A 121,896-nucleotide genomic window follows, 5' to 3' on the forward strand; every position below is an offset into this window, starting at 1 on the left:
GAATGCTAGTGACATTTGTAATAACATGAGTTAAGTGCATCCAGTGTAAGCTAAAGTATCTAAAATTTTAGTGGCAAAGGGATATTTTAATAGTATCACACATTAAAATTTAAATAAAAATTTCACCGGTTTCACGAAAGCTTAAATATGTAAACTCCATTTTCTCAAAAATAACAAGTGCACTTACACCCCTTTACTTATGAGCCCCTCAATTTAAATGCACTCTCTATATTGTATGTTAACATCAATAATTAATATGCTAAATAAAGTAGACATTACATAACGAACATAGCCGCCTAAAAAGTTGAGTTTTTTTTTAATGTTACTACTCTACTGTATTTTGATAAATTCCGTAAAAGTGATGATCAAACTGAAAATCGTAATATCGTATTTCCCTACAACATAAATGGATACACTACTTTTCTCTCCTCCTATAGCTAGTGAAATGATTTGTTTACATATTGCACTAGTAACATCAAACTCCTGTAATGGAAGGGGGCAACAGTGTTTCCGAGTATAGCCAGGTTAATGTTAAAAATTTTGGTAAAAATAAAGTGATGTCCCTCTACATGATACAATTGAAACATAAAACAAACTTCTGGAGGAAAAACTGTCTAAATGTATCTACATACAGGGCTTTCATTTCAAAACATCCCACTCTAAGTAACTAGTTATTTAAATTGAATTCAATTTAAACAAAAAAAAGAAACACGTAAATTTAGATATTGAAGGGGAAGTCTTAAACCAGGCTTAATTGCATATTTTTAGATTTCACCTCCCACCCCAGCCACTCTCACTTTGAAATTTCAAACGGCACCCCTATATTTTTATACTTAAATACGAAAGAGCATTCAATTGTTTATACACCTCATTCTTTTGTTTTCGCACCTTTTCTATCGTCGCCTGGCAACCTGGATTATTGTTATTGTTGGTTAGACCTGAAGAGAATAAAGCTACAAGAACTTATTGGGCATTTCATGTGATAGTTGTGTTTGTGTATTAAATTATTTTAAATGGTTTATACCCTTCAAGAGAGAACATAAATCATCCCTATTGATTAAATTGAGGAAATTACACAAAATAAGCTGTGTTTTCATCCCACAATTAACTGATAATAACAAAAGCTTCTTGTAATCACTACAGAATGCCTCGTATTTAGGTGAATAATGTTGTTTTTGCCATCCACTGTTCTCTGATTCATTCACTTTTTTTAAATCGTTCCAATATTTGTAACTTCTGCTTCAACGTAAGTACACATTTTTTGTTCTCTGCCATGCTACCAACGTGTACAAGTATCTGCACACTACTGCACTGGTTCAACTGGTTAGCCCTGTGGAGCACGGGACAGGATGCGTTGACTTACCTTGTATCGTGAAGTACACGAGAGTGAGCGTCTATTTGTCGAGTGTCTATTTGTGGAGCTGTACTGTACTATACAAACTGCACAAAATGACTCTCATAGGTAAAAATCTCAACAGAGACCAATTTCTACACTACAGATCTACTGAAATAATTTCGTAACATTAAGTTTACTGGTATAAAAATAATACCCCTCCATTCCATACTCAAATTCAGCCACAGTATAGTTACAAAAAAGACAAAGTGGATAATTCCAGGAACGTAGAAAGAGTTCACAAAATATACATAGGTTACATCGCAAAACTTCCAACTCGTTAATACACCATTTCAATTGAAAATATGAGCACTTAGGCCTAAATACGAAGGTGGATTAAAAAATAAAATAGATATTGACTTCTTAAAACTATAAACATTCCTGCTAATATAATATCTGATGGGATAGAGTAAATTTCCTTTCATATCGTCGGTTTACAAACAAAACACATTAACGTAAAGATTAATTATTTTTGGTCCTACAGAATTAACTGTTATGGTTACCATCGGTTATTAATGAAGACAAATTTCTCCGGCACCGAGGATCGAACTCGGGACCCCCAGTCCTACGTACTGGGCACTCTAACCACTGAGCTCGCCGAGATTCAATCCACAGCACTCTAAGGCCACTAAGGAAAATATCAAAGGAGAAAGATTGGATCAGGTGTTGTGCATTGAGCCTCGGCTTAGCTCAGAATCTAGCAAAATTGTAACAAAATTAAAAGTTTAGGCCCTGCATAATTAGTTCAAATACATAAAATCAGTTGTATTGCAAATTAAATTAATTCAAATGTTTTGTCATATTTAGGTACGCAACATTATCACCTGTTCTGGATTTCTGATGAGAGAATCTGGAAACCATGGTGTAGTCTAATTACAAACACACATTTCATGCCTCAATACGTAGATATAAAGTTAAAGTGCTTTATTTCATTAACGATAATCCTTACCAACTTTAAAAAGCAGAGAAACAATATCTCTCTTAAAAACCTTTTGTCTACATGCATTTTTATTAACCATAATGAGTATAAAAATTCAGGCCTGAAACAGAGTAATACAAACTTAATAAATGGAAGATAATACATTAAACTGTCAACTTATTAAAAACATTAATTCAGTTTCCGCTGTTGAATGAGGTGGAAAGCATTTAACCGATACTTTGTTTTGAGCGTTTACGTGTAAATCAAATGATACCAATTTTATGATATCTAACCCGTGCGGGGAATTTCGGTGAAGTCAAATCCACCCTCCTCACCTCCTCGCTGGGGCTCCCTGAAATCTTTTAAGATGCGAAAGAGAGTGGTGTGCGGAAAGTAAGGGAAAGCTACCGTATATATCCTTCCCAAGAAAAACTGCAAACATGACTGAACACATGGAAGAAATATGTAGAAGAGTTATATCAAAGTCTACTATATACAGTCACGAAGCTTGGGGTGATTTTTTGCATTTCTCACGATAGTTGCTAGCCGCTTGGAGCGCTGTGAGTACTAGGAACAATAAACTGTTTCACTGCCATCGTGATCTAATACAGGCCGTAAGGCAGACCATGTGACTCGCTTAACCCGATCACGAAGGGCGGCGTTTCAACCATATAAATTAATTGGAGTGCATAAAGAGTAACATATATTTCCCTAAAATGTAGTGTAATTGCATTAATAAAATTTAAAACAATGATTAGGAGACACTTCAGACATAATTCCTTGCGAGTTAAGGTGTAATATTATTTTTGGTGTGAAAATTATGTTGTTCGTATGTGTAATACATGCCTTTATTTCGATTAAATATTGCGAAATTCTTGTACATTCATTTGTACATTCATTTATGCACGATTCAATAATTTTCAGTTTCACCGCACGAATATTTAGATATGTTGAAATTATAGGTTATGTTTACTGTACCAGTTGCCCATTTCTGTCTAATTTTAGTGGTCTCCAATGCCCTGCCACTACATATGTAGCCTATGTTATGTCATATGGAAAGTATAGGTTATGTGTACTATATTTAACTTATGTTCCTTTATTCGGAATTATTCATTATAATTAAACATAATGTCATGTATGACACCCGTCACATTCTATTTGTCTGTATTTTAATACTACAATTGAGTACTGAATTATTGTATTTATCTACTACCTATGAGACGAAGTAATACAATCGTACGTACACTAATTTCATAGGAGTGGTATGATAAATTTTCTGTCTACAATTAAGGAAGGTAGATGTGCTAAATTAAAATCACAATATAAATTCGTTTTTATTGAACCTCAAAATAGCTTCCATTCTATACTTAAAATGTTGATGCAAACAGGTTGAGCTAACGCGTAAAATTCTCTTCACATTAAAATAATACAGTTTTGTAATTATTTCTGCAACATATTATGCAAAAAGAAGTAAACGGAACTTATGGACACATTACACTAAATAAAACTTAGCAATGATACGCAATAAAGTTATAATATAATATTTCAATGAGCTACATACACTGAAATAGAAAACCCGAACATACATTACGGCCTGGTCTAGATCGAAAAGGCATTGACTGTGCCGTATTTCGCTTGTTGTGAAAAGTTGTGTAAACTGTGAAATGTTCGTTATCGGTTGTAATAACTGTAAATGGCTAAAATACAATAATTTGAATAATAATATGGGACAAGGAGACGTTTGTGGTACTATAAATATTGTAAGAAGAAGAGGTCAGATTTATCCTTCTTCCGAAAAATCCAGGAAGGTGAGTTTATAAAATATATATATAAACCTTGTGTATTTCGCATTTCAATAGTGGAAGGAAGGTGTTAATTTTTTCAAAAGAATACGATATCGAAAGTACAATACATTTTATTGTCTGCTGGGGAAAGGATCTGTGATGAGGCGATAGTAGCGATCCTTGTGGTTAGCAACTATCTATGGATACATATTTCAACTGTCTATGTTTGCATATTTAGCAAGTATTGATCTTCGTGACTGTATATACTAGACTGTGGTTATATGAAACAGAGAATCGTCCAAATAAGTTAGCCATAGAAGACGAAGCAACCGTATTAGAAGACGAAAAAGGATTTTCTATTTTAAGAGAATAAGTTGAACTAGCCCGTAGGGAAAGGAAGAACAGGAAAGCAACTGGAGTTGATGGAATCCCCATAGAGTTAGTGAAATGCTTCGGTGAAGACAAGAAGGAAATTCTATTATTATGCAACGAAATATATGAGAAAGGCGAATGACATGAAGATTTTACAGAGACGGTGATGCTCCCAATACCGAAGAAAAATAATACCAAGAAATGTAACGAGTTCAGGATATCACACTCGGCGAAGATTCTCCTGCGAATACTGAATCGATGTTTATATTCTAAGATGGAAGAACAGTTGGAAGAACAGTTTAGCTTCACAAAAGAAAAAGGTACAAGGGATGCAATTGGACTATTACCAGGGGCGGCTTTCGAAGGGGGGCTGCGGAGCTGCAGTACCCCCCGACATTTGTTGTGAAATACATTTATTATACAGTCTGTATTCAGTGGCTCGAAAATTCCCCCCCCCCCCGCTCTCATTGACATGCACGCAATCGTTAGTGAAGTCACTTCCTCCCCTGGTGCTGCCTGAGCGAAACCAGAGACAAGGTCTATAGGGTGAAGCCACTTTCTCCCCTGGAGATGCCAGTTTCGTCTAGGAAGCTTTGCACGTTAGTTTTACCTCTTCCCCTGCTAGCCCCTTGCCGTGAATCCAGAGTTTCCAGGCGCTGCAAAATTTGCAGCAGTTTGTCAGTAGCGCGCTATTTTAAATACATTTTCTTTAACGTTGCGAGCATAACAAGTGCGACAATGTTTAATTCAGTACAATATTTGCAGTCTATTCAGTTCAGTACCTTAACAATTCAGGGGAAATGTGAAATTAAGTGCCCATCAGTTGAATCTCATAATGGAAAGAGCCGCTAAACAAAATAGCCTACAAAGCTCGCATATTTTTTGCTAATTTATCCAGTATCCCTGCTTTCTTCTCTCGATCTCCACACAGTCCATATTAAATTAATGTGTTCGAAAGATAATTCCATCAGCTGGGGCAACAAGATGGATTTAAAATAAGAACAGTAAATGTTGTTCATGAGAAGAAGGAGCCACTGCTAGAATGTTTTCAAACCATAATGGAATCTGAAACATCTAACATCACAATAAATGAGGCAAGAGCCCTGGTGCGTGCTCTTGAAGATCCTGAATTCAATTTCTGGCTCAGTTTTTTTTTTTTTTTTCATTTATTGATGTATCATGTAGATATATTATACAACCAACTACAACATCCCCAGTTAGATATTTCTAAGGTTCAAATCTGCATATAAAAATTTAAATTATGGTTTATTTAAAGACACTCGCAACTGCAGAGGTTATATCAGCGTCGCCGGTGTGGCGGAATTTTGTCCCGCAGGATTCTTTTAAATGCCAGTAAGTCTACTGACATGAGCCTGTCTCATTTAAACACACTTAAATGCCATCGACTTGGGCCGGGATCGAACCCGCAACCGACTATGCTACCGAGGCCGACTCTGCATATCAAGTTTTGTTAATGCCATACAGGCAATACGGAACAGTGCACAGTTGAGCAGCGAGATCTGTGAAAATGAAAACCCTAACAAGCGTCGTAAGTTCGAAGGAATTCAGACAATGGTTGCGGCAGCCAAGGAAGTGTGTGACCTCATTATCACACAAGCTAACACCCGATTCCAGTTCATAGATCATCTGATATTTTCTTCTCTTCTGTGTCAAAAAAAAAAATTGAAAGCTACAAAAGCTCATTTCCTGAAAAGGACCTAAATGTATGTGTGAAGCTTTTCCCAGTGCTCGATAAAGACAAACCAAAAACGGAAGTCACTGTGTTGTATCAGAAACAAGAATTCAGAAATATCAGTGACGCAGTCAAGCTCTTGCAGTTTCTTCTATCTGAGAACTTGCAGGCCTCATTCTCAGAAGTTGTGAAACTACTACGCATAGCTATCACCATACCAATGACAACTTCCCAACCAGAACGTTGCTTTTCGTGTTTGAAGAGAGTAAAATCCTATCTTACAAATACGATGAGAGAAGAGAGACTGACCGCATTAGCTATGTTTTCCATTGTAAAGATTATGTTAAACGACATATCGGATTTTAATAAGATGATTCAAAAGTTTGCAACCTACAAGACAAGGCGCATGGAACCAATCTTTAAATAAAGTAAGTTGATTGGTTTATTTTTGTATGCAGCTCCCCTTAATTCAATACCCACGAGCCGCCACTGACTATTACGAACAATCGGTGTAATATACCTAGAGAAGAATAAAGAAGTAAGTTATATATAGTATTTGTGGACATAGAAAAGGCGTTTGACAGAATGGATTGGAACAAACTGATGGACATCCTGAAGAGAATAAGTGCAGATTGAAAAGGCAGGAGACTGTTCAGTAACCTACATACGAAACGAGTGAAAGTCAGGATAGGAGAAGAAATGTCAGAAGGAAGTGAAATAGGGAGAGGAGTATCATCTATCCTGTTCATCATCTACTTGGAGGATTTGGTGAAGAACTGTTTTCATAACATGGGAATGGTAAAAGTAGGAGGAAGAAGAATAAAGTGCATAAAAATTTGCTGATGATATGGTGTTTCTAGCAGAAGAGGAGACGAAAGTAAGGGATATGCTACTGGAGCTAATTGACAGCTGTGAGCACTATGGGATGAAAATAAATGCAAACAAGACAAAAATCATGGTTGTCGCAAGATAAATAAAGAAGGTAAACTTGCGACCTCTAAACAAAGAAGTAGAGAAAGTGGAAGCTTCAAATACTTCGGGTATACTATCAGCAGTAACAGGAGCTGCTGTCAGGAAGTCAAAAGGAGGATATCAATGGCAATGGCAAGCACCTTCTGCGGATCTCTGAAATAGAAACTGAGGAAGAGACTAGTGAAGTGCTTTGTATGGAGTGTGGCGGAAACATGGACATTAGAACAAATTAAAGAGGAACGACAACAAAAATCATTTGAAATGTGGATATGGAGAAGAATGGAGCGTGTTAAGTGCACAGACAGAATAAGAAATGAAGTTGTGTTGGAAAGAATGGGTGAAGCAAGAATGATGATGAAACTGACCGAAAAGAGAAAAAGGAATTGGTAAGGTCACTGGCTGAGAAGAAACTGCCTACTGAAGGATGCACTGGAAGGAATGGTGAACGGGAGAAGAGTTCGGGGCAGAAGAATATATCAGATGATAGACGACATTAAGATGTGGATCATATGCGGAGATTAAGAGGAAGGCAGAAAATAGGAAAGACTGGAGAATGCTGGATTTGCAGTGAAAGACCTGCCCATGGGCAGAACACTTATGTATGTGTGTATGTATGTATGTATGTATGTATGTATGTATGTATGTATGTATGTATGTATGTATGTACGTGTTTATGTAAGCTTAGGTATGTGTGTATGTATATTATATACGCCTCCTCGAAATTTAAGGCTGCTTCTTGAAAAAGCTTAACAGTCAATTTTATTTACAAAATTATTAACAAATGAAATTATACAGAGTGAAAAAAAAAAGTTGGGATATTGCTAATAACTTCTTAAATTTTAATTTTATAAAAAATGTTCTATACAAAAGCTCGTTATATGTATCTTACCTTTTATCAAAGCAAATGTTGAAATGATGACGTGAATATGTTAGGAGAAATATGTGAATATGTTAGTGAAAATACGGGAATTTTACTTGAAGCAAGTAAAGAGATCGGTTTGGAAGTAAATCCCTAAAAGACGAAGTATATGATTATGTCTCGTGACGAGAATATTGTAAGAAATGAAAATATAAAAATTGTAAATTTATCCTTTGAAGAGGTGGAAAAATTCAAATACCCGGGAGCAACAGTAACAAATATAAATGATACTTGGGAGGAAATTAAACACAGAATAAATATGGTAAATGCCTGTAATTATTCGGTTGAGAAGTTTTTATCATCCAGTCTGCTGTCAAAAAGTCTGAAAGTTAGAATTTATAAAACAGTTCTATTACCGGTTGTTCTTTATGGTTGTGAAACTTGGACTCTCATTTTGAGAAAGGAACATAGGTTAATGGTGTTTGAGAATAAGGTGCTTAGAAAAATATTTGGGGCTAAGAGGGATGAAGTTACAGGAGAATGGAGAAAGTTACACAACACAGAATTGCACGCATTGTATTCTTCACCTGACATAATTAGGAACATTAAATCCAGACGTTTGAGATGGGCGAATCCAGAAATGCATATAGTGTTAGTTGGGAGGCCCGAGGGAAAAAGACCTTTGGGGAGGCCGAGACGTAGATGGGAAGATAATATTAAAATGGATTTGAGGGAGGTGGGATATGATGATATAGACTGGATTAATTTTGCTCAGGATAGGGACCAATGGCGGGCTTATGTGAGGGTGGCAATGAACCTCCGGGTTTCTTAAAAGCGAGTAAGTAAGTACATGTTGAAATGTTTGTGACTTTCAGATCGCAAAGATCCTGGAACGAAGTAATATAGGCTAGCATTCTACTGAGGATTAAATCTTTGGAAGATGCCTAATTGTCTATCGAACAAGAACTACACTTACCTAGTAAGATGGCTCAATTACAACGCGCATTCGGGAGGTCCGGGATTCAATTCGCAGTGCCATTAATCTGATCGAGGTGGTTTACATCTACTAAATGTAACAAAATTTGAGTAAAATAAAGGCGATTGGACCCCAATTAGCACAAAATAATAGACAGTTGAAAAGCAGCAGTAAAACTACAAACAGTCTCGATATGGCCTAGGAGTTAAACTGACTATAAGTAAAATATAAAGCTAAAGAAATATAAAGTAGGTAGACTACTACACTTATTTCCTGTTAGCACTATATTATCAGCAATTCTTATAGTTATCCAAAGATAATGTCATAATCTGTGTTCTCGCAGATGAAATTGCAGCTCGTGTCGTCAGAGGCATAAGTGCAAGCATTGGGACAGTTTCTCTTGAAGTGTTCGGTAGTATCACTAGATTGACATTTTTCCACAGGGCTGAGATCTCCCTGGCAACAATCTGTATCAGTATTCAAAGCGTAGCATGCGTTATCGCAAGCCACTATTTCATTGCCTTTACGGACCTGCAAGTTGTTAGGACATGAAGGATTCAAGTTGTTTACACAACCGGCTGTGCCACATCTGTGCTGGTATCCACGTCCATTGCTTGGCTTAATCTGAAAACAGGAGGAAGTTCAGTTTTCTAAACAAGTATAGGAAATCGGTGTCATTTAAATAACCTAAGCTTATACTTCTTCATTAGGCGTGTTACACTCCAGTTTTACATAATATTTTCCCCAAATAATTATGCGAAATTACTGTCAAAAATCCATCAGAATGCCGTCATATTACAGTTATTCTAGGCAAACTGGGAATTCCAATAAAAAAGTATTTTTCAGAATTATGTCTTTATTATTAGTGTGCGACATAGATAAGGCACTAAATTTAAATATTCTAATGTTTTTCTCTTCAAAAGGAAAATTTTACAACTTGGAAAGCATGTTGTAAATATTCAGAACAAAATAAGAACAAAAGAAAAAAAGAATTAAGCAATAAATCTACTTTAACAAAACAAAATAACATTAGCAAAAAATATTTCGGTTTATCATATAATAAATATATATCAAATAAATTGGCTAACTTTTTTAAAAAGGAAAATATTCACATATGACATAAACCAAATAATAAACTTAATAACAACTTAAACAATAGACTTCATGAAGTTAATAAGCTTCATAATAATGGTATTTACAGACTGGAATGTTTTACATGTAAGAAAAAATATATAGGACAAACTAAAAGAAACTTTAAAATTAGATACAATGAGCATATTTCGGATTTCAAACATAACCGTAAAAAATCCACATACGCCTCCCATCAATAGATACGGGACATGAATTAGGCCCGATACACAAAACCTTAAAAATACTAAAATCTGGAATAGATACAAAATTGATAAATTCTGCAGAGGAATATTATATTGCAAAACAGATTCAAATGGATAACAACATCCTCAACGAAAATTTGACTCAAATCCGGAATCCCCTATACAACTTTTAACCCCATCACAACGTAATATCCTTCCTCGTCAGCTGTCTACACGAGCACATACATCGCTCGCGTCATATTAGCCATAGTATCTAAAGCAGCAAGGTCGCCTCGTGTCTTCGTAAGTATGTTCACATAATTAGTATATTTCAATACTTTAAAAAATTTTCAAAATGTTTGACATTAAAGTTTTCATTACAGATAAACACTACTTCAGATCACGACAGCCTGTGCAGTTGCTACGTTTTAATAACGTGAGTACATTTGATAATTCAATCCAATCACACTCTTAAGTTTGAAGGTTTGCTCTTTTCTATTTCATAATTATATATTTCAGATACAATTCATCATTTTAATGGAATCTACAAAACAAGAGCTACACTGAGTATTATGGAGCTTAAAATGTAAAACACTACGTATTCTCTATTTTCACAATTTTATGACCTTGTAACATGATTACATTTTAATTATGCATATGTTTGCACATTTTATATATATCATGATCAATTTTAAACAGTTCATCTCATCGACTACCATTGCAATCATCATACAGTTTTAATAATGAGATATTGTACACTGAACCTGAAGATGCCTGAATGGGCGAAAACGTTCGTAACTTAATTTGTATAAAACTCAATGACTACATGTTATGATATATATGTCATTGTTTTAGTAATTGATTTGTCATAAGACTGAATAAATCAAATATTATATTGTATTATCTGTAAAATTTTACAAGTTTTATGGGCATTGAATCTAAATGGTCTTGGCTAGGTAATGGATAATTTTTGTTGCCCAATAGTTTGTAACACTTACTCATAGAGAGATCAGCTGTTAAAATATGTTTTTCAAGTAAGAAGAAATATTTTGAGAGCCTGCAGTGTTAATTTCATAGCTCCGAGATCTAGGAACGTTTTACTCTGTAGCCTACTATATTTTTCTGCCACTTATTTTCAGTAGTTTGTGTTAATAACAATTAATCTTACAGTTCAAATGAATATTTTGACTTAGAAATATTACAGTTATTTTGAAGCTGGAAAAATGAAGAGCATTAACTCATCTGTAACATCATCATAACTCAAAAAGTATCCAACATTCTGTGATGAAATTTTGTGTGTTTATTTATGCATGTCATATCTACAATATGATGCAAAATCACTTCTCTACCTTAGATAGATTGTCTGATAAAAAAATAAATTCATTTTAAAAAATGGTCAAATATCGAAAGCAAAATAAAAATATTTATATATATATTATTTATTAAGGAATGTAGTTGAAAGAGCATGATTTTGTAAACATGAGTTTCAGTAATAAAATAAAAGAGAGAGAACGTGAAAGAGTTAACAAGCTTATGAGTTATGAGGGAAACGCTTCATCACTGCACAGTGAACTTTGGCTTTTGAAAAAAATATATATATAAATATTTTTTTAAATCGTAAAAATATTTTTTTCATATAGCAGAAGGACAATGTTTTACACGTACTAATTTTCATTATTGTATAGGATACAGTAATGGAGGAAAAAAAAATGTTAAATTTTTCCAAAAATTTTACTGCTGTAAGCTGTACCTAACCCCTTAAAACCACACCCTCGTACAGCATTAATTAAAAAGAAAACTAAATATATTTGTATTCAGAATTGAACTAAATCGATTTGGGTTATGAAAATAATGAAAATATACAGTTTACAAAAGTGAATTATTCAATACAATTTTTTGGAAAATGGTCATGATTTTCAGTGCAGTCTTCCCTTACCTATAGAAGACCTAACCCTTGTTGAGAATTTCAGGAAAAAACATAAATTATTATTAAATTCACCGTCGAAACAGTTTAACACAATCACATTAGTGCTCGTACTCTAGAACACTGGTTTCACTTGATTTATCATTTGGTCTTAAACAAAACAATTCCATAACCTTGACAAAGTGCATCCCTTCAAATCCATTTTTATATTATACAGAGTGATTCCCGAGGATTTACTGTCCCTTACGGAGCTTATTTCCGAAGATATTCTAAGCAAAAAAGTCATATAAATATTTTTCCTAATCTCAATATTTTCAGAGTTACACTAATTTGAAATTATTTATAAAATATCATTATTCTTGAGTTTTAAGGGTTATAGTAACAAACTTTAGTGATGCCCCACTTCGATTATTGCGATTCTTTATTCACGAATCTAAATACTGATCTTGCCCATAGACTACAGCGTGTTCACAATATCTGCGTTCGTTTCGTTTGTAACATTAGAAAATTCGATCGTGTAACACCGTCACTAGAATTGTTGTCTTGGAGTCCACTTAAAGAAAGAAGATTCTTCAACTCTCTCTTATTACTATTTAAAATCATCCACACCTCCACACCCTCTTACCTAGCATCTCGTTTTGTTTACCTTTCACTACCTCGAACCCGGAACATGTGCCTTCTCTCTATTCCTCTGCACAGAACATCCTTCTACTCATCATCTTTCAGCATATCTATTCCACGCCTCTGGAATTCTCTCCCTGACCACGTCAGAGACTGTCGGACAATATCAAAATTCAAATTTAAATTAAAAAATCACATTCTAGTTCGTGGAATTGTTTGTTGAACACATGTCAGGTTGCGCAACTTCACCTTAACCCATGACAAATAGTAAATATTGTAACTATGCTGTTGTAAAATTGAAAATTAATATGTAATGTATTTATTATTATTATTATTATTATTATTATTATTATTATTATTATTATTACTACTACTACTACTATTATTATTATTATTATTATTATTGTTGTCAGTTATCAATAACATCATTGCTATCTCTGTTTTCTTTCTTTTCGTTGTATTAGCTCGATGAGAGCACTATAATGTACTTTTGACTCTGTTGACCCTCTATAGGGCTTTAACTTAAGTTGTATCATTTTCATCAGTGTTTGTATTTCTTTTTTGTATTTATATGTGCTATCTGGTAGGATGGAAGAGAAGGCCTTATGGCCTTAATCCTGTCAGATTAAATAAATTATTATTATTATTATTATTATTATTATTATTATTATTATTATTTACGTTACAAGAGCGGTATGTTGACGTTTTCATGGTCGAGGAAAAGATTGAAAAAGCGAAACGTACTTGAGCTTTTTTAATTTCCGAGAACATGAAAACAAACATACCGCTCGTGTATCGTATATTATTTTGTGCGAAGATCGTTTATTACATACCTGAAAGACGAATTTCTAATTAGTTGCAATGAAATATCCACGTTGGTTTCTGTTTAATGACGGCAACTTCGGAAAACCAAAATATCTTTCTTCAACATTGTTGCTATAAAATGTTTTCTGTGTTTACTATACTCAAGCAGGCCGTGATATACGTCTGTCTTCCCCCCCCCCCTGTCTATAAATGCGAACTTAAAACAAACGGTAAGGTTATGTAATGATTTATTTTTCATTTTAATATTTTAACAATGTTATTTATATAACATATTGCAGTAATAACATCCGCATCTGGAATCTTGTTGATTTTTTCACGGCTTCCTTAATGTTACTTGTATCAGGAATGAAATAAGTTTCGTGGAGTAGTAGACTTTACTTAATTTTTGCAAATATTTAAAAACAATAATTAACATTGCAATTTAGGTGAAATTGCAGTGGTAAGTTTCCAATTTATAATTATTACTATGTTATACGTCTCTAAAAATAATATGTTAAAAGCCTAAAGCAGTAAAATGAATGTGGCGCTTAAGCGGTAAGAAGAGGGAAATTGTTATATGTGTTACGTTGGGAATACTGAATATGGTATTTCACACTTACCGCGTATTGGTTCTGTGCGGAAAACAAGCAAATACGCACGATCTCGCACAAAATAATATTACAGAGATAGAATGAACTATTCAGGAGTATCATTTCTTTAATTACCTAATATTCTGAAGCCAAAAATTTGTTGAGGTGAGGTGAGTTTGGTATACCTGTGCATTAGTGTACAATCCGGTTCGTGATCACAGGTACAGTATCCTTCCGTCTCTCCCTACGATACCAACTGAGACCATCACAGTGAATTTTCAATTCAGTTTTTTCGAACTGCTGCAAGTATGTACATGGTTGTTCATTGTAACGCTAACGCCTTCAACGTCGCCGAGGGACACGAAAACTTGAGGTATTTATCCTATTTCATTTTCCACCATCACTTGATTGTACTATTAACAGTAGACTATAACCCTAGATCATATATACCCAGATTGCTCTGCGTTATAGGTTTTGACGGTAACAAATTTTTGTCAGGTTTACTATGCTGCCATCTAGTTGTTACATAAGGAGTCACGTCATAACTGCATTAGCGACTGTACTGCCATCTCGTGTTCATTTACGGCGGACGGGTGGCGATCTTGGCGGTTGTTCTCTTCAAAGTACACTCTTAGACAAAAAAAAAAATGACCGGGCTCCAGATTCTATGTCCGATTCGGAAGACTTCGGGTGCATTCGTCAGAGCATGATACACACGCAAACGAATATCTTCTGTCGTAAATGTTTCCAACACTCCACTGCTACCACTACATGATATAACATGCTTTTTAAATAGAAGATTTATCGTTTCTCTCGCATAGCGTAGTTGGTAGCATTGTGGTCTTGTATTCGAAAGGTTTCGAGCTCGAATCTCAGTCTAAACTTTGTTTTTTTCATTCTTATTTTTTACTTCTTGTATATTGATAATAACCAGTATTGTGAAATATTTAACGGAAAGTGGAATATTTACAAAGGGCACGTTAGATACATAATAGCAATCCTTTTCCTTCTATCGTGTATTTAAAGAGACTAAACGAAATCTTCTCGGATAGAAATAAAGAAAAATAAACTTTACGTAAAGGAAATCCTTCTCGGATAGGAACGAACAAACATAATTCTTTTCTTTGTTTTAAACAAAATAAAGAAATACATCTCGGAGACCAATAAACAAAAATCAAAATAGACAAAAAATTCAATACCGGGTATGTAATCCCTCCACATCTATAACCGCCTGCATCCTACGAGGTATGGACCCGATCAGGCATCTCAGGTATTGTCGACGTGAAGATACACGATCCAAGTTTCCTCGATAATGTTGCAGAGTGCATCTTTTGTGGTCAGCCGACGTGGCATTGTATTTATCATCGCGTTCACAGTTTTCTTCACCTCCGACCACACATTTTCTAGGACATTCAGATCTGGTGAACAGGGAGGCCATTCTATCAGTCTAATATATGGCCTCTCTGAAAACTATCTCACGACCTCGACACATGTGTGAACATGATTATCCTGTTGAAATATGATCTCATTATCAGGATATGTCAACCGTACAGAGGGAAGGATAACATTTTCCAATAAGACCTCGTATTGTTGGGCATTAAGATTTCCGTCGAGCCGCCAAGAACACCTAGACCGTCACTGGACATCCAGCCCCAACATGGAACAGATACACGGCCACTGCGAAAGCGAGTTGCCATATGCGTAGGATCGTATCGGGATCCCCGTGAACGGTAGACTATTTGCCGTCCGTAATTTTCAGAGGAAAAAGTAACTTCGTCTGAAATATTACCTTATTCCAAACTAAATTAACATTTTTTCTCTGCAAATGCAAGGCGGAATAATCTGTGGTCATCTGTGATGCACCCTTTCGTTGCTGCCGCTCTTGGATAACGTCCTACGTCCCGCAGACTCCTTATGACAGTGCGAGAAGATCCAGGGAAACGGGCATTTACTTCAATTGAAGAAATGGGTTCGCTTCTACTTCTGCAACTAAAACAGCGTCCTGTGCACGAGTTGGATGACGATGTTCAATTCCTTCTCTGGATAATCTCACCCATCTTCTAGCTGTGGAATCGTGCACTCCTAGTCGCCTACCTCCCTCAGTAGCGGAAAATCCCGCATCTCTCACAAGAGAGAGTAGAGCTTGTCTACACATATCTGGCCTATGTCTTTTGTCAGCCATGTTACTCCTGATAATGACAAGAGAGAATAGTTATTTCACGTTTAATATGCGCAGTTACACGTGCGCAGAACTATGTTTGTTTTCAGAAGTTCCAGATGTCTCTAAATAAATTACACATCAATATAATCTTGCTCAGGATATGGCGGGCTTTTGTGAGGGCGGCAATGAACCTCCGGGTTCCTTAAAAGCCAGTAAGTAAGTAGTATAGAAATAAACATCTGACGTCCTTGCGGGGTACACGACCTTGAATCGCCTACACAAGAAGCAAGGCTGTTACCAAGGAGCTATTACAAAGCAGATATGTAACGGCACTATTTACGAGTGTAGCTTATATCTGGAACGCATTGGTTTTGTCTTTAACATTATTCATCTCGTTTTTGCAATACTATTAACTTTATGATGATAATGATGATGATTATTATTATTATTATTATTATTATTATTATTATTATTATTATTATTATTATTATTATTATTCTCGGGTTTGTAATACTATGAATATTATTATTGTTATTATTCTCGTTGTTGCAATATTATTATTATTATTATTATTATTATTATTATTATTATTATTATTATTATACTCTTATTATTATTATTATTATTATTATTATTATATTACTACTACTACTAATACTAATTTTAGTAACTGAGCAATACTCCTTATGGAAAGGGAGAAAATCCAAGAATTTAGCATCTGTTTTAATTCAAGGGTAATTAGAACGAAGTCTCCGATATTACTGAACGTTTCTGTTTAATTTCCAAACTCCAGTGCACGTTAATAAATGTATCATTCATCTTCAGCTAGAGAAAAAATAAAACGAAATAAATATACATACTTACCCGAAGGCGGATACGAACCCGGGTTTTCTGCGTATGAAGTCAGAGTTTTACCACGGAGCTATGACACATACACAGTCCAAACCGTTGTTTGCCGGTATAAGAGTATGTTCTTGGCTCTCGCTGGTTTCGTCCTTGCTACTCTGATTTTAGTCTTGTGTATCAAGCGCACAGCCGAACGGAACTTGGACAAATTTACGCTTCAAGAGTCCGGTCATTTTTTTTTTGTCTAAGAATGTACAATCGAGTAATATAGGCATGAGCAATCTATATGTGATCTGGGCTACAACCAAGCACATTGACGTCGTTGTTTACATTCACAGTATATCTGTCTACTATGTTCAAGGAACTCTATAGTCAAGTTGTGCGCACATTGGTTGCTAAAGTGTCCCGGATCCTAAGCCTGGTCATTAGTTTAAGATCAAAGGAAAGTCACATTCTATTCCATCAGTCCAGTTTACTTAATAGATATTCCTTAACCTTAGTTTGTATCTTATGACAACTTTACCTGGATGGCAACGTTGAAACCATTTATTAAACTGACGCAATAGATATCGAGCCCTTTAATAAGCTCAAAATTGAATTCCGCCAGGGAGGCTGGGGGCATGTGTCCTGCAGTGCAGTGCAGTTTGCCACCACAGTCTCCAGTGGCACAACGCCCATGTCCAGAGTCATCGAAATTGCAGCCAGTTCGAGCCCAGAAGTATCCACCCCAGTTATCTGGCATATTTACATTTCTCTAAAAAAAATAAATACGGAACACGTACGTAAGCATCGTTTATTGAGTATTGTCCTTCTTTCTACATAGTGATAAACGAATAAGAAAAATATACACTGCTCCGCCGATTTAGTAAAATGCGTTTAATCTAAAGAAAGCATCAAAACAGTACAATGTGGTCTGTTGTTGTGACGAAAATCCAAACCCCCGCATACCGGTAAGGTATGTCAGAAAACGTTTATTTTTGACAACGTAGAAAACGACGCAAATTTGAAGGATATTGCTGAAGAGTTTAAGGTAATGTTGATTTATTTATTTATTTATTTATTTATTTATTTATTTATTTATTTATTTATTTATTTATTTATTTATTTATTTATTTATTTATTTATTTATTTACTTATTTCTTTATTTATTATGTATTTATTTATATACTTATTTCTTTATTTGTTCATTTATTTATTTATTTATCTATTTATTCATTTATTTATATATTTATCTATTCATATATTTATTTATTTACTTATTTATCTATTTTTTTATCTATTCATTTACTTATTTATTTATTTATTTATTTATCTATTCATCTACTTATTTACTTATTTATCTATCTATTTATTTATTTATTTATTTATTTATTTATCTATTTATTTACTTATTTATTTATTCATTCATTCAATAATTTATTTATTTATTCATCAATTTATTTACTTATTTGTCTATTTATTTATTTATCTATTTAATTATTTATTTATTTATTCATTTATCTATCTATCTGTCTGTCTGTCTGTCTGTCTGTCTGTCTATCTATTTATTTATACGTACACATATATATTCTGGGATATAAAATTAACGTTGTTACAGATTCATTTTTATAATAAATTAGCAACTCTTAAATACCCATTCCTGTATGATCCATATTTTCCTGTCCATAATATTCCTCGAATTTCAAGCTCTACTCTACTGCTTGCCGATTGCAGGGGACTTTCTCCGCGTGTTATATGAAGGCAGACAAGCAGGCAGGCAGGCAGACAGATAGATAGAACCTGTTTCGAAATAATGACCATTGAAATAAATCTGTTTCTTTTTAAAACATTTTAAGCAAGAAGTATTATAACATTCATACTACTACAAAAAAATAGCACAAATAATACCAATAAACTCTAACCGATTTTTAATAAGAGACGAGCAGTTGAATTAATATTTCAAAGCAAAATAAATAAATGAATTTTATGCAATAAACGAATGTTTGCTTATAAATAGCAGCAAAATTCAGATATCGCATTCTTAATTTTTTTTCCGAGTTAAGTTAGCCTGCCATCAACAGATTTGTACAAATATCTCCCTCTCTTTTTTTTCTTTCAAATTGTCGGTTGGTCTATTATGGCGTAACTCCGTCCAATTGAGGCTTTGAGCTTTGCCTTTATTCATAACTAGCTGGAAACACCCGGCATTACCCGGGTTTTCATTTCTGCTTCTATCTTTAATTAAACTGGTTGTTAGACTTCTCGAAAATCTCGGAAACTCAACTATAGACAACCTCGTTCATAAAAATGAATCTTTACATACAGTCACTTAATTAATGCCTACCAGGATTAACTGAATTTAAAACAGCTGTAGGTCAGGCACCGAGAAGAAAACGTTGCATCATGAGCCTTGCTTTTAACAGTTTTTTATTTTATTATTATTTTTTGTTTATTTATATAATTTGATGTATTTAAGACCACTAGACTATCCCTTCTACATCATCAGAAATAAAATAAAATAATAGAGAAAATCAAACTATAAACAATGTAAAACCAACAAAATATACGAGTATACAGGCTACAGTCACATGAACTTTACTTGAGTTAGCATTGTTTTAAAGTTCATCAAAACAAAAACACACCCCTTGGTCCCTATACACCCACTTAGCGTTGACTCAATGCTCTACAGAAATTACATTTCATCTCTGGTGGTCAATGACTGTAAAATTTCAAGTAGTTTAACTTATTCGTGGGCGTTAGAGTATTAAAAAGCATTACAACCTTTCTGCCCTCTCTTTTCTTCCCCACCGAAAATGTGACGTTACACAGAGGCAGAGATAAAATGATGTAAGATCTGTACATTGAAGTGATGCTGTCCTGACACACATTTTACGTAATTTCATGACTATGTGTGCTTTCATTTGAACTTCAGAGAGAGCTGACGATAAATAGGGAATTCCCTCGTTAACAGTCTTAACCCGTTGGGTGTCATCGTCAGCAAACATTTATATCTATCGGTCAGACCAAAGAATCAATATAGGCTATACGTCATGCAATTTAATTTATATTCGAGGATTTTTACCCCTTGACCATTGTACTCCAATTTATATCATATCCATTTTTTTCAAAACATTTCTATTTGTATTTTAGTAGGTTATTTTACGACGCTTAATCAACATCTTAGGTTAAAAAGATGGTGAGATTGCCGGTGAGATGAGTCCGGGATTCAGCACCGAAAGTTACCCAGCATTTGATCATATTGGGTTGAGGAAAAACCCCGGAAAAACCACAATCAGATAACTTGTCCCGACAGGGAATCGAACCCGGGCCACCTGGGTTCGCAGCCAGGCACGCTAACCGTTACTCCACATGTGTGTACTTTAGTCTATTCAAATACTAGTAGGACATATAATTTTATACGAAATTTAAAACTTATTTTTGTTCCATACAGTTTATAAAGCCGCTACAGTTTTGTAGATTAGTTCATTCGTTTACAGTAGGCCTATACTTATCCTGTGCAATTTTCTCAGAGCCTTTCGATCTCACGTCGTATAAGATTCCCTTGCTAAAGTAATATTGGGAGCAAGCAGAGCAGTCAGATTAGGGAATGAATATATAAGCAAAAGTTTACGAAGTTCAATATAAAGAGTGTAAACGATATAAACTGCCACAAAGAAATATACTAGTGGTAGAGTACAAATAACTGAGGAAAAAAGTATAATTATAATGTTTTTGTGTAACAATCAAGATTTTTCCCAGAAAGAAAGTGATTTGTCAGTCTAATGTTTTTGAAACCGACAATAGACAGTAATCAATTACTTTACCCGAGACGTATGCTGAGGGAGTCCTTTGTTACTCTCTTGTGTATGAGTATGTGTTGGGCACAAAGTCATTGGCAGTGGTAGTCACGTTTAGTGGAAATGTAAACAAAAAATTAACTACTATCAATCTTAAAAACATAGTATTTTACAAATTAAAATTAAAATATAAGAAATAATTAAATTTCATTATGCTTTCTGTTCTGTAGACTGATATGTAGTCTACTGTCTATATATTTTTGGCATTTTATATTGTTTGCACTCTATATACCAAATGCATAAACGTTTGTCAGAAGGAGTGATATAACCACAGTACGAGCAGATGTAATCAAGAGATCGAGAACAGAATTATAGGAAGACTCGCAAAAAGATGAAAGAGCGGGCCTTGCGGCTGAAGAAAAGCAAGCACTGAGTCTAGATTCCAGATTCTACTCTCGATCTCTAGATTAGGAGAAGAGGATTATATCGTTGAATTCTTTGACTCTGAGGTCACTTTACTAGGATACCGGTATACATATTTCAACTCACTCTTCCTCCAGCGTACAGGGTAAATCCACCATTGTCAAGAGTCTGTTTCCCTTGATGTGCAAGAATACCGATCCACACGGTGTAGCCGAGGTTGTTCTGAAGATGTATCTGACGAGCGTTCACCAGCTCTGTTGAAGATAGAGATAGCACCAGAAGCACGACAGCCATGTGGAAAGAGTTCATGCGCTACTGCAAAACTTGTACTCTTCCTACATCATCTCTTTCCTGTTAGCATACGTCACCTACAATATGCATAAGCCACGCAATAGGCACCTGATGGGATAGGGAAATCCTGTAGCTGTTGCATCGGATGGCACAAAACTCCAGCACTATAACAGTAATTGTGAACTATTTGCGATTTCTTTTTGCGGAATTTTTGTGCAAGATTATGTTCTCCGATGAAGCTAATTTTTATGTGAACGGTTGGGTAAAGCCTTGATTTTTCTGAACCGTCGCATGCGTCGGTTGAGAAAAACTAAGGTTTAAACCGGAAGAATTTGCGCTACTGGACCGACCAAAATCCGCATTGGTTCATTGACAACAAGGAATAAGAAGCCGACCACATCATGGTTTAGTATGATCTGTAGAAAGACCGTGTCGTGAGTCATGAGTCAACAGTGAAGTATACTTGGCTATGTTGGGAAATTCATTAATTCCAAACTTGAACATAATTAGTTCAGGTCGGCAATGTTTCATGCAAGACTGGACACCCTCCCTCATTAAACCGTTGGTGTAAACTTGACCACAAAAAAGAAAGATTTAAATCATAACAGCCCTAATTGTTACTTACAATTGTAAACAATAATTATGAAAGGGAGAAAAAATAGTGAACTTTAAAAATATATTCTGCGCATGTGATATCATTTAATTCTCTCTTTTCCTGTTTTTTGATCAAGTTTACTCCAGCGCAGCGTTCAAGATTTCTCCAGTTTACGGTACTTGTTTATATCTAGATATTTATAATAAAAGCACTAACGGAATTCTCAATTTCTAATAAAAAAATATTTATTCTCATCAATTATTTTAAATCAATCACTTTCAAAGTAAATAAGAAAATCTATTTGACATTTATTTGGTTGATTTATGAGATTTTTGGAGTCTCTTTGTCTCAACAAGTTTTACTCCCCCCCCCCCCAATATTTGAAACAATGCATATCGTCGTGTTCATTCTCAATGCTATCGTACTGCAGTGAAACATATGAATCCACCTCCGACCACGTGACAGCATGACGATCTCAGCTGCCGCTCACTACAGTCTACAACGCTCAATGCTCTCATTTGCTCCGGTTGCCCGACCCAGAACTAGCATGACCAGCAGCATGTCAAGCACTACAAATGGTTTTTGAGTCATTTCAGTTATTTTAATTCCAGGTTTTACAGCTCACCCCCAAATATATTTCAGTTTATGAATGTGTTAATGAAATTCCACATTGACAGAAACACAAAAGCCAACTTGGATAATAAACATTAAAAATATTGGACATTGCATAAAAAAGAGTGAACGGATGAAGAGTTACATTACATTGTTCAATAGAAATGAACTTACCATAAATAATTTTGTGAGATTGTCAAAAATAAACTATCCAGAAATATTGTAATTGTGGCGTTCCATAATAGAAGGGCGAGCCTGCCAAGGGTCGAATTTTGAGTTTTTTTACTCCTCCGAATATTTAAGACACATGTGTGCAACATATTCCTGGCTGACGATGGCAGACTCGCCCTTACTACATCGAAATTATCATTGTTTGTAACGTTGGAGAAACTGTTTAGTCTGTTACAGGGTCATAATGTTAATATTACTCCGTACAAGAAGGGCGAATACGCCACTCTGCCTGAAGGCGCGCGCCATTCATTGTCTCAATGTTATTGTAACCACACAGACGAGTACAACCGTACTACGTGTATTTATGGACATTGTAATAGCTTATTATGAGTAATAGTGACAGTGATAATCAACCAGGTATATCTGATTATTCTAGGAAACATCAGAAGCATGTCGAAAAATGGAAAAACGTACAAGTTAAGATTAAAAGGAGTAAAGGTGAATCGTACATTAGTACGAAAACTAGCAGTGACCGACTCAGAGGAACATCTTCATGAAGATGATGTAATGGATTATTAGCGCCTCTGTTCCCAGAACAAGTGAGACCACTTTTGATAGCAAGGGTAATAACATGACAGGCATCTACCTATTTTTTGATTTTTAATAATTTCAGACACTTTGTGAATGTCACATCACAGTGCGATTAAGTCTTTTTATTATTATTATTATTATTATTATTATTATTATTATTAATATTATTATTACTGTTATATTGTTATTAATGTCTGCCACTATTGAGTACGTTCTACGCCTTTTGCTTTTTCTAATATAGTGTTTTCAAATTATTCTCATAATATTGATGAATTCATGATGTCATCTATCATCACTATTAAGTTGGAATAATAAATTGGACATTTGATTGCAATTTTCAATAAAGTAATTCCTTTTTCAGTGTACAAAATAATTATCATCATCTACAGACATATCCTTGGCGGATTCGCCCTTATCTCGTTTACAGGTAAAATACTTTGAGCATCGATTATCTCTACAGGTACATTTGGCGGGTTCGCCCTTCTCTTACGAAACACCTCAATTATACAAGAACAGTGATCCCATTGTCTTCAGGAAAAAGAAATTTGTTTTTAACCACAAGTTAAAGTTACATTTCCGCAGCTCCGGAACTGCGTGAAGGTTCCATCCTCATTGCAGTTCTATTTGAGGGTTCTAGAAACAGAACGTACCATGTACAAAATCGTGTTTTTCGGTAAAATGTAAAAACATTCTACGACTTTGTTTTTAAAATATTTCAATTCGCTTTTTTATGACAATAGATTTCAATAATACAGAGTTGGGTAGATAAAACAGGCCCGTCTCATCTCATTTGATTTGAAACAAACTTTTTTCAAAGAAATGGAATAAAATGTTTCCTTCATAATACATGTTGAAAATACCCTCCACCAACATCTAGACACGTTCATATAGACACGCGCCAATTCCTCACAGGTGATGGTGCAGATGCTATTCCTGATGTTATTCTTCAGTTCATCAATAGTATGGGGATTCTGCTCGTACACTTTCCCATTCAAGTATCCCATAAATAAAAGTCAGATTTCGACAAATCTGGTGACCGCGGTGGCCACAAGGTTTTGTTCACAGTCTGCTCTTCAGTGAACATCTGATGAATACGCGTAAATGAATTATCAAACATATGAGATGTTGCGTCATCTTGTTGAAAGAAGCAGTAATTATGCTCTTCTTCTGTTAGATAGAGATAAAATTCATCCAAGAAGGCTTTTTTTATTTTGTAGGTAATTTAACGACGTTTTATCAACATCTTAGGTTATTTAGCGTCTGAATGAGATGAAGGTGATAATGCCGGTGAAATGAATCCGGGGTCCAGCACCGATAGTTACCCAGCATTTGCTCATATTGGGTTGAGGGAAAACCCCGAAAAATAACCTCAACCAGGTAACTTACCCCAACCGGAAATCGAACCCGGGTTACCTGGTTTCGCCGCCAGACGCATTAACCGTTATTCCACGGGTGTGGACTCCAAGAAGGTCAAGTATACATCCATGCTGACTGTGGTGTCGAAGAATATTGGACCGATAATGCGTTTTTCAGTCATAGCGCACCATACACCGATCTAGTTTGCATAATATATACGTTACTGTAGGTACGTTAAAAGAAAACCACAATTCCAAATAACACAGAGCTTGTGTGCACTGCTATAAGGTTCAGTTAAAACACTATGAAAAATTTATCTGTGTACAGTAGTGGCAAAAAAAAAGCGGACCGACGGAATAATCAAAGTCCTCGAAATGGGCCACTGCGCATGCCACACCCGCATTCACAAGATAGCCAGTAATCTATTGAAATTATTGTAGTTTCGACTGCTGACGTAGCCCATTTCGAAAGCCATTAAAAAAAATCCGGTAAAATTCATGTTCTGGGAACAATAAGTTAATTAAGTAGTAAAATATCGCTGGAATCGAAAAGTATTGGGAATAAATTTGAATAAGGAACAAAAAAAGTTTCCTTACCAGGCAGGATTCGAACCACAAAAGTCTTAGTTACCAGTCTATCGTGCTCTGGAGTGAAGAAGGCTCTAAAATCAGCTACAAGGGTCGGTCCGGTTTTTTTTTTGGCACTACTGTACATTCAACAGTTCGTGAGAAAATGAGTTACTGGTATCAATTATATGTTTTTACATTAGTGGGATACGGCTTACCATCTCACCTTAAGTAATGAAAATGAAAATGAAGATCAAGATAATGAAGATGACACTCCTGAACCGTTTTGAAGTACATTAGTAATTAACACCGACAAGATAACATATTCATTTTTGAGTAATTTTGAGCGTTTCTCTACACGCCTACTAGGTTTGGCAACATCATTCCGCACAGGCACTGATTGTCCTCCTTGTAAAATTACATATTGCACTCTGTGTAGCAAATAGGAAGAAGGTGTTTTATTTCCAACCCACACTGCTTATCACACGTGTTATTATTATCCGAAGACAATATCATAATCCGTGCCCTCGCACCTGAAAAAGATCATTTTGTCGTCGAACGTATGGCTGTAAGCATTTGGACAGTTGCTCTTGAAGTATTGGGCAGACTCACTGCTTTGGCACTCTTCCTCATTGCTGAACCTTCCACGGCAACAATCTTTGTCCTCTTTCGAAACGGAGCATGCGTCTCTGCAAGCCACTATTTCATTGCCTTTACGGACTTGCAAGTTCTTAGGACATGCAGGATTCAAGTTCTTCTTACAACCAGCTGTACCACATCTAAATAATTGGTGTTCACGTCCACTGCTTGGCTTCATCTGAAAACAAGAGTAGGTTCATTTCTCTAAAGACATTGAGCGTATTCCGAATCTCAGCGCTGAGGAATCTGATGGCATCACTGTGTTACGATTTCACCGATGGATTCACTGATGCTCCACCGGTGTTGCACCGGTGCCATCAGCTTGCAGAGGTGGTGGTAGTCTCCATCAGCCGCCATCAGTGAATCTGATTGGCTCTTGTATAGGGCGGGAATTAGCACACGAATCACATCGTGCACTGTTGTGTCATGGCGGTGTGTTCTGCTTTGGTTCTGCTGTAGTGTTTGTAATGAGCACAACGTAAAAACAATATGTTAATGGCTTATGAGCGAACATGTCAACGGACCAGTTATTACTACCGGTTCAAGAAATAAATTGTTTGTGCTCTCTTTTCTTTGAACGAGATGGCAGTACGGAAATTTCGCAAAATTTTGCTAGCGTAGAACAGGCAACCACTTATACAGTCGCCATGACAGTCATCGATCCTTCCAACAGTTTTGTTCCTATTTCGCTGCAGCGTGACTTTATTGTTATCCACCGGTCCGGTGAGATTCCCGGAATACGCTGATACTGAAAATCCGTGTCATGTATGTGGCAAGTACTTTCTTATTACTAAAGCCTGGAAGTAATGGCATTTATTTTGGCTAAAATAGGTAGGTGAATAGGAACATTGTCAGGAAATAGGCATTAAACTAATAAAAATAGGCATTTAACAATTACGAAAATACAGAGTAATATCATAAAAATAGTAATTGGTTATAGATTATTTAATAACCTTTATACTACCATTTCAGTGGGTCTACATACTCTTACTTTTCTTAGTTACACGCCACAACAACATTTTTTTTTTTGTAGTTCTCAACTGTCATACCCTACAGCAGCAGTGACCAAAGCGGGTATCGTGATTACATCGTGTAATCACAGACATTCAAACGGATACGAGGAGTTTCCTGTACATTGCTGTGTGTTTCATTCATGTTTCACTGAAGGCAAGCAGTGGCGGTATCACGTCGCTCTACAAATTCTGTCTCTACAAGTAGTAAGAGGTGGTTTCGTAAAGAATGAGGAGAACTTTTGTGGTGTTCTGTCGGACAAAATTTACTATGATTGCTTTGCTCAACGGTTCAGTTAGGAGTATATAGAAACATTAATCGTCACGCTAAATAATGTATTATTATTATTATTATTATTATTATTATTATTATTATTAATGGCCACTAAGTATGTGTTTCTATAATTCTTCTGTACTCGCATGAATATTGATAATTTTAGATCTTCTCCCTAGAAGGATAAAATTATTAGGTTTTATCTCAGTTTTAATCTTCTTAATCTTTAGATGAGGGTAACTATTTATTAGTTATTCATTTAATAATAATATTGTAGAAAAACTGATTAAATATTATGTGCCAACGATCTGTTAAACGCCACGAAATTGACATGTCTTAAATCATAACCAGGAAGAAAAAGACGAGATAAATAGCAAGGAAGTCAGCTACTTAATGGGGTTTGAAATATCTCGTGCTCTAAAGCCTTTTAATAAAACAGAATTTCTCAAAAGAGTAATGATTAAAATAGCTTAAATAACTTGTCCATAAGACGTTATTAATTGTGAAAAACTACGAATTTCTCGACCAAGTATCGAGAGAAGAATTTAGAAAATTCCTGATTATATTCAAGAGGAAGTTAAGAAAGGAAGCAAGAAAAATCGCATATTATTCACTGGCTCTTGATGACAGCAGTGACATTAATGGTACAGAAAATCTTGAGATTTTTATCCGCGGAATTGATCAAGATGTTAGTACAGGAACCACCACTGGTTGTAGTTTTTATGCCAACTACCTTTCCTCCGTCTGCTTACTTCATAGGCTCTCTGTCGCATGTAATCATTGCAGCTCGAGTTTTGGTCACCGCTGCCCTACAGTCAGAGAGATTGTTTTGCATCATGGAAAAAGATCGTTCTACTTCCACCGAAGTGATTGAAGCATACTTAAAACATGCTATTGTGGATAGACTCATATAGTGGTAACGATAGCGCAGACTAAAGTACCAATCCTAATCGCTTTCAATATGATTCGACCTCTTTTTCCGTCTCTGCTTTATTTTCTTGCAATCTGCAGAAACTGGACCTCTCAGACGAGACAAACCATCTGCCTCGGGTGTGAGATGCAAAAGCAGTAACTGGTGCCACCAATTCTCTCGGCCGACTGATCAGCCTAGGAATGGTTTGTAGTTATGCAGCCACAAATAATTCAGTTTTATTTATGTGAAGTGAGATTCTCAATAGAGATTCCCATTATGTACAAATATCGTTTAATTTCTGTAACAGGTGCTTCATTTATAAAATAAAAAATAATTTCCATTTATATTCTAATATAGTCGGAAATCGTACAATTGTTTTCCTTGTACTGATTAATTAACATAGTTTAGTTTAGTTTATTTATAAGCCATTAAATTATATAAAATTACAATAGGCTTCATCAAACCTATATATATTTACATAAATTTAGTTAAAATTGCATTCAATATATTCCTGTACTGTGTAAAAGATATATTTTAATTTGTTTTTTAAAAACTCTACTATTATCAATATTTATAATATGAAGTGGAAGTTTATTTAAAAGTTTCACACCCACAACAAAATGACTATTACAAATCTTGGCTAATCCATATGTAGGAACAGTTATGTTATCATTATTTCTAGTCTCACGAGAATGTACCGTATTACAGAAACATAATCATGTAAATGTTCATAAATGAACATAATATTAGCAAAAACATTCGATGAAAAGAGAGTCAGAATTCCAAATTCATTAAATATGGGCTTATGATGTTCTCTTGCGCCACAACCCTTAAGAATACGTACAGCTTTTATTGAAGAAGAAGTAGAAGAAGAAGAAAAACCATTTTCTGCAATAGAACTATTCCCACACAATAAAACTCTACAATTCAAATGAGACTGAAAAGAAAACATAATAGACATTTGATAAGATACTGGCAGAAACCAATTGTTTTTATCTTTTTAATAAGTAAAACATCTTTGACAATTTCACGCACTACGCTCGAGTATGTTCCTTCCGGTTAACTTTGCTATCTATATCAGGCCTGCAGAACTAGTAAGTAGGGTAAATATGACGTCAGCCTCACTCCACTTCTATTAGGGATGATCGACTTCCGCGTAGAGTTATTTACCTTCTCTGGACGTCAAAGGGCCATCAGTGGCGGCATGTAATTTCCAAAAAGGATTTTAATAAATTTATTGTATTTATAATGCGTTATCTCGTTTCAAGGTTTACAATTATGCTACATTTCCTGTCGGTAGTTTCTTTGAGATTTCTTTGCACCTAACCTGTTTTAGATTTTCGAAAACTTTTCTCCTATCATCACCTACGGAAACATAAATTTATGGCATTTAAGTACTGAACATTGAAAGTCACTTTTAATTTAAATTCAAAGTGAACACAACGAGTGCCGTCCTTAATTTTACAGTATATAAATAAATAATCAATATACAGTTCGTAATAATGAACTTACCCGAAAGTTTGTACATTCCATAATTCTTAAAATGGACTTCGTTGAAATGTGGTTTAATATTGAAATGACGAGTATAAAAAATTGGATGGGACACAGTAAACAAGCAATTCTTTCGTCTTCAACAACAAAATAATCATATTCCCATTTCCTTTGGAAGTAATATTCCTTCACGGGTTTAGATTTTGCAATGTTCCAGTTCTCTTTAAACTGCAGTACGCGTATTATTGGTTTGTTTGTGTGCTTACTTATTTACTTACTTACTTCCTTATTTACTTCTTTACTTATTTACTTACTTATTTATTCATCCATCCATCCATCCATCCATCCATCCATCCATCCATCCATCCATCCATCCATCCATCCATCCATCCATCCATCTATCTATCTATCTATCTATCTATCTATCTATCTATCTATCTATCTATCTATCTATCTATTTGGCTGGAGTACGTTACAATGTTGAATGACAGCATTGACATCTGGTCATATAGCTATCACTCACTTATCAACGTACAGTCTGCATGCAACAATTCGGACTTATTTCATTTTAGTAGAATACAGAGCACGGAAAGACAAGTAGGGGACTGTACTTAACTTATTTTACACAAAAAGTGGATTTAATCGGCTTTACTAGTAATAGGACGATATATACATATACCTTCTTACATTATATGCACACACACATTTTAAAATTTATTTTACATGTATTTTAATTTATTTATTTCCCTCATTCATTTCTGTTACTTTCTAAAGGCAGGTTCCTAAGGATTTTATTATCTGTTCATTTGTAATTCTTGATAGCGTATTGTATACCTGCCGCCGCGAGAATGAATGTTGATGCAGCCGAGCGTAACTAGAACGTCATGACCGCACTGGTAGAAAAGGTGGGTGGGGTATGAAAGGGAAGTAAAGCAGTCGCTCTCAGGAGCTACAGTTCTGTAGGTCTGATCTAGATAAAAAGCTAAAATTTAGCATATTTATCACTGTCAACATTATTATAAATGCTAAATACTGAGGTTTGAGTTTTATTTAGTTTAACACTTAGACCATCAGTATTAAACCATTCAACGAATTGCGTAGTGTGTTTGCCTTGTGTATATATATATATATATATATATATATATATATATATATATATATATATATATATATATAGAAAATGTTTCCTTAGTTTATACTTATACCTTGTGCCAACTTTACCTGGACTGGAACGTTGAAGCCACTTAGGAAACTGACGTCATAGTAGTCTTTTCCCCCAAAACCTGCGAGAGTAATTTCGGCGACGGTGGCCAAGCTCATGACTTCAGTTTCGTTACAGTGCAATTTGTTACCACAATCTCCAGTGACACAACGCCCATATCCAGAGCCACCGAAATTACATCCAGTTCGAGCCCAGAAGCGTCCAGCCCAGCTGTCTTCTACATTCACACTTCTCTAAAAAAAAAATGCAAAAAAGTAGGTAACATTATTTTATTTCCTGTACTTTTTCCAATATACAGCATATTCCGAATCTCACCGGACCGGTGGACATCAATGACGCCACGCTGCAGCGAAATAGGAACAAAACTGCTGGAAGTTTCATTGGCTTACCTGGCGGCTATGCAAGTTGTCTGTGCTACGCTAGCAATATTTTGAGAAATTTCAGTACTGCCATCTCGTTCAAAGAAAAGAGAGCATAAAAAACTTATTTCTTGAACCGGTAGTAATAACTGATCCGTTGACATTCGCTCAGAAGCCATTAACATATTATTTTTACGTTGTGATCATTAGAAACAATACAGCAGAACACACCGCCATGACACAACAGTGCACGATGTCATTCGTATGCTAATTCCCGCCTATACCAGAACCAATCAGATTCACTGTTGGCGGTTGATGGATACAGTCACCACCTCTGCAAGCTGATGGAACCGTGGGACACCGGTGGAGCATCAGTGACGTCATCATTGAATTTCGGAATACTGCGATGCCATCAGATTGCTCAGCGCTGAGATTCGGAATACGCTCACAGTGACATAGAACAAGAATAAGGGATTAGGTAAAGCTGCAATGCACATCGACCACTCGAGTTACCTGTCCGGTAACTCAGTGCCAGGTAGAGGGCAGGGTTCGATTCCCGAAGATGGCTGCAGTAGACTAAAACTCGTGGTGAACTTCAGTATTACGTATTTCGTTACATCATCATCTCCTTCTTACCATACCCTTTTATTAATCTCATCTCATAAACGTATTGTTTCAGAATAAAGTGTACGAGCTTCGGATAATCTAAATGGAGACCAAAGACGTTTTATAGTTTATAGATGGAGACGACTGACCAGAATCCTGCTTCCATGTAAAATTCTTAAATCATGCACCGGTTTCCAATGAGCGATACACTCTGGTAGACCTGTATGAAGTCCTTGTCAAGTGTATTCCCAATGATAGACGAAGGGCGCTTTGCAGAGAGAGACTCTTTCGTATAAAGAGAGCTGTTATCCTAATCAAAGTTTGTCTAAAAGGCGGTCAGGTAGGTGATGAGGGGATGTGATATCTGATGACCATTGCAAACCTGCACTTCCGCAGTATATCTAGTGCTGAGAAGATACCTGTAGCGTTTCTCCTTCATTCCATCCCTGGTGTCAGTAGGTATGCGTAAAGAATCAACCATAAAAGTTCTATACAGCAGTAAGGACTTTCATCTCCAAACAATAATACCCACATTAGTTCCAGGGCCTGATTTAAGAAGGAGTCTACGTTGCCTCTGCTTAGAGCCTCATGATTCTGGAGGCCGCAAAATCCAGGAACAATATTTTTTAAAATTAATTACGCAAATCAAATAGATAACAACTCTGTCAACTGAAAATCAGAATTGAGGAAATAAATAATAAATTACTATGTTAAACAAATGCATCAAAAATCACTTCAGCTACTGTTATACGTCTTTAGAGTAATACACTGATTGCAGAATTTAATGTGTTCAACTTTTAAAGGTTGGCTATCATGTACAATTCTACAGTTTATGCATTTAATTGTAACAGTAGGTCTATTTCAATAATTAATCATGAATTCAATAAGCCAAACTCAACAACATTGTTAATTCTCATTGTATTGAGTGTTAAATCAAGTGCCTAGTGCTGGTGTTGCTTAGAGTTTATCTAATTTCTCTTAGTATATGACCATTATCGATGTGTAGTGGCAGTGTTAAAGTATTTTTTTTTAGAAATGTCCATAATTAAAATTGGAATTCCCAAGTAAATTTGAGTTATCAGCCAATAAAAAACGGAACGCTATTGAGACTCGACAACAGGTGGTAAATGAACCGTTCAGAGCAGAAGTGGTGTAGGTCGAAATTTGGTGATGAGGTTTAAAGTAAAAATTATGTAATATATAGCTCAAAGTAGCAATTAATATATCCTTCGTGCTATCCACTGACTACTAATAGTTTAAATAAATTGAATATTAATTGCTACTTTGCGCTGTATTTTACAGAATGTTTACTTTAACCACAGTCTACTATATACAGTCACGAAGCTTGAGTTTTGAGGGTGCTAGAAACAATAGACTGTGACGGTTCTATTTTGCATTGCCTGTAATGAGGCGATATTAGCGATCATAGTGGTGAGAAACTATCTAATGTTTGCATATTTACTACGTATTGAGCTTCGCGACTGTATATACTAGACTGTGCTTTAACCCCCATTACTAGGCTCTGTATTCCAGCTACCTATCAACTGGAATGAAGTTGCCTCATTCGAAATATATGTGACGTCACAGCTCAGGTACAAGTACGTTCGTATACAAAATAGTTACACATCCTCTGCCCTCTTTCTCTAGAAAGTAAAAACCGGGAGCAGTCATAGTGAGTAGTCTTTTCGATCACTGCTCTTACTAGTCGTGTTATTTAAATAACTACATCTTTGTGGCTGATTGCAGGTTCATTCCAGATGGAAAATGCCTTAGGTAAGACGCTCAATCGTGTAATATTGCAGGGCATAGTTGAGGATATTTCAACTAATATTTTCACTATCAATATAGACAACATTACATATAAATTGTGTAAAATAAACGTAAAAGTGACAAAAACAGTGCACTGCAATTTTATCAGAAGGCACGAAAGTGTGTTGAACATATCCAAAAGAACCAGTAAGTACCATGAAATTTGAAAATTATGAAGATAGTAACTCGACGTTTAGCATGGAGTTGTGTAGCTACCATGATGTTCATGTCAACATTCCAATTAATAAATTAAATAGTCTACATTTTAGGTAATTTCTAGAAAATTACATATAAAATTAGTGGGTTTTCAGTGATGTTAAATGTTATGTTTTATTTAACGACGCTCGCAACTGCAGAGGTTATATTAGCGTCGCCGGATGTGCCGGAATTTTGTCCCGCAGGAGTTCTTTTACATGCCAGTAAATCTACTGACATGAGCCTGTCGGATTTAAGCATACTTAAATGCCATCGACCTAGCCCGGAATCGAACTCGCAACCTTGGGCATAGAAGGCCAGCGCTATACCAACTCGCCAACTAGGTCGACGGGTTTTCAGTGATGAACGACATACAATATCCTAATGAAGCACGAAAAAATATCAGACAATAGCAATATTTTGTACTACACCATGCACCAATAACGTCATATGATATGATATGATATGATATGATATGATATGATATGATATGATATGATATGATATGATATGATATGATATGAGATGATATATGATATGATGTGATATGATATGATATGATATGATATGATATATGATAAGATATGATATGATATATGACATGACATGATATGACATGACATGACATGACATGACACGACACGACACGACACGACACGACACGACACGACACGATAGGATACGATACGATACGATATATGATATGACATGACATGACATGACATGACATGACATGACATGACATGACATGACATGACATGACATGATATGATATGATATGATATGATATATGATATATATTTGTCGTTAAGCACTTACTTTCGGTGAGATGGCTCTTCACATATTTTGTGTACAGTGCCATACCACCTTATTACATAGCAAATTTATGCAAATCATAACTTAATTCCTTCTCTCTTTCACTTACGTTCTCTTTAAATGTATCTTGTCACCTCTCGTTCACCAACCTACCTACCTATATTTCCCCACTTCTCCACTACTGACCCCACACTTATATCCTGCCTTCACTTCACTTCCTATTTATATCTTGCTCCCCGCTGCTATTTTCTTGCAATAACGTCATATGCTATTGAAAGAATTTCTTGCAGCATAAAATAATTTCAAGTGACATCCGCATAATATGTTCAAGTTCCGTAACTTACGAATGCACGTTATTTATTCACTGCAAAGATCACGATGAAAATGAACATCACGGCTCAAGCATGTGTTTACTAGTATAGCTTCAGAATGTCGGGAGTTGACTGTACTCCACGAACACGCAGCGTCAACGTGTGTGTTTATATCCTAATCCGTTACATTACCTGTGTTCGGCGTACTATATACCCAATGTGTCCTTAACTTCAGTCTTTAGGTAGCTGGAATACGAAGCCTACTCATTACTCATTTTTGACTTGCACCACTTCTGTTCTCAACGGCTGAAATATTGCTTTATCCTGTGGTATAAACTGCAGTTTTCATACTATCCAGATCTGTACAGTTATTTCTAATTACCTTCTGGTAGTGTGAGGTCAATTTTGCTATGGTGGTGGCTTTTCAAGTACCTACCATGGCCTCGACTAACCAAAGTCATACCTTTCGTTCTCAATTCACTTACTGCATTCCTAAGAGCAGGTACCACCCTCTTCCCAACATGATATCCACCGCACATATATGTTTAGATTCTTAGCAAAAATGTCAATTAAAATACTCAAAACACAACAACTTATAAAGGAAACAGAATATACACCCATGTCACGCCCACCAAGAAAGGGCAAGCATTTAAATATGGCTACAATTAAAGTACTTCCAAGCGCCGTGAAGTTTAAAATTTTGGAGACACATAAAGGCACAATTTTATGCAGAATTCCGAAAAAGTGATTTTTCCACCAAAAATGATACATTTTCATTACAGTCCTCCCTCAATATCAGTAAGAAATCAAAATAGAGTAAACTAAGAATCAAATGAATTACAATGAAGTATCACTAAATCATAAGACATCTATTTAAAATATAGGCCTATCAGTTAATAATTATACTGATCCTAATTTTATTTCAATTACGTATTCTAAATATATCTTGTATTTTTAATTTGAATTGATTTCTTAATAATTTATGTATATTTAAAATCATCTTATAAAGTTTTAGTTCATAATTAAGGCAGTATTCCTTTTTGCGAGCAGTTGTGATGCACTCTGCCTCTTCCTGTAAGATTTTATTTTATTTTATTTTATTTTATTTTATTTTATTTTATTTTATTTTATTTTATATTTTATTTTATTTTATTTTATTTTATTTTATTTTCATTTCATTGTATTGTATTGTATTTTATTTTATTTCAATTCATTTTATTTTATTTTATTGTGGACGAAAGTTAATAAAGTATATTAAAAAATAAACTGTTACAATTGCATTTTGTTGTCGACATCACAATGATTTCATGTTGCTCCAAATGTTCCAACTTCAATGCTAGTACGTACGAAAACTTCAACATCATATCTAGACAGACAGCGCAGAGGACAGAAGATGGGAAAAGTAAACAAGGCCTAGCCTCTTACCCCGCCTCCACCAAATACTCCGTTTTCAGTTTACCTGTATCACCCAGAATGGTACCTCAATTTCGAAGTCTATTCATACGTTGACATCGAAGGTGAGGCACATTTACTCTGAAGTTAAGTACTACACAGAATAATACAGTGTTTACAAAGCAGCTGGCAAGGTAGTCCCCTCTTGTCACACACATCATAGTCTACTGGTCGCATGGAGCAATACAGACCGAGCACGGAAAAAGTTAAATGTTCGCCTGAAGGACAAACGTAAATACTACGTTGGTTAGAATACATCGCAATTATGGTCTCTAGGATATAGAAACGTAATAATATTATTGTTACCTCTATAAAATGTTATACAGGACAATATTATTTACAAAGATATTTTTAACAATTTTAATAATAATAATAATAATAATAATAATAATAATAATAATAATAATAATAATAATGATACTTTATTATTAGAATATCAGAACACATACGATTTGCAACTGTAATCTATATAAATTACAAAATAAAGAAAAGCAGCGACATAAACACAGTAATTATAAAACATAGGTCACAGAAAAAGACTTGTCCGAAACGAATTAGATTACTATAAAAGAAACAATATTTAGATAAAACATTTAGAAAATAATATGTTCTATTTAATATAAACCTAACAACCGTATGAGTAAAACTTGTTATCAAGAAACGAAGATAATATTACAGTAGAACCCCGAGTATCCATCACCCTATTAACCGATTGCTGGATTAACCGTCTGTCTTTCTCTAGCTTTTTTTGCTGCAGAAGTATATGAAGTATTACACGTTGTATTAGCACGTTATTTTTTTCTAGAGAGAATTATTACAAGCATTTTCCCTTACACAGTATGGTGTATTGTTCGAATTGTCGTACAGTATAACTTCTATATGAAATATTTTCTACGGGTATTACACGAACACTAATTGTGCTAAGAATCGAAAAAAAAAGTGTAAATAATTGAGTGGTTTGGAGAAAGATAAACCATGGCTCATCATCTCGCATCAGAAAACGAGATTGGAGTGTAGAAAGTACGTAAATATACAACACGAGACCTACAATAGTAGGGGAGACTGTTGTACCTTTAGCATAGTGTACCTTTGAACATTTTTTGTTTTTTAATTTTTGCTGCTACCTAAAGGACTCAAAATGAAGTAGATTGTAGAGAAAGCCGGTAAGTAGCTCTGGTCATAGTTTTGGTTTGATTTATTGCAAAGTGTAAGTTCCGTAGACAAAAGAAGTTTTTTAGTACCAAAAGTAAACATTTCGTTCATTGATATATGTTTTCTAACACAAAACCAGATTGTATTTGTTAATATCTTTCAAGTACGGTGTGTTCCCTATCATCTGGTGAGTAATAACATATTTTAATTTCCATGATTTATTTGACTCTCTAGTTTTCGGAGTCATATCCGTTAAACGTGCACCCTCTTGTACTTTTGAACACAAAACATCTTGTACCATGGAACATGTTCCAAATTACACGATACTATCGGTTTTTGTTTTTCTTTTATTTTAAGGTCATGTCACGAAGTAAGTCTGGAATTAAAGAGGTCCCCAATTGATTCGGATGTCTTGAAGAAAACTGTTGAAGCAGTTATTGCTTCTCCAGAAAATAAAATCTAAATCAGAGAAGCCTGCTCTGATTTATGATTGCAAGTACATTTTAAATATGATTGTCAGTTCTTACAGCTATATTCCCTCCTATATTCCATGTGTTCCAACTTACAAGAGTGTATGTTCCAAGGTACATGAACCTGTTGTACCTTTGAACACATTACATATCCCTTCATTTTATTTTTTCCATCCTTAATAGATCTGTAAAACAGGAAAATACATACAGGAAATTGTAAAGGAACCTTAAATAATTATTTCAAGCATTTTTTCATTTAACAAATTTCATTTCCCAAAATTAAAAAAAAAATAAAATGTGAAAAGTGTTTAAAGGTACAACAGTCTCCCCTAATATCTTTCCACAGACAGCTATTACAAGAAATTTCCTTGCCCCTTAAAAAACCATCCTTGATAACCAGACATAAATTAGTGAACTTCTGATCCTCTATCTAGCATATTAAACGCAATAGCGGCAAAACTACGAAGCCAATTACGAAAGTGTAAATATTATTCACTAAATTTACGAAAATCTTTTATCGTACGGATTATCCGATTTTTTCGATTAACCGTTCAGCTCACCTCCTTCATTACCACGGATAATAGAGGTTCTACTGTACACTTAAATTGAAAATAACTGCAGTATTCTATTTAGTAAGAATTTAATATTAGTAACAAGTAAAAATAAAAATTTTGTAGGTTAACTTGATAACAAAATAGAGTAAACTAAGAATAAAATGAATTAAAATTAATTACCGGTATCACAAATTAATAATATAACTCATTTAATATATTGTATACAGTATGTTAAATATAATAATGTATTAATACCATATTTAAATTACTTCTTCTACACTTCTCCAATTCCTAATTTGGATTTATACAGTACAATTTTAAATATAGTTACCAGTACTTAAAAGTTATGTCATTATAAATTTTAGTCCATAATTAAGGCTGTATTTTTTTTTCCACCAATAATGTGACGCATTTTGCCATTTGAAAATATTTCTACTACAAGATTTTTTTGAAGCAGGAATTTATTAATGTATAGTTAAAAATTTGTTCACATTGAATTTCGTCTCCGACATCGCAATAACTTTTCGTAGTACCAAATGCCATTGCCTCAGCTCTAGTAAGTATGAAATCTTCAAGTAGACCGGATAAATTAAACAAGCCCTAGTCTGTTACTCCAAATCCGTTCAGCACTCCGCTGTCAGTTAACCTGTATTTCTCCCGTCGGGATCTGAAATTCGAAGTCTATTCGTAAGTATTGTCAAGTAAGCTATAGTCTACTAGAGTAAAAATTTTACCAAGGTAGTACAAATTTTATAAAGTATGAAAATGAACTAAGGTAGAAAAAACTCCAGCAGGTTAGTACACTCTACTCTACTCTTCATCTTTTACCGTCTCTGCAGCTCATCTCTGGAACTCTCTACCACAACATGTCAGAGACTGTTGGACATTGTCTAGTTTCAAAAATAAAATAAAATTGCACTTTTTCAATTCTGATTCCTTTCAGTTATAAGCCCTTTTCTCTGCGATAGTTTTGTAAAAATATATAAATATTTTTTTTCTTCCTTTCCCCTTTTTGTTCTCTTGATCAACAGATGAATTTATTATCATACCCTTTATATTGTGAATTTTATTTAATTTTAGTATTTCTTTTATTTTTTTTATTTTATTACATTCCATTTTCTTATATTCTTCCTTACGTTTTTCATATTAACTACTGTATTTGTATCAAATGAGTTGCTTTTACTATATTCCAATGTATTTTACTTTCTTTTTTTTCTATTATGGTATTATTTTCATGTTGTTTTGTGTCGATTTATTATGCTATTATCATTATTTTTTTGTAATATGTTAGTATTCTGTTCTTTAACTTTTTATTAAATTTTTCATTGATTGTATATTTTGTGACCTGGTAGAGTGTAAGAGAAGGCTCTATGGTCTTAACTCTGCCAGTATAAATAAAGAATTATTATTATTATTATTATGATTATTATTATTATTATCATTATTATTATTATTATTATTATTATTATTATTATTATTACACTTTTATGAAACAGGCCCAGGCATTTTTCGTAGAGAAAAACAGGCTATTAGTCTAGAGTAGGACGTTGACTTCTCAGATTCTAAGGCCACTTAAACTAGAAAATGTTTGAACTCACTCTTCCCCCAGCGTACAGGACAAATCCACCATTATCAGGCGCTACTCTCCCAGAATCTCCTTTGATTGCGACCCACACTGTGTAGCCGAGGTTGTTCTGAAGATGGAACTGGCGAGTATTTACCAGTCCGATTGCAGTGAGACAAAGCACCAGAAGCACGACTGCCATGTAGAAAGAGTTCATCCGCTCTTCCAAGCTTTGTGTCCTTCCTACAAAACAGTGCCTTTCCTGTCAAATTGCGTCATCCACCGTACATCCGGAATCTAGTGGGCTAGAAAAATCCTGTAACTGTTGCGGACTCCCGATAACTAGCGCAGCGATTCGAAAACTCACGTAATCTCTTTCCTCTTCTGAAGACGTCATCGGTCAGTGCATTAGGCACATAGCTTGAGTTATTATTCAGTTTAGTAAACGCCGGAAATGAAAATTGAAAAAGTATGCTATATTTTCAAGGGCACACGGAAGTGAAATATGAAAATATTAAAACATTGGACCTACAGTTTTCATTTTTACACACATTATTTGGAATATGTATGATAAGACTTTCTTGTGTTAAATTTTAACGTACCTTTTTTACATGTTTCGACCTATTTATGGGTCATCTTCAGAACTGGTCGTTGTTGGTCTTGGCGCCTCTTGTTGTTTCCTGTGGGGGTGCGTTCGTAGTGTAGAGTCAAAGAGTGTATGTGTTTTGAAATTGAGTTGTGTGTTGAGAATATCGTTGGGGTGTGTTTTCGTGTGTCTGTATATTTCATATTGTTCTAGTATATTGAGTTTCTGGCTTTTTGGTTGGATGTGCAGTATTTCCATATCTGTCTTGATGTCTCTGTAGGTGTGGTTGGCATTTGTGATGTGTTCTGCATATGTGGAGGTGTTTTGTAGTTTTGTCATGGCTATGATGTGTTCTTTGTAACATAATTTGGTATGTAAATAGTATACATACTAATTTTCAGCTCAATTGGTAAATATTTTGTACATTTTAAACTTGCTTCACAAGATACGTAATTTCTTTCATCTCATATGAATTTTATAAACTAAAATTTTGAATTATAGTCAACATACTGTCATTAATAAAAAAATAGCACGGAAATATTTAAGTGAGCTCATTAGTATTATCTTAAAAATTGTTTATAATACTGTAGCTCAAATGCGAAAAAAATCCAAGGCTGCACAATTTATTTTAAAAAATTCTTTGAAAATCGATTCTGCCCTCCCAAGCCAAAAGGGCGTATCTCAAGGTTTTTCTGAAAATCAGTTTTTGAAATAATTTGATAGTTCCGATGCTAATATATGTAATTCCTAAAGGAAATGGCCGTTTCTCAATAAATTGTGCCCTTAAAATGTGATTTAATGAAAGCCGTATCTCAAAATTAATATGAATTCCTAAGCGAATTTGGCGGAAGTTCATTTTTCTAAGCAAAAAGGCCGCTTCTCAGACATACGTTCTATTCGCTTAGTATTTCCTATTTGTCATTCTAGTCAAATTAGACGTAACTTCATTAGTAACAAATCCTTCGTGTTTTAATCTGTTCTCAGCAATGTAATCGCCACTACCCGAATGCTCATTTCCCATAGTTTAAACATAGTTCTTGTAATTAATTCATTATTGATCATGAAAATTAATATACAAGGCGTGTTCCGATTAATTTTTCTAGCTTAAGGGGACACTCAACTTAAAAATTGCAGAAAAAGTGTCATAGAAATGAAAAATTAAATTTCTACACTAATTTACGTGACAGAACTAAATGAATATGCAGAATTCTTCCCCTATTCATTGAGAAGTCACAGTCAAATGCACAAAGCCAAAAAATAAAAAATGATAATTAAAAGTGATATTTCAATCAATCATTAATTGAAGTATCACTTTTAATTATCATTTTTTATTTTTTGGCTTTGTGCATTTGACTGTGACTTCTCAATGAATAGGGTAAGAATCCTGCATATTAATTTAGTTCTGTCACGTAAATTAGTGTAAAAATTTAATTTTTCATTTCTATGAACTTTTTCTCCAATTTTTAAGTTGAGTGTCCCCTTAATATTGAAAACATGTCACAATTTTCATTTGCTTGTTAGTTGTTATGTAGTCAAGACGCAGAATATTGATTCTACTCAACCTTATTTTAGAAACGCCATTATAATTACCACGTAAGTAAAATAATATATATTTTTATCACTATTGGACTGATAGTTCATATGCACAAATATTTTAGAGACAACGAAATGGACAATGAAATTATTCCTAGACACATAGATTCATTTAATCCTACCATATCACATTAGTACATTACCGGAGGGAACATGCACCTAATCGTCTTTATTTACCAAGTGATATAACTCTGACTGCCATGCACCATGATTTTATTACTCAGAATGTTAATTACAAATGTTCATATGAAAAGTACAGAATGGTAGCCAGTGAAATGGACATATCTTTTGCTAAACTGTGAAATCTTCAATGTGCATAATAATAGCCACACAAAGGAAAATTTGGACACTAATTTTTAAACTTGTAAAATGTGGAAAACGTATTGAGAGGGCATCAAAAACTCGGGCCAAATACAGAGAAGATGCTGAAAAAATTGAAGAGGTTAACAAAATAATTTATTATGCAGATCTTCAAAAAGTTATCTTGTTGCCAAGACGGGACACATTTAAGGTAGCTATATTCACAAGTGTTTGACTGTCTACATGAGAGCTTCGTTCCTGTTGGAAAAAAAAAAATGTGCAAGTCGTTTGCAGCTGTCCGGCACGAGGCTCTCTTTAAAAGGAGCAAAGAAGAAATAGTAAGCACTTTCTACAATTTTTTCAAGTACAAGAGAGATTGTTCAAAATTACTCTATGGTTGGACAACTGCACGGTCCAGAACAAAAATTGGACATTCATTTCATTTTTTATTTATATTGTTAATTCAAATGAAGTAAGTGCTAATGAAATTTTGATAAGATATTTTGAACCAGGCCATTCGTTTATGCCTTCTGATCCTTTCATCACAAAGTAGAACTGCCAGTGAAAAGACGTGGATATAAAGTATATGATTTTGCAGACTTTGTAGATGCAGTAAAATCAGCATCTTACCAGACTGAGGTACTGCCAGTGGAGCTTCAGTATTTTTTTCATTTGGTCTGATTACTCATCACAATATAAATTGAACCTGATCCATTCAAGAACCTGTCTGCATGATATGGTTGAAATAACGGTTTCCAGAGGATCATACAGTATGCAGTACAAAAATGACTTTGATGGTACATCATTCGACATAAATTTCCTGACTGGAAAAATAAACTGAAGGAAGGAACAGTTACCACGTCCTGAGCAGCAACGAAAACCTCTTGGATTCCCTGCTTAAAAAAAAGTGCCATAATCGTAATTTGAGTGGAATAATGAAAAACAGACTGACATTTTGGGAAAATCTTCCAGTAAATGATGATTAAAATTGAATTATGTTCAAGTATCAATTATTTGGTATTAACTAACTTTTCAGTGTTTTGTTATTTTTTTAGTTAATTTATTTACCTCAGTCATTTTCGTAGAAGTGTTTTGTGAACTGTGTACCTTAGTAAATATAACCAAACATTTATTTTCAACTTCAATGTTGTACCTTTGTATTATTAATATAGACTATTAACAGAATGATTGGTAAATAAATTGCTGTCTCTTCACTAATTTTCTAGATAATATTTGTCTTAGATTGCAGTATTTTTTACAATACTGCTATGCAGTATGTGTTGTAATTTATTAAAATAATAAAAATAATTAATAAAATAAAACAGAATTAATTTCATTTATTGGTTCTTTATGTACAATATGAGATACGCCTAATTTGCTGAGCATATCAGTATCTTCAACAATTAATATTGCTTGACAGCTGTCAGCCCACTTTGAGATCTGTGGATATAGAGGGAGAAAAATTGGATCGGTGTCTGGTAGAGTTCCCGGGTAGCTCAGTTAGTAGAGCGTTGGTACGTTAAACCAAAGGTCCCGGGTTCGATACCCGGCCCCGGTACAATTTTTCCCTCAAAATTATTCAAATCAACTTTACAGGGAGTTATACCTGAAGCTTGATTTGCATTAATATTAATACTTAGCAAATTAGGCGTATCTAAAATTGTCCACAAAAATGTACGCTAATTAGCCTAAAAGTTGTATTCTATATATTTTGAATATATTTCAATAATGAATACGCTGAAAATTCCAATAAATTAACTTTAAAACTAGGCGCGCTTTGATCATTCACTAAATCCTCAATACTGAAAAATATTAAAGTTTTGAGATACTGCCTTTTGGCTTGGGAGGACAGTATTATATATATATATATATATATATATATATATATATATATATATATTAATTTCTCCTACAGAATGTATCTGTAATATTGACACTCAATATTTTAGGAGAAGAATTCGCTCCGGCGGCGGGGATCGAACCCGGATCCTTGGTTCTACGTACCAAGCGCTCTCACCACTGAGCTACGCCGAATTCAATCCACAGCACCGGATCGCAGAACCAAGGACCCGGGTTCGATCCCCGGCGCCGGAGAGAATTTTTCTCCTAAAATATTAAGTGTCAATATTACAGATAAATTCTGTAGGACAAATTAATATATCTATAATATTCTCTCAGGTAGCAGTGCATAATAACTGCAGATACCCGGCCAACAAGTCACTCAGCTGAGTGCGCTCCTAGTATAAAGGCGTTATAAAAAAAACGTTATGTTTCATTTAACGACGCTCGCAACTGCAGAGGTTATATCAGCGTCGCCGGATGTGCCGGAATTTTGTCCCGCAGAAGTTCTTTTACATGCCAGTAAATCTAATGACATGAGCCTGTCGCATTTAAGCACACTTAAATGCCATCTACCTGGCCTGGGATCGAACCTGCAACCTTGGGCATAGAAAGCCAGCGCTATACCAACTCGCCAACCAGGCCGATCAGTATAATGGCAGTTGACATTGGATACACATCAATATATATATATATATATATATATATATATATATATATATATATATAATTTGAACTGGTAATGGAAATTACGGGAAAACGGCTGAACGGATTTTAATAAATGGCCCCTCATTTTGAAGCTTGGAACCCAAAGTTTTTCGGAAAAATAGTAGTTTTCAGTGAAATGTCAATTTTCCTACATAATTTCCCTATTTTCCAAAATCCATCTGTCGTCAGTTTTGAGAACTAGCTAATTGCATTCAGGAGAAGCGAAGGCATGGGTCCATTTTGCGACCTGGTACTTAAATAAATATACATTTCTAAAAGAAAAAAAAAAAGAGAAGCGAAGCGAGCATCAAGTCGGCCGTGTTGCATTTCAGAATAAAACAAAATACACACTACAGTAAACAATATTACACGAAGGCCATGATCTGCAAGAATGCTGACATATTGGTGTGTAATTTTCTGGGTACAGCTGTGTATTGGATATTAAAAACTACAAAACTTGAGGTGGTTTGATGACATTATTACTATTAGAAATGAAATATTATTGTAGTTAATGCCGTGATGTGACTATTTTTCATTAATTATACATAGTAATGCTATATTGATGGTATGAAAGGGAAACGTTTTGGGGTTTATAAGTAGATGTAGAGAATAACTTAAATTAGATTTTGATTTCTATATTTTACTGAGTGACGGCTATATAGTATATGTTACTGAAAGTTATAAAACTTACGTAAGATAATAATATTATTAAAAATCAAATATTTTTATAATTATTATTCAAGTGGGGTTGGGTCTTTTTCATATATTTAATGGCGGTGTGGTGTAGATATTTATATGCGTGGTTCTCTTCATTATTGGCTCGGGAGCGAGAGTATCTTTCATTATTATGGAAGCAAATAACTTTCAGAATGTCTGGTATTCTTCATTGAAAATAAATCTGAAAAATGTTTGTTTGAACGTCTAATGAACTTAGTTTGCAGCATTTGCTGCACAAGCCACTAGTATATATATATATATATATATATATATATATATATATATATATATATATATATATACCTAGCTTGGAGTCAGGCCACAAAGGGGAACATCGAAGGAGGAAATTTAAAGTGTAGTGTGAATGAAAACAGACGTTTAAAATGTAAAATGTACAAATATTTGAAGATAATATAATAAGTGAACACAAGTGTATACCTTATTTTATTTCAAGGAGTGCAGTTCGGTGTTCAAAGGAGCCACCGAACTGCACTCCTTGAAATAATATAAGGTATAACTTAGCAGTGTTTCCTCGAGTGACTTGATCCGTACTGGTTGTAATGTTGCGTTTCACTGGATCATCCAGTGCCGATAAATCTCCCAGCCCGCGGTCAACGCTTCCCGTCCACCGCTGCTGCACCGGTCTATTACACATTGCTTTGTAAATAATTAAATTTCAATTAAACTACTAGAGATCCCATTGTGAGTTTTTCTAGAATTATTAGGAATACTTCAGTGCACTTAGTTGGCTTTTTTTTTAGATTTTTAATACGGCTATGTCACATTGATATCTAACTTTTAAAAATTGAATCATAAAAAATATATGTAATAATTATTATAAAATCAGTTAGTAAATATTTAATAAAAGACAGTATTTCAAGCTGTTAAATTTATTTTTCAAAAAATGTTTAACATCAATATCCTCAGAAATATGACGCTTGAAATGTTGCATTATGCGATATTTTAACGCATTTTAACATGCAATATTTTAAAAACATGTGGACTTAGATGGAAATAAAAATACATCTGTTAGTTTATTAGACCCATAAAGTTGGTAAAAAAATATAAACGCAATTAGAAATATGAAGGTCAAAATTTGTACAGTTTTGTGCGATTTGACGTGGAATGACTCCAAGGCATCACTCATGAGGCAACTAGGCCAGGAGATAATGGGGTAGGGTTGCCAATTCCTTTCCCCCTCCATTGCATACATCGCTAATATTACACTAATCAGACTTGATATGCAAACAAACAATTGTTCTTCCTCTGACATATATCATCAAGTGAAACGTACTGCCTGATAATAGATGTACCTCAATCAGAGGTGTTGTTATGTTTATCCGAAGACAATGTCATAATTCGTGTCCTTGCATGTGAAAGTGCTCGTCTTGTCGTCGAGCGAATGGCTGTAAGCATTGGGACAGTTGCTCTTGAAATACTGGGCAGACTCACTGCTTTGACAATCTTCCACAGTGTAGAACTTTCCACGGCAGCAATCTTTGTCTTCTTTCGAAACGGAGCATGAGTCTCTGCAAGCCACTATTTCATTGCCTTTACGGACTTGCAAGTTCTTAGGACATGAAGGATTCAAGTTCTTCTTACAACCGGCTGTGCCACATCTGTACTGGTATCCACGTCCATTGCTTGGCTTCATCTGAAAACAAGAGTAGGTTCATTTTTCTAAAGACGCATTGAAAATCCGTGTCATGTAAGTGGTTATAGTTTCTTATTACAAGATCCGGAAGTTCAGACATTTAGCCTATTTTGGCTAAAATATGCAGTTTCAAAGGCATGTTGGGTCCGATAAGTATAATTAATAAAGTTTTAAATATGTATGAATTTGAATAATTTCACGGTAAGAATTGTTCCGGGGCCGTGTATCGAACCCGGGACCTCTGGTTGAACGTACCAGCGCTCTACCAACTGAGCTACCCGGGAACTCCACCCGACACCGTCTCAATCCTTCCCTTTATATCCACACAACTCGCGTGGGCTGACGAAAAGCCAGAGACCGACATCGAGTGCACACAATCTCTGTGTGACTTGGAATTGTAGTTTTCTGTTAACGTACACAGTGACGTATATATTATGCAAATCTAGTCTTTCAGGTAGTCTTTACAGGGAGCTTTACCTGAAAGACTAGATTTGCATAATATGTAGGTATGAATTTATTACAGTCAGAATTACTTATAAAATAATCAACCATTTAAACCATTAGATTATGACATAAAATGGTACATAATGACCGACGAACGTTTTCGCTATGAATATGGCATCCTCAGGTCTCATAAAAGCAAAGACACTTAATGAACACTTATTCATTCATTCATTTATTATATTCCATAGATCTTACATGAGCAATGAGCTTTAAGATGTGGAACAAGCCAAAATTTTACAATATTACAATTACAATTTTTACAAATTTTTACAATATTTTACAATTTTTACAGTTTTACAATTTAGTAATTTTCTACAATGATGACGTGAGGTCCGAGAATTCGCCAAACGATTACCCGGCATTTGCCTTTTGGTTGGGGAAAACCTCGGAAAAACCCAACCAGGTAATCAAATCAAAGAGGTGAAATGAAGTGATGCCGAGGACTCGTCATAGTCCATCCGGCTTCAGTCCCACGGCTGGGGATTGTATTTAAACCAGAAATCATAAGTGTTCATTATGTATCTTTGCTTCTATGAGACCTGAGGATGCCATGTTCATGGCGAAAATGTTGTCGGCCATTATGTACCATTTTATGTCATAATCTAATGGTTAAAATGGTTCATTATTTGATAAGTAATTCTGACTGTAATAAATCTATACATATTTGAAATTACGTATATTAAAATAGGTAGGCAAGTAGAAACTTAATATTATAAAATAGGCAGTAAACTATTAAAAATAGGAATTTAAAAATTACGAAAATACACAGTAAAATAATCCTTTAAGTTACACGACACAAAAAATGTTTTTTTTCAAGTTCTCAACTGTCATAGCCTCCTGTCAGAGAGAATGTTTTTCATCATGGAAAAAGATCGTTCTACCACAGTCTACTATATACAGTCGCGAAGCTTGAGTTGTTTTTTTGCAAATCTCGTGATAAAGCGCTCCAAGCGGTTAGCAACTAGAAACAATAGACTGTCCATGGTCGACTTTGGACTGTGTCGTATTTCTGTCGAGTGCAAGCTCGTTGCGTATTTCACATTGATGCTTGTCAAATGTTCGTTATTGGTTGTAATGAAAATGTTAATGGCTAAAATATAATAATTGGAATAATAATATGGGACAAGGAGGAGACGTTTGTAGTGCTATAAATAGTAGCAACAGTAAGAGAAAGAGGCCAGAGTTATCCTTTTCCGATTTCCGAAAGATTCAGATAGGTTCCTGGGTTTCCACAAGAATTCCGTGCAGAAACAAAACTCTTAATTTTGAAGTTCTTTGTGACTGTCAGAATACATTATATCCTTAAATTTCACAATGAAATGTTTCAGTCTAACCGAAAGGACATTAGATACCGGTTAAAGTTCTGCTAAATTTCCAGAGAAATAAAGGTTAGGTCTACTTTTTTTTTTCCAGAGGATGTATTTTTAATTGTAGCTAGTAATTTTGTTATTATTTTTATGTTATTTTACTAAAGACGTAGAAAAATTAAGTTTGTTTTAATGAACTTTATTGATCACGTTTTATTTTCAATTCTGGTGGGATTATTATTGCTTAGGCCTACTTTTTTTTCAAAGGATATGTTTTTAATTATAGCTGTTAATTTTGTTGTTATTTTTATTTGTTGCTTTACTAGAGACGTAGAAAAAGTCTGTTACAATAAAATTTATTGATCACGTTTTATTTCCAATTCTGGTGTGATTATTATTGCTTAACCTCATCCCACTTTGTTAACTACGTAAGCCTACACTACAAGTACCGGTACACGTAAGTTACTCCATTAATTCATATTTCCATTATTATTGTTGTAAAGGAAATTGCAAATTAATATTTATTGGTTTCATAGTTAATTATCGCTATAATCTTGAATGAGTGAAGCTATTACAGTAAATTTCAGTTCGTTTTGCACAAACAAAAATTATATTAACTTATTTCTTGCAGGTATCTTCGAGTTTATGGTGGAATTTAATATACTTCATTAAAATAATAAATTAACTTTATGCATTTAATATTTCAATAATGGAAGGAAGGTGTTAATTTTTCCAAAAGAACACGACAACGAAAGTGTAACATACTTTGCCGTCTGCTAGGAGAGAGATCTGCGATGATGAGACGATAGTAGCGATCCTAGTGGTGGGCAACTACCCCTGGTTTGCATTTTTACTACATATTGACCTTCGCGACTGTATATAGTAGACTGTGGTTCTACTTCCACCGAAGTGACTGCAGTATACTTAAAATATGTTGTTGTGGATGGAATCACATATATCTGTAACAATAGCGCAGACTAATGTGCCAATCCTGCTAATCGCTTTCAATACGATTCGACCTGCCATAGAATTTATTTTTCCCTTTCTGCATCGTTTTCTTGGAATTTGTAGAAACTGAACCTCTCAGACGAGGCAAACTAACTGCCTCGGGTTGTGAGATACAATAGCAGTAGCTGGACCCACCAAGCCTCTCGGCCTAGGACTGGATTGTAGGCACGCAGCCGCAAATAATTCAATTTTATTTATGTGGAGTGAGATTCTCAATAGAGATTCCCATTATGCAAACATATCGTTTAATTTTTGTAATATGTACTTCATTAAATAATATAAAAAAGTTTTCATTTAAATTTTCAATATATTCGGAATTCGTACAATTATTTATTTGTTCTGATTGCACAGTGATAAATATGCCACATTTTTAGATTTTTATCTAGATAGTGAACTTACAGTAACTGGAAAGAACATATTCGAGCGTAATGTGTCAAATTGTCAAAGATTATTTACTTATTATAAAGATAAAAACAATTGGTTCCTACTAGTGCCGTGTTGAATGCCTATCATAGTTTTTTCACTTGAATTACAAAGTTTTATTGTGTGGAAATAGTGTTATTGGAAAAGATGTTTTTTCTTCAGTAAAAGCTGTGCATATTCTTATGAGTTGTGGTGTAAGAGAACATTGTAAGTCCATATTTAATGAATTTGAAATTCTGACTCCCTCCTCATTGTATGTTTTCGCTAATATTGTGTTCATATATGAACATTTACATGGTTATGTTTCTGATAATACGGTACATTCTCGTGAAACTAGAAATAACCATAATATACCTCCAAATCTAGTCTTTCAGGTAAAGCTTCCTGGTACGTTCAACCAGAGGTCCCGGGTTCTATACCCGGCCCCGGAACAATTTTTCCCTTGAAATTATTCAAGTCTGCTTCATCGGAAGCTTTACCTGAAATACTAGATTTGGATAATATATACGTCACTGTGTACGTTAACAGAAAACCACAATTCCAAGTCACACAGAGTTTGTGTGCACTCGATGTGGGTCTCTGGCGTTTCGTCAGCCCACGCGAGTTGTGTGGATATAAAGGGAAAAGTTGAGACGGTGTCGGGTGGAGTTCCCGGGTTGCTCAGTTGGCAGAGCGCTGGTACGTTCAACCAGAAGTCCCGGGTTCGATACCCGGCCCCGGAACAATTTTTCCCTTGAAATTATTCATAATATAAGTGTTCCTAAATGCAGATTAACCAAGGTGGCAGTTTATTAATAGAAGGGGTGGGGTAAAGTACATTAAAAAATTCAGGTACAATAAAAATGTAAGTAAAAATAAAATGATGTCCCTGTATATCTACTTAATTAAAACAGGCATTTTGCCTAACATCCGGGCTCAACTTATTACGCATTTTACTCAGTACCTAATGTTACTGTCACTGTTGATAGTGATTCGTTCATCGAATGGGGACGTCAAGACTGGCAGCCCCCTTGGTGCTACGTTGGCCACTAGTCACCGGGCCGTACCGAGCCTTGTGAAACAAAAGACAATGGAAATGGGGGTAGTAAAATTCGCGACTATATTCCTAAATAATTCACTCCACTAGTCTAGTCCAAGATTTACGGAGTATAACTTCGGTGTTTTGAATGCAATAAAAAAAATGTAAATGTAGTAATATCTTATAGTAGGTCATCACAACGAAATAAAGGAAAAAAAAAAAAGATTTGGTGCAGGGAATATCATTGAAATAAACGAAAGTAAATTTGCGGTTAATATTTGCCAAAGCGTTAACTATGTAATTACGACTGCGTTGCCATTTTATTTTTGATCTAGAGAAAATACTTCGTCATATAACATTTTTGTATTACATCCGAGTAACATGTAAATGAAACAGTTTATGTCTAAACTTGCAAATTATTAATTACAACATGATATAATTAAAATTAGTACATGGAGAATGAAATGAAATATTATGTTTAAATTAATAAGTTTTGTCACGTGCGGCTCGTGACAGGAATAGTTTGGCTGTAAGATGATAACTGCGCATTCTCGGACTTGGTTAATTATAAACCTAAACTAACCAAACCTAACCTTCGTAAATGCAAGATTTGTAACAGGAGAAAGAAGAAGAAAATAAGAAAAATAACATTATCTAATGCTAACATCAATATATATTTGAAAATATTGATAAGAAACAACATAATTCTAATGGGAATATATTTCGAGATACTTTTAAAGAACAACATAATCATAACGAGAGTATATTTGAAAATATTAATCAGCCTTATCACTGTCCGTGTGACTACTGTAGACTACTACATGTATCTGCTCATCAAACCCTATGTAATCTTGTCGCTAACAGTGGTGCTATCTGTCAGTAATGTTCAGAACGAAGGAGGTAGAGAGAAACAGAAAAAAGTAATTTCTCCTCCTGTCGACGCCAGACCAACGTCATGCCTTTATGTTTTAGACCAGAGGTCTCCAAAAAGCGTATCGTCATCCGTGCTCTCGATGCTGCCCGCCGAACACAGTGTACTGTAAGGCTAGAGAAGGGGAAGAGACTCGTACCTCATCAGATGGGAGCGTCAGTGGGGGATCTGCTTATGTTTACAAATAACAACATCAAAAGAATAAGAAATATCATACGTTTGTATATTATTTTGACATACTATGAAGCTGGAGCCCCTTCTGTTAATATTGACACAAGTCATTGCAAATTCAACCTCTTCTGTTCTATGTTGCTTTTAGTGCCTGGAAAAGATCTTCTCCAGTTATATTTTGTAATTACATCTAGAAGACATTCAGACACAGTAAAATGTTCATTAACTCCTCGGATGAAAATGGCTAGGTGAGCTTTGTCATTGCTTTCGTCCAATGCAAGTGAGTAAGCTACAAACTGGCTAATTGTGGTTTCGACTTCAGATTCAATCACATTTACAATCTTGAAATTCCTTCTCTGAACTGTAATTGGAAACAATTTAATTTTCTTAAACTTTGACTTTGTTCTGGACATAGTATTTTAGTAACGTCCTGTATGCACGATTTTACAAATGATGCTTCTGTAAAGGGCTTCATTGATTTTCCAATATTCCAAGCTAGAACATAGCTAGCAAGAAACGTTTTTTGTTTAAGACTGAGAATACGTGTATGATTTGTGTTTATATTTTCTTGTTTTATATTTATCAAAATATTTGTAGGGCTAAGCATTTCATCTAAAATTAAACAAAAAAATTTATGTTTGTCATGCGGAACTGAGTGCAAACGTAGTGTAATATACTGATTATTATGTATAACCAACAGTTATACAGATAGCCTCAAAATAAATTATTTTCACATGTCCAGCATACCTGTACTTGTATGATATTCTTTGTGAAGAGTCGAGTATTATCGTCGCATGTTGAATTTTAACACGCTTATGAATTTTCGAACAAATTAAGCATTTCACATTCTCCCAACAAACACGAAACATTTCCTATTCATCCTTGAATGTACAACGTCCATGATTAGAAGACATTGATACAGTGATAATGGCAGTCCGCCACTGCTCTTCGTTTGCGCATAAACATTGAGTACAGTACAGGTGGGATGGGTGAGGCGGAACGCGCTCATTACCTACTGGCTTCGGTTCCGTTCAGGGGCTTACTCGCGAGTACGGTTTTGGAGACGTCTGTTTTAGACATTGTGTATTTAGTTCTATTTGGTCGTAACAGTAACGGTACGGTTGAAAGCTATCGTAGTTGATTCTCCAGTTTAGCAGCCAAAGAACAAGGTTGTAACCCTCATTTCTCATAAGTAGACATTTTCGTGAATAATGGTTATTAATGATGCACTATGTGTAATACTTGAACTCGTATTAAAGTCAGCACACATATCTGTTAGTCAACCTTGCTCTAAAAATTTGAAGTATTGACAGTACAATGTGTTTTTCAGCATTTTTGCAGAATTTCATATTTGCTGGTTATTACCTGGTTCTGCGCGGCTATTCAATTGTGTTCAAGGATTATTCGATAAATTTCTTCAGTAAAATAGCAACAAATATAGAGAATTGTCATTGTTTATCCCTCTTTAAAGTACAGGGTATTTCAAAAGTCAGTTCAAACATTAAACCGCTATAAATATTATAATATTTGAGATAGGGAAAAAACAAAAACATCACAATGTTGGGCAAACAACGGGATTTTACAAAACATTGGGAAGATCTCCACCGTTCTCTTGTTCAACGTCTGCGACATCATGCACAGCATTTTGCAGATAATGTCTAGGAATATTGGAAATTTCTTGCGAATTGGCATCTTTCAGTTGCATTAGGGTTGTTGGATGTATCAAGAAAATTCATTCTTTAAGGTAACCCCACAACCAAAAGTCGGTCGGATTGAAATCTGGAGATTGCGGAGGCCACACTGTTGGAAAGTGTCTACTGATGACACGATCGCCAAACATCTGCGTAATTAATTGTTTAGCAGGGATAAAGATGTGGGGTGGAGATGAAGATTATGTTTTCCATATCGTGATTCCTCAGTCTAGGGATGACGAAGTTTTGTAACATGCTGTAGTAGCGCTCCCCATTTACTGTAACAGTGTGTCTTATTCCATACCTGTGGACGGTTAGCGCGACTGGCCGGGAAACCAGGTGGCCCGGGTTCGATTCCCGGTCGGGGCAAGTTACCTGGTTGAAGTTTTTCCGAGGTTTTCCCTCAACCCAATATGAGCAAATGCTGGGTAACTTTCGGTGCTGGACCCCGGACTCATTTCACCTGCATTATCACCTTCATCTCATTCAGACGCAACATAATCTAAGATGTTGATACAGCGTCGTAAAATAACCTACTAAAAATTAATGATGGAGTTAACACGCGTAATTGAGGTTCGTTTTCCGACCAAAGACATCAGTAGATACTTTCCAACAATGTGGCCTCCGCGATCTCCAGATTTAAATCCGGCCGACTTTTGCTTTTGGGGTTACCTTAAAGAACGAGTTTTCTTGATACATCCAATAATCTTACTGCAACTGAAAGATGTCATCTCGCAAGAAATTTTCAATATTCCAAGACATCTGCAAAATGGTGTGCATGGTGTCGCAGCCAGAATGCTGTACATTGAACAAGAGAACGGCGGACATCTTCCGAATGTTTTGTAAACTCCGTTGTTTGCCCAACACTGTTATGTTTTTGTTTTTTTCCTATCTCAAATATTATAATATTTATAGCGGTTAAATTTTTTAACTGACTTTTTAAATACCCTACACATTAATTCAGAATGCGGTGTCGAAGTTCTTAGTCTTAAATGGAAAGTTACTTTATCTCCAAAGAAATACTTAGGCCTATTCATTCAAAAAAAATCGCTTTTTAACTCTATACGCTTAGCACAGCGGTTACAAAGCAGTTCTGAGACAGAAAAAAATATTTTCTCACATTATACTTACACCTCCTGCCAAATTTACCTGGATTGGAACGTTGAAGCCGTCTGTGAAACTGACGTCATAGTAGTCTTCTCCGTTATGACCTGCGAGAAGAATTTCGACGACGGAGGTTGAGATCTTTCTTTTAGTTTCGTTACAGTGCAATTTGTTATCACAATCTCCAGTGACACAACGCCCATGTCCAGAGCCACCGAAACTACAGCCAGTTCGAGCCCAGAAGCGTCCACCCCAGTTGTCTGCTACGTTGACACTTCTCTAAAAAGTCCAAAATATGTAGATAAAAATGTTATTTGCGGTACATTTTCCTCTTCGGTAACTGAGTGCCAGAACGAGGGCTCATCGTTCTGAGAACGCAGGTTCGATCCCCGAAGATGACTGCAGTGGGCTAATCCTCGTGGTGAATATCAGTATTACTAATTTTATTAAATCATCATCTCCATTTTACCATACCCTTTTATTACTCTAGTCTCATAAACGTATTGTTTCATAATAAACCGTAGGAGCTTCGGAGAATCTAAATGGAGACGACTGACCAGGTTATTGCTTCTCTCTAAAATTCTTAAACCGTGCAAGGATTTTCAATGAGCCATACACTCTGGTAGGCCTATATGAGGTACGTGACGAGTATATTTCCAATATAAACCAAGAGCGCCTTACAGAGAGACTCTCTAGCATAAGGAGAGCTGTTATCCTCATCAGAATTTGTCTAAACGTCCGTCAGGTAAGTATATTATGATGAGGTGATGTCTGATGTCTTATGATCGTTGTAAACCTGCACCTCCGCAGTATATCTAGGGCTGAAAAGATACCTCTAGCGTTTCTCGTTCATGCCGTCCCTGATGTTAGAATGTATGCGCAAAGAATCAATCATAAAAGCTCTATACAGCCGTAAGAACCTTTATGTCCGAACAATAATACTCAAAATAATCTTTCAATTTTTCAATCATATTTATTTTATTTTATTTTATTTATTTATTTAATAATAACATATACATAAAAACGTTACATTAAAATACCCCGAAAGAGCAAAGCTCGTGTTCGGGGACAGTTCCGTTACATAGATACACATACTTTGTAGACAAAATACTTAAGAAAAAAGCTCACATAAAGATTGTAATAAAATTAGTAAATAATAATACTAATAATAACTGAGTGAAAAAAGAGACGATGTTTAGATTGGTGGATTAATATTAAATTATTATTAGTAGTATAATTAGTGCAGGTCATGTTGACATAGTAACCAAGATAAAATAGAAAAATACACTTAGGATAGAAATAAACTTGTTTTACAATACATGGTACATAATATATATACAGGGAAGTCTGTCATATAAATTTTTTAATTCTGGATCTGAAAATTTCATTGCTTAAAGTAGTCAATTCTGGATGAAATTTTATTATCGAATTATATAGCCGTGGACCATAATTTGTACTGTGTAGTAAAGCAGCAGATGTGAAATATTTAGGTTCAACTAATTTAAGAATTTCATTTCGTCTCGTATTATGAGCATGTGGCTGAGCTACAAATTTCTTTCTATTTTTATGATAGAATTTCATTAAAGAGTATTCATAAATTTGGTCAATTCTAAAAACATTCAATTCAGAATGGATCAAATTTGTTGGATAATCCAGTCGCCTTTTCAAACAAATTTTGATTATACGTTTTTGCAACATAATTAGAGGAAAAAGAGCAGTTTTTGTAATGCCTCCCCATCCAATTATACCATATTGGATAACAGATTCAACTAGAGCCAAATAAACCAAACGTAATACGTGAGTAGGCAAGTAATGGCGAAGGTTTACAAATTTGTAAATTGTTTTACGTATTCTGTTACATAAAAAGGTGATTTGTCTATCCCATTTCAAGTGCTGATCAACAATAATTCCCAGGTATTTCACATCTACAGATTCTTTCAGGCAAGGGCATTTACAGGTTGTAGAGAGTTTACAAAATGAGTTGTGGATTATTAATTTTAAATGAGAAAGTGATTTCAATTTGTTCAATCCAGAGACTGTTAAAGAAAATGGCACCAAAGTAGTTTTAGTTATATTTAGAGATAGCAAATTTGCATCAAGCCAGTTTTTGATAAAATTTATACCTACATTGGCATGTTTATAAGTGTCCTCCCAAGTTAAACCACTGAAAATCACCACCGTATCATCAGCGTAAGAATAACAGGAGCCATTATGTACTTTCAAATCAATGTTTAATAAATCATTAATATATATTAAAAATAGAATAGGACCTAAAATTGTTCCCTGAGGGACACCTATATCAATATTTACATTTTCACTGATATTATCATCAATTTTGGTTACCTGAGTTCTTTTGTTTAAGTATGATTGAAATAACTTATGCGCAATACCCCTGACTCCTATATCAAATAATTTGTCCAGAAGTAAACGATGGTTCACCGTGTCAAAAGCTTTCCTTAAATCTAAGAAAATCCCTAAACATTTAGAACCGTTATCCAACTCCTGCATAATTTTACCAGTGACTTCAATAATTGCGTCATCCGTAGATAATTTATTTCTGAAGCCATACTGATGTTTGGAGAGAATTTCATTTTTCTCTAAGTAATTTACTAATCTGTTTTTTAAACATTTTTCTAATATCTTTGAGAAGCTAGAGAGCAAGGATATAGGTCTATAGTTATTCAGACTTTTTCTTTCCCCTGACTTATGGACCGGTACAACTACAGCATTTTTCAGAGATTCTGGGAAAACTCCTTGGGTGAGACATAGATTGAATACATAAACAAGCGGTTTTAATATATGTTTAATGATAGTCTTTAATGTGTTATTTGTAATTTTGTCGATTCCCGGTGAGACATTATTTTTTAAGGATTTAACAATATTATAAATTTCTTCTTCGGTTACTGGTGATAAAAACATGGAGGAAGATGCGTGCTTATTATGGCCACTGCAATAATTTTTCGTGTTAAATGCCGATTTGTTGATGTTCGATGCAATGCTATGTCCTACTTTTGAGAAATATTTATTAAATTCATTAGCTATGTCTTTTTTGTTTTTAAATATTTCTCCCTCTTCATTTAAAATTTCTGATATGATACTATTTTGGTTCACATTTACGTCTGTGGCTTCATTAATAGTTTGCCAAAATTTCCTAGGATTATTTCGATACTTCTGAAATTGAGATTGATAATACTGAGTTTTCATGTTTCTTATAATAAGAGTTAAAGTATTTCTGTATTTTTTGTAATAATTTATTAGATTTATATTATCAGGTTCTTTTCTAATATTTCTGGCTAATTTGTCTCTTATACGGATTGACTTAATGATACCTGTGGTGATCCAGGGTTTTATTTTTCTTAATTTAGAAGATACTTTAAAGTAAGATACATCTGTGCTTATGTCTATATAATTAGATATTAAATTTTGGAATACTTGAAAGCACAATTCAGCATTTTCACAGTTAAGCACGGAATCCCAATTTTCTTTTTCTATAAGCGAAATTAGCTTATTGTAATTTATGTTTCTTTTTATATGGAGAGGATACTGAGATGTATTAGAGTTTTTAATTCCAATTTCGAATAATGCAATAACTGCATAGTGGTCGGTAATAGCACTACACAAAACAGCAGGTACAAATTTCCAGTTACTCTTTGTTTTAAAAAATATGTGATCAAGGCAAGACTTAGAATCAGGCCGAGTGATAGAGTGTAAAAATTTGACAAAACCATATTCGTGTAAGATATTCATGTACCTATTGCCAGTACTGTCTAATTTGTCTTCTAGAATTTGTATGTTAATGTCTCCAACAATGATTTGATTGCTTGTGTCTTTAGAATTAAACAAAAATAGTTCAAAATTGTCTAAAAATTCATTTATACAATTGTTTGGGGATCTATATATCGCCACAATGGAGAATGGAGTATTATTACATATAAAATTAAGATGAATAGAATTACATTGTGGGATATCTACATGTACTATTGTGACATCAATATTATTTTTGCAGTAGACAACTAAACTATCGCATTTATTATATTTATTCGTTTTGACAAACTTTTTATAACCTGGTAAATCATAGCCAGAGTCATGATTTAACCAAGCCTCCGTCAATACAATGAAGTCGAAAGGATTATTAAAATTTTGCATAGTGGCACAGAATTCCAGGAAATGTTTATTTAAGCTGCGTATATTTAAGTGAAATAATTTAAAATCGTGTAAATTGTTACCAATGTAACTGTTGCAAGAGTTAAAGTCTTCCAAAACTGCTGTGCGAGTGTTATTATTAGCGGAATAATAATTTAGCTCATTTATTAGACAATCCATTGTTTAGAAATATTAACATTAAAAAGGATAACAAAAATCAGACAGTAAGACAATTACAATGTAATTAAGTCTTGGAAAGAATTTATCTTATAAGCAGGGCTCGTTTCATCCTTACGAATAAATACCTTGCAATCTCTCGTCCATACAAAACGGTACCCTTTCTGATTAGCTGCCTCTCTTGTTTTGTTTAGTAGGTCACGGGTGGCAATTGTCAAATATTCACCAGCAGTCAGCCTCCCATCAGGTAGCAAAGGGTTGATCCTTTGTAGCGGAATTCCTGGGCCTTCTGGGTGTTTCCTCGCTTCTAACTTGAATTTCTGGAGCCATGTGTCTCGACTAATTCTTTTGTTGAATCTGACGACAATAGGCTTCGTCTTGCCGGGTTTTGCAGGTAGCCTATGTACAACACTTAAGTCAGCGACAAGCTCCGGTCCTCCGATGACTTCCGAAATATTTTGGACAATCATAGGAACGGATTCTTCCGGAGTTTCCGGAATCCCAAACACCAGTAGATTGTCTCTACGCGTGTACTGCTGGAGTTCATTTATTTGTTTCCACAAGAGTTCATTTTCCTTTTTTAGATCATGCACTTGCCCCTGTGTTGTTTTCAGATCTTCTTTCGTCTTACACAGCTCTTCGCTAAATGCATCAAACTTGTTTGACATGAACTGAACTGATTGCTGTAATGCACTTATCTCCAATTGTATACTTGATTTAAACTCATCAAACATTTGTTTTAGAGTAGATATTACTTTGCTGTCTCCACTCACTTCATTTCCGCTTTCACTTTCCACTTTACGGTTATTTTTTGGTCCCCCCATTGTAAAAGATTTCGCTGGAATACTGGGAGCAGCACAAGAAAACACGTCCACTCTCAACTACGGTCTGACCGGATGACTTATCATTTATTACAAGTGTTAATAACTTGCTAATACATGTTATTTTGTGAAAATATTATGAACGTTTTCGCCTACATGGCATCATCAAGTACATGGTTTACAACATCTAATATAATATATTCACTCTTATAATAGATCATTAATTTAGGTGTAAAACTGTTAAAAAGAAAAGTGGCCGCACTCGTGAACGGCGAATATTTTCTAAGTCCACTTCTGATAACGGTGATGTTACATGTTGCATCCGCTTATAGAAGCAGTTTCGGAACTAAGATATTTAAGAGGAGTTATTCATATCTGGATCTCGTATAGCAGCAGTAGTGTGTTCGCTTAATGATTCGAATGTTGTGAGTTTGAGCCTTGTTCAAGTTATCATTTTATTTTGTTATCGCTCTTTAGCAATATAAATATTCATATTCATATTATTTATTTGCCTGAAGGTGCAATAGTACAAGAGGCCTCGTCAGTGTAATAGTATAAATACAATGTATCAGTATTATAAAGATTAAAAACTAAAAAATGACAAAATTCAACTAAAATACTACATCATCTTCAAAAAATTAATTCATATTGTAAAAAGGATTATTTTGTAGCCATCTTCTAGTCTGAAGTTTGAATTGTCTTTCATTTTGTGCCTTTATATTTGTAGGTATCTTATTATATAAGCTACTTTTATTCCAATAATTACATAAATAGATTGTGTTTTTTGCAACCTTATAAATGGTACGTTTAGTTCATCAGTATTTCTAATTTCATGATCAGTATTTCTAGTTTCATGATCAGTATTTCTAGTTTCATTCATCAGTATTTTAGTTTCATTAATTAGTATTTCTAGCTTCATGATCAGTATTCCTAGTTTCATAATATTCAAGTTATCATTCATATTCTGTTATCGTTCTTTAGTGATATAAATAATATTCAAGTTATACTCTGTTGTCGTTCTTTAGCGTTATAAATAATATTCAAGTTATCATTAATATTCTGTTATCGTTCTTTAGCGATACAAGTAATACAAATTTAATCCTAGACTTGAAACAATATAGTTTAATAATACTAGTGTTAGTTTTTTCTTTTTATATTATTATATTATACTGTACTATCCTGTAACATAATAAAATGAAGAGGAATGACGAGAATTTGAACTTGAGACGTTGACATCTAAATTCCACATTCTTCCGACTGAGCTACGGGGACACAAGTAAAGAAGCACAACTTATGCGGAAAAATTGGCCCAATCCTCCTCCAGGACGTCCTGATGATTTGTGGAAGCTCGTCCAGGATGCTGGGGATGATATGGCTGAGAATTGAAAAGACTAGTCGATTCCATGCTCACTCGACTGCAAGACATGATCGAGATAGGAGGAAGATGGACTAAATATTGAATCGTGGTTTTTTGTTTTGTTTTTTTAACTTTCTTTTGTTTCTATTTTCTAAGGCAGACGCCAGTAAGTTTGTTTTGTTTATGCCATGAAAGGTATATTTGTTGAGAATAAAATCTTTCTTTCTTTCCATTTGCAGCCATAATGTCATAATAAACAATGCATTCGTGAGTCTGATATTAATTACTAAAACAGCCATAAAAGAGACAGGAGCAATTACATTTTCTGTCTTTTTTAAATATAAAAAACACGACCTCACGAATACCAGTCCGAAACTCTACAATTACGCTACAACAGTAACACATAGAAGACTTTAATTATAACTGTAGGTATCAGGCCACGTGGTCCAACAACATGTAACATCGCCCGTCTTCGAATTGTAGCGGAGATAGCCGAAGGGAACTTAGTTTCTAGAGAGCGGCCACTTTTTCTTTTGACAGCTGTACAATGTTGATTGTTGATTCATGAGCTTTATGTAATGAGTGCTTTGTACTATGAAAAGATATCAATTTTGATTTCATAATTTGTGTTTAAACTACTAATTTATCATATTCTGTCATATGGTTTTATTTGTGCATAAAACTCGTGTTACATGTTGTGCTACATGTGTTTATCCATTACAGTTAACATTGATGGAAAGCATCATTATGATTATGTATGAATTTAAAATTCTGTACTTTGGTCGAATATTACAATTAAAATTAATAAAATAATGTATGACGTCTTGGTGTGTGTATACAAAATACAATTATTATAGAATATAGGTTAAAACTTCTTCTATGTGTTTTTTCCTATCTATTGTGGATACGTTAATCTGGTTGCTCTGCGATATGTTGCGATGTTTGTGCTTGAGAGACGAAATTTTATTTACTGTGATCTCATTTATTTGGAAAAGAGGAAATTTAAAGGTGTATGAATTGCGTTTTAAATTTATGTAATATTGTGTTGAAGTGAAGTTAAATGGGAACTTACGTGTGTTGGATGGATAAGTATACTAGGCGTCTGTTCTTTACATTAATACGTTGTGTTGCACTGTCACTGAGGAGATTCTAATGTTGGTTGTTTTGTTCTGTAATCATTGAGATATGTATATCTTAAATGGGTGTAATTGAAGGGAATGTATTTCAAGGTTTGATGAAGAACACTAAAGGCCCGCTCCCAATTAGCGGAATCGAACCGAATTGAATCGAAACGAAAAGTTTGCTGCCACTCACATCTAGTGGAATCGAAACGAACACTACTTTTGTGTTTTATGTTTTGTCATACAAAAGAGAATTTCTACACAAGATTTATTAATTTTTCTTTGTTCATATTAAATTGTGATTTTTGTATATGAGCTATTCCATCTCAAATCGACCGAAATATAGAGAAAATTGATCTTACAATTTCTAAATACAATGAAACTTTTTTGTACGTAGAGAATTGTGATACAATGCTTTGTGCAAAGTTTGAGGCATCAGAACTTCATAGTGTTTAAATTAAAAATATTTAAATTTATCGTATTTTCATAAAATTAGCAACTTTAAACTGTTGTAGCTCCGAAACCCTTTCACTCAATGTTCAAAATCATGGTTTATTTTGATGCTGAGAAATTAAAGTTTATATTCACCGATTTTCTTATTTTTATGGAAATGGAGAAATTTAGAGTTTTCCTCATTAAGACGCCTTTGCCAAGGAAAAAATATTTTAAAAATATATAGTTAGATTCCGCATTCAAAGTACAAATAAACACATATTTTTACTGATGGTATGTTGATAAGAAAGTATTGAAAATATCAAATAAATAAAATAAATAGTACGCGCGTGAACTAACCAGCTGACTGAGACGGGAGCTAGCCGAGACAAGCAAGGCCAGGAGACAAACTTGTGATGTTTCGTCTAGTAGCGCATAGCTGGGCTAGCTTTATCACAAGTTTTCATAAACACAGGAGTAAAATGACGCCCAACGCTCGCTTATCTTCAGCTCTCGGCCAGTGCGTGCAGTACTGCGCCGTTCAAGTCTAGGCGTGTAAAAATAATCTATTTAATACCCTCGAAACTTATTGCCTTACCTCTAAGTAAACAATGCCGAATTCCTCTTAATAATGCAAGGTTTTTTCTCAATATTTTTTTACATTTTTACAAATTGGCAAAAAGCCTAAAAGTAAGTAAAATCAGATTATCTGTCTCTCTGTGTACAATAAAAATAAGGATTATTTCTTAACATAACCTACCAAATGTCAGCTTCAAAATGAGCTCCCGTTCAATGTTCTGCAGTAAATGGTTCCAGAGTTCTGAGCGCTGAAAGAGGCTTGTTTTCATAAAATACGCTAAATTTGTCGCTCAATAATACGAAAACCGTTTGACTTTCGGTAGTATTTTTTTGAAAATGCACTGTCCTAAGCACCTTGTAAAAATAGGGAAAAAATTAGAGTATAAAAAAATGCGAGTTTTTTTACTGATCGATTTCATATGGAATAGCCCATATGTAGACTACTATTTCAGCAATAACTTTCAATACTAAACAAATTAAGCCGCCAAGAAAGGATATGGTTCATTTGTTTTTTCATGAAGGCTTCACGAGAACTTACGATCATACCCGAAACAAGAAATTCTATTCCGACAGTGGAATAAATATTCTAGCTCATGAATTCTGTTCTGTTCGATTCGCTTCGATTCGATGCTATCTTCCATTAAATACATTGTGAAGAGAAATTCTGTTCGATTCCGCTAAGTGAGAGCGGGCCTTAATAGTTATCGTCGGTAATTATTGATTTATGATTTTGGAAATGGAATTGTTATCGTAATCTCTTACAAGTTATTCAATATTGATATGTATATTTTCTATTGATATATAGATTCAATTCAGGCTATGTTATATTCGAAAATTGTTAAGTTTAAGAGAGGAGAACTTACGTATATGTATGTATATGTGTAGTGTTTCAGTTGTGTTTAAAAGTACTATTACGTTGGTTATTTAAATGGCGTAGTGCGGAACTACTTTAAATTGCGTAAAGAGAGTTACGGTAATTTAATAAATTCTCATTAATTAAAGCTTTCTCTTTATTCTGATATTTTGATGTCAAATAATCTTCTGTGACGTTCATGAATTTATTGTCATTGTAAGTTTTTAGAATATTTAACGTACCCTGACACTGACCTAGTTCGTGTCCTTTATTGATTAGGTGTGCGGCATATTTGGATTTATCTTTGTTATGTTTGAAGTCGTAAAGGTGTTCTTTGTATCTTGTTTTATATTAAGTTTCGTCTGACCAATATACAAGGTGCGTCAGAAAGAACGGATGGATTTCAAACTATCGATACGCAGCAAGGGGAGGGATAAAGTGAGGGGGACCACGACTGTTGGGTCAGCGAGAGAATGCAGTTTCAGTTGAAAACATGGTGTTGGTCTGGTGTACAACGTGCTTTCATAACAGAGACATTTTTGAAAAATGAAGAGTCTGTGATCGCCTCTCAGGACTCATTTCGACATCGGACGTCACGCTAGGATTTCAACTCGGAATACAATTTTGCGGTGGGTGGCTTCATTTCATACCACAGGTTCAACATTAAAGAAGAAATCACCTGGACGAACACGGAGCGCGTGTACACCTGCAAATGTGGAGACAGACAGTAGGTTGTCCGGCCACCTCAACGATCAGCCCGCAAACATGCTATTGCACTGAGATTGTCCGAGGTTACGGTAAGATCTCGACGAACTGAAGACGGCGATTCGTGAAGAAATCGCGGCAATCCCACCAGCTATGACTGTGAAAGTGACGGCGAACTTCAGAAAACGCCTCGATGCCTGTATCGAAAGCCAAGGACATCATATGGATGATGTTGTATACCATAAATAAACTGCATGTATTGGTAAATCTGTTGATAACAACAAATTTTTGATTTGATGAATCCTTACAATTTTCTTGCCCTGTGAAATCCATCCGTTCTTTCTGACGCACCCTATATTTCTTTTCACAAGTGTATATGTGTGTATGTATTAAGGCTCGGTCAAACAGAACGCGGACTTGGCGGACCGTCCGCCGCGAACTCTGTATTGCATTAGAATGCATCATCCTAGATATAGTCATACAGCGCGCGGCCCAACGCCGCGGTCTAGTCTGGTTCGCGGCGGCCTGATAGGCAGTTGTGTTTCTCCACAGAGTTCGCGGCGGACATCTCGTAGAAAATGACCGATGAAACGGAAAAATTAATTGAAGTTGTGCGGGAATATGCTCATTTATATGATACGCGGTATCCAGACTCCACCTCCGTCGTCTCCTTTTTTTTTTCAACCAACTCATCGTGGTCAGATAATCCTAATTACATACATAATCCTTCCAATGAAATTAATTAGACTGACTTGGAGGTAGCTACCGCACCTCCGACGTCATTAGGTTTTTTGCCACTATTGTTTCTTCTGCAAAAGATTTGTACGAAAACGTACTGCAGCTCGTAAATAAACCGCAAGAGGGAAATAACAGTACTTCTCAATAGTAATTTTGTCTACTAAATAATACTGTTTTCTGAGTCGTGTTTTCTTTTCTATATTCATACTTATTTTTCAGTTGATTAGTAAGAAATACAGTTTAAAACACAAACGAAAATCTTTTATTTACCTCAAGCACATCGCATATCTTTCCTTCGTTCCAATCGGTCTCCTCCAGTTTGTTATCACTTTCAATATTTTTGGTTCTACAGGGACATCATTTTATTTTTACTAACATTTTTAATATTAACCTGTCTATACCTTTAGAGAACCGGAAACACCGCTTGCTCCCCCCTCCAAGACTGGAGTTCGATGATACTGGCGTAAAACACAAATCACTCTACTAGGTATAGGAAGGAAGAAAAGTAGTTCATCCATTTACGTAAACTAGGAAATATCGCGATTCTGAGTTTGATAATTTTCATTAGGTTTTTCTTTAATCAAAGTACAGTACTGTATTAAGAATAAGTGTTTTTACTCACGAAGTGAGTTATCCATGCGAACGTATTCATTATGCAGTGTATATTATACTGTCTACAGCACATTAGCGTACAATATAGAGAAAGAAGTTAAATTGAAAAATAATCATAATATGGATATTTAAACACAATTTTGAAAATGGTGGCCGTTCATTTCGATACAGGCTTCAGTTCTTTTGTGCATATTATCGCACTATAGACTATTGCATTTAATTCCAATTACCAGTTTCGTCCTTCGTACTAGTAACTCATGTTGAAATAATTCTGTACCTACTCTACGTACTGTAAATTCAATCTTCACTTCTGCCCGACCCGAAAATATAAAATTACTCAGACATGCTATCTACTGTCCGTCCAAGTGGTTATGCCGCAGGATTGTAGAAAGAGAGGAAATCACGTGACAGTTAATTACTTAACGAAGCCCTTTTATTTAAGTTAAATTAAACAGCTGTATAATATTACGTAAACATCCAATTCTTAAGAGAAATTAATGTTTTCAGAAAAGAGCTAAGACAGCCCAGCTATTACAGAGATGCGAGCAGAAGCAGGTGGGGGAAATCGGGATGCGACGTAGGCACACGGACAGTATCTGTGCGAAAATATGATTCAATATTGAAAGCTCTTTCGTCACTGGAAAACGCGAACATATTTCTGGAACGTACTATATTCAGTAACTCAGTACTGCTTACTATCTGCGGTCTTGGTTCTGTGTGGAGTTGGAACTTCCTTAGTAGAAGGGGTGGGAGTGAAGTACATTCAAAAACTCAGGTACAATAAAAATTGAAGTAAAAATAAAATGATGTCCCTGTATAAGGCTATGTAATTCCTCAAACTGTTGTTTAGACATTCGAAAATAATCGTAAAAACGGTCTTCAAACGAATTCAAATCATTACACAGTCTGTGAAATTCGCCTAGTTCCTCTCTTTATCATTTATTTCATGCACCCACTTCCGTTTCCTTTTCCGCTTTGATGAACGGCTCAAAGCGAACAAAAGAAGCAATTCTTCTTATATCTGAGGAGCTGCTGGACATGTTAATTAATCCATTAGGAAAAACGAAAGTAAAAGTACAATTTGAAACAAATTTAGAAACAAATCTAGAAAATACGATGAGTAGTGCACTTGGCAGCAATTGTTTCCACACTGGTTCGTCCTGCACTGTCCGCGTTCTGTTTGAATTCCTCAGTCCGTGGCGGACTGCGATCCTCCCGTCCGCGCGGTCAGTCCGAGTTCTATTTGACAGGGCCTTTAGCATTGCAATTGGGTATACTCCCCGGTGGCAATAATACAGTATATACTACGCGACCAAGGCGGGAGCCGTTTTGTTTGGTGGCGCTGCGATTCGCTTCGCAACACAGGCCGTGTTGTAAAGTCCGCATCAGATGCAAAATGAAGCATATGCTGAACTGCGCTCTTGTTTCATTATTATTATTAACATGCTTTATATGTTATATGTTCTTATATATAGTTAACTTTATTGTTTAATTTTATTTTATCATAAGCTTACACACATAGGAATCTACTCAGAAAACACACCACAAAATCGGTGTTCGTAAAGGAGGGAACGTGAATCGAAAGTAACGTAAACTAAAGTAGGTACCGTATTTTATACAGGGACACCATTTTACATCAATTTTTATTGTACCTGAGTTTTTGAATGTACTTCACTCCCACCCCTTCTCTAATGAAGTTCCAACTGTCTTCCACACAGAATCAAGACCGCATATAGTAAACAGCACTGAGTTAGTGAGTATAGTACGTTCCAGAAGTATGTTCACGTTTCCCAGTGACGAAAGAGCTTTCAATATTGAATCATATTTTCGCACAGGTACTGTCCGTTTGCCTACGTCGCATCCCGATCTCCCCCACCTGCTTCTGTTCGCCTCTCTGTAAAAGCTGGGCTGTCTTAGCTCTTTTCTGAAAACATTAATTTCTGTTAGGAATTGGCCGTTCACGTAATATTATACAACTGTTTAAAATAACTTAAATAAAAGGGCCTCGTTAAGTAATTAACTGTCACGTGACTTCCCCCCTTTCTACGATCCTACGCCATAACCACTTGGACGGACAGTAGATAGCATGTCTGAGTAATTTTATCTGTGCGGGTCGGGCAGAAGTGAAGATTTAATTTACAGTACGTAAAGTACTCTTTTATAGAGTAGGTACAGAATTATTTCAACATGAGTTACTAGTACGAAGGACGAAACTGGCAATTGGAGTTAGATGCAATAGTCTATAGTGCGATAATATACACAAAAGAACTGAAGCCTGTATTAAAATGAACGGCCACCATTTTCAAAAATGTGTATAAATATCTATGTATTTTATGATTATTTTTCAAGCCAACTTCATTCTCTATATTGTACGCTAATGTGCTGTAGACAGTATAATATACACTGCATAATGAATACGTTCGCATGGATAACTCAGTTCGTGAGTAAAAACTCTTATTCTTAATATAGTACTGCATTTTGATTAAACAAAAACCTAATGAAAATTATCGAACTCAAAATTGCGATGTTTTCTAGTCTACATAAATGGATGAACTACTTTTCTTTCCTCCTGTACCTAGTACAGTTATTTGTTTGTACTTTACGCCGGTATCATCGAACTCCAGTCGTGGAAGGGGTAGCAAAAGGGTGTTTCCGGTTCTCTAAAGGTATAGCCAGGTTAATATTAAAAATGTTAGTAAAAATGAAATGATGTCCCTATACAATATTTCATTTGATATACATTTCTTACCTCAACATTTTAAAGTGGCTGAACTCCGGACATCATATATGAGGAAAGCACCCGATATAAAACCATCACTACCACCAGCATGGGCTACTATAAGTCGTTGACCTGCACTGCTATTTGTATAAACTCCTGACACGTTTACGTCTTGCCAACATTTGTGGACAGTACATTGAGTATGGAATCATATTTCGTTCAGGTAAATAACGGGCTACTATATCAGAGCCTATTTCCTTTAATCTTTACATTTTTTTTAATGCAAACCCCATGGATAGAATGAATTTTCGTAAAGTTTCCTTGCACCCTTTAAAACCTATCTCTCTCTCTCTCTTACAAAATTTATGCAACTTTCCTAATGTTGGAAGCTCTTTGTAGAGACTATAATATTAAATGAACTTCTCTTCTTATGATACATTTGTCCATGTCGTCTAATGCAACCTTATTTGCAGGATGTCGTCTAACTTAGTTTGATGTCAATATTTCTACACCCTTGTCCTCACACTCTTTACTTTCCTTTCTAATTCTACTAATTGTTTCCTTGTTTAACTTTACAATAGCTTCAGCACGCTCTGTTGCCTTCGATAGAGGTAGGAATAAACCAGTTGTCTTTTCTTCATCACAAAACTTTATGGCATTATAAATAACTATATTCACTTTATTATAAATAACGCTCCGCGCTTGGCTACGAAACACACGTCTTCCTACACGCGGCATTGCGATCAGATCGAAACGCTAGGCATTGGATGTGACGACACTCCAGCAGTAAACATACGCAGCGAGCACGGAGTTCCTCATTCTGCCACGACGGGTCCCGCCTTGGTCGCGTAGTACAATAACATTACAGTAATTTCAACATTACTTTAATTACAGCAATAAAATAAAAAAATTAAGTCCAACTATAAATAAGTAACGACTATAAACGTAGGTCTTGTTAGTAAAGACTAAACTATAAAGCATACATAGTATAAAACATTCATCTTAGTTACAAGTAAACGGTGTCACATTTCTTGTGAAAGTGCAGAAAAATTATGAAGAAATTGTCATGGAGCAATAGGTTTAAAAGAAAGACTAAATGTATTTCTTGGACAGAAGGTCTATGTTTTTTTAGTGGTTATTTGACGACTTTGTATCAATTACTAGGTTATTTGATATCGAAGGGATTAGTCATAGCGAGATGGTATTTTGCGAGATGAGGCCGATGATTCGCCATAGATTACCTGACATTCGCCTTACTGTTGGGGAATATCTCGGAAAATACCCAACCAGATAATCAGCCCAATCTACCCTGCGCTCGAGCGCAACTCCGGACCGACAGATAATCCCATTAACCGACTGAGCTACGCCGGTGGTCCTCCAGTGTGTTAAACTGTTCGTCAGTGATATTAACTTTGCTTTTGTAATTTAATTAGGCCTATTTTTCAAAGTTATGTTTTACGAGTGTCTGTTAATATAATTATTTGAATAAGCAATCATACTATTTCATTTGAATGTGAACGAATGAATGAATGAATGAATGAATGAATGAATGAATGAATGAATGAATGAATGAATGAATGAATGAATGTTAGCCATGATGTCCCTTGTTGGGCACAGGCCTCCTGTGATGGGGTTAGAACCCCCTCGACAGGGATGGTTCAAGTGTACTCGCTTGATGAGCCAATCCAGGCGAGCTTGTCGTGTATACTACTTTTGTGCGAGATCGTGCGTATTTGCTTGGTTTCCGCACAAAACCAATCCGCGGAAAGTCTAAAATTCCACATTCAGTATTCCCAACCGAACACACATAACAATTTTCCACCAAAGTCACTGCATTCGTGATGCAAGTAACATTAAGGAAACCGTGAAAAAATCAACAAGATTTCAGACTCATCATAGACTGGGGGGGAAAAAAAACATACGTATATCACGGCCTGCTGGAGTATAATAAACACAGAAAACATTTTAAAGCAACAATGTTGAAGATAGATATTTTTGTTTTGCAAATTTTCCGTCATTGAACAGAAACTAAGCTGGAGATTTCATTGCAACTGATTAGAAATTCCTCTTTCAGGTATGTAATAAACGATCTTCGCACAAAATAATGTACGATACACGAGCGGTATATGTTTTCTTTCAATTCTCGGAAATTAAAAAATCTCAACTACGTTTCGCTTTTTCAAACTTTTCTTCGAACATGAAAACTTCAACATACCGCTCTTGTAACGCATATGACTATTGTGCTATTCAACTTTGACTAGGCTCAGCACTCTGTTCTTTGTTCGTTTTTTTTTCTTGCACTACACACATTATACTGACACCTGCACTTTGACAAACACTGATTGCTGTTTACACTATTTACCTGACATTTTCTCAACACTGACTTTACTATTTACAAAACTCATCTTACACTTTCACTAATACTGACTTTACTATTTACAATATCTTAACACTGATTACGTTATCTATTTGCAATGACCTTCCCTAGTTCTTTCCATAAAACTCTGTTCTTTGCTGTCCTCGACCATTGTTTCCCCACATCTTTGGTAAACATGCCAGACCATCTGAGCCGTGGTCTTCCCTGTCCTCTCTTTCCGACGTAGGGGTCCCACATCGTGACTGCATGGGTCCATCTATTTCATTTAGTAGCTTTTAAAGAAAGAGTTTTTCTGTTTTAATTTACCGTCATTATTATGAATTCAGTTGTTTTGTCAAATATTTGTAACATACAGCATAGGTTTGACGTCTTGTCCATTTAAAGTAAACTGTACTCTGTGTCAATTCTCTTTTGATACATATAACGAAATAATACTTTGTACCGGTACCGTAGGCCTCATTGATTACATGTGAAATAAAATTATCAGCACTGTTGAGTTGATTCTTTTCATTTCAAGTTTAATGTCTTAAGAAGATTCTGATAACATTAAAGTTTTACATACAATTTGTTCCTTTTATAACTGGACGGCAGGAAGGGAAGTGGCGAGAACGTCGTCTCTATTTCCCGTTCTTGAAAGTAGGTTAGACGCGGTGATGTTTTGAGTCGCAGTAACAAGTAGGGCCTAGTTCGTTTATTTTTTCATTTATCCAAGTCACTGTGACATTTGTGTAGTGTCATGGAGTTCAGTGTGGAACAGCGTGTTTTCATTTACGATACTTTACCGTTAGAGTGATTCGTGAAGAAGACAGTGTAGAAAATTCCGCAGAAAATATCCGGAATCTCCAGTATTTAACCCTCATGCTACCAAGGAGGGAGGGTAATAGGATACGTCGCGTTACCATCTCTAGGATGTAGAAACATAATAATAATAATAATAATAATAATAATAATAATAATACTTTATTATTACAATATCAGAACACATAAGCGTAGTCGGTATAGCGCTGGCCTTCTGTGCTCGAGATTGCGGGTTCGAAAAAAAAATGTTATGTTTTATTTAACGACGCTCGCAACTGCAGAGGTTATATCAGCGTCGCCGGATGTGCCGGAATTTTGTCCCGCAGGAGTTCTTTTACATGCCAGTAAATTTACTGACATGTGCCTGTCGCATTTAAGCACACTTACATGCCATCGACCTGGCCCGGGATCGAACCCGCAACCTTGGGTATAGAAGGCCAGCGCTATACCAACTCGCCAACCAGGTCGACTGCGGGTTCGATCCCAGCCTAGATAGATGGCATTTAAGTGTGTTTAAATGCGACAGGCTCATGTCTGTAGATTTACTGACATGTAAAAGAACTGCGAGACAAAATTCCGGCACACCGGTGATTCTGATATAACCTCTGCAGTTGCGAGCGGCGTTATATAAACAATAATTATAAATTTTCAGAACACATAAAATGTGTAACTGTAGGTCTACATAATTTACAAAATAAGGAAAAGCAGCGACATAAACACAGTAATTATAAAATATAGGTCACACAAATATACTTGTCTGAAACTAATTCGATTATTACAAAAGAAAAAATATTTAGAAAAAACATTTAGAAAACAATATGATTATAATATAAACCTAACCCCCGTATGAGTAAAATTCATTACCAAGAAACGAAGATAATATTATACTTAAATTGAAAATAACTGCAGTATTCTATTTAGTAAGAATTTAATATTAGTAAGACGTAAAAATAAAAGTTTTTTTTAGGTTAACTTGATAACAAAATAGACTAAACTAAGAATAAAATGAATTAAAATTAAGTACCGGCATCACAGATTAATAACATAATTTGTTTAAAATATACAGTATGTTAAATATAACAATACTAATTTAAATCACGTACTCTAAATATCTCCAATTTCTAATTTGTGTCTATACAGTATAATTTTTAAATATAGATACCGGTACTTCATGTCATTATAAATTTTAGTCCGTAATTAAAGGCTGTATATTTTTTGACAGCAATAATGTGTCGCATTTTTCCATTTGAAAACATTTCTACTATAAGGCTTTTTGTGAAAAGAATTTAATAATATATATTTAAAAATTTGTTCAAATTTAATTTCGTTTCCGACATCACAATGACTTGACGTAGTCCCAACTGCCCCAGCTTCAGCTCTATAGAGGATTCCAGCTTAAGTAAGAAGCATTGGTCTTATTGGTCTTGCCTAGTACACTGTTGCCACAGGACGCCTCATTTAGAAGAAAGAGTGAGGTATAGTATCTCTGTCTCACTCCCTTCCTAAACGTACAGACTTCTCACAAGTTTATCGCACAAGATAGGTACGTCGAATCCGCTCAAATTATTAAAAAAACCTATTAATGCCATAATGATTCCTGCAAAAACATATACAGGGACATCATTTTATTTTTACTAACATTTTTAATATTAACTTGCCTATACCTCTGGATCAACGCCGTTTGCTACCCCGTTCCACGACTGGAGTTCGATGATACTGGCGTAATATACAAACAAATCACTTTACTAGGTATAGGAGGGAAGAAAAGTAGTTCATCCATTTACGTAAACTAGGAAATATTGCGCTTTTGAGTTTGATCATTTTCATCAGGTTTTTGTTTAATCAAAATACAGTACAGTATTAACAATGAGTGTTTTTACTCACGAACTGAGCTGTCCATTCGGACGTATTCATTATGCAGTGTATATTATACTGTTTACAACACATTAGCATACAATATAGAGAATGAAGTTAAATTGAAGAATAATCATAATATGGATATTTAAACACATTTTTTTAAATGGTTGCCGTTCATTTCGATACAGACTTCAGTTCTAATGTGCATATTATCGCACTATAGAGTATTGTACCTAATCCCAATTACCAGTTTCGTTCTTCGTACTAGTAATTCATGTTGAAATAATTCCGTATCTACTCTATAAAAGAGTACCTTACGTACTGCAAATTCAATCTTCACTTCTAGCCCTATCCGAAAAGATGAAATTACTCAGACATGCTATCTACTCTCCGTCCAAGTGGTTATGTCGTAGGGTCGTAGAAAGGGAGGAAATCACGTGACAGTTAATTACTTAACAAGGCCCTTCTATTTAAGTTATTTTAAACAGTTGTTGGGTATAATATTACGTATACGTCCAATTCCTAACAGAAATTAATGTTCTGAGAGAGAAGCTAAGACAGCCCAGCCACTAGCTGGCCAATAAAAGCTGGTGGGGGAAACCGGGATATGACGTAGGCAAATGGACGACAGTACCTGTGCGAAAATGATTCAATATTGAAAGCTCTTTCGTCACTGGAAAACGCGAACATATTTTTGGAACGTACTGTTTACTATGACCGTAAGGCTACTATGACTGTATATGCGGTCTTGAATCTGTGTGGAGGACGGTTGAACGTCATTAGTAGAAGGGGTGGGAGTGAAGTACATTCAAAAACTCAGGTACAATAAAAATTGAAGTAAAAATAAATTATGTCCTTGTACATTATATCTTATATACATTGTAACTATACTTCGGACATTTAGGCCACAACCAACTTTTAGGCATCTCAACTAGGTTCTAAATTAAAAAAAAATTAAGCATTAGAAAAGAGTTTTAGGCACATAAAATACAATTTCAGGCAGCCAAATATACGATTTCAGACACCTAAATGTTTTTACCCACTCAAACTACAATGACCATAACGATGCAAATAATTAGTGAATATTAAGTATTACAGTATACAGTGGCAAAGACAGTAAAAAAAATTGTGGTTAGAAATAGAAACTTTATTCTTATCGTGTCTTAAATTATGAATAATTAACTTATTATTAATGAATTCATTGACATCATTGCTCTCTATGGCTGCTGATACATATCAATATTACAGTTAAAAACTAATTAATTTCCTATTAACACATTTATAATTGGCTTTGCTTGATTATCTAGTTCTAAATTTTCTGTTTTGAGAATTTGCATTTTGTTAGAACCAATTTATAATAATCTTTCCGCGCGACACTGCTCAATAAAACTAGCTACTTTCCGACAATTTCTTCATTCCTTCAACCGAACGATTACAATGTCTTTGAGCATAACTTTCTCTTCAATTGCTGCACTAAAAATACGCCTACCTCGCCCTTGACGGAGTGGTTAGTCTCTCTGCCTTCCACTGTTACGTGCAGCACACGTTTTCCGTTTTTAACTGTTAAGAAGTGTTTATAATACAGATTTAATATAATTTCCAGCACACGTTTCCCGTTATTAAATTCACATTATAATCAAACATGAACTTAAGTTACATACCTAATGCCTTTATTGTTTTGTTGATAGTTAAATTTTGTGCACTTTGTCCTAATAAACGCAGACAATATTCTACGTGTTTTAACAGTGCGAAATCTTGGTCTCAACTGTACCACTCCTACTTGTCTGTTAAGTACCACAGCAGGGCTGTTTGGCAAGAAAGCAGTTGGCTATTCCATCAATTTAGCTGTTACCACGTTATTCGCAAATTAAATAGGCTTATATGGTACTTTTAGAGGTGTAACAATATTTGTGCGAGATCGTGCGTATTTGCTTGGTTTCCGCACAAAACCAATCCGCGGTAAGTCTAAAATTCCACATTCAGTATTCCCAACCGAACACACATAACAATTTCCCTCTTCTAACCGCTTAAGTGACATATTGATTTTACTGCTTTGGGCTTTTAACATAGTCTATTATTTTTAGAGACGTTCAATATAGTAATAATTATAAATTGGAAACTTACCACTGCAATTTCACCTAAATTGCACTGTTAATTATTGTTTTTAAATATTTGCAAAAATTAAGTAAACTCTACAACTCCACTAAAGTTACTGCATTCGTGATGCATGTAACATTAAGGAAGCCGTTTGTTTTAAGTTCGCATTTATAGACTAGGGGGGAATAAAAAGACAAACGTATATAACGGCCTGCTGGAGTATAGTAAACACAGAAAACATTTTAAAGCAACAATGTTGAAGATAGATATTTTTGTTTTGCAAATTTGCCGTCATTGAACAGAAACCAAGATGGAGATTTCATTGCAACTAATTAGAAATTCCTCTTTCAGGTACATTTAATAAACGATCTTCGCACAAAATAATGTACGATACACGAGCGGTATGTTTTCTTTCAATTCTCGGAAATTAAAAAATCTCAACTACGTTTCGCTTTTTCAAACTTTTCCTCGAACATGAAAACTTCAACATACCTCTCTTGTAACGCATATTACTATTTAGCACTTGAAATCGATCTAGTTCTCCATGAGATTGTATTTAGTGAATTAAAGGAAACTAATTAATTCCTAATTCTCAAGAAAAGACTTATAAATAGTTCATGGAACACCCCTTCATATGTTCAATGTTTTTCTCTTAAAGTGAAATACTCTGTAGTAAGTACCAAACCTCCAACCAGACAGGAAAAAGTAAACAAGCCCTAGCCTCTTACCCCAACTCCGTCCAACACTCCGCTATCAGTTAGCCTGTATTTTCCCCATCGGGACCTGAAATTCGAAGTCTATTCGTACAGTAAGTATTATCAAGTAAGCCAGCCGTGGCGAAAATGCGACTCACGAGCACATTGTGGCTCGCAGTGCATTTCCCTTGCTTCCTACCTACAACCCCCACCCTTTCACTCACTGGATTCAAACTCCGTTCCATTTGTATTTTTCTCTGACCTGCGAGTGGCGTATCGTCGCAATATCTCTCTCGAAACCATGTACCTCTATAAAAACGAAACTTTCAAGTAGGATAGGAGGATGCATATTTTTTGCTGACAATATGATGAGGATATTAAATGTATGATTTGTTCACAAGTATTACGAGGAAAACGGTTGTATAACATAAAACGGCATTATAAGTTACTACAGTACATGTTACTGATGAAACATTAAAAGGTTAAGTGTTGTTGTTATTATTATTATTATTATTATTATTATTATTATTATTATCATCATCATCATCATCATCTCTGTACATCGATCCTTTTTCAGCATATGTACGAATAATGCGGTTAGATCTTCAACAGTAATCTCACTAGAGGTTTTGATTTATCTAGAGAAAATCAAAACTCGAGTGGGATTTAATTGACTATTACACGATTAGAATTAAGAATATTAAGATTAGAAGTAACAAAGTACTCCAATACAATAAAATATTAATTGGCTTACGAAAATACAACTGTCTTCAAATTTATTATTGTATCATCTCAACATTACGCTAGATGGCAGTAGTGTTTTATGATTATGTTTTCTTGTTACTGGTATCAGCTGTGCCAACTACTGAATCATCATTGAACTCTGTGGACTGTTACTAGTCAAGAAGGCTTTGTCAATTCAGTTTCATTTTTATTAAAACATTTGCATTTCACTTCAATCATCCGGATCCCAGTAATCAACGTCACTTGACAGATGATTTTCAATATATCTTAGTATTAAACAATCTCTGATACGTGACTATCCATAATGTATAGCAGAAGCTATAATAAACATAACCTAAATAATATAAACAAGTGTTAGAAAAGTTTTAATTAGGGATGATGAAATAAACAAGAAACGTTGTAATTAACGATGATGAAATAAAAATAAACATGAATAATTTTAAAAGAAACAATTATTGACAGTACAAATTTTCAAATTTGAATGTTTTAGTGGTTGGTGGTTCACTTGATGTTATATTGGATGTGTGCGTAAAAGAAGTGAACTCATTGGTGTACATGGTGTATCCCTCAACTTATTCAGGATTTCCGAATGGTACTCTTCATATATGACGAGTGATCTTTATTAATTCTTGTTCTTGAATGCCAATGCGACTCATATTTGAAAGTGATGTGCATCGATTGGAGTGGTTTGTAATTTTCTGTTTTTTGACGTCTAGACCAGTGCAGTTTGAAATGTTGGCAAACAAAGAAATAAATGCTAGGGCAGTGATAAAAATAAACAAATGCTAGGGACGCGATAAAATTAAACAAATGCTAGGGACGCGATAAAATTGTGCGATAAGCAGCCATGATTGGTTGAAAGACGTCCTTTCGTACAGTTTTATTGGTCGAAAGTAGTGTGACGTAGTAAAAGTGTAATAGTCAATTTAAACTCACAGATTTACAATGTGATGTTAAATGAAAGCTAGATGTAAGGACTTGACAAATGTTGAACTTTTCAAATCTTTGGAAAAAAATAAATATTTGAAGCTTCGTTCTTTCGCTTGCTCTGTTGAAGCCATGTTCGCTGTAACTTACGTTTGTGAAAAATTATTTTCAACAAAAAAATAGTAAAAATCAAATTTATATCACGACAGACAGACAAATATCTTCGTGATCAACTAAGACTGGCAGTAAGTGACATAATTCCTGATTTTGAAACTTTGTCCCAGAGACATTCTGAAGACAGTTAATTTTAGGTTGTGATAATGTGTCCTATGTTTTCTTGTTCATTTCTTTCTTCGTTACACGTCCTAAACATTAGTTTGTAGCCTTGTACTGTATATAATTTTATTTAAGTGCTTGACGTAAGGAAAATGAAAAACCGTTAATAAGTCAGACAATTGCTTCACTTCCCCTTCGGGTGTCCGCCTCCCTCCATAGGTGCTATGCACGTTGCAGGTTACACAGTGGCTCGGCGCACGATGGCATTTTTCGCCACGGCTGAAGTAAGCTATAGTCTACTAGAGTAAAAATTTTGCTAAGGTAGTAACAATTTTATAAAACATGAAACTGAGCTATGGTTTTTTATTTTTATTTTTATTTTATTGGGTTATTTTGCGACGCTGTATCAACATCTCAGGTTATTTAGCGTCTGAATGATATGAAGGTGATAATGCCGGTGAAATGAGTCCGGGGTCCAACACCGAAAGTTACCCAGCATTTGCTCGTATTGGGTTGAGGGAAAACCCCATGAGCTATGGTAGAAATCTAAATTTAATATAGTAAAAAACACTAACATCTTACTACACTTTTATAAAACAGGCCCAGGCATCTTTCGTAGAGAAAAGTAGGATATTAGTCTAGAGTAGGACTTTTATTTCTCAGATTCTAAGGCAGCGGTGACCAAAACTCGAGATGGAGTGATTACATGAGACAGACAGCCTATGAACTAAGGAGACGGAGGAAAGGTACGTGGCATGAAAACTATAACCAGTGTTGGCTCGTGTACTAACATCTTGATCAATCCGGCGGATAAAAATCTCAAACTTTGCTGTATCAGTAATGTCACTGCTGTCATCAAGAGCCCGTGAATAATATACGATTTTTTTTGCTTAATTTTTTTACTTTCCTCTTGAATATAATCAGGAATTTTCTAAATTTAATTCTTCTCTCGATACTTGGTCGAGAAATTCGTAGCTTTTCAAATTTAAAAACTTCTTATGGACAAGTTATTTAAGCTATGTTAATTATTACCCTTTCGAGGAATTCAGTTCTATTAAAAAGCTTTAGAGCACGAGATATTTCAAACTCCATTAGGTAGCCGACTTTCTTACATTTATTTATCTCATCTTTTTCTTTCTGGCTATGATTTAAGACATGTCCAGTACTGGCGTTTAACAGTTCGTTGGCTCATAATCAGACATCGGATTCTAGGGCAAATGCCTATTTTGTTTCTTTAGGAGAAAAGTAAAAATAATTATTAATATTTGTGTTTCATGGAAATTGAAAGGTATTCAAAGAGTTTTATAGTGCCCTAAAATGCCCTAAAACGGTTATTAGAGCCTAATTTGTTAATATTCGCCTAAAAATGCCTAACTCACTGTAAAGTTTCGCATTTTACTCTTACTTTTTATAATTTATACATGCATTCACTGCGAAATTTAAGGCATTTAAAAAGTGGAAAGTTTGCTTCACACCGGCCATGAAACCATTGATAAAGGAAACAAAATGTTTTGAATCTCACGACACTCGCAATAGATTTCACCGAATTTAACATGTTTGGAGGCATAAATGCCGACAAAGAACCAACCTTAGTTTTGAAGCAGGCAACAATCATAACATGTGCTGCTACCGATTCAGAGATATACTATATTATAAAAATGACTGTTTTCGGTCTGAAACCGATTAGCTGTACTGCCCTTCAGAGTGTCATAAAATCACAATTTTTGGAGAAAGAGTGTTTTTGAAATATTTGTGAAAAGTCGTAAAACTGCGAATTAGTAGGGTAAACCGTTACAAAATATTTAAAAGAATGGCCCACCTAGTGTTAACACTACCAGGAAATGCAACAATAAGTGGAACTTTGTATTTTTGTCCAATTGAATCTCAATAACAATGGTTCATTTGAATGCTCGTTAACAGTTGCTCTTTCCCTCACCTTATTTGTGTTGAGAAGTTTTGAGCGGTAGGACGTTTTCCTGTGAAGTTTAACGGGATAATGCCGAAAAATATAAGTGCAAAATCTACATTGATTCGGCAATGGCTAACAGAATATTCAGAATTCACTTATGATGGAAAAATAATATTTTGCAAGATTTGTAGCAAACAGGTATGCAACAATAGTTGAAATATATAAATTCTATTAATTTTAATGAGTAGGTCTATAATATTTATACATTGACTGAGCTATCCTGAGGTATAATTCTTTTTAAGACCACTACACTTTAACCTTTTAAATTCCGATAGTTAAAGTATTTGCAGGTCATTAAAATTTTGATTGTTCGAACCCACTAACTTTGTGATAGAAATACGGCAATACAACAATTAGGATTTTATTTTAATTCAGTTTACTTTACATTTTTAGATTTCGCAAGAAAAGAAGTGCCACCTAAAGCAGCATGTGCAAGGAGCGGCTCATAAGGCTAAAGCTCAGCAGAAAAATCAACTGCAACAAACTTTACTAACACAGCCTACTTCATCTAATCTCAGCAGCAATTTCTATGCTGATTTAACCAGAGCGTTTGTTGCTGCTAACATTCCCTGGAATGCAATTGAAAATCCGGTTTTAAGACAGTTTTTACAAAAATACTGCAAACAAAATATCCCATCTGTGTCGACCCTAAGAAAAAATTACTTAGACAGAATATACAATGAAACTTTAGCTTCCATTCGGGAGGATATAGGTGATTCTTACATATGGGTCTCTGTGGATGAAACCTCAGATCCTATGAATAGGTATATAGCAAATATGGTAGTAGGAAAACTTAGTCCTGATGGACCTTCGACTCCACACCTCGTATGTGTTAAGGAACTTTCGAAAGTGAATAGCCAAGCCATTGCTTATTTTGTAAATAAAGGCCTACAGTCTTTATACTCAGGTAATATAGACGATTCTAAAGTTCTGTTGTTTTGTACTGATGCTGCCTCATGCATGGTTGCTGCAGCTCCACTTCTTAAAACATTTTATCCTAACCTCACGCATGTAACCTGTCTAGCACATGGCCTTCACAGGGTTTCTGAAACAATCCGGAATGAATTTCCTCTTGTCAATTCGTTTATTTCTAACACAACAAAATGTTTTTGTAAAACCCCATCCAGGATTTCAATATTCAGAGAGAACTTTCCAGATATCCCACTCCCACCTCAGCCGGTTGTTACACGATGGGGAACCTGGATTCAGTCAGTGGTGTATTATTCTAAGTATTTTAAAGAAGTGGTCACAGTTATTGATAAATTACCTGAAACTGATAGTGCAGCGTGTGTGAAAGCAGTGAAAGATTGTCTGAATGACTCACGAGTGAAAAACGATATTGCCTACATAACATCAAACTTTTCTTTCATACCTGCAAGCATTGAACAATTAGAACGTGAAAAACAATCTCTTTGTAGCCAAATAGCAATAGTAAAGGAAGCTCAAGTGAACATACATTCTGCTTTGGGCGAAACTGGGAAAAAAGTTAAAAATAAGTGGGACAACGTATTAAATAAGAATGTAGGATTTTCATTGTTGGAAAAAGTATCAAGAGTGATATCGGGGGAAAGTGTAAATGTTCCAGTAAGTATTGATGTTTCTATTGTACCTAATTTAAAATTTGCGCCTCTCACATCAGTTTCGGTTGAAAGAAGTTTTCTGCTTTCAAAATGATTCTCAGTGACAAAAGGCAAAGGTTAACTGTGGAGAATTTAGAAAAAATTCTGGTGGTGTACTGTGCAGATAATTATAATAAAGTCTGAGCATGGAACTGAATTTCAATAACTTAAAATGAGTAATCTTGATATCAATAATCATTATTTCATTAGTTTTAATATAATAAATTTGTGCAGCTCTGTTTATAAATATAATATAGTATTCTTTTTTAATGTTTAAACATACTTTTTTGTGCGTATTTTAGTGTATAACTAAAAATTTCAGTGAAAGAAATAAGTATGATACCTTGATGTGCCTAAAATGCCTATTTTCATTAAAATAGAGCCTAATTTTACAAATTTTGAGCTTATTTTAGGCGCCTAAAACTGCAATTTTTAGTGCCTAAAAATCCGATGTCTAGTTATAACATAACCATAACGTAACTAATGCATAAGTAATTGTGTGAATTGTTTACAGTATTTCTTTATATTTTCATTATATCACTTGCTTCCAGTTTATTTCGATTCTAATAATTTTTCAATTCATCGCACAAATGAAAATAACATAATAGTGAAGAAAAGAACAAACCGCAAAGCAAATATCACAGATGCTAAGTGAGGTGGGATTGTTTCCCTTGTCTTCTGAAAAATTGGCATTCTGTTTCAGTGTTCTGGTAAAGTGCTACCATCTATTGACAATCATTAAATAATAGTTTCATTTTACTATTCATTTGGAAAGATCTTACACTGTTGTATTTATTCAATCTTGAATTAGCAAATGTTTAATTTTTGGACTTGCACCACTTGTATTCAGAGTGCCTCATATATCTCAATAGATTTTCAAAGAATTAAAGAAAAAAATAATTTGTGAAGTCTTGGTATTTTTTTTCGCACTTGAGCTACATTATTATAACCTATTTTTTAGATAATACTGATGAGCTCACTTAAACATTTCTATACTATTTATTGTTAATGCCAGTATGTTGAACATATTTAAAAATTTCAGTTTAAAAAATTCATACGAGATGAAAAAAATTACATATTTTTGAAGCACTCTTAATCCTGCGTTACTCATGTTATAAATATTCTCACCATTGCTCAGGTGGGGTTTCACAAACCCGATTTTAAATAACTAATATATTTTTCCGCAAGTTTCAGAAATCAGATAAACGCAATTAAATATACTATTTTTAGTTCACTTAAACAATTTCTTAAGTGAATTCTTGTGGATGTGATTGAAATGTATACAGATGCACAGAGTACACACTAGCTCCATCTCTTAGATTTTCGTTGAAATATACGCACCGGGGTTTACCACACCCCACCTGAGTAATGCAGGGTTAAAAATGTGCAAAATATTTGAGCTGGAAATTAATAGGTATACTATTTAAATTCCAAATAATGTGTGTGCAAAAATGAAAACTGTAGGTTCAATGTTTTCAAATTTCCCCCAAACTATGTGCCTATTACGCTGATCGATGACGTCTTCTTCTGAAGGGGAAAGAGATAACGTTAGTTTTCGAATCGCTGGTTCAATGCGACAGTGAGTTCAGTTATCGGGAGTCCGCAACAGTTGCAGCAGTCTTGCGATGGTGACTAATATTTGCGGGCGAGAGCTATTTTCTGCCCGCAGCGCGCGCGCGGAGCTCTTTTACCTGTAAATATTGCTAAAGGATGTACAGATCTTAGAACACAGCGCATCATGACGGAACAAAAGCGCTCATACAATAAAGTTCAAGGAAGAGTGGAAGATACAATGTTTATGCTTCGAACATGGTGATGAAGTCCAGTGTTTGTGTAAAAAAATATCATTTGCAAAAAAAAAGAAACATAAAGCGGCATTATGAGACAACATAAAAAAATATAGGCATTATTCAGGAGAAGAGAGAAATAAATTGATTTCGGAATTGACATCGAAGATAAATTAATTTACATTTGGGTCAGTAGATTGTATCTAGATTCCTTTTATTTCTTTATTTTAAATGTATTGTTGATGTTTTATTTGTTGCTTGTTTCTGGATATTTACTTTTATTAGACTACGTGTTTCTTTAATTTAGAAATGATATTTTATCTTTGATTGCACTTTAACTTATACTATTACTAAGCTCAAAAAGCCAATTCACTTTTATTCCAATAACTATTTTCAAGATTTTGAGCAAATATGAACTAAACATTTTGAAAACTTTGATGCAAGGAGCTTTTTTTAGTAACGTCAATATAAGATATACTTAAAAATATAATTTCAAAACTATTAGACCTAATTGCACCAAATTTTGTACAGATATTATTATAGATCTGTTTATATAGTTTAAATTTCACAAATGTTTGACTGAAAAGTGTGGAAGTTTTAAAAGTCATACATATCCCCTTAAATGATTCACCCCAAAAATTATGATGGCTCTCAATATCTTAATTTAATCAATTTGTTTTTTTGTGTTCCGTGCATCTCACAAATTACTCTAAGAAAACTCATTACATAATCAGGACTGGAGAGTAAGGACTACATTTTCACAGTCATACAATCAATATTGTCGTTATTTTTTCAACAGATACACAAAAGTACTTAGAGATCACACACGTCGAGCAGGTAGACCCTTTTAGTTTCTCCTAACCAATGAAGTGAAGTATTTACATAAATAATTGCTTTTAACAAGAAAATGGTTTACATACAATTAACTTTTCCTATTTCTCTTTTTGTTCCTAAAACACCCTTCCCATTGCGGTTTGTTTATATATGTACATATATATTAAATAACTGAATAATAATTAGCCCTATTACATAGCTAGAAATTTAGTAACGCAAGTTATTGTAATAATTGCTGCCTTTATTCTTGGCATGTGCATGTACATCCCTGTTGTTTACGTTACAGTCGATGCGCTATGCGCCCGTGATCAAGGTCGAGCTCTTGTACCGTGATTGGGAGCTAATATCGTCTCATACCTGAGTTACAGGATTTTCCTACTCTACTTGATTCCTGATGTACGGTAGGTGACGCAATTTAACAGGAAAGGCAATGTTTTCTAGGAAAGACACAAATTTTGCATAGCGGATGAACTCTTTCTACATGGCAGTCGTGCTTCTGGTGCTTTGTCTCACTGCAATCGGACTGGTAAATACTCGCCAGTTCCATCTTCAGAACAACCTCGGCTACACAGTGTGGGTCGCAATCAAAGGAGATTCTGGGAGAGTAGCGCCTGATAATGGTGGATTTGTCCTGTACGCTGGGGGAAGAGTGAGTTCAAACATTTTCTAGTTTAAGTGATCTTAGTACAGCGGTGACCAAAGCGGGTGTCGTTATTACATCGCGTAATCACAGACATTCAAACGGGTACGAGGAGTTTCCTGTACATTGCTGCGTGTTTCATTCACGTACTCAAGCCAAGCAGTGACGGTATCATGTCGCTCTACAGACTCTGTCTCTACAAGCAGTAAGAGGTGGTTTTGTAAAGAATGAGAAGGAGAACTTTTTTGTTGTTCTGTCGGACAAAATGTAATATGTTTACTTTGCTCAACGGTTGAATTAGGAGTATACAGAAACATGAATTGCCATGCTGAATAATGTATTATTATTATTATTATTATTATTATTATTATTATTATTATTGAGATGGGCAGGGCATGTAGTACGTATGGACGAATCCAGAAATGCATGTAGGGTAGAGTGTTAGTTGGGAGGCCGGAGGGAAAAATACCTTTAGGGAGGCCGAGACGTAGATGGGAAGAAAATATTAAAATGGATTTGAGGGAGGTGGGATATGATGATAGAGACTGGATTAATCTTGCTCAGGATAGGGACCAATGGCGGGCTTATGTGAGGGCGGCAATGAACCTCCGGGTTCCTTAAAAGCCAGTAAGTAAGTATTATTATTATTATTATTATTATTATTATTATTATTATTGTTACTATTACTGGCCACTAAGTATGTGTTTCTATAATTCTTCTGAACGTGTATGAATATTGATATTTTTAGATCTTCTCCCAAGAAGGATAAAATTATTAGGTTTGATCTCAATTTTAATCTTCCTAATCTTTAGATGAGGGTAAGTATTTATTAGTTATTCATTTAATAATAGTATTGTTGAAACACTGATTAAATATTATGAGTAGACATCGGATTTTTAGGCACTAAAAATTGCAGTTTTAGGCGCCTAAAATAAGCTCAAAATTTGTAAAATTAGGCTCTATTTTAATGAAAATAGGCATTTTAGGCACATCAAGGTATCATACTTATTTCTTTCACTGAAATTTTTAGTTATACACTAAAATACGCACAAAAAAGTATGTTTAAACATTAAAAAAGAATACTATATTATATTTATAAACAGAGCTGCACAAATTTATTATATTAAAACTAATGAAATAATGATTATTGATATCAAGATTACTCATTTTAAGTTATTGAAATTCAGTTCCATGCTCAGACTTTATTATAATTATCTGCACAGTACACCACCAGAATTTTTTCTAAATTCTCCACAGTTAACCTTTGCCTTTTGTCACTGAGAATCATTTTGAAAGCAGAAAACTTCTTTCAACCGAAACTGATGTGAGAGGCGCAAATTTTAAATTAGGTACAATAGAAACATCAATACTTACTGGAACATTTACACTTTCCCCCGATATCACTCTTGATACTTTTTCCAACAATGAAAATCCTATATTCTTATTTAATACGTTGTCCCACTTATTTTTAACTTTTTTCCCAGTTTCGCCCAAAGCAGAATGTATGTTCACTTGAGCTTCCTTTACTATTGCTATTTGGCTGCAAAGAGAGTGTTTTTCACGTTCTAATTGTTCAATGCTTGCAGGTATGAAAGAAAAGTTTGATGTTATGTAGGCAATATCGTTTTTCACTCGTGAGTCATTCAGACAATCTTTCACTGCTTTCACACACGCTGCACTATCAGTTTCAGGTAATTTATCAATAACTGTGACCACTTCTTTAAAATACTTAGAATAATACACCACTGACTGAATCCAGGTTCCCCATCGTGTAACAACCGGCTGAGGTGGGAGTGGGATATCTGGAAAGTTCTCTCTGAATATTGAAATCCTGGATGGGGTTTTACAAAAACATTTTGTTGTGTTAGAAATAAACGAATTGACAAGAGGAAATTCATTCCGGATTGTTTCAGAAACCCTGTGAAGGCCATGTGCTAGACAGGTTACATGCGTGAGGTTAGGATAAAATGTTTTAAGAAGTGGAGCTGCAGCAACCATGCATGAGGCAGCATCAGTACAAAACAACAGAACTTTAGAATCGTCTATATTACCTGAGTATAAAGACTGTAGGCCTTTATTTACAAAATAAGCAATGGCTTGGCTATTCACTTTCGAAAGTTCCTTAACACATACGAGGTGTGGAGTCGAAGGTCCATCAGGACTAAGTTTTCCTACTACCATATTTGCTATATACCTATTCATAGGATCTGAGGTTTCATCCACAGAGACCCATATGTAAGAATCACCTATATCCTCCCGAATGGAAGCTAAAGTTTCATTGTATATTCTGTCTAAGTAATTTTTTCTTAGGGTCGACACAGATGGGATATTTTGTTTGCAGTATTTTTGTAAAAACTGTCTTAAAACCGGATTTTCAATTGCATTCCAGGGAATGTTAGCAGCAACAAACGCTCTGGTTAAATCAGCATAGAAATTGCTGCTGAGATTGGATGAAGTAGGCTGTGTTAGTAAAGTTTGTTGCAGTTGATTTTTCTGCTGAGCTTTAGCCTTATGAGCCGCTCCTTGCACATGCTGCTTTAGGTGGCACTTCTTTTCTTGCGAAATCTAAAAATGTAAAGTAAACTGAATTAAAATAAAATCCTAATTGTTGTATTGCCGTATTTCTATCACAAAGTTAGTGGGTTCGAACAATCAAAATTTTAATGACCTGCAAATACTTTAACTATCGGAATTTAAAAGGTTAAAGTGTAGTGGTCTTAAAAAGAATTATACCTCAGGATAGCTCAGTCAATGTATAAATATTATAGACTTACTCATTAAAATTAATAGAATTTATATATTTCAACTATTGTTGCATACCTGTTTGCTACAAATCTTGCAGAATATTATTTTTCCATCATAAGTGAATTCTGAATATTCTGTTAGCCATTGCCGGATCAATGTAGATTTTGCACTTATATTTTTCGGCATTATCGAGTTAAACTTCACAGGAAAACGTCCTACCGCTCAAAACTTCTCAACACAAATAAGGTGAGGGAAAGAGCAACTGTTAACGAGCATTCAAATGAACCATTGTTATTGAGATTCAATTGGACAAAAATACAAAGTTCCACTTATTGTTGCATTTCCTGGTAGTGTTAACACTAGGAGGGCCATTCTTTTAAATATTTTGTAACGGTTTACCCTACTAATTCGCAGTTTTACGACTTTTCGCAAATATTTCAAAAACACTCTTTCTCCAAAAATTGTGATTTTATGACACTCTGAAGGGCAGTACAGCTAATCGGTTTCAGACCGAAAACAGTCATTTTTATAATATAGTATATCTCTGAATCGGTAGCAGCACATGTTATGATTGTTGCCTGCTTCAAAACTAATGTTGGTTCTTTGTCGGCATTTATGCCTCCAAACATGTTAAATTCGGTGAAATCTATTGCGAGTGTCGTGAGATTCAAAACATTTTGTTTCCTTTATCAATGGTTTCATGGCCGGTGTGAAGCAAACTTTCCACTTTTTAAATGCCTTAAATTTCGCAGTGAATGCATGTATAAATTATAAAAAGTAAGAGTAAAATGCGAAACTTTACAGTGAGTTAGGCATTTTTAGGCGAATATTAACAAATTAGGCTCTAATAACCGTTTTAGGGCATTTTAGGGCACTATAAAACTCTTTGAATACCTTTCAATTTCCATGAAACACAAATATTAATAATTATTTTTACTTTTCTCCTAAAGAAACAAAATAGGCATTTGCCCTAGAATCCGATGTCTGGTTATAACTGTATTTTATTTTGAATTATTTCGAAGGAAAAATTGTTCCGGTGCCGGGCATCGAACTAGTTGCCTTTGGTTAAACGTGTCAACGCTCTACCAACTGAGTTACATTTGCATAATATGCTTCACTGTTTGTTAACAGAAAACCACAATTAAAGTCACACAGAGTTAGTGTGCACTCAGTGTTGGTTGCTTGACGGATGTCAGCCCACTTTGAGATCTGTGGATATACAGGTTGTTTCCGAGGTGGTGTTAAAAACTTTCAGGGATGATGACGAAGGGCACATGTATCAATTTGAGATCAGGAACCATGGTCCGGAAATGACTGAGTCGAAAATTATAAGCAAAAATAGTTGTGTGGAGATGGAATTGTAATTTGACACCACGTGCCCTCCTTCCCTTAACCTTTGGAACAGTCGTGGAAAGATGGTATGGGCCAGATGTTTCCTATGTGGGTACTTGCCCGATACAATCTGTGAGCTTGTCTACTGTTCCCATTGGCTCATGCGTATTCGAAAATCAGGTCTGCTTATTCCACTCTCGTGTACTCCTCCATTTCACTAGGACTGATAGACTGGACACTGCAACTTGTACACATACACTGCTGTCTACAGACGTGCATATTAGGACCGACCATGTCCGTCACACATTACGCTCTCTGCATTGCTTTAGTGTAGTTTCCTGTCCCCATCCCTCAGACAGCGCACTGAACGGAATACTGTAAGTAGACAACGTAAACAACGTCAGATGAATATAGTATGTGTAAGATGTATAGATAAATACACATAAATAAGGTGTACAGAGGAATAAGTTATTTCATTTCTACACAACTATTTTTGCTTGTAACTCTCGACTCGGTCATTTCCGGACCAAGGTTCCTTATCTGAAATTGATACATGTGCCCTTCGCCATCACCCCTGAAATTTTGTAACACCACCTCGGAAACACCCTTAGAGGCAAAAGTTGGATCGGTGTCTGGTAGAGTTCCCGGGTAGCTCAGTTGGTAGAGCGTTGGTACATTTAACCAAAGATCCCGGGTTCGATGCCCTGCCTCGGAATAATTTTTCCCTCGAAATTATTCAAATCAACTTTACAGGGAGTCATACCTGAAAGCTTGATTTGTATTTTATTTTATTTTATTTTATTTTAAGTAACTCCTCAAGTGATGAACTTTTGTTCTTATGTGTGCAGATCATAATATGATTATTATTAAAACATCCTACAAAAGTATGGATTAGTCCAGCGGCAATTTCGGAAATGTCAATCTAGTCTAGTGTTAGCTCTGTACTATTGATTCAAGCACCTCCAGTGTGTCAGTCGATTTGTTTGCAGTTTTTTTTTTTTTTTTTTTTTTTGGCTTCATATTAGACATTGTAACTTTTCCATTTTTTCTCAGTTTAGAACTTTAAAATACGGGACAGAAAGCTGTCCCGAGACTTTTCTCGGGACAACGGGACCCATTAGCGAAAAACGGGATGATCCCGTATTTTACGGGACGTCTGGGAACCCTAGTTAAGAACGTTCAGTGATTGTCTTTTAAAGTGCACTGTATATAAATTAGGCAGTGTTTTTATTTTTCTTTTCATTTTACTAGGTTCTTTTACGACGCTTTCTCAACAGCTTAAGTTATTTAGCGTCTGAATGAGATGAAGGTGATAATGTCGGTGAAATGAGTCCGGGGTCCAGCACCGAAAGTTACCCAGCATTTGCTCATATTGGGTCAAGGGAAAACCCCGGAAAAAACTCCAACCAGGTAACTTGCCCCGAACGGGAATCGAACCCGAGCCAGCTGGTTTCGCGGCCAGACGTGCTAGCCGTTACTCCACAGGTGTGGACGGTAGTGTTTTGAAAATTTCTATATTTTGCTTTAAACATTACCTTATTTTCACTTTTTATTTAACTCAATCATTAAATGTATATCTTTCCACTAATTTTATTGAACATTAATACATCCATTATTATTATTATTATTATTATTATTATTATTGTGTCGCGATATCGTGGGCGTTCAGTAAAGTGTGTCGTTAGTCAAAAAGGTTGGAAACCACTGCATTAACATACACAGACTCTTAGGTGAAATGAAGAAATATGGTCAATAATCTATATTTTACCAAACTGTCATAGACATGAGCCACGACAATTCTGTATTAAAGTAGAATAGCAGTTTTCTAAACAAGTATTAAAAACTGGTTTACTGTTAAGACTGTGATCTAGTTCTGTAGTGTAGTTTATGCTGCGGGGGATTTTTATGTGATAGTGTTGGCTACATTGTTCCTTTTTTTTTTTTTTTTTTTTGCGAACGCACCCCCATTTTCGCCTCCTCTGATTGCAGGAACAAGCAAAGAGTTTGTAATATATAACTAGAGACACCAACGGCGCTACTTTCGCGTACAAAATTGAACCGCTGTTCGGCCGCCATTAAAGGAAGTTGATGCTTCGCCGGGAGTGCGAGCAGTTCATGCTTATTGAGGAGTACGAATAAATATAAGTACACTTGAAGGGAAATAATAAGAAAATGGTGAAATACTGCGCCGCAAATAATTGTTCGAACATAGCTACTATTGTAGGATGCTCAGGAAAGCATGCATATCTTAATATTTGGAAGAATGTTCCAAATGCAGTTCCTCCTTTGAATGTGTTTACAGAATGTCGGAATATTTCTTGGATAAAGTTTTTCCAGAAACAAATTAATCAGGTTTACAAGGTTGGTTTCAACAATGTCTGTAACGGTTAGGCGCCATCATATTACAGTGGATTATAATAGAGGGCATAAGAAAATCCTCAGACTATATCTGTCTAAAACTGTTTTGTTTCACAATAAATGAATTAATAATGTAATTTCCGTATTGTACAGTATGTACTTCTAGTTTTTGGTTGTATTAAATGCAAAGAAATTAGTGAAAATATAGCTGATGGCCTAGTTAGGCCTATTATTACTACTACTACTAGGTCTACTATGACTACTACTACTAGGCCTACTATTACCACTACTACTAGGTCTATTATTACCACTACTACTAACTAGGTTTCACTACTACTAGGCCTACCATTACCACAAAAACTAGGCCTACTATTACCACTAATACTAGGCCTACTATTACCACTACTACTAGGCCTATTATTACCACTACTACTAAGTCTACTATTACCATTACTACTAGGCCTACTATTGCCACAAAAACTAGACCTACTATTACCACAAAAACTAGACCTACTATTATCACAAAAACTAGACCTACTATTACCACAAAAACTAGACCTACTATTATCACAAAAACTAGACCTATTACTACCACTACTACTGCACCTACTATTACCATTACTACTAGGCCTACTATTACCACTACTCCTAGGCCTATTATTACCACTACTACTAGGCCTACTATTACCACTAGTATTAGGCCTACTATTACCACTACTACTAGGCCTATTATTACCACTACTACTAGGCCTACCATTACCACAAAAACTAGGCTTACCATTACCACTAATACTAGGCCTACTATTACCACTACCGGTACTACTAGGTCTATTATTACCACTACTACTAGGCCTACTATTACCACTACTCCTAGGCCTACTATTACCGCTACTAATTGTATTAAAAAGTCTTTACTGACCTCTAACTTGGTGGTCATCAACTACACAATGAATAGATTGTTTTATGATAAAATTTATTCTCATTATATTTTAAATCTGTTTCCAGAATTTTTATGATCTCATATTTCACCACTAAATATTTTCTAAGCACCATATACCCTCTCTTCCTTTGCATGAAAGGACTGAAATATAGATCACTTGAAATATTACAGTAAATATCCATTATTATGTCCTTAAAACAATACTAGTAATACTGAAAATTAATGCTGGCATTGCCATTATTCACTATTTCACATACTTATCCCGAGTGTATATGGGTGATTTAATTTATTTTTTTAGAATATCGCCAAAGATGAACCATTATAATACTTTAATAAATATAGCGCTCCTCTGCCATTCATGTTTATTTCATCACGACTCATCATTTGTAAAAGATGTTTAAAACAGTGTCTATCACCAGGCTACATCAATGTATTGTGGTACTGTTTTCGAATTTTGCGCCGCAAACACTCCCTTTAATGGCGGATGCTAGCCGATTCAATTTGTGACATTTTTCTTGCCTGCCACTCACGGGTATGTGTCTCTAGTAAGTATTACAAACTCTTTGGGAACAAGGGAGTGGGACGGCTGTCTGCTGGAGGAGCTAGGAGCGCCCTCGAGCGACGGGACTCGGGTTCGAAGCGAGTCAAGGAGAGGACATCGAGTCTCCAACCTCCACGGGAGGATTCGTCGTTGTTTGTACTTCGCCAAAGCCAGGTTTGAGTCAACCCGCCTGGTTGAAAAGGAACGACTCGGGTTATGCGTGGGACGCATCACCGATAGAACATCGTTTTCATATTGCAGTTACACAGACCCGGTGGCAGTCTGCTTCATCTCTAGCAGAGCATTGGCCAGCTCTGTTAATTATCATATTCTACACAGCGTGGGATCGTCGACATCCTTTATACGACAGTGAAGTTTCTTCGAATCTATCGTGGTATTAATGGTGATACTTTCTGAGTGCGGCGTGACGAGGTATTCTACACGGACCTGCACCGGCAATCAGCTAAAGGTTGGAGTATTGAACTTTATTGGATTTCTCAGAGCACGTGTGCCACGGAGGGATTGAGCACTCGTATGTATAATACCATATTTTCACTTTTCATTCCATGTTAGTTATTAGTTCTCTCTCTTTCGGCCATTGTATTGTATTGTATTGTATTGTATTGTATTGTATTGTATTGTATTGTATTTATTAACATTCCATGGTATTCATACATTGCTTTACAGCTAGAATATGGAAAAAGTCAAACTTCATAATATTATAAAGTCTTAATTTATAGTCACAGTCTAGATGAAATATATATATATATATATATATATATAGACGAGATTTACAATATAGTCTACTAGTACAACACAGTTTTACTATCAATTTCATGAAGTGTTATTGAATGTCATGAATTCACTTACAGAATAGAAGGCGTGAGAAATTAGGTACTCCTTTAATTTGGCCCTAAATAATTTTATGTTTTGAGTTTCATTTTTTATATCGATAGGGAGGCTATTAAAAATTTTTACTGCCATATAACGCACTCCTTTTTGATAGCAGGATAGACTTGCCGATGGAGTATGAAACTCATTTTTTTGACGTGTATTTATGGTATGAACTGTTGAATTAGTTACAAAGTTTTCACGATTACATTCGAGGAAGACTATTAATGAAAAGATATACTGACAAGCCATGGGCATTACTTGTAGTTATCAGACTTTAGTATTTAAAATTCTTTTATTATCCCCACTTCCTGCTTGGGGGTATTCTTATGTTTTCACAGTTCTTAATTTGTATAATACTTGTAGCTTCTTTCTCTCTACTTGTTTGTGGTTTATTAAATTGTTATGTTTATGATGTCTTGTGTTATAAGTACTATTGTTAGAGACAACAAAAAACCTTGAACCATACAACCCTTTTTATTCTTCCTTCCTGGGTTTTCCCCAGGCACACCAACACGACACATAGACATGAGCCACGACAATCCTGTATTAAAGTAGAATAGCAGTTTTCTAAACAAATATTAAAAACTGGTTTAATGTTAAGACTGTGATCTAGTTTTGAGAAGGTACTCGGAATCAACTAGCCTGCAAAAAAGTCGTCTTTCCTATTCATCCTGCATAACAACTTATGATTATCCGAAGATAATGACATAGTTCGTGTCCTTGCACGTGAAAATGCTCGTGTGGTCGTCGTAGGCATAGCTATAAGCACTAGGACAGGCTCTCTTGAAGAATTTGCTAAACTCACTAGGCCCGCACACGTTTCGATTTTTGAAGTTTCCACGGCAACAATCTCTGTCAGTATTGAAAGCAATGCATGCATTTTTGCAGGCCACTATTTTATTGCCATCACGGACTTGCAGGTTGTTAGGACATTCAGGATTCAAGTTCTTCGAACAACTGGGCGTGCCACATCTGTATTGGTCTCCACCTCCATTGATTGGCTTCATCTAAAACAGACGTAGGGTCAGCTTTTAAAACAAATATTAAAAACTGGTTTAATGTAAAATGACACATACTTTATGATTACGTATTCTATAAAATAATTAGTGAATTTTCTATTTTATGTAATCTTTTGCCTAATTAATTATTGTAAACTATTTTCTAGTACAGCCCTGGGCACAAGAGGGGAAGTGAAAGGGATCCAGAAACCCTAGCCCAGACCTGCAGTACAGCAGCGAGAATGCCTTCGTATCCCTTCTATCCCACTCACCTTTTCTACCAGTGTGATCAAGGATGAGAATGGTGACTTGCTTGCAGACTCTCATTCAATCCTGAACAGATGGAAAAACTATTTTGGGCAACTACTAAATATACATAGGCCAAATGGAAATGATCGAGACGAAATAGAAATACAAACTGCTGAGCCATTTATACCCGAAACCACACTTTCTGAAGTCGAAATCGCGATAGAAAATCTGAGAAACTATAAGTCTCCAGGTATCGATCAAATTCCTGCAGAATTAATACAAGAGGGTGGAAGCGCATTATCTAACGAAATTTATAAGTTTGTACTTGCTATTTGGGAAAAGTAAATTGTACCAGAACAATGGAAGGAGTCCATAATCGTACCTATCATTAAGAAGGGGGACAAGACTAACTGTAGTAACTTTCGAAGAATATCACGTCGTATAAAATTTTGTCCAATATTCTTTTGAGAAGATTAACTCCATATGTAGATGAAATTATTGGGGATCATCAGTGTGGTTTTAGGAGTAATAGATCAACTATTGATGAGATATTTTGTGCAAATCTAGTCTTTCAGATTGCTCCCTGTAAAGCAGATTTGAATAATTTCAAGGGAAAAAGTTGTTCCGGGGCCGGGTATTTCGACAGATAATGGAGAAAAAATGGGAGTATAAGGTAGATATCGAAAAGGTATATGACTCGGTTAAGAGAGACGTTTTATAAGATATTCTTATTGAATTTGGTATTCCCAAGAAACTAGTTCGATTAATTAAAATGTGTCTCAGTGAAACGTACAACAGAGTCCGTATAGGTAAATTTCTGTCAGATGCGCTTCCAGTTCACTGTGGACTAAAGGAAGGAGATGCACTATCACCTTTACTTTTTAACTTTGCTCTAGAGCAGGGATGAGACGATATTAGCTCCCAATCACGGTATAAGAGCTCGACCTTGATCACGGGCGCATAGCGCATCCACTGTAACGTACACAACAGGGATGTACATGCACATGTAGCGAATAAAGGCAGCAATTATTACAATAACTTACGTTACTAAATTTCTGGCTATGTAATAGGGCTAATTATTCAGTTATTTAATATACATGTACATATATAAACAAATCGCAATGGGAAGGCTGTTTTAGGAACAAAAAGACAAATAGGAAAAGTTAATTGTATGTAAACCATTTTCTTGTTAAAAGCAATTATTTATTATGTAAATACTTCACTTCATTGGTTAGGAGAAACTAATAGGGTCTACCTGCTCGACGTGTGTGATCTCTAAGTACTTTTGTGTATCTGTTGAAAAAATAACGACAATATTGATTGTATGACTGTGAAAATGTAGTCCTTACTCTCCAGTCCTGATTATGTAATGAGTTTTCTTAGAGTGATTTGTGAGATGCACGGAACACAAAAAAACAAATTGATTAAATTAACATATTGAGAGCCATCGTAATTTTTGGGGCCAATCATTTAAGGGGATATGTATGACTTTTAAAACTTCCACACTTTTCAGCCAAAAAATTTGTGAAAATTAAACTATATAAACAGATCTATAATAATATCTGTACAAAATTTGGTGCAATTAGGTCTAATAGTTTTGAAATTATATTCTTAAGTATATTTTATATTGACGTTACCGTACTAAAAAAAGCTCATTGCATCAAAGTTTTCAAAATGTTTAGTTCATATTTGCTCAAAATCTTGAAAATAGTTATTGGAATAAAAGTGAATTGGCGTTTTGAGCTTAGTAATAGTATAAGTTAAAGTGCAATCAAAGATAAAATATCATTTCTAAATTAAAGAAACACGTAGTCTAATAAAAGTAAATATCCAGAAACAAGCAACAAATAAAACATCAACAATACATTTAAAATAAAGAAATGAAAGGAATCTAGATACAATCTACTGACCCAAATGGAAATTAATTTATCTTCGATGTCAATTCCGAAATCAATTTATTTCTCTCTTCTCCTGAATAATGCCTATATTTCTTTTTATTGTTGCGTCTCATAATGCCGTTTTATGTTGCTTTTTTTGCAAATTATATTTTTTTACACAAACACTGGACTTCATCACCATGTTCGAAGCATAAATATTGTATCTTCCACTCTTCCTTGAACTTTATTGTATGAGCGCTTTTGTTCCGTCATGATGCGCTGTGTTCTAAGATCTGTACATCCTTTAGCAATGTTTACAGGTAAAAGAGCTCCGCGCGCGCGCCGTGGGCAGAAAATAGCTCTCGCCCGCAAATATTAGTCACCATCGCAAGACTGCTCTAGAGTATGCCATTAGGAAAGTCCAGGATAACAGAGGGTTTGGAATTGAACGGGTTACATCAACTGCTTGTCTATGCGGATGATGTGAGTATATTAGGAGAAAATCTACAAACGATTATGGAAAACACGGGAATTTTACTTGAAGCAAGTAAGGAGATAGGTTTGGAAGTAAATCCCGAAAAGACAAAGTATATGATTATGTCTCGTGAGAGAATATTGTACGAAATGAAAATATGAAAATTAGAAATTTATCTTTTGATGGGGTGGAAAAATTCAAATACCTGGGAGCAACAGTAACAAATATAAATGATAATCGGGAGGAAATTAAACACAGAATAAATATGGGAAATGCGTGTTATTATTCGGTTGAGAATCTTTTATCATCCAGTCTGCTGTCAAAAAATTTGAAATTTAGAACTTATAAAACAGTTATATTACCGGTTGTTCTTTATGGTTGTGAAACTTGGACTCTCATTTTGAGAGAGGAATATAGGTTAAGGGTGTTTGAGAATAAGATGCTTAGGAAAATATTTGGGGCTAAAAGGGATGAAGTTACAGGAGAATGGAGAAAGTTACACAACACAGAACTGCACACATTGTATTCTTCACCTGACATAATTAGGAACATTAAATCCAGACGTTTGAGATAGGCAGGGCATGTAGCACGTACGGGCGAATCCAGAAATGCATATAGAGTGTTAGTTGGAAGGCCAGAGGGAGAAAGACCTTTGGGAAGGCCGAGACGTAGATGGGAAGATAATATTAAAATGGATTTGAGGGAGGTGGGATATGATGATAGAGACTGGATTAATCATGCTCAGGATAGGGCAGCAATGAACTTCCAGGCTCTCTAAAAGCCATAAGTAAATAAGTACAAAATATGTTCCATTTTAATTTCTCCATTTTCGTTACTATTAGGGTTAGGACGGATTTAAGATTAAGCGATCTAGATATTTTAGGCGCTAAATTTTTTGTTTGTAAAAGAGTCAAAACGGGTATTTTTTGTAAATATAATAATTTTTTTAGAGAAATCTACGGTCTCATTTTACGGCTAAGTTTATTTTCATTTCGTAAAACAAGTTCAACAGATGTTCGCGTAGGCTTCCGCGGCTGGTGTACATGGTGTGTGGATAAGCTTCAGGGCTTCTACCAAGACAACGCGGTAGAAGCCCTGAAGCTTATCCACACACCAAGTTCAATAGATATCTTTAAAACATGAATATTTTATGACAATAAATGTCTATTTCATAATTGTACAAGTAATAAATATTTGTTGAAAATAAAGTGATTTAATCAGATAGTAGACAGCATTAAAATATGTGGATCATATGCGCAGACTGAGACGAAGGCTGGAAATAGGGAAGATTGGAGAATGCTTGGTTTGTAGTGGGGGAAAAAGCCATAAATATATGAATGCATACATCACTTAATTTATTACCTAATCCTCTGAAAGAGAAAATTTTATAAATAAATTGTTAGATTATATTTTACTAAATCTCCATTTTATGTTTTATATATAAAATAAATACCGGTATCAATTAATTGTATAGTGCAAATTATTATATTTCATGTGCGTCATCATCAGTTAATCACTAATTACTGTATTTTATGAACATAATTCGTCCAGGAGCTCATAATTATACATACATAATTATGTATACAGTAATAGACTATAGCTGCTCGTACACGATGAAAGAAAAACAAATGAGAGAATAACTGATTACAGTGTGTGAACTAAACCTTCATAATGAAGAGTATATTATGTATTATAATAAAGTGCGTGCTTTCGACTTACACTGTTACATGTAAGCGTCTTTCTTTGACCATCGATTTTAGTACCGATTGTTTATCCGAAAAAAAATGTGTTATCCGGGAAACGGCTCCGCCCCTATAGTTCGGATAAGCGGAGTTCTACTGCAATCACATAAGTAATCATCAATAAATTTACCCGATTTAATCGATGCAAATCGAATCTGGAGACATAAAGCATTCATAATCTCATCGCTTTAACTTACGTACCCAAGAAAAAAATATTCGAAAACAAATAGTTTGACTCGATTTCGACAAAATTGCCATTTACGACTTCGCTACATAAATACATGTTAACCGTTTTAGCAAAAGTGATTATATTTTACAAGTATCATTCCCCTGACTCGTAAAAACAGAATATAAGAAAATTCAGCAAACAACTGGTTCAGCAGACATAACTGTACTGTGCATAAACAGTTGATATGTCGAAAACTACTCGTATATTATTTTGTCGGCATTAAGAATGCTGAAAGGTGTGCCGTATTTTTATGAGCACTTCGAAATCTATTGTTTACATAATTTCTTATTGCCAGAACAAGGGATTTGGAGTAAGTACTATAAGGTAATGTTGAAACGTAGTATACAGGGTGTTTCCGAGGTGGTGTTACAAATTTTCAGGGTTGATGGGAAAGGGCACATGTATCAATTTGAGATAAGGAACCCTGGTCGGAAATGACCGAGTCGAAAGTTACAAGCAAAAATAGTTGTGTGGAAATGAAATAATTTTATTCCTCTGTACATTTTAGTTAGGCTATGTGTATTTATCTGTACATCCTACACATACTGTATTCATCTTACGTTGTTTACGTTGTCTACTTACAGTATTCCATTCAGTGCGCTGTCTGAGGGATGGGGACAGGAAACTACACTAAAGCAATGCAGATAGCGTAATGTGTAACGGACATGGTCGGTCCTGATATGCACGTCTGTAGACAGCAGTGTATGTGTACAAGTTGCAGTGTCCAGTCGATCAGTCCTAGCGAAATGGAGGAGTACACGAGAGCGGAATATGCAGACCTGATTTTCGAATACGGATGAGCTAATGGGAACAGTAGACAAGCTCACAGATTGTATCGGGACAAGTACCCACGTAGGAGACATCCGGCCCATATCATTTTGCCAAGACTGTTCCAAAGGTTAAGGGAAGGAGGGCACGTGGTGCCAAATTACAATTCCATTTCCACACAACTATTTTTGCTTATAACTTTCGACTCAGTCATTTCCGGATCATGGTTCCTTATCTCAAATTGATACATGTATCCTTCGCCATCATCCCTGAAAGTTTGTAACACCACCTCGGAAACAACCTGTAAACGAGTATAGCCCAAAGTTTAGTGAACTGTAACCGAGCTACTGCATTGACAAAGCAGAAGTAAAGTGCAGTTATGGAAAATTACACGCAAATAATTTGCGTAATAACTATTATTACTGACACAGCCGTGTTGACACCACACGACGGTATCCCACCGCGTGTGCGCCTAGTGTTGGATCAAATGGAACTCACAAGCTAACCGATCAGTTGAATAAATTTAATAGTCACTTTTGTATGTATGTATGTATGTATGTATGTATGTATGTATGTATGTATGTATGTATGCATGTATGTATGTACACTGCAAATGGGTATATCCCCGGTGGCAGTGGTAACTAATTACACTCAATAATGACAATAATAAACACAATTAATAAAAATACAATTAATAATAAATTAATAATAATACTAATAATGATAATAATAATAATAATAATAATAATAATAATAATAATAATAACAGGGAACAACCAATATTAAATGAAGCACGATCAATTAAAATAACATTTAAAGTAAATATAATTTGTATCTTAACACTAAGTTCCAGCTAAAACCCACAGTATGATATGTTCATACCTGCACAAGTACCTTTCAGCACTACACCCATTTCCCTGATAACTCACTCACTGCACTGGAACTACCGACACATTTCCCTGATTCTATCCTGATTTTACTAACATTTCGAAAACATTTCACTGTTCAAATACTTTGCACTGCCACTATAAACTATAAAGCTTCACTGACAGAAATACACTTCACTTACACAACACACTTCACTGACACAACACACTTCACACTCCACTGACACAACACACTTCTTCACTGATACAACACTTCAATAACAAATATCAATTACACCCTTTAAATACTGTGTATAATTACCGTCTATTAGTAAAGTCCTTAAGCTTATTTTTAAATACATTTTTGGTTATTGGTAAGCCTTTAGTAAGTCTGCAGGTAAAGCATTCCAGTCCCTGATAGTACGACTGAAAAAAGAAAACTTTCTAGTGTCCATCCTCTGTCTTCTTTCCCTCAATTTATATGAATGGTCGTTCCTTGAAGAGTAATTTGACGACTGCAACCTACTTTTTATTTCTCTTCAGGCAGGCTTACCTCTGTATGTTTTGAACATTGCGCATAATCGAATTCGCATTCTCCTGTCCGTGAGTGTGTCCCATTTTAATGGTGAATTATTACGACAACACTTGAGAGCCCGTTTTTTAATCTTTTCCAGTGTCTTAATATGTTCTAATCTGTAAGGATCCCAACATGCAGCACCATATTTACTTAATCTCAGTTTATATCCTGTGAAAACTATACCTGGATGGGAACGTTGAAGCCGTCTACGAGACTGACGTCGTAAAAGTCCAGTTCGTTGAACCTCCGCAGACTGACTTCGACGAGGGAGGCTGGAGGCTGGCCTGCCAGTCCGTTACAGTGCAATTTGTTACCACAGTCTCCAGTGGCACAACGTCCCCGTCCGGAGTCATCGAAATTGCAGCCAGTTCGAGCCCAAAAGCGTCCAGCCCACTTGTCTGCTACATGTACAGTTTTCTAAAAATAAAGAATACGAACAAGTAGGTAAACATTGTTTACTGAGTGTTTCTTCAATCGACATAGTGAAATAATAACATGAAGAAAAGAGTAGGTTAAAGCCCAGATTACATATAGATTGCACACTACTTAAAGGATGTAATTGATATCTTGTTATTTGAAGTGTTCTATCAGTGAGGAAGTGTGTTGTGTCAGTGAAGTGTGTAGTGTCAGTGAAGTCTATTGTGTAAGTGAAGTGTGTTGGTGTCAGTGAAGTGGCTGTGCAAAGTATTTGAACAGTGAAATGGTTAGAAGTGTTAGTGAAATCAGGTAGAATCAGTGCAGTGAGTGAGTTGACAGCGAAATAAGTGTACTTGTGCAGGTATGAACCTGTCACACTCGTGGGTCTTAGTTCGAACTTAGGGTTAAGATACAAATTAGATCTATTTTAAATGTTATTTTAAGTGACCATGCTTAATTTTATTATTATTATTGTTATTATTATTATTATTAATTATTGTTTTTATTAGTTGTGTTTATTATTAATTGTCATTATTGAGTGTAATTAGTTACCACTGCCACCGGGTATATACCCATTTGCAGTGTGAATACATACATACATACATACATACATACATACATACATACATACATACATACATACATACATACATCCTATGTTAAAATCGGTTGCACTTTGAAGAGAACAACCGCCAGGATCGCCGTAAACGAACACGAGATGGCAGTACAGTCGCTAATGCAATTCAAATGGGAGTTCGGACGTGACTCCTTATGTAAAAACTAGATGGCAGCATAGTAAACCTGACAAAAGTTGTTGCCGCCAAAGCCTATAACGCAGAGCAATCTGGGTATTATGATCTATGGTTAAAGCCACGTTTCCACTCTTGCAGCTGCGCAGGAATGAGTGGCAAACAACAGTCGCCAGTTAAAACTGCAGCTTCTCTTGCGCACATTTTTCTGCGATTTTGGATCCAGTCCGAAGAGCAATATCAACGCTTGATACTGTACAGTAGTGGCAATAAAAAAACCGGACCGACCATTGTAGCTGATAAGAATCCTGTGCTGTGTATTGTGTCAAACTGTGGTAATTTTAATATGGATAGTGGAAGCCAGAGGTATGTACTGCTATTTAATGTAAAAATACGCAGTTATCTTTGCCGAATAGAGGTAGAAATGTAATATTGTTGCCAGATGAAAATAAAACTCTCAAAGTGTTTTCGTCTGTAAATTTGAGGCATTGAAGGAAATAAAAGACGGTAAGAATCGAACAAATGCAATAAATTTCATTGTTACAATTAATTATACAAGACGGATGTGTTTTGTGAGTAGCAAAATTTGAATCTGTGATTCTGAAATCAGCTACAAGGGTCGGTCCTTTTTTTTTTTTGCCACTACTGTACGTAGCTATCACTGCAGCTGTTTTGATTACTGTTGCTGATCAACCACAACGGAAGCGAGGGAAAAGACCTTCATTTTGGATGACAAATATCATAAAGGAAGGGATAGAACTAGAATCATGATTGAGGAAGTGAAGCTGGCCGAAAAATCACTTTTTAAAAATTTACGCGGATGTCAAGATCAGATTTTGAAATGATATTACAACTGATTGGACCAGAAACATTTTTTTTTTTTTTCGTGACGCAGTTTCAGCAGCTACAGCTCATGCATTTTGTCCAGACACTCCCCCACTGTTCCTGCAGAGCTGCGCACGAGATCGGATGAGTCTACTTACGAATCATAGGGGAATGGGTTACTCTTTGCCCTTAACTCGGTAGACACACGCCCTACCTTCCCTTCTACTCCTACCCCCTCGACCGAAACGTTGTTTCCTTACTGCACATCGAGAATGTCTTGACAAAATGCATGAGGTGTACCAGACTGGCCATATGTTTAAGATTTTCAGCAACATTTACGTCTCCTATCAGACATTATGGAACAAAATATAGGTCTCAGAGTTGACATGGTGCGGGAATCAGCTAGTGAAGGAGTAGGCCCTATCTATTTGAGCCTAAGTAGACAGGTTTTTTGTTATAGGCGTCTTGTAATTCGGATAGGGATTGGTAGCTGCAGTTACTCCAGGGTATCGGTGTGAATTACTTTTTTGCTTGCTTTTATTTAAATTTCGTTTTTTATTATTTCATTACATTATATTTGTTGTACAGGGACATCATTTTATTTTTACTAACATTTTTAATATTAACCTGTCTATGCCTTTAGAGAACCGGAAACACAGTTTGCTATCCCCTTCCACGACTGTAGTTCGATGATACTGGCGTAAAACACAAACAAATCACTCTACTAGGTATAGGAAGGAAGAAAAATAGTTCATCCATTTACGTAAACTAGGAAATATCGCAATTTTGAGTTTCATAATTTTCATTAGGGTTTTGTTTAATCAAAGTACAGTACTGTATTAAGAATAAGTGTTTTTACTCACGAACTGAGTTATCCATGCGAACGTATTCATTATGCAGTGTATATTATACTGTCTACAGCACATTAGCGTACAATATAGAGAAAGAAGTTAATTTGAAAAATAATCATAATATAAATATTTAAAAACAAGTTTGAAAATGGTGGCCGTTCATTTCGATACAGGCTTCAGTTCTTTTGTGCATATTATCGCACTATAGACTACTGCATCTAATTCCAATTGCCAGTTTCGTCCTTCGTACTAGTAACTCATGTTGAAATAATTCTGTACCTACTCTACGTACTGTAAATTCAATCTTAACTTCTGCCGGACCCGAAAATATAAAATTACTCAGACATGCTATCTACTGTCCGTCCAAGTGGTTATGCCGCAGGATTGTAGAAAGGGGGGAAATCACGTGACAGTTAATTACTTAACGAGGCCCTTTTATTTAAGTTAAATTAAACAGTTGTATAATATTAGCCTACGTAAACGTCCAATTCCAAACAGAAATTAATGTTTTCAGAAAAGAGCCAAGACAGCCCAGCTATTACAGAGGGGCGAGCAGAAGCAGGTGGGAGAAATCGGGATGCGACGTAGGCAAACGGACAGTACCTGTGCGAAAATATGATTCAATATTGAAAGCTCTTTCGTCACTGGAAAACGCGAACATATTTCTGGAACGTACTATACTCATTCAGTACTGCTTACTATCTGCGGTCTTGTTTCTGTGTGGAGTTGGAACTTCATTATTAGAAAGGGTGGGAGTGAAGTACATTCAAAAACTCAGGTACAATAAAAATTGAAGTAAAAATAAAATGATGTCCCTGTATCTTTCCTTACATTTCCCATCTTAAGGGGTTTAGGTACAGCTTACTGCAGTGAAGTTTTTGGAAATATTCAACCTTTTTTTTTTCTTCATTAATGTATCTTGTACAATAATTAAAACTGGTATGTGTAAAACACTATCCTTCTGCTATATGAAAAAAATATTTTTACGATTTAAACAAAATTATTATTTTTTTATTAAAAATGATGCCAGTTCACTGTGCAGTGATTAGGCGTTTCCCTCATTACTCATGAACTTGTTAACTTTTCCATGTTCTCTCTCTTTTATTTTATTGCTCGAACTCATGTTTGCAATATCATGCTCTTTCAACTACATTCCTTAATAAATAATATATTTTTATTTTGTGTTAGAAGAAAATACTCATACTTGACCATTTCTTGAATGAATTTATTTTTTATCAGACTTTCTATCAAAGGTAGAGAAGTGATTTTGCATCATATTGTAGATATGGCATACATAAAAACACACAGAACATTTCATCACAGAATGTTGGATAGTTTTTGAGTTATGAGGGAAACGCTTCATCACTGCACAGTGAACTGCCACCGTTTTGAATTTTGAAAAAAAAAAAAAAAATGTAAATAATTTTTTTAATCAAAAAATATATATATTTTTTTCATATAGCAGAAGGACAATGTTTTACTATACTAATTTTCATTATTGTACAAGATACAGTAATGAAGGAAAAAAAATATTGAATATTTCCAAACTTCTACAGCTGTAAGCTGTTACCTAACCCCTTAACTATCTGTACTAATTGAGTTACTTATGTTATATTCCAATCTATAAATATTAGGTCTATATTTTATTACATTGCATTATGGTATTATTTTAATTTTGTAGTCTCAATTTTGTTCTTATTTATAATATGTCAGTATTTTGTAAATATAAATATATAAATAAATAAATAAATAAATATCAATAAGTAAATGACTGAATAAATAAATAAATAATTAAATTAATAAGTGAATAAAAGTATAATAAGTGTATAAGTGAATAAATCAATAAGTGAATAAATAAATATATTAGTGAACAAGTAAATAAATTAATAAATACATAACTGAATAATTGCATAAGTTTATAAATGAATAAGTGAATAAATAAATGAGTGAGAGAGTGAATAAATATATAAATAATTGGGTGAATAAGTAAATGAATTAGTGAATAAATAAGTGAGTGAATAAGTGAATAATTAAGTGAATAAGCAAGTAAGTGAATAACTGAGTGAATCTGTAAATGAATTAATAGGTGATTGAATAAGTAATTGAGTGAATAAGTGAATAAATAAGTTCTACAACTGGTCTATACAGGATGGATGGTAACCTCCGCACCAAAATGAAACTGATAATAGATCATGAAGAGAGATTTGAAAAATCTAAACGAGTTTTTTCTCTAATATCCACCGTTTTAGAGGAAATTGTTGTGTTTCTATGAAGCATTTGCAACATCACGGCTACTGCAATAACTCTACCAAGGCGGCCTGCACTCCTTACCTTCCCCTCCCCCTCTCTTGTATTCAGTCGGTGACACGCGACAGTGCGCTGAATGGCAAGATTTATTTTAACGATTTTCGCAATTATTAAAAAATGAGAGCGAATATAACATCCAACTACAAGCCTTACACCTCCGCCATAAATTTCCCCGATCTTGACTTAAAATTAAAAGAAAACATGCTAGAAATTATTTTCATTACAGTTCACGGAAAACAAAATTCGGAAACAAGTCAATCTGAGACTTTTTGGTTTTATTCTTCAAATGTTCAATGAGCTTATCAATTATGCTATTTCATACCTCCTGCCATTCAGCCCAATCAACGTATTTGTGTGCGCAGAAACACAGAAATCGCTTTAATCCATAACCAGGTTTGATTCTCCCATTCATGAAATTTTGTTCCTTGCGGTGCTAGCATTTTGAAAACTAGCTCAATCATCTTGTTAACAGATCAGAAGCATGATAATTAGTAATATGTAATATTTAATCAGGTAATTTTGCTTTACTTTAACAAGTGTCACTTTGAAAGACATGTTGGTTCAGAAAAGTGTGAATACAATTAATAATTATATATAATAAATTTTCAGTCAAATACACTTTTCAATTTGTGAGGTCAGATAATCTGTTACATCACAATATTTAATACAAAGTCACTAATATTTTCGACTTTAAAAAGTCATCTTCAGGTGCATAAGATGCAAACAATTTTTAAAATTAGGTGATAAGTTGATCTAGCAATTAATAATATATTAAGTATGCACGTACTGGCATTTACAATTATATAAATTTCGTGCCTCTTGAGGTAAGCTGTACACGGTAAAGCAGAACACTGATGCTAGATTCTTGTATGTATATAAGACAAGGAGAAGGCACAGCATGATATTGACCTTTTACAATTAAAGGCTAAGTATTCTCATTAGATCGTATCATTAAAATTCAATTTGTACAGTTTGATATTAACTATGTTAAAATGTTAAATATAATGTATAAGTTTAAAAAAGATGGAGAAGCTGTGATGCAAATGCTGTTGGTGGGAGAGCACGCAGTCTAATTCGTCGTGGTGAATGCCATAGTTGTCTGAAAATATTTTAGTTAATAGGATATTATTAATTTTTAAAAAGTTGTGAGAGCTGATATTAGCGTTTCTTAAAGGCTTATTATATTTGTACTTACATAGTTGTTCCGTTGTTTGCTTCCAGACAAGGGGGCGTGTTTCACCCGACGTTACATGTTTTAGGCTGAGTGATGATGTATGGACAGATAACTGAGAGGGAATGCCAGGAGTGACTATTCGATAACATGTTATTTTATTAAATAATAGAAAATATTAGAAAATAAAAACATCCCCAACATACAAAATCAGCATAACATAAAAAAATTATTCCCGATATGTAGATGATACCCTAATCATACACAATGGCACATCATCTTCTGATTCTATAGTTACTTCATTCAATAAATTACATCCTAGCCTAAAATTTACTTACGAGGAAGAAGTACAAAGAACAATTAATTTTCTTGATTTAACTATTAAAGTAAATAAATCCAAACTCACCTACAATATTTACCGAAAAGTTACTTCAGTTGATTATACTATACATAAAACTTCTAACCACCCATATTCACAAAAATTATGTAAATTTAGGTATCTCATCGACCGCTTAATAAATACCCCTTTAAGTCAAACAGCTTATACAAAAGAAAGAAAATACATAATACAACTCGCCACAAACAATGGCTTCAACAGGAATACAATTGAAAACTATATCCGAAATAGAATCAAGAAACTAGGAAATAAAAATAAAATTTCACCACATTACAACCCACAAACCCAAAAAGAGATATAATTAGATACCCAATGACATACTTTGGAAAAATTAATAATCATTTAACTTCATTTTTTTAAAAGAAAATATACATATCACTTTCAGAACTAACAACAAAATAAACAGCATCATTCCCAACAAATTGCGCAAAACGAATAAATTTTCGCAAAGTGGTATTTATCAATTACAATGTAAAAATTGCAATAGAAAATGCATAGGACAAACCAAACGAAACTTCCACATTAGATTTAAAGAACATAAATCAGATTTCCATAATAACAGGAATAGATCTAAACTAGTGGCTTGTGCAGCAATTGCTGCAAACTAAGTCCATAAAAAGTTCAAATAAAAATTGTTCAGATTTATTTTCATTGAAGAATACCAGACATTTTTATAGTTATTTGCTTCCATAATACTGAAACATACTCCCTCTGAATGTGTGTTTCTTTTTTTGCCAAATACTTTTCCTTGAAGCTATCCGTCTTCAGTTCTTGAGTTTCAATGCGAAATCGCTAGTAACAATGTCAGGATGATCAGTAGGTTTTTCATGTAGTAATAATGCAGTAGCTATTTCGGATCATTGCGGATTGTATGTGAAAGTTAAGAAAATGTAAGGTTTGTCATGCTTTGAACAAAAGACTTAGCATCTTGGTATAGCTGCTGCATGTTTCGTGAACTTATCTGAAATGTAGAGGAAAGAATCACTTTTTCCCACTAAGAGATCTTGCTGAGGTGGTCAAGAGACTACAAAATCTTGTAGGCCTCTTATTTTATCAATAAGTAATACCTTTTGGTCTTTTCTTATGAACTGTCATTTTTTGCGCTTCTTCCAGACAATACTGATCTATCAAATACTGCTGGATTAATTTGTGTAACAATGAATGTTATTTCGTATATTTTCTGTAATATAGGCTGTTGTGAGGAATTTATTGTTGAGATGTGGAAAATGAGGCGAATGATATGTCAGAGTTATGGAATCTTATATGCGCCCTAAATAAAATTGTCCATCGTAAATCGTCAGCAGCTTCCGTGTTTCATTTGTTGCTGGTTGCGGGAAATGAACTTACTCATCACGGTAGCAAGAAGTGAAATGGCATGCTATTTTCCCTACAACAAAATATGCTTGGCAGCGATCACGAATCTAATCAATTAAACTAAAGGAATATGAAATTAATTTTGATGTAGTTTAAAGACGCAGTTAAAATAGGAAGCATGACTCGCCATTACATATATGAAAAGGACCCACACCACTTGATTAATAATTGTAAAAGTATTTCATTTTTAATAACAATATTGTTAACTTACGTAAGTTTTATAGTTTTCAGTAACATAAGTTTATATAGGCCTATAGCCGTTACTCAGTAAATTATAGAAATGAAGATCTAATATAAAATATTCTTTCTCTGCGTCTACTTACTTAAAGCCCCAAATGGTTTCACTTTCATATATCAGTATAGAATTACGTGTTGCATTAACTATAATAATATTTCATTTTTAATGATAATAATATCATCAAACATTCTTAAGTTTTGTAGTTCTTAATATCCAATATACAGCTGTAATCGGAAATCTACAGACCAGAGAATCAGACCTGTAAATTATTTTTATATGTTATCAAAAAATTGCACAAATGAAGATCGACATATTGGCATTATGATGGGAAAGAATCTGAGCCGTCTGAACTCTATGTCAGCAATCCTGTAGGTCATGGCCTTCGTGTAATAGCCTATTGTTTATTGTAGTGTGTGTTTTATTTTATTCTGATATGCAACACGGCCGACTTGATGCTCGCTTCGCTTAAGGAAGCGAACATCAAGGCGGCCGTGAATGCAATTAATTAGTTCTCAAAACTGACGAAAGATGGATTTTTGAAAAAAGGAAAATGATGTAGGAAAATTGACATTTCACTGAAAACTACTACTTTTCCGAAAAACTTTGGGTTCCAAGCTTCAAAATGAGGGGTTATTAATTAAAATCCGTTCAGCCGTTTTCCCGTAATTTCCATTACCAGTTCAAATTATATATATATAGATTTGCTACTCATCTTATTGATTCAGGCCACGAAATTAATAGTATACAAAACACCTTAAAAATTTTAAAAGTAATAAATAATTCACACCTTATCAACACTGCAGAAGAGTTTTTTATTGTAAAAAGTCAAGACCCTAATAATCCATTATTAAATGAGCAAATACCAAATTTACGTAATCCCCTATATCATTTAATAAAATAACATGTTATCGAATAGTCACTCCTGGCATTCCCTCTCAGTTATCTGTCCATACATCATCACTCAGCCTAAAACATGTAACGTCGGGTGAAACACGCCCCCTTGTCTGGAAGCAAACAACGGAACAACTATGTAAGTACAAATATAATAAGCCTTTAAGAAACGCTAATATCAGCTCTCACAACTTTTTAAAAATTAATAATATCCTATTAACTAAAATATTTTCAGACAACTATGGCATTCACCACGACGAATTAGACTGCGTGCTCTCCCACCAACAGCATTTGCATCACAGCTTCTCCATCTTTTTTAAACTTATACATTATATTTAACATTTTAACATAGTTAACATCAAACTGTACAAATTTAATTTTAATGATACGATCTAATGAGAATACTTAGCCTTTAATTGTAAAAGGTCAATATCATGCTGTGCCTTCTCCTTGTCTTATATACATACAAGAATCTAGCATCAGTGTTCTGCTTTACCGTGTACAGCTTACCTCAAGAGGCACGAAATTTATATAATTGTAAATGCCAGTACGTGCATACTTAATATATTATTAATTGCTAGATCAACTTATCACCTAATTTTTAAAAATTGTTTGCATCTCATGCACCTGAAGATGACTTTTAAAAGTCGAAAATATTAGTGACTTCGTATTAAATATTGTGATGTAACAGATTATCTGACCTCACAAATTGAAAAGTGTATTTGACTGAAAATGTATTATATATAATTATTAAGTGTCACTTTGTTAATTTATTAGAACTAATTGTTGTCCCTTTTAAGACTTGTGATTTATACATTACATTGGATGTCATTTTTTTTTAGTCATAAGTCAATATATTTCATCTAATAGTTATTTAAGAGAAAAGTTCGTAAAGTTTATGCATGTGTGTCTTACAATGTTTCTTCTACGATAGCACAAATTAAATTAAATAAATATTTCAAGTTGGAAATGTTATAAGATCACAATGTAATGACCGTCTAAACTCAGAACCATTAAGAAGTAAATGAGAGGATTCGATCCGACCTCGAGATCGGAATCCGGTGTGGCTAAGTGGATAGAGCATTAGCACGTAGAGCTGAAAACCCGGGTTCAAATCCCGGTGCCGGAGAGAATTTTTCTCCGTTCCACTCATCTTTCATCATATGATGACGCAGAATTTCGCATGGAAATATAATATGTACTTCGATACATCGCAATAATTAAGAAGTAAATATTCGTGGAATGACAATCTGCTTTATTCATTTGTATTGTATTGTATTGTATTGTATTGTATTGTATTGTATTGTATTGTATTGTATTGTATTGTATTGTATTGTATTGTATTGTATTGTATTTATTAACATTCCATGGTATTCATACATTGCTTACAGCTAGAATATGGAACAAGTCAAAAACTTAATACTATTATAAAATCTTAATTTATAGTCACAGTCTAGTTGGAATATATACAGAAGAGATTTACAATATAGTCTACTAGTACAACACAAAGTTTTAGTATCAATTTCATGAAGTGTTATTGAATGTTATGAATTCACCTACAGAATAGAAGGCGTGAGAAATTAGGTACTTCTTTAATTTGGCCCTAAATAATTTTATGTTTTGAGTTTCATTTTTTAAATCGATAGGGAGGCTATTAAAAATGTTTACTGCCATATAACGCACTCCTTTTTGATAGCACGATAGACTTGCCGATGGAGTATGAAAGTCATTTTTTGACGTGTATTTATGCTATGAACTGTTGAATTAGTTACAAAGTTTTCACGATTACATACGAGGAAGATTATTAATGAAACGATATACTGACAAGCCATGGGCATTATTTGTAGTTTTTTAAAATAGCCCTACACGATTCCCTAGATTTAGCACCTACTATTATTCTAATTACTCTTTTTTGTAATAGAAATATATTGTTACTATCTGTGGAATTTCCCCAGAATATTATTCCAAAACTCATTACCGAGTAATGCAAAGTATATTGTTTTTAAGGTATTGATATTTACTATCTTTTGCATAGATCTAATAGCAAAACAAGCTGAATTTAGTTTGGGGGTAATTTCTTTAATATGATTTTTCCAATTTAACACATTATCGATTTTTAAGCCAAGAAATTTGGTTCTTGTTGTTGTTTCTAATAGGGATCTATTATTAATTATTGTACTAGAAATTTGCGACGTTTAATTTGGACAGGATTTAAATTGAATTATGTTAGTTTTGTTACAATTTAATACTAATTTATTGACTGAGAACCAGTCACATATTTTGAAGAGAATTTCCTCTGTTGAAGATTGGAATGTGTTGGAGTTATTGGCTGTAATTGTTATACCTGTGTCATCTCATGTTCATGAGTTAATGGCCATCTAAACCGGCCACATAATCAACAAAGTGGTTAGAAACAGTTGAATGATAAATTTTGTTATAATGAGTACTACATGTAACTTCAGATTAATAAGGGCTAAAATGTAGATATGAATGTTAAATTTCTTACTTACATGTGTTACGTGTAATATTTAAGCAATGAAAGATAGAGGTAATGCATTAATCTCATACTGAATGAAGTTTGTACATTTAATAATAAATTTTCTTTGGCAGTGCGTAAAATTAATACAGCAATAGCGCTGCAAACATTGATCAAAGATTATTTTATTTCCTGCTTAACAATACCTCATCGAAGGAAAAGTGTAATAAAAGTTTTGTTACATTCAACATGTAGAATCACTTCTTACATTTTGATGCACCAGTCCCCATATAATCGTTGAATTATCAGATTCTCAACTCACCTTTCCTCCAGCTTGCAGAACAAATCCGCCATTGTCAGGCGTTCCTTGCCCATAGTTTCCAAGGATACCGACCCACACTGTGTAGTCGAGTTTGTTATGAAGATGGAACTGGCGAGCATATACCAGTTCTGTAGCGGTGAGACACAGCACTAAGAGCATGACAGCCATATTGGAAAGAGTTCGTCCACTGCTGCAAGACTTCTTTCTTTGGCGAAACCACCAGCTCTTATACGCTTGCGACTTATTTCCTGTTACAATACGTCATCCATTAGTAGGCCTATAAGGGCAGTTCGTGGGTTATTATTTCCCTAATTGAAAACCACAATCGTGATAAGAATATGCCTGGAGCATGAAACTAACATCGCCACCGGCGTAGCTTGGTCCACTCAGGAGCTTGCCTGCCGATCCGAAGTTGCGTTCGGGCGCGGGTTCGATTCCCGCGTGAGTTGATTACCTGGTTGGGTTTTTTCCGAGGTTTTTTCCACCATAAGACAAATGTCAGGTAAAGTATGGCGAATCCTCGGCAACATCTCACTATCACCAATTCCATCGACGCGACGCGACGCTAAATAATCTCGTAGTTGATACTTACTTACTTACTGGCTTTTAAGGAACCCGGAGGTTCATTGCCGCCCTCACATAAGCCCGCCATTGGTCCCTATCCTGAGCAAGATTAATCCAGTCTCTATCATCATATCCCACCTCCCTCAAATCCATTTTAATATTATCTTCCCATCTACATCTCAGCCTCCCTAAAGGTCTTTTTCCCTCCAGCCTACCAACTAACACTCTATATGCATTTCTGAATTTGCCCATACGTGCTACATGCCCTGCCCATCTCAAACGTCTGGATTTAATGTTCCTAATTATGTCAGGTGAAGAATATAATGCGTGCAGTTCTGTGTTGTATAACTTTCTCCATTCTCCTGTAACTTCATCCCTCTTAGCCCCAAATATTTTCCTAAGCACTTTATTCTCAAACACTCCGTAGTTGATACAGCGTCGTTAAATAACCAAGTAAAAAACCCTACAATTTTAGCTCTCTCTCTCTCTCTCTCTCTCACCCGCGGTGGGAAGGGGGATGTGAGGGGCTAAAGACGTCATCAACCAATATATTAGCTATGGCTTGAATTATGCTAATGCATTTGGAGGAACAGATGCATTATAGGACCTACTCCTAGTATTATTCCATAGTATCGATTATATATTGTATATTTTCGATTCTTATATCAAGTATGCCATCTTAACAAAACTGAAAACATACTACAAACATATATAATTAAAATAAAACAAATAATAATGAAATTAAGCTCATATTAGTCACCTTTGTTATACAATATATTGGTTCAAGAGACACTGAAGACGACGACACATAGCGTCGAAACGGGCCGTCTGTCGAAGGTAAATACCTTTTTTAACAATTTTAACGCTTTTAACGTATGACAAAGTATATTTTATGTTTTTAACAAAGTGTTAACGTGAACTTTAATCAATGAATATATTACATTTTATTCAAAAGAAAGTTAAAGAAACAAACCAAAATTAAACATAAAATACACTACATTAAATTTTGAAATAATACAACATTGATACTAATAAAAGGTAAAAGGTAAAGGTATCCCCGTAACATGCCATGAAGGCACTTGGGGGGGGAGGAGCATGGTGGTAGAGCCCCATGCTTTCCATGATCTCGGCACTAGAATGAGGTGGTGTGGTCGGCACCACGCTATGACCGCCTTTTACCCCCGGGAAAGACCCGGTACTCAATTTTATAGGAGGCTGAGTGAACCTCGGGGCCGTTCTGAAAGTTTGGCAACGAGAAAAAATCCCGTTACCACCTGGGATCGAACCCCGGACCCTCCAGTCCGTAGCCAGCTGCTCTACAAACTGAACTACCCGGCCGCCACATTGGTAATAATACAACAATGAAATTAATTTCATATTAGTCATATTTATAATATATTATGTTATATTTAATTAAGAAAAAAAGGCTAAACTAGTGCTGATTTAGTTGCCTTCGTACTTCGCTTACTTCCCTTTATCTGTCTTACAGCCCTATCCTCTGTCATACTAATATAGCTTGTGTATATTCACGCTATGTCTTGCATACAGTCTACGTATCTGTGCAGTATTTTCAAGCGCTGTGAAAAACCTCGCGATTTTTGTTTAGTGATGTTATGATTACTGATCTGTCCGTGGCTAGCGTAATGACTGACATACAAGCAAAGTTACATTATGGAAACTGTATGTTCATTTCATTATTATTTGTTGTGTTTCACTGTATTCAAGCAGTTATTGAATTAATACAAGTTTTGCGTTCTTCACATTACATCGTTTTGTGTGTTTTATGTTCCTGCGTTCTTTCCTTCAGTAGAAACAACAACGTTTGCACTTCCATTACCACGCACATCTCATTTCGCACGTAATTTACTACATTCCCGAACAATTTCATTTTATTCAAATATAGGTAACCCTTAAGTTTTCAAATCCAGCGCCACAAAAAAATCCCTTACAAATTCACTTCCAAAATCACCGGAACTAATTCAGCACTAGTTCCACCAAAAACAGTAACATTGAACTTAAAGGAAATAATAAGCCTATAGACATTAATTACTAATTAGATAACTTTCAGATGTTACGTTATCAAAATTCAAAACCGCAGCAACATTAAAAATAATTTTTAAAAATCCAACATTGAGAATAATATTATATAGTCTTTGATTACATTTTCCCCCCACTATTATGGTATGAAATAAAACGAAACCTACATTGGCATTAAAAACACATTGTTTCACTTTTTACTCTAATCAATTTTCCCAACAATTTCAAACAATATTTGCAACGTCTTCTCCTCCACTCTTCATTCTTCTCCTAAACATATATTGGGGCAAGTACTGTCTTCACAAACTCTTTTTGTCTGTTATAGGCTAGTAGTGATGCTTTAAACATGCCTCCACGTGCTTTCTATTGTATTCGTTTGGGAATCTGTTTCAGTATTAACGAACTCAATGCTATGGTTTACTGTTAAATTCTGGTAACCACATTATTCCCAAACACTCTTAATCTATGTTCCTCTCTCAAAGTGAGAGTCCAAGTTCCACAACCATAAAGAACAACCGGTAATATAACTGTTTTATAAATTCTAACTTTCAGATTTTTTGACAGCAGACTGGATGACAAAAGTTTCTCAACCGAATAATAACAGGCAGTTCCCATATTTATTCTGTGTTTAATTTCCTCCCGAGTATCATTTATATTTGTTACTGTTGCTCCCAGATATATGAATTTTTCCACCTCTCCAAAGGATAAATTTCCAATTTTTATACTTCCATTTAGTACAATATTCTCGGCACGAGACATAATCATATACTTTCTCTTTTAGGGATTTACTTCCAAACCTATCTCTTTACTTCCTTTAAGTAAAATTTCCGTGTTTTCCCTAACCGTTTGTGAATTTTCTCCTAATATATTCACGTCATCCGCATAGACAAGCTACTGATGTAACCCGTTCAATTCCAAACCCTCTCTGTTATCCTAGACTTTCCTAATGGCATACTCTAGAGCAACGTTAAAAAGTAAAGGTGATAGTGCATCTCCTTGCTTTAGCCCACAGTGAATTGGAAACGCATCTGACAGAAATTTACCTATACGGACTCTGCTGTACGTTTCACTGAGAACTAGTTTCTTGGGAATACCAAATTCAATAAGAATATCACATAAAACGTTTCTTTTAACCGAGTCATATGCCTTTTTTAAATCTATGAATAACTGATGCACTGTACCCTTATACTCCCAGTTTTTCTCCATCATCTGGCGAATACATAATATCTGATCAATAGTTGATCTATTACTCCTAAAACCACACTGATGATCCCCAATAATTTCATCTACATATTGAGTTAATCTTCTCAAAAGAATATTGGACAACATTTTGTAGAGTAGTTAAATATGTACTTCCTCAAGCCGGATTGTTTACATGATAATGTATATTTAATTTAACATTTCCTCCACAAGACCAGGAATACAGAACTTAAGGAATTCCCGATGATTGGAAAATTATTGTGATGTTGCTTTAAACCACATCCTTAAGAGATGTGATACGGAACTCATTCCACTAATATTATTATTTCTTCCTATCGAGAAATCCCATTTGCAAACTTTCGTAAAATTTACACCTCTGTATATAACATCATGCGCGACAGTGCATACTTTTATGAACATTGCATCAATGAGGAAAACAAACTTTTTGCGTCATACCTATAATTTTATGCGGTTAATCTATGATGATATGAGACAAGATAGATTTGTGATGGGAATCAGTGACGTAGAGGCAGCACTGCCTCGAACTCCACGAAATACAAAAGCAGACATTACATTAGCAACAGACAAACATCCCTGTTCGGAATTCAAACTAAGGACAGTGAATTGCATGCAAAGGTGAAAGTGTGATATTACGGTAGCGTACGATCTGAAGGATAAGAGACAGTGAGTTCGTAAAACCTTCAGGCGTAATTCTGCAGTGCTTGGGAAAGGTGGCATAAGTCAGTTTCAACAAACAATTTTTATTAATTTATTGACAACTTACGGAACATCTGCTCGCTTGGGAAAAGAGACATAGGGATTTCTCCCATTACAATAATTCATACAGAAAAAAATCAAAACAACATAAACGAGTGTGAAGATAGTTGTTTTCCTTCTTTAGTAATATTAACATTTTTGACTTGTGCCACTTTTCCCGAGCACTACAGAATTGTAACTGAGAATAATAAAATTATTACTGATACTTCTAGTTTAAAGCATTGAGAAAGGAAGAAAATAAAAGGAACTAATGAAGGAAAACAATAACATCTGAAATCGAGAAAGAAAAGAAAGAAAGAAAGAACGATATAAATAAAAGTAAGAAATGAAATTAAAAAAAAAGATAAGGGAAAAAAGAAGAAAGGATAAAAGGGAGAGTGAGATGGAGCGAAATAAAGACGGAAATAGTATATTGGGAAATAATCAGCTAGTTCTGGACTGCCAAGATTTCAATAAGAATCGTCTTTCCCGAATGTAATACAGAGGTTTGTTTCCGATCTCTGATAACGAATTTGAATGACGTCATGTGCGTCAGGAATCACACAGACAGCTGAATTGAGGTGAGAGTTGACAGATCAGTAGTGAGTGATTTCATAATCAGAGTGCACGGTGTATCACAGTAGCAATGCCAAGAAAATCGAGCCATTTTTTGGAGGGTTACATAACATACCTTTCCGATGCCAAGTACAGTTACATGAAAATCATAGAAGCCTGCAAAAAAATGTGCTTTCGTTATTTCCTAGAAAGGCATCTTGTGTGTACCCAATAAGACTGGCAAAGCTCGGATGGGATTAATTCCAGAGTGGAAAAAGCAAGAAAATCCACCGCCCCCCGTCACAAGTCGCCGCACCCCACAAGATGATACAAATTAATTCCATTCGAGCTTTACCAATCTTATTAGGTACACAGGAGATGCCTTGTTTGGAAATAACGATACCTCGTTTATTGCAAGCTTCTTTTATTTTCACTTAACTGTATTTGACAATGGAAAGGGTCGTAATGTACTCTTCCCAAAAAGGCTCGGTTTTCTTGGGAATTTCTGCTGTGAGTCGCCGTGCACTCTGACTATGAGATCACTCACTACTGGTCTGTCACCTAGCGCCGCAGTTCAACTGTCGTGTGACTCCTGACGCACATGACGTCATTCAAATTGGTTATCAGAGATCGGAAACAACCCTGTACTCTGAAGGATCATTTTCCCGAGTAGACATTTCTCCGAATCCACATTCCTTAATCAATTTTCCCGAATGTCCAGCAACCCGAACGCATAGATACTTTTCCTGAAATATTCCGAAATAAGGTTCCAGATAAAAACTGGGCAATAATTAAAATAAACTATTCTTGGTGTCATTGCTTCGTAACAACAATTCTTTCAATTACACCAGTGACCCTCAGCACTCGCTGAAATGGGTAAAGGATAGGAGTGTATCGTAATATGCACCGTCGTGCATAAGGAAGAGGCAGAAAGCATATCCGCCAGCAGTCATGGATGTACGCCAATACATCTCTTATCCGCGGGTAAGCGACGCTAGCCCGAGGGTGCACTGTGCGGATGACCCTGAGTTACACGATCAGAATTTTTAAGGCCACCTGGTAGCTTAGTCGGCTGTGGCACTTACCTCCTGATCCGAAGTTGCGCTCGAGCGTGGGTTCGATTCCCGCTTGAACTGATTATCTGGTTGCGTTTTTTCTGAGGTTTTCTCCAACCGTAAGACAAATCTCAGGCATTCTATGGCGAATCCTCGGCCTCCTCTCATGGTATTCATCTCGCTATGACCAATCCCATCGACGCTAAATAACTGAGCGGTTGATAAGTCTACAGCGTCGTTAAAT

The 121,896-nt window shown here is 34.9% G+C and overlaps 1 protein-coding gene across 5 annotated transcripts; it reads right to left on the reverse strand.

Moving 5' to 3' along the window:
- Positions 1–4,924: 4,924 nt before the first annotated feature.
- Positions 4,925–115,696, reverse strand: LOC138708975 (uncharacterized). 5 transcript variants are annotated; one of them, XM_069839394.1, is made up of 5 exons: positions 115,486–115,696; positions 103,651–103,884; positions 31,157–31,390; positions 17,751–17,981; positions 4,925–9,592 (listed from the first exon to the last, which is right to left on the reverse strand). In XM_069839394.1, the coding sequence occupies exons 1-5, from the start codon at positions 115,651–115,653 to the stop codon at positions 9,275–9,277; spliced, it is 1,185 nt and encodes a 394-aa protein (XP_069695495.1). In that variant the 5' UTR covers positions 115,654–115,696; the 3' UTR covers positions 4,925–9,274. The 5 variants fall into 5 exon arrangements, with proteins under 5 accessions (XP_069695495.1, XP_069695498.1, XP_069695496.1 ...); XM_069839397.1 differs by lacking the exon at positions 17,751–17,981; XM_069839395.1 differs by lacking the exons at positions 103,651–103,884; positions 115,486–115,696 and adding an exon at positions 40,480–41,604.
- Positions 115,697–121,896: the final 6,200 nt, after the last annotated feature.

The sequence above is a fragment of the Periplaneta americana genome, chromosome 11 (assembly GCF_040183065.1).
Source record: "Periplaneta americana isolate PAMFEO1 chromosome 11, P.americana_PAMFEO1_priV1, whole genome shotgun sequence".
Taxonomy (NCBI): Eukaryota; Metazoa; Arthropoda; class Insecta; order Blattodea; family Blattidae; genus Periplaneta; species Periplaneta americana.

What these genes read in the sequence shown, in the direction of transcription:
- LOC138708975 (XM_069839394.1), bottom strand. Translation starts at nt 115,653, where the DNA reads ATGGCTGTCATGCTCTTAGTGCTGTGTCTCACCGCTACAGAACTGGTA. An exon ending in GCTTCAACGTTCCAGTCCAG is followed by an intron (nt 17,982 to 31,156) that starts GTAAAGTTGGCA and finishes TATTTTTTTTAG; the next exon opens with AGAAATGTAAATATGCCAGA. An exon ending in GTTTCAACGTTGCCATCCAG is followed by an intron (nt 9,593 to 17,750) that starts GTAAAGTTGTCA and finishes TCCTGTTTTCAG; the next exon opens with ATTAAGCCAAGCAATGGACG.